This window comes from Passer montanus, unplaced genomic scaffold (assembly GCF_014805655.1).
Source record: "Passer montanus isolate IOZ18808 unplaced genomic scaffold, ASM1480565v1 scaffold11, whole genome shotgun sequence".
NCBI classification, from domain to species: domain Eukaryota; kingdom Metazoa; phylum Chordata; class Aves; order Passeriformes; family Passeridae; genus Passer; species Passer montanus.
The window spans coordinates 13,907,125-14,051,303 of record NW_024357613.1 but is presented as its reverse complement, the minus strand read 5'-3'; the positions used below and the strand labels follow the sequence as shown (position 1 = coordinate 14,051,303).

At 37.4% G+C, this 144,179-nt stretch overlaps 1 long non-coding RNA gene across 1 annotated transcript; it reads right to left on the bottom strand.

Annotated features, from left to right (window-relative positions):
* Positions 1–29,662: 29,662 nt before the first annotated feature.
* Positions 29,663–132,872, bottom strand: LOC120511703. The gene is made up of 4 exons (XR_005629808.1): positions 132,804–132,872; positions 132,244–132,350; positions 32,714–32,830; positions 29,663–29,978 (listed from the first exon to the last, which is right to left on the bottom strand). It is a non-coding gene; the product is annotated as an uncharacterized LOC120511703 (long non-coding RNA).
* Between the last annotated feature and the right edge of the window lie 11,307 nt (positions 132,873–144,179).

Here is a 144,179-nt window from a genome sequence, read left to right as displayed (position 1 = left end):
GATTCACTCACTGGAAGACCGTCTGGAAAAGACAGATGCATAAATGTGCACACTCTTATGATTTTAAGCATTCCCTTTTTGAGGGGTATTGCTAATTCCTGAAAAATGCTTACTGCTTCTTTTTCTTTCTTTTCTGAAACTATCACAAATACAGTAGCAGAGGGGAGCACACTTGGCAGGGAGAAAGCAGAGGAAGCCTCTCTCTTCCCCTTGTGAATTCCAAGTCCTAAAACACTAGAAAGTGCTAAATATGTTCAACCACAATACAAAGTAGTTTATATTTTAAAATAATTTGAGTTAATTTCTTGTGCCTTATACCTATTTTTTTTTCTGGGTAAGCACAGTATTTATCACAGATGTTCCAAGTTAGGAGGTACATACTTTCTATAGGCCAACATTCATTCATTTTTCCCTCACTTCATGCCACTTTTGTCCACTAAGAATTTTTTAGTTAAGCATTTTTTTAGCTGAGAGACCTGTTCTCAGGTATAAATGTGAAAATAATTTGTAGCTCCTAGTGAAGGGGTCTTGACCTAGCTAGAGAGAAAGGCAGTGATGCATTGTGTCCCAGGTCTAGAAGCTATAAACTCCCTGCTCTTAATTACACTTTTGGCCATGTGTGCATCACAAGATGGAGGTATTTTTAAGGAACTGTAGTTTTCCATACTCCCAGCACCTTCTACTATGTGTGGAGTTGGAATGTGTGCAATTGATATAGCAAAATCCTTACACTTTGAGCTGTTAATGCATTTTTGCTTTAAATAAACACTCTGTACACTGAGTTTAAACACTTATTCAACTGTTCAGTTAAACTCCAGGATCATAAGACCATGCTATCCAAGTATTTCACAAGTGTTATCCCCTCAGGGAGGAAATCATGCATTTCCAGCCCTGGAAAGCTAAGGATAAAAGTGGAGCAGGAACATCACTCTGTGTGGACTGGTCTTACTGAGAGCACTTAGCTAAGGTGGAGCAATCACTGGAGCCAAGGTGAAGTTGAGCCAAGACAACCAGGGTTTCAGTGAGATTTAGCAGCAATTAATTCCATATAGCATTAGCATGTAAACAGAGAAGTTGAAATCCAAAGGAAGCATCTGAAAGAGGTAGAATGAAGGAAAAAGAGACTGTAGTCTGAAATTGATCTGTCTTCCCACTTTCAGAATACAGTTTGAAATACTGAATGATGTGTGTGACAGATGGATGAGCTGTGGCAGAAAAATGTTTTTGGTTGCAGAGGTGCTGAATTCAACACAATATTTGCTTTCTAGTCAAGTGCAGTTCTACTTTGATGAAATAAGGGATGGATCTCTTACAATAGTAACGAACAAAGATATCCATTTATACTACTGCCCACTGTTTGAGTTATTGCTTTTCATTATATGTATATTTGGGAGAGCAGACAGTAAAATAAAAAGTGGTGTAACTTATATAACTAGCATAAATATGAAAATGCTGAGGTTTAAATTGTCTAGTGTTGCTTTTTATTCAGTTTGTACTTACAGAGTATTAGTATAAAATGTTTTCAAGGAAGACTGTCCATTTGCTTGCATCACTGGTATCTCTTCATGCCCTGTCTTGAACATAAAGACATATATATCCTCAGATGTGGAAGAAGGCACTGAAATTGAACTCTTGAAATGAAATGATGACATACAGGATAAGTAGCCCTTTCACTCATTCCTATGGAACATGTCTGTGTCAAGATTGTAATGTGATTGAACTAGGTACTGGAGATGTCTTGGTTGAAAAAAACATGTATTGCCTGGGAATCCAATGATAAAAAGGATGATAAAAATATACTTTTCTATGACACAAACAAAGTCCTGATTCCAGGAAGCAGAATGACTTTTTCAAAGGGAATAAGAATTAGATTATTCATCTATCTAAGCTGGACCTTCTCCATTTTAAGCTTCTGCTCTCAGCAGCTCTGCAGAACACAGAATGCTAAGTTTTGTGCCCTCATCCAATCTAGTATATGAAGATCTTTATGAAGAAACAGTATGAAACTCAATGGAGAGAGACCTCCCTTAGCCAAATAGCAGAGACTTACTCCTCAAGATTATAGTGAAAATACAGAGGAAAAAAACCCAGAATAATCCAGATAATTTCCTGTGGGTGATGCTCAATTCCTGGCAATTTCTCTGTGTTCCAATAGCTTGAGGAAGACCAGAGGCTCAAGATCTGCTACTGTGAGTCCTCTGACACAGTATTTCCCTTCCTGTAGTTACACCAATATCCAGGCTGGACATCCAGGAAGGTTGCTCTGGAGTTCATGGTCTTCAATGTGCACTACAGATACCTCAAGTGGTACCTGTAACGCAGGTGCCTTTTGGGATGTCTCAATGAATTCCTATCTAGTTACTGTAATCCCCACTAAAACCCCAGCTTTGGCTCCAGCCTACAAAAAGCAAGGCTTTGTAGGATGTTCAGGGATCCCCACAGCTAATTCAGCCACAAAGTGCCCAAAGGCACTCCTTTTCCAGATGAAGAACATTCTGGATGATTCATTAAAGTAGAGAAATTGTTAGAAGAGGTGGTTGCTTTCTAGAATTCTGTTGTCATTGTTGTTCATTCACATTTTAGAAAGTAAATAAAGAAAATACAATCTTTTGATGCATTATTCACTTGGCATGCCATGCTCAGAAAATATGGTTTCTATTGGTCTGGAATTTCTTCCTGGAAAAAACTTGTACAGATTCAGAGCGATGCTCTGTTGATTTGATGACATCAAAATGGAATATTTTAAAGCTTTTTTTTTTTTTAATGTTTAGTCACCAGTCAGAATATTAAGGTGTTCTTGGCCCCACAACATGAAAATGGACTCAATAAGACCTTTGAACTAGAAAACAAGTGGACTTTGGATTGAGTTGTTTCCTTCAAGATTCATATTCATTCTAAGAAAATAAGTTCTGAGTAATTATGTAAATTTTTGACTCAGCTGAGCAATGAAGAAGTGAAATTGAAGGTTTAGTGCTTATGCAGTTTCTTAGGGAAGAATATATTTTGGCTGTTCAGGCAAGGATCTGAAATACAGTACATAGAGGGGAAAAGCAGGTACTGTTCATATTCCAGAAAAGACAGCTGGAAATAATTTCATATTTAGAACTACTGGCATGCACAGTGCATTCATTAGGTATTCCTGTTAGTCAGCACATTCTGACAGCCATCCCTACACAATGAATTTGGAAAAATAAATGATAAAGACCTGGTGAAGGAGAAAAATAAAAAACTACTGTTGTCTATATAATATTTCTGAGAGCTTATGATTCCAGAAGTCTTCTTAAACATCTGGGGAGGCTCAAGGAAACGAAGTTAGAAAATTGTTATTTTGTCACTCCATAAAAAAGTGTTTTGGAATGGAAAAAAAATCAGCAATGCACTCAAGCGTATAGCTCAGTCTGGTGTCAGTTGCAAGGAAGCTGGAAGAGAATAAAAAGGGACAAGTGAAAAGTAATATGGATGTTTTGCTTTAAATACAAGGAAACTAAGCCAATGAATGATCAAGACATTATAAGGCCCAAAAGGGGCTCCAGGCTTCTCCTGGTTTCTGTAATTGCTCAGTGGTTCCTCTCCCTCAGTGAGGACTTCAGTAGCTTTCTTTCACCTGTTGTTTTTGGCACTATTTTTGTCCTTTCCAGCACTAGCTTAAGCAATGCAGGCTGGTGTAACTCTGTTCACATGCATGTGTTTCTGCTTGCTCTGGACATCACTTTTTGGGGACAGGACCACAGTGTTATTCCATGGGGCAGGAGGACTAGCACAAGGACGTCTTCCTCCCCTTCCCACTCCCCAGGCCAGCCAGAGCCACATGTGCTGTCATGCCAAACAGCCAGGGGACACAGCCCCTTCATTTCAGACAAAATTTCATCCTTGGTTTCTGTGTTCCAAAATCTACAGTGGGATTGAAAAACTCAGTCTTTTTCCACAAGTTTCAATCTCCTGACAGAATAAGATGAGAATGGGAACTGCTTTGGGGAACATTCAGATTGCTCTTCTGACTTCAGGAGCTAAATGCTGGTCTTTGGCTCCATCACAGAGTCCACAAGGGTTTTCCCTGCTGGTGAGTAAGGGTTACTCTGAAGCATCTTATGGGAGAAAGCTAAGAAAAAACAATGGACCTTGTTCTTTTGGTGTCTTATTTAAGAAAATTAAAGAAAAATTCAGGTAGAAATTAAGTCCTGATTACTTACCTGGTTTACTTTTCTTTTTTTGTCGGGCATTGGGGTCTCTGTAAATGCTCTTGCCTTTGATAGTTGCATTCCTTGCAACTGAATGAACATCATGACTAACACTCAGGAAAAGTATTGCTATTTATAAAATGTTTCACCATGATAATTAAAGCTAAACAGCAGGACGACTTGTGCATAGGTGCTGTACCTGAAATACACAGGAGGGCAACTCTGCTGCTAAAGGCCCTGCAAAGCCAAAACGTGGTTATTCTCACACCTCCAGAAGGATGCTGAAGTGAGCATTTGCAATGGTTACTTTGCACAGGTCTGAGCAAAGGGTAGGATGCTTCTCACTCCCTTGCCAGGGGCTGTGTGGTGATGCCAGTTTTCATCCACCCCATGGCCCAGGCAGCCTGTTCACCCAGCTGCCTCTTACACAGTGAAATGGAAAGTGATGCAAAGGAAAAAAAGGTCATATAATGTGTCAAAACCTGTAAACCAAGTCAGCCTCATCTTGGGATGGAGCCAGAATTTCAGTCACCCACAGCTAACCAGTATTTGTTCTGTTGTCTAGCACCATGGCTCCAGGTTGGGACAGGGTTTCATAGGTTATGATGATGGAAAACATAAGAGGTAATATTTGACTAAAATGACTTGGTTCCAGAAAATTTACTTCCAAAGAATATATACAACAAGAGTATTTAAGTAATCAAAACAGCAAAAAGAGTAATACCAGACTGAAAGAAAAAAATAATTTTACTGGAAAATAATTAAGATATTTAGACATCACAAAATAGTAGATTTCAGAATGAAAACTTATTTCTGCATTAAATACAAAAGTATTTATTTTAAAAACATCTAATTGCTACCTTTAAACTTCTCCTCAATTTTGATTTAAAATAATTATTGGAAACTGAGTTAGACATACTAAATGTTTCAGCTGAGCCAAATCTGCAAATTTTGTTGGAAAACAAAAGGCTGGATAGGATGTCTTGATGACAGCTTAGGCCTGTCTCTTCTCAAAATATTTTGACTGATTGAATAATAAATGCTCAGTTTAAGTACATATAAAGCCTTCAAATTTGAGGCTTCAAAAATTACACTGGAAATTTAGAAATTATCTTATTTGCAGACCTTTTTTTCTTGAAATGGTATAACCTGGAACAGCTGTTTAATTTTTTCCTTTTACTATTATTTTTTTCCTTTTACTTCTGTCTTTTTTTTTTCTCTTTTAAATTACCTCATCTTTTTGTACTTCAAATCTGAGACTTTTAAGGTTCTTTCTTGGAAGGCTTAGACCAATTCTTATTTTTATTTAAACCAGGCAAATAAAACTTTGAGAAATTTAATATAAATAAAACCATGCTGGCATCAGCTAAACAGAATTCATAGCATTAACGGAATGTGGTAACAAAGTGTAGGAGATTTGGACCTCATCTGAACAGCCTCTAGCCTTTCAGGTGTCTGTGCAGTCTCCCCATTTTAATCACTTTTGCACAGAAAATACCTAATAGGAAAGGAAAAGGTCGTAGGTCAGAAATAACTAACCAATTAACATGCTCTCAGATGTTCGTGCCGTGGCCTGTTGCAACTACCAGGGACTCCCAAACATTCATTTCCATGTATCTGTGCTAAGCTGCTCAAACACTAAAACTTACAAGCATTTTCTCCTTCAAGCCCCAGACTGCACTCCTTCATCTTATATATTCAAATATCAGGGACTAGCAGCCTCTTAGATCCATGTTCTAATGAGCACTTTAGACTTCTTCATTTCCTTTGGAATTGACTCCCACTGGTCACTGGGTATCTTCCCATTACTGGGGTCCTTACTGGTGGGCAGATGAAACACATGTGTCACTAGATTCAGTCTCACAAAAAAGCATCCAAAAGAGAAGTTGTCTCCAAATTGTTTGTGCTGGACCATGCATATTAATTCGCAATGTAGCACCATTGAAAGAGTAATGATATAGATTGCTAGGTCAGTATGTGCATACTCACCAAGGGGTCTTCTGGCTCTCCCAGCTTCACAATCCTGCCCATTTCTGGTGTATGAACTCTGTTAGACACAGCACTCTCCTAGAAGAAGTCCAATTGCAGTAATTCATTCAACAAGGCCAGACTTGAAGAATGGTTAAATACAACTTGGTTTATTAACCACCTCCTTATGGTAAATCACATTATCTTACCTTACAAAACGTAGTTTTAATTTTTTTCTTAGCTGTTGGGGTTTCTTATTAAACAAAACACAACAGTATTTCCACAAATGATAGGCACAAATATTGTTTCTCAATTCTAATTAAGAACAAACTAACCAAAAACGCAGTCAAACAAAATCAGCTCCATTTTATATGAATATTAGTTTGATCTATTCTGTTTCCATTGAGTGTAGGACTGGAAGAGTGTACAAAAAGCTTCATGGTATTGTACAAAGATGCTAAATCACATAGTACCAGAAAAATTAGCAATAGCAGAGGTGGGAAACAAAGATTTGAATGCAAATGTTTGCATACCTAACAGCAATATAGTTGAGTTCTGATACCCAAATCCACAATGCCTTCCAGACAATTGGAACAGAAGAAATATATTGCCTACCTAGATAATTCAGGCTTTCCACTGACAACGCTTTGTAACCATTAGACCAATAACCACTTACTGGCAGGGAAAAGTGATAAACAATAATGGCAACACATTTGCTACAGTTTTGTGATGTTGGCAGTCCCTGAGGTGAAGGAAGAGCCATTCTTTGCTTCTAATTGGTCTCTCTCCTAGGCCAGGAAAAGGTTTGTCACACTAATCCAGCATACTTGAGGTTAAGAAGTGCAGGAAAGGATTGTACATACCTGTCCTTACATGTATTGTTGAGGTTTGTGGAATAACAAATATGTTTCTTCATTTATATCATACACTAACCCAGAGAAAGAGAAAAATCCTCAATCTCCACAGGTTCCTATATACTCCTTGAAGAAATGAAAGGAAAAAAAGAGATGACTAGCTAGCAGAACTAATTTTGATGTAGTACTGGGGATGGCAGAAGGAACGCACAGACAGAAAGCCAAATGAGTTGACAGAGTTTCTGCCAACACATTATCACCAGCTGCAGGCCAAACTGCACCAGACTGATCTCAGTTCCAGGCAGTGAAACACTTTCTTCCTACTCTGCTGTCTCTGCATAGTTCCCATTACCTGTAACTTAGCTAAATGCTGCTATTCAGATTTTGATCCTTTCTCCCTTGCTAACTCTGTTGTGGGTAGACTAAGAAAAAACAACTGAGAGATCCATAAATAAGTAATTTGCTGCAGCTTCATCTTTGTGATCACACATGCCTTTGCTCATTTGCCATCACTAAATACTCATAGATGAGAAATAATTGAACCAGTATTACTTAAATCAGCCTTTATATTTGTAAAATTTCCTGGGTTCATCCTCTTATCTGAGAATGACTGGCTTAACTTTGATTTAATTTGTGACTAAATAATTTAAAGTAAATCCAAATAAATGTTGCTGTTCCTCTGAAATAAAATGTGAAAAAAGATTACTTTTTCTGCATTACTTTAATTTCACAATATAAATTTACACTTAAATTTATATTGATGTTATGTTCTCAAGCAGCAAAGTCTTTTGGGACTTTCTGTCTCTCTTTCTCTCCCATCTGTTTTCTTTTTTCTTTTCAAGGTTAATGGCATGATTACCTAAACACAGTGATTTATTCATCCCTTATTATTCCAAGGAAGTTGTTAACAAGTTAGGGATTGGGTGTTAGGTTACTCAAGGCTGTTAATAGGACATGCAAATACTCAAGCATGTACCTATGTCTGCCATAGAATTGCATTAGTAAAACACATATATTTTAAAGTTTTCCCTGGCTTAAACTGCATGGGTAGCATGGCTAAAGGAGTTGTCCTCATCCATTAAGGTCTTCATTGCAGAGAAATTTTGCTAACTCTTTCTGACTTTTTAATTTCTCTTCAAAGGGTGCTGGCAGCATGCTGGGCATACCAGGCAGACTCAGCACAAACCAGAGCAGGAGATCAGTTATCAAGCAAGTAACATTATTCCTCAGGAGAAAGCAAATGTCCTGACTGAAGAGGTCATGAAGGGAGGTTGTTTTGTTTGGAAACAGTGAACTCTTTGGCAAAAATGGAAAGGGAGTCCAAAATAAATTCCCTGAGGTAGAAGCTTTGGAATTAAGGAAGTGGCAGCATTTGCACAGGAGAGCTAAGAATGGGGGTGCTTCATAAGTAGAATTTTCTTCAATCTCCTTTTTGCTCTAGGAAAGAGACAGCAGAGGAATTACTAGGGAAAAAGGAGAAGTGCAAAGTTCTCTTTCACTGCGACTAAAAACTTCATTTACCAAAGAGATCAAGGTGCAAGGAGGACTTGGCTGTCTCCCAGCACAAGTGACAAGTTTTAGACACAGGAAAGGGATTCAGAGAAGTCATTGCAAAAAACAACCCAAACCTTTTTAAGTTAGTAAGCTACACTGAAGTGTGTGCCTTGTACCTTCCTTTTTTGTATAAGATACACCAATTGACTAACTTAGAATCATAGAATGGCCTGGGTTGGAAAGGACCTTAAAGAAACTCTAGTTCCAACCACCCTGCCATGGGCAGGGACACCTTTCACTAGACCAGGTTGCTAAGAGTTCCATCCAAACTGGCTTTGAACACAACAGGCACCCACAGCTTCTCTGAATGAACAACTTCAGTCCTAATGGTTTGGAGCCAGCAGCCAGGAAGAAGTGTTAGCTGAGACCCAAAGGAAGGGAAACCAGGAGTAAACTGGAGCAGCAGGAGGGAATCAGTGCTTCTAGAATTGGGTAGGACTTGTTTGGGATATGTCTCTTGCACCAGTCAGGCAGAGCTTGCACATAATACTGTCCGTCTGGTACCCACCAGTCCTGTCGATGCCTGGTTGGGCATCTAGCAGCATATAGATGGGCATGAATAGACTTTTCTCAGAAGATAAAGCAAAGCATGTCTGCTTGATAGCCTCTTCCTTTCAAAAGCACAAGTTGCTTCCAGGATGTACTTCAATATAACCCTTACCTCTGATTTTCTAGCCAAGGGTCTGGCATGAAAATAAACATATTGAACATGTAAACTCAGTGTGTCTGGATCTTGCATTCAGATCCCAGTCAGACTGCTTTGTTCTACTTTTGCCCAGAAGCTGCAAATAGTGTTGCAACTAAAGGAGATGAGACCATTTAATTTTACATAAGAAGTTCCTTCAGGCCTGGTAAATGCTGGGTGCCAGTTTTAGGAGCATGAGACAAATATTTGTTTTTGCAGAAAGCATGATAGTACATGTAAATCTTGTAACTACCTGTTGACTTGACCCAAGCACTGGAATTAATAGTCCTCAATTGAGTTTAAATATTATTATTCTGATTCAATCTTGGACCCCTCTAATGAGGAAGTGCAATACCCTGTGGCTTGCTTTGCTAGATCCGAGCCTTATGCTCTGAACAGAAGTCAGGAGAAGGCAACTAACCCAGCTGCATAAAATTGACCTTGAACCACCTGAGAACCTGGCCACAGGACATGTGGCAATACATTAATTTCCAAAATGAGAGCAAGTTGGACAGCATCAAGAAGTCACTTGTTCTACCCATTGTCCCCAAGGCATTATGAGACATACCTAAATCTCTCAGAGCTGTTTGTCCAGAATGTCTGCTCTCTTGCTGAAGTAAGGTACACTGCAGACCTTTTGTCCCAAAGGCAGCTGAACATGTAAAATTGGATTTTCAAATCAAAATCATTTCTACCACTTTATAAGTCAGAGTAAAAAGGAATAGCTTTTGCACAGAAGCAATGCCCATGACAGTACCAAAATGTAGATGTATAATGTAGCACATATGCTAGTTTTATAATTTAAGAGACAATGCTATGAAATTCAGCTCTCATCAAACAACCCTTTCTGCATTGTACTCTTCTGCAAAAAAAGTTGCTGAACTTTCAGCTGATCTAATCCATTGCTAACTGTATCCCCTTTCCCCGAGCAAATATCCCGCTGTGCATGAATAATTAGCAGCTGGTCCGGGGCCAGGGAGCTGGGCAGCCCTGCTCACCTCAGCGAGGCTGTCTGTCCGGCTGCGGCCCCGACAGCCGTCGTCTGCTCCTCACATCACCGTGGCAGCAAGTGCACATTCAGCCATTCCATACCTTACAGCACATTCTGCTCGGCTGTGTGGCCCTGCAGAGCACCTAATTCCTCTTCTCTGACTTCATATGCTCTGTTTGGAAAAGGCCAAAGTAAAACATCTATTTGAGAGAAGCTGCACAGCGAGACAAGTTATTTTTTAAGACCAAGTATGACAAATATTTTGGAATGTGTTCAGCACTGTAAAACTTAAGATTTTGGCAAGGTTCTCTGAAACTTGTATCACACATGTACTTCACACAAGCATTGTGATTTCCACCCAGGCTACAAATGTCCATTTATCACAACAGCCTTTAATCTCCATCTCTTCATGGCTTCAGTAAAGCACTTGTTCCTGTGTTCAAAACTGAGTGTATACAGGAATGCTTCTCAGTCCTGGCCTTACAGATCACACTGGACATGTACCTGCTTTGAAGACTTGGTTTTAATCTTGGGGTTTGTTTCATTTGTAACTGAATGAACAGTTCATAGTCTGATGAATAGACTATAAACATATTAAAAAATAGATGCCAAGGTTCTAGGGAAAGGAAAAGTAAAATTTTGTTATAAAAGTATTCCAACATTGCACGCTAATTTTACAGCTAACACTGCAAACTCATTTATTGTCACAGATGGAAGAATAACTGATTAAAAATGCCAAATTTCCCCTCTCAAATTATTCTTTTATTATAACCTGTCAGAATACTGACTCACAGATTTCGTTGTCACAGATGGAAGAACAACTGACTTAAAATGCCAAATTTCCCTCTCAAATTATTCTTTTATTATAACCTGTCAGAATACTGACTCACAGATTTCTGAATATATAATGATGTTCTGAACATTTCTTAATAGAAACATTTGCAAATAAGATGCTTTATAATAATTAAATATTTAGGACTGCTTCTTTTTTATTATTATTTTCAATCCCTGTGACTTTGAAATCTGAAGAAAACAAAATTAGTTTTAAATACAATGCAAATTCTAATAATCTCTTTCAGTCACCTCCAGTAATTTGTCTAAACATCTCTACAAATAGACAATGTGCACATCCCATTTTATTAATTTCTCTACTAGTTAAGAAGCACATTTTTTAGGCTAAACTTTTTTTTTTTTTAAATTGAATTCCTACACATACTGTATTTCATGGTACAGAATTTACTCCTTAAGCAACACACTCTGAATCCCCAAATGAGTCATTACAGAGTAGATAGAGATTGTCCCCTCGTTCTAAGAATGTGTCTTAACCAGTAGCAAGAGCACAAACCAGGTCTCTGCAGCAGAAGTGGACATTGGAAGAGTCAGCTATCTATCTCAGCTATAAATATTATTAAAAAAAAAATAAAAAGGAGGTGATAAACTACCTCTCAAATGGTAGTGTACATGCTCCTAATCCCTGTCAGAACAAAGTCAAACAGGTGAGATAAAGGTATCTTCAAGCTCAGCTTAAGCTAAAATGTTTGGCTTTGTTCAGGGAGCAGAAATCATAGTGCTCACTTGGATCAGTTACAGCTAAGGAACATTTTAAAAATACTTCCCCTCAGCTGTTCTCTAACATATCTCATCTGCAACATCATGTTGACAGCAACTATGTATAAGGGTTAATGTATCACATGAGAATGAAATTTATAAACCAGGCCACTATAGATCTGTATTTTTAATAATGTCCTTTATATGTGTTCACTGAGTAGGGCTGTGATATGGGTAGGTAAAGACAAACCTTTTGACCTGTAATAAAGTACATATTTCACATGCTTATGTTGTCACAAAGATCTGTTTCATGTTACCTACAATATTTTTTTCCAATTATGATGTTTGAGATTTAATGAGATCTTCCTGAGTCTGAGCTATATAAATGTATGCCTTAGGATTTTAGCTTTTATATTTTTCATTCATTTGTAATCCTGCAGTTCTTTCGTGTCTAACTCTAAACTCCATGTGGAGTTTTATCTACTGTCTTCACATTTTAGTCAGACAAAACAATTCCACTCTAGGCCTGGAAATCAAGGACACTTCACTGTCTCTGTCCCTGAGAGGTGTAAACAACAGTGAACTTTTGGGAAGAAGCAAACTTAGGGTAAATGACTTCATTACCTGAAGCTGTAATTAGATTAACCACCAATATGCAAATGGACCAAACTTATAAAAGTGTGAAAACTCGTGACCCAGCATCCATTTTGGGTGTAGCCCCTGGGAAGGCTTCATCTGCCCTAAATGTACCTAAAGGCCCTTCAATAAATATAATGGCTTTTTGCTCCCTTAATTTTGCCTGGCTTCTGGTTTTAGGTAGCCTGATAAGGCATCAAATATGCTGCATTCTGATACAGTACACTTTGAATCAAAGTGCATTTTTGATGCATCAGACAGAAGAGCTTTTAAACAGCATTCATTTTGAATATGTTGCAAACCCTTTGCTAACAGCAAAAGACAAAGTAACATGGATTGAACTTCTAGCATTGCTTGGAATTTTGTCACTGAGGTTGGTAAGGACAGAATTTAAATTAATTATTGTATAAACTATTAGAATCTCTTTGCTATTCTTGGGCTTCTAAACCATCCAACTGTTTCATATAACACTGATATGTACGTGTTTATTGCAAGTCATATAATGAAGTGCATAGCATAAACATATAGATAAGTTATATTTTCCTCTAAACAAACCATCCACATCTGGACAATGAAGGTTCAAAGCAAATTCCAGGTGGAATATGATGGATTCCTCCCAGACACCATGAGGAAGTACTTTTTTGTGTGTAACCATTCTATGCCTTTTAAAAACAATCAAATAAACAATACACAAAACTGGAAGAGTTCCGGCTCTTCAAGTCTTTATCTCTTACTATTTCCCTCCATTATATATACAAATTATATTTACAGATCTCCTCCATTATATGTACAAAATTATATATACAGTCTTTTTTTGCCTCATAGACAATTCTAGACTCCAGAGCTGTGATTCTCAACATATTCCTTATCACATCTTTGTCCATGTGTAGAAAGTGGAAAGTAAAGGGGAAAAAAGAAATTTTTAAAATCTGGTTTTCTGATGTTCCTCACTGTTCTTTGCAATCTGAATCTCAGGAAGACATATTATTTTTGTAGAAGTTATTCTGCAGAAACTTAATGGTCAGATTAAGACCAAATAACCCCAAAACAACTCAAAACTAGTAGCTGCCTCTGCTGAAGGGCACAGTGGTCTTGTCCTTCAGAGAGGATGATCAGTCAGGTTTTAGTGGAGCCATCTATCTAAATCAGGGATATCATTTTCACCAGCCTTAGCTTGAGATTCCACCCATAAAAATCACGTGATGAAATGTAGATATTTATAATGTTGATGTCTACCTCTCAAAGTTAGTAGTCTTAAATTTTCTGTACAGTCACTAGAGAGAAATAAGCATTTTTGGATATGAGTCATCTATCCTACTGCAGGTATCTAAAATATGTCATAATTGTGCCCAGTGCCTGTTTCTTACCAGTGATTATAAAGGAAGTCTTAAGTAGCTAGCTGAGATGGACACGTCTGCATGTTTGAGGTTCAAATTTCCTCAGACAATTAAAATTTCCTGAGAAAATTCAAATTTCCTGATTCTGTTTCATGACAAGGCATGAGGGACCTCACCAAATTTTGCAGTAAGCACGTCTAGCAATAACCTTTGCTGCACTGGCCATGTTTGTTTCCAGCTGCAGCACAAGGCCATGGCATGGAGAACCCAGACACCCAACACAACAGCCAAACAGTGGACAGTGGCTCAGGCTGACCACCGCGTGCAACAAGCTGATGTTTCATCATTTCTTCAAGCGCTGTAGGCACAGTGCTGGGGAGTGGATATGGGAGTCAAGGCAAGAATTATCATCACCAGTGAATGAAACATTATTATCAGGGTGGAAAATAGATTATTAGTAGTAAAAGATGGAAAATATGCTGCTGGCAAGATGAGAGGTTGGGGAAAAAGCATGGACAGAGTTTTTGAATTCCAGTGTTGTGTTCTAAGCAAAATCTTCTGTTATGAGCAAGTGAACAAAAAAAATCTTAAACTATGGAGGGAGATGCTAAAGATTTCTAGATTGGTTAGATAATGTAGAAACTATAGAATGAAAAAGCAATTCAAACTCTTTTTAGTGTAAGATAGGGACAAATGATGAAACTGACTTTGCAGGAGAACTATGAAGTTCAATACTACCTGAATAATAGCAAATAAATGCAAAGTAAAGTAAGAACCAGATTTGACAAATGTGTAAGAGGGTGATGAAAGGGGTAATTTCTGCATTGCTACTACAAATATTTTATGGAGTAACCAGGAGGAACTTGTTTATTGATGAGGAGACTGAGAATTGGTGAATTTTATACCATAAATGTAGGAACACAAAGAACATATGAAGATAAATAATGTCAAAGTGTTAAAAAAAAAGATTAAAAAATAAGTATGTGACTATAGACACTATTTTAAAAAGTAGAATAGAATGAAAGCATCCCTGAAGACAGACCCCCTTGAACTAGGTATTGAGGTCTTGGCTGGGAGACATAGGCTGCGTTTGGAGAAAGCACTATCATCCTCCCTCCAGCATTTGACATTTCTGATGTCAGCAGGCGACAAACAAGTCAGATGAACATCTACAGCATGTGTCCTGTTCTAGAAATATGCCTTCCTATTTACTCCTTGAATTTTTTACTCTGATTTTTCAGCATATTCTAAGAGTTTTCTAGTAAAACTGTGTAGGTGGTTATGGTAGAAAGTGAGAGAGGGGCTTTATGAAGTGTGACACTGAAGTGGATATAGTCAGATATATATATGAAGTGGGTATACTGTTTTTTAACATAAAACAAATTATTTCACATTAAAACACCAAAATACATTCTGTCCTCAAAATGTATTTCAAATTGGTTCATTGTCCCTTGGCCCCTAGCCCTTTGAAATGTGTTCAGGAGCAATTTTCTCTTTGCATTGTTTTCTATAAATGTAAAGCACAAGCATTTAGGTAGTAAATTTCTTTGCTACACACTGTAGAAGGACAAAACAGTAGGAGAGTCAGAATCACTATTTTGTGTGGGAGAAAAATGAGTCACTGACATGAGATAAAATTAAATTGGTTCTTACATAAGTTTATCATAACCTTCACTTCTTCAGCATCAAAGCTGATGACTCAGTATTTGTTTTTAAAGGGTGTTCATTGCTATAGAATACCTGGCTGTCACCAAAGATGATTTATGTGACATCTATCCATATCTACATTTTATAGATCTCTAAGAAGATTGTTGTAATTCCTTCATGACCAGATATAGATAATTATACCTCCTGTGATACTGTCTTAGAGCCATCACTCTTTGCAGCTTTGTGATGAAAAATTAATAGTTTCTTCCAAACTCTCTAAAAAAACTCACTTTTTTTTTTTTGAGCAGAAGTAAGGGGAGAAATGGGCAATCTGAGCTATCTACAAGAATTTTGAACCGTATTTCTCTTCCAAGAAGAAGAAAAAATGGATCAGAAAATTTTTTCCATAGTTATGAATCAATTTCAAGTGATTAAGTTTGAGTTACTAAAATCTTGATCAAGAGTTCTAGCAGCACATGAATTTGGTTAATTGCGAACTGATTGTTCCCAATAAATTAATATATTTTCTGTCTCAAAGTAGTTTTATTCTAAGGCATTTACTTTAAAAGTCAGTAGAAGCAGAGTTCAGCTCCCTCCTTCCTCTAAAAAAGTAGCACTGCCGAAAGTGTGTTGGACAGCACCTTGAGTTTCCACTTCCACAAAAAATTTAGTCAAATCATCGGTATTGCAGAAACTTAAAGGCTGACCCCAAAGCCTACAAAATTGCTTCTCCAGAAATAAAGGCCAACATCCAACAGATGTTTGTTTCTTTTTGTTCCTAGGGAGGTACTCAGATTCTGCCTACCTGCTTGTGCACGGTGACTCCTGGTGGGAAGTGGCTGACACCTGCCTGCCCTTACCCCTGCAGAGTCCCCTTTGAAGTCTTCATTTCCACTTTGACTAGATCTGCAATTGCATTTGCTTGGACATAGTACTCCACTGTTCTTGAAGCTCCCAGATTCTCTGCGATCACAGTGGGAGCACAAGTACTGTGACTGGATCTGTAAGAAAGCCTTCTCTTATGGAGAAAGAGTGGACTGTTCTGCATGTAGGAATTTTGGTGGAGAAGCAAGCTGTGTGATAAGTAAGTGACCAAAATTCTCTCAAGCAACAATGGACATTAGAAGACAGCAGTCTCATGGCAGCTAACTAAATGTCTTCTGGAATCCAGGTTTTTGCTGTGTTCACCGCACTCAAAAAGCAGAAAGCCCATGAAGTGCAAGATAAAAAATCACAAAGGACAGGTAAAAATACGTTAAAATACTGAAAAGGATATGTTAAGAGACACCTTGGGACTCTTCTGACTAGATCAGTTCATCAGTATAAACATAGCTGACTAACACTTGAGAAGGAAAAAAAAACACTACAGTGATTTCTATTTTTTCCCCAAAATAGATCTACACACAGCTACTGAGGAGTAGTAACAGTTCTATATCTATGCCAAGACAGCTTCATGTAGGTTGGGCCCCCTGTCTTTTTCCTTTTTTTCTGGACTATGTAAAGCTGACACTCTTTTCTGTAAGCACCATGGAAGGAAAAGCATATTGTGGAGGAATGTGAGGATTGGTCCAAAGCCCACTAAAGCCGGTGGAACTCTTTCCATTGACTTAAATGGGTTTGCATCAGACCCTAAATGAAGAAAAATGGATCTTCAAGTTCTGGGCTAAGAAAATAATTCCATTGGGAGTGACATGGAAAAAAACACATGAAGGTGAGAGAACTTGAAGAAACAAAAAGGATCTGAAAACTTGGCAATAGCAACTGTTTCAGTAATTTTGGAGGTTATAAAAACAGATGGACTTTCTCTGATGCAAATTCACCCCACTCTAAGCAGGCTGATTTATCCCTGTGTTAAGAACATATCAAGAACATATGAGACTCATCTCCTGAGTTTCTTCCTTTATTTGTGCTTCACTTCAAAATTGACTGTCACAATGGAAATGGCACAATGTTGTCAACTCCTCCCAGAATGTTGTCTAATTTATGACAAGTAATTTCAAATAAGTGGTTATCCAATTTTCCATTTCTTTCAATTCCATAAGAAGTAAAAAATTCCCCAGTGTCCTTAGTGTCCCCATATGGCCTCTCTGGACTGATCATTATCCAAAACTGACTGTTTTATTAGCTGCTGAGTTTTCAGATCCCATAATAAATGCCTCAGAAACGCAAGTGGTGCTTCTACGTTAATGTGCATGAAAAACAGCTTCCAGGTGAATTGGATAATTTCATATTAAAAAGAATCAGTATTTGCAGTAAAAGTGGGCATTTAAAACAACACTGATGCAGTTTTGAAGAAGATAAATCAACAACATCAGTTCAACATAATTAAAACAGAAGAATAAACTCTTTTCATTTAGATTAATGCAGAACAGCTGCCTACTAAAATAATGCAGAAAAAAGGGAACCCAAAAGAATTCAAAATAAAAGGACTGAACACAAAAATGCAAATTTAAGCCAGATCAAGGAAACACATCGAGTCAAAATTGAAGCTTCTGAAGGTTAGGTGCAGTTGTGCATTCTCATCTTGGAGAAGCAAATACAGAAAAACAGCCAATGTTATTGGCTCCTACAGGAACCTGCAAAATTTTACAACTGGTCTCTTAAGAGACCCCTTCTTTTCAAATAGCATGGCTGTAGATATATGCTGTGGAAGAGGGTTGGATACAAAAGCATTTGCTGAACTCCAAATTTTCTCTGCTGGTATAGATTAAGTGTGCTGCAAAGAGAGAGCAGGCATGCCAACTAGCAGTCCTTTACAGTGTGCTTCATCTCTTAATTTAAGAAGAACTTGCTGCCTCAAAAGACTTAACTGTGAGGCAGGAGCAAGTGAAAAATTGCTCCCTTCTGCCATCAGCACTGAGTATTATGAAAACATATAATTGCTTTCACAGATTGGTTTTCTTTTATTTTTGTATTTTGAAATATTCCCATTTTTTATATTAAATATTTTCAAGGGGAGGGGGTCAGAAGGAAAATATTTACATTGGGTTCCAAAATGTATAGTTTTATCTTTCATTAATAAAATGAGAGGAATATTACTGGAAGTTGTTATTTTAGCTAGAGAAAAAGCATATGTTGGTGTTATTCTTCCCATGATTTCTCTCTAACACGCAGTGCCTTTGAGTATCAGGGACATCAAAAATACAAGGAACATCCTTGTGTATTCTGGGACTGATTTACCCCTTGCTGAATAGTCTGAAGGAAAGGTAATGTAGTTTCCTTGTGTAATATAAGTCTTATATTTGTAATCAAGACAGCAGGTGAGTTTCTATGCTAGTCTTGTTTTGCTGACAACTGATTCTTGAGTTCTGGACTGCGTCTTTTAAGAAACCTGAATCTTTAAAGCTCTTTCACTTCATAAAGTTCCAAAATTCACCTGAAAATCACCTCAGTTTCCATCAAGTTTGAATGCTGAGTTTCTCAAATTCTTCAAGTACCTGCTTTCACATGCAACTGAGAGAAAACAGCTTTTCAGCATCCACTTATCCTGTCACACACATTACTTGAGATGTGTGAGGTAAACTGGACTGAGGACCTCTCACTGAAAAGTGTATCACTGAAAGGAGTGGGTGAATGAAAATTAAATATCCTTGCATGGTGAGCCCAGAACTTAACATTTCTCACAATACAGTGGGGGAGTTTTAGGGTAAAACTTCCTATTCCTTGCCCCTGTTGATCTTTGAGTTCATGGGAAGATTGGTTATTCATGCAGAGTGAAGCCTCTTATATTTCCTGGAGAGGGGATAATATCTCCTGGAGTACCACTACCTTGTTTTAAGGATGCTACTGAAATGGATCTGAACAGTCACGTTCTAATTCTCTTTACTGCCTATAGAAGGCAGGTTGGCTAGACCAGAGATGTCTCAAGGTGGGTGAGAAGAGTTCTATCACAGATGCCTACCAGGATGAGAGTCATGGCTAGTACACAAGTCATTTAAGAAGTCCATGGGGACACCATTTTGATCATCATATGCTGTGCAACATAAGGATAAAAGGCTACAGGATCCCTGTGATCCTTTTGGTAAATTTTCTTCCTTATCTTTGTATTTCTTATTGAATATTACCTTTATATTTCTTATTGAAATAAATAGAACATTCCAATCTTTCTAACTACCCATCAATAGACCTCCATCCTAGATTATGTGTGCGTGTGCATGCATATTTGTTTATTTTTGTGTTAGTCAGAGCCAGGTATTGACATTCTAAGATCTTGGCTGGTCAGATAAAAATCTCTTTCTTTGTAAAGATTGGCCATTTTTCAAGCCACAGGAACTTTAAACAGTTTCCTGGCAGATACTGAGCAAGCAGGTTGAAGAGTGGGCAGTGTGATGAAAGAGGAGACCACTTCTTTAATCCTACAAGTTGCTGAAATTTACACTAGACATTTTTTTTCCTCATTACTTGTTTATTTTATTTTACTATTTTTTTAATCTGGTTAAATTCGTTACAGTATATGTAAAGAAAATATCTTAAGGCACTATGTGCCTTATACTAATTTTTTTTAAAGAAAGCGTTGCATAATCCTCATTCTAGTGGGTACAATGTCTGCATTCACACCTGCTCTGTGGTTACATCAGGCTCCAAGTGGAAACTGGTTCAGTCAGTAGCCTATTACTTGACTTCCATGGAGATCTGCCTGGATAATGTTTGCAGTCTTGGGCTCAGATCAGACCTGTAAAATGCTAGGTTTATGTAAATCTGGCTCTCCATGCATCTCTGGGAAAGAAAACAGAAAAGTTCTTTGCACCTCCATAATGCAAGGGCTTCTTAATGCTCATGCTAACAATTGCAGAAGCTGCTGAGAAGAAATTTGGTAAGGACAGGGACAATGGATCCTTTCAAAGTGAGCCTGAGTGTTCTGGCCAGGTTTCTTCAGGCACCTGTAGGTGCTGAGCCAGCTTTTCTTTTGGCATGCTGTGTTAATAACACCACCAGATGCACATGCTTCTGAGAACCCAATGCAAGATACCATCTGTGAAATCTGAATGTGTGTTCTGAGCTTCACCAGACTGTCAGCAGGTTCTGACTCTGGGGTTAGAAGACACTTCTGGGAGGACAGGAGAAATTTGCAGTTAATCATAAAGATTCACTTTCTTTTGCTTCTTTCCCTGGACTGCATCTTATTTTTTTTTTCCTTTGTCTTTCTTTTCCCATAGGAGTGTAATTTCCTACATAATTAGGAATGCAGTAGCAGAGTTATGTCGTCTATCAAAATGGTTCTAGAATTGCCTTTCCCTAATTTTGTGATTATCAAAAGGATTGTCCTTAGGGTGAAATGTTCCCTTACTCAGTGGGGATTGGTTCAGTTTGTGCAGGAGATGTTCTTGCGTAGAGGCAAAATCCCTTAAAGAAACAAGGTGCTGGAGGAGGCATAAGGATAGAAGGGCTTCATGCCTTGGAAGATGTATCTGCACTGCATGTGAACCACATTAAACTCATATGCCATAGGCAAAATACAACTACAAAAGGAACAAGGATTTGTGTACAATGCCTAACATACATAGTTAATATTTATTCTATCAGAAAGAGTAAGGAGAGTCCTGTGCTTCAACTAATTCAGAATAAAGATTCAGTCAGGCTCAGGTTCTTGTTAGTTGATTGGATGCTAAAGAGTTTTTCATATTAAAATGCTTTACTGGAAACATACTGAAATTCTTTTCAAAAAGAAAAGTCCGATGCCAATCAGTGCATTCAAAACACTAAAAAGTATCTTTTTTATATACTTGAAAGAATTTAGGTAAAGAGAGTTTACTTGTGGATTTAAGCCTTAAACTATTATCATTCAATGCTAATTTTATTCATTTTTCTAATCACAGCCTTATATTACAAGCAGAGAGCAGTGAACTCTAACTTTTTCCCAAAAACATGCTCTAAGTGTACAAGGCTTATGCAAACCTTCTACCACAGCAGACAAATCCCTGACTTTCTTATGGCTGTACCTCAAAAATTATTTTGTTTCCGTGTCCCTGTGTTATTCAAAACCATGTAACCTAAACAAAAGCAAACTCAGATGAGAGGCAATGGAAACTGCCTTTTTTAGGCACAATAAATACAAAGAGAATAGAGACTACTAAGTCTTTTCTCAGTGGGAATTTGGGAGGAAAACCTGGATATGGTGAAGTATGAGAATTTTGTCATAAAGAATGAGGTTTTCACTCACTCTTTAATATTTCTGCTCAGAGGATGAAGGATGAACACTTCTTGACTTTCCTTGCCTTGTCAGCTGTCATAGTGAAAATAGTTTTTATGAATCTTTCTCCTGGAAACCGGTTTTGCTACAAAAGTAGAGAACTGCTAAGACAGCAATTTCAGCAATGCTGTTTCTGGGGTGGTTTGGTTTTGTTTTTCTTTGTTGTTTATTAATGTGTGATACTTATTTTTCATGCCATGCAGATGTTCCACAGTCTCCAAAGTTCTCAGACCAATTCTGCAAATTCCTGGATGTACACCAACATAATTTATCATGACTAACATAAGTCAAGAGGTTTATACAACTTAGTGCAGATGGGTTAAATGTCCACTTCATCTGTGAGAATGTGGTGTGACAATGTGGTGAACTCTAGTTACCCTAAATGATCTTGGCAATAAAGATCTGCCTAGAATATGTTATATCTTGCTATTGGCAAGAAAATTCTGGAAGGAAATTTTGTAGGTACACACATGATGTCTGTTTCACATGAACCATCAAAAGTCAACAGAAACCCATGGTCCTAAATCACTGAGATGTTTTAGAAAAATCCCAACCTTAGTTGCCATGGGCAGAAGGATCTGCCATCTTCTCTCCAGCCAACCTCCAGAAATAGAGTGTGGGGCAAATCAGTGCATGTCCGAATGGAGGAACAGGTAGTGGTGATGACCTGGCTGCTCCCACGACATTCAGGGAAAAGAAAAGCTTCTAAGTGGATCCACAGTCTGGATTAAATGTTTCACCACATTTCTGAGTTTAAAAAAATTAATGGAATTATTCCAGGGACCCTCTATCTTAATAGAGCAAGCTGTTCTTACAGTATTATATAGCTGACTACATTTTCCACAAAAAATTCTGTCTCTTCTTCACTATGTTGGCTCACATATATACAGGTTTTGCTTATTAAAAAAAATAAATTAAAAAAATGCAGGGAATTTTTTTTTTGCATATTTCTGAAATACCTTGGGCCATTAAGTTGAACAGTTTTCTTCTTCCAGATACCAGAATGTAAAGTAGTATTTTCAATTTACATTAGGGAGAAAAAATCCAGGAAAATACTAGCAGCAAAAAGTGTTTCTTACAGATAGCATGTCACTAAATGTGTCACCTCATAATTAGAAAGTTCCACCTTCTCAAAGAAATAAAAAAATCACTCTTCCTTAAATGATATCTCTAACAGCCTTGAGACCAATGGCAATACAAAATTATGAATGAGCTATAGCAGCATATAATGTACTGATGGAACATAAGTAAATGCATTCTGCTCTGACAACTCTATGAACACTTACAATAAAATCTAATTGCAGGCATCTTCAAATATTACATTAGAGTTAATGACTTTGTGTAAATATCAATGTGTTGCATTTTGATATAAACTACAACTCAGTGCTCTGACAACTCTTCATGATTTTCAGAGTGAAGTGTTCATTAGGTTTTTTAATTATAATTTTGAATGGTTTTGTTTTCTTTTGAGATTTATTGCTGCTTCTCCTGAAAAATAAAAATTGCTATTCCTTTGACATTTTCTCTCTCATTTCCCCCTTAGAGATTTAGAGAAAATCTGGTTATTTTATTTAATTTGAAATAGACCACATTTCCTAAACCCATCATAACATGGCACTTCTGATCTCTATACAGATTCTGCATGCCTGCATGTATATAAAAACCATGTAAAGATAAAAGAATAAGTACACCATTATTCATCCTCTTTATAGAAATATAAAATTGCAAAATACTGGATTCTATTACTGTTACACTTGACTCTTCCTGCTATTCTGCTCTGTTCTAGCAGTGCTCCTGTGAATTTTATTGCATGTCTGTTAGGCCTTCCAAAACCAAGGAATAAATTCTTCATAGCTGTCTCAAACTGTCTGACATTTTAAAGCGCTAACATATTTGAAATAGTTTCCTATATCCTGTGCCCCTCTGCATTTTATTTAATGTCTATGTCTGTTGCTAATTAGGACCATCTTTTTACTTGGTTTTGTTTTGTTTTTGTTTTTTTATTTTCATTTGGATATTTTACATTTAAATTTCACATATTTCTTTTTTCTAAGACCCCTCTGTTGTACAGTTATTGGTTTCATAGCTATTCAGGTTAATTTGGCTATATTTTTTTTCCTTCTAGCAGAGGTTTGGGGTTTTTCTTACTGCAGTTATGAACGAAGGTTGGTTTAAATTTAGAGCAAGGTAACAGGCATTCACTTTATTTGGTTGGCCAAAAATGCTGCTCAAAGATTTATTTCAATTATAGTTTCCCTTTTGGAGAATGTATTTCACTAACACTGTGCACAGAATTTTGTTTAAGAAACAAGCCTCTTTCAAAGGTTTTGTTATGATTGGCATTTTGTAAAATAAAATGCTTAATATGCTATTTGAGCACTTCTCTGATGTTATATGTTAGAATTCAGCTAAAAATGTTGTCATTGAAAGAAAAGGTGCTAATAGGGAAAACAAAAAATGAATAAAACAGCCTGGGCAAATACCTACAAATTCAAAGAAAAGAAAAGAAAAGCTCTTCGGTTAAATGGTACATTTTATTTCAGAAAAAAAAATCTTGAATTTGCAGATCTGTCTGAATATTTGCCTTGCTTCTGTTGTCTCTTTATACTCTCTAGTGCAGATTGTCTCTTTCAGTGTCTATATCTCTGCTGTTTTCAAGAACTGCACTATTTAGCTGGAGCAATGGAAAGATGCTTAGGAATATTTTCAGTTTGAAAGCATTATTAAGTCTTACTCTCAATCTCCTTATGTAACATATATTTTTAGTACCTGGCAGTTCAAAGCTGCTAATGCATTGTGCTTCTGAATGACAAATAGAACATACTAAAATCAGCACTACACTGTTTTTTTTTAAGAAAGTTTCAGGGAAATTCATACAGCTCTGAGTGAAACTCTACCCTGCCTTTAGCCATCCAAGTATTTCCTCCCTTGCACAGAAGGCTGAATGATTCATTGTACCCAGGATCTCTGTTCACCGGTAGGTACGGAGCTGACGTGACTACATAACGCAGCCAGAGAACAGGAGCTCTCCTCAGGCTGAGAATCTGAGACACTGAGCAGCAGCTGCAGAAAGGAACCTTTCCTCCTCAGGATTTATTCATGATATAAGGTCTTGACAGCTGACAAAAAAATGGTACCCATTTTTCTTTGCAGGGTGTCTGAATTGCTTTGTTCCCGATTATGGCAGCAGCCAAGGAATATTTCACCAGGAGATGTGCAGTGAAACTAGACTTGTAGACAGAAAAATTAAATAATTTTGTAAAACTGAAGTATTAAAATAAAGAGAAGTGTCTGCAGAAAATTAAGAGACTGAGAAGAGATTGTATTTTCTAACTCTATAACTTTACAGATGCAAATGAAAATCATATTCAGTTCATTCCTCAGACTGAATTAATCCAACAAAACAAAAAGGCAAATGACTGACACTCCTGGGTCATGACCTCACATGTCACCAAACTTTAGCAAGCCATTTACTAAGCTTCAATTTCAACCCACTTTTCTAATCTCTGTCCTTATTTTACAAAGATAAGTATGCACTTCCAAGATCTGTCTCTTTGGGTGAGAAAGATCACTTCCTGCAGATAATCCTCGCTCCTCCATGACAATAGAGGAAGATTAGACGATGAAGCAGGACAGACTGTTTACTTTTTGATAGTCATATTATGTGAAATAAATCCTTGTCCAAGCTACCCCTCTCTTACACATATTTTCTTTTCAGAATCTGACAGTTCTTGTTCATTTTAATGTCTTCTATTATGAGCATTTTCTTTTACTAGTTCAGCTAAATCAGCACAGAAAGTGTGGAAACTGAAATGGAGGTGGAGGGCTGGAGGAAGAAGGACAAAAAAGACTAGGCAAGGGGAGGTAGGCACAGAAATAGAGAGTTATAGTTATAGAAATCAGAGTTGTATCAAAGTGAGAGAAATAAATAGAAAGAACCATAAACTCAAGCAGTCTAAATATAAAACCAGAATATGGCATGTCAAAGAAATATCTGATAAAAAGAGTTGCAAAAACCAGAAGAATTTGTAATATATCTTTTTCAAGCATAGCAGGAATAGGAGGAGTGCAAAAGAAACTGTAAAGCTAAAAGAAGCATTCACAAAGTATAAGATAATGGTAGGAAAAGACTAAATTAGATACGCATATTTTAATCTAAGTTCACTGTAGGGGAGCTTGGGAGGAACTTTGTGGAGAAAGCATCAGAAGTCCTGCCTGAAACTGAAATTCTAATAGAAGTTACAGAACTCTGAAAGTTTATAGAGAAAGTCAATGTTCTTCTCAAGCTGTTCATTTTTACAAACCATCTAACTCATTCAAAAAGAAAAAAACTTTTATCTATTTATCTGGGATGTCTGTGAACAAGTATGTAAAACATGGGACATCTCTGTCAAAAGGGACTAACTTTGGACTTAATGGGAAAGAAAATACAAGGTATTAGACTGAGGAAACAAAGCAGCTGCTTTGCACAACAGACAGGCCATAGGACCGTGTGCTCATATGGGGCCCATGCAGTGTTTGCACACCAAAACACAAGAGGAAATTCTTTGTGTTGTAGCGCCAGTTTACATGGCAAACAGCTCAGGCCATCTGGTGACCATATACTTTCACTATACTGTTGACTTTCGCAATCATGCTGAAGAATTTGAAGTGCATGGTACTCAGGACGGTTTGAGCTCTGTGGTGGCTCTCCATTGCAGATGAACCTTAGCCTCTAAGGATGTAAGAAAATGCAGTGAAGGAATGATTTCCTGACACTCTTGATATGGAGAACAAAGATAATAAATTTACCTTCACACTCCTGCCAGGGTAGAGGATTCAATTCTTAAATTTAGAACAACAACGTATAACTAGCTTACAAATAGCAACATTAAAGTTAAATTTTTATCATTAGAAGATTAATTATTAAATGCCTAAACAATTTATTTTGCTTTTTTTTAGACATTAATTGACTAATTAATGTTAGGTGCATTTACAGAGACATTACAGGATATTTCAATATGAGGGGTTTTTTCCTAATTATGATCATAAATATTGTCTCTTGCCACAGACTTACACTGCAGAAAATATATTGACCTGAAAGATTTTGCCCTAATAGGATGCACTTAAAAACACACAAACACTGCTCTTTAGATTCACTGACATAATTCCATCATTTTACTGATTTAGCACAGAAAAAAGATATTCGTATTAAAATCAAGCCCCTCTGGAAAAGACTATCTGAATTTGTGGATAGATTTAGCTTCTTTTTTATGCATATCTATACTGAAAAACTCATTTATGAATGCGTTGCATGTAGATAATCAACATACATAAAAATCACATGCATAAAAATCATCCTCTTAACTTAAAAAAAAGGAATTAAATAAAAATGTCTTTCCATTAATAATATTAAAGACAATTTTTCCAAGAACAAACAAACAGATAAAACTCTCGTGTCTATAAGTTGTTCACATCTGTGCTGTCTCATCCATTTCTGGTTTCTCTACCAGATTCCTTAAAAAAATCCCAGCACATTGTGTCACTTCCCTCTTGTATCTTTGACCAGAACATCCCAGTTTCCACTCCTGCCTTTCAGCTGTTCAGCTAAGCAAGAGCAATGCATGCTTTCACTATTCATGCTGATGTTTCTCTTTAAAATAAAAGCATCTGAATGTCTCTGAGACTTTTCTCACTTATCAGATTTGAATGAAATTGGCTGATGGACAAGCAAAGGAACCAATAACAGAGACACTAATGGTACATTCTCATCAACTCCATTTCCCTACAAAACAAGTTAAAATTTATGATCTCCTCCAAAAAGTAATTTTTGAAGGGATGTGGACTGCATATATAAAAAAGGAGAAAAATTCTTCATTGCTGAGTCACAGCCAGCTTAGGATTTGATAACAGGATTCTGGAAGGACAATAAGTGAGTGTCCATCAAACTCAGATAATTTTTGGGCCTTACTTGGGTGCAAACTGAATTACTAAACTGGAAGCTCCATAAGATTCTCATTTGATAAGAATACAGGAAGAGTGAACTATGTGTAACAATGTCTTTTTGCCTCCATCCCTAGTTTTAGCAAGCTTTATGCTTCCAAATACAAGAGTGTCCCACCTCTTGAAAATTTACCAATTCCTGCATTGTACTACATCTGGCCCCCAGAGACACATGCAGAAACTTAGGTCAGTGTGAGCTGAGGATATTTCTCCCAGCTGTGAGAATCCTTGCAGCCTGAGTCCACACTGACACCAGATTTCCATACACATTCATATGTCCATGCTTATGCACACATTCTGGAAAACGGAAAATGTCAGATACACCAGCATCCTAACTGGACATTAAAAAAAAAATAAAAAAATTGGAAGCCAGCATCAAATACAATTCAATTGAAGTAGAGAAAGTACTGCCAAGGATCATTTGAGAGGTTAAAAGTTTTTAGCTGAACTCAGACTAGAAGTATTCCTGGCTTTGACAACAAAAAAAGGGGGAAAATAATGATCTGTTTAAATATAGCAACAATCAATCTTCATCTTTTTGAACAAGCACTACAAACTGTAGATGAAATCTTACATGTTAGCTAGTCTTGGCTGACAATAATCTAATATTAACAACAAATATTTTCTCAGTGTGTACACTCATCTTCCCGCAGTGAATAGCTTACCAGTGTTCCTATTGCTCTCTTGGAGGTAATCTGGTCAAATATTGATTAATAAATAAGGCAAAATAAACAGCCCTTACAAAACTAACAAACAAAACCGGAACCAAACCAAAACCCAGAGAAATCCACAACTCCTCAGCTGTAAAATACAGATTTATTGGGGTGAAATATGAAAGCTGCTGGCAGTTTTATACACTGCCCGTGTGAGTTTCACAAGAAATCATGGGGGAGAACAGAGTTATTTACATCATACTGAACAGAGTTATTTACATCATACTGAACAACAGAACTACATACTGCAGTTCTAAGATGAACTTCAAGATGCATAATTTACTGTGGTTGAAAAATGGAATGAGTAAACCTCTGCCTGATTCACTGATACATGAACAAAGCCACTTCAGGAGATCACCTTGCTCATATCTGAGCTGTGAGTACCACTGAAGTCCCCTCAGTACAGGAGCTCAATTCTGATTTTGAGTGTTTACTTGGAATTTCTATAGACCTACATGAACACAAGTGTTTGAAGATGCTGTTTAGAGTTCAGGAACTCTCTTTGTTAGTGTAGCCAAAACAAAGTAAAAGGGGAGAGGGAGATTAAAAAAAATTTAAAAAGCACAGCCTTCCCCCAGCAAACAAAAAGGAAAGCCAAATGTTCCTAAAATTTAACTGCCACAATATTTCACTTAAAAATTAGAAGATAGTAGCAGACAGGAAGAAGAGCAACAAACTAAAGAAAATAGAACCAATATCCATGCAGTCTTTTTTTGCCAGACAGTTATTCTGGGTTTCTATTAGCACTATGCCTGGCAAGGTGCTGGCAGTGGCAACTGCAGGGTGGTCACTGTGAGGAGAGGACACTGTCAGCTGGACTCCCCCAAGGGCCCCCCAAGGACCCCCCCAAAAAAAACCAATAAAGAAAGTATAAGACATTGCCTATGGGAATATTGCCAAATTTTCAGTTTATTTTTTTCCTTAATAGAGCTGAGTGAAGTATTTAGTCTTTTTTGGTGTTACAAAAATAGTATTATTTTGGAATATATCTTTTCACAAGCAAGGCTTTTTGAGACTACAAATGTTTCTAAGAGAAGCATTACATGGTTAGTTAAAGAAATTCCCATATGACACAAATTTTTTTTCTTTCTTTGTATCTTGTCTGCATTCAGTGCAAAAATAATTTCTACTTACCTCCTCCCCCAGATAGTCTCTTAAGACCATAAATTTTTTTGCTTTACAAAATATACAACTCCTTGGAAAATAAAGCAATATTGATTCAAATTATTACAATATTGCAGAGGTTATTAGTTTTTCATAAGCTATTATTTCCTACAAATTCAATGCATAATTGCACCTAGATTTCTAAGTTATTAATGCTTTTAATGGAATAAAACATTAATACTGAGACCTCAAGTTCACAGCCTACTTTGAAAAAAAAAAGTTTCATTCTGAACGCCCATACCTTACAATTTCTAGCTCCCTGATGTGCATATAAACAACCACTGCAAATTAAAAAGCAAACATCTGAATGTTCATAGTCATTCTTTATTTTTTCTGAACATGCACTGGTCCTTCAAGAATGCACTTGAATTCCATGTTCAGCTGATGCTTGAGATGTGATGCTGCCACTTCTGCCATAAAGACTGTGAAAGGTATTTAGATATGTGACAAATTGTCTAACCAAACCGAATAGGTTGCAGTTTCTCATGTTTCTGTGTACTGAAGTCTGATTGATTAAGGGGTTCTTCACACCTAAAAGGAAGACAGAAACAACAAAATGTAATATGAGCTGCCACAGTGTGAAGGTAGAGTCTTGTGAGGACCACAGTCTAAATAAAAATCAATTAAAGCAGCATTAAAATCTAGGCTGGGAAGGTGTCTGAACCACTATTTGTATTAGCATTGAAGTTTTAATAAATTATCTATTACATGGCTTTATTAAATGAACCTTCACTTGAACTAAATTGCCCACTAGCAGCGAAAAATTAGCTTAAAAGCAAAACTATTATTGTAACCCCCGCACTGATTTAGCAGCATCAGCTGGGAAAATAACTACATTAAGTTCTCCTAGACTGAGAAGTGACTATGATGTATTCACAAAGCTGAATGTTAGCCTTGTAAGAGTTGAGAAATTAATTCATACTATTCAGTTTCAGTTTTTCTCAACAAGTTGATGTACTCACTGAAGAAACACATGCAGATTATTAAAAGCTTTTTTCTTAAACTCATCTAAAGTTGGGTTTTTTTCAGCTATATTTGTGTTAATGAAACAGATGGCCATCAGGTAATCAGTACAGTGCAGCTGTTTCACCAGGATGCAGAATTTAGTTAAAAGCTACCAAAAAAATTGACAAATTTAGGCTCAAAAAATTCCTTACTTCAGAGAGAGAAATGAAAAGTAACTAGCTGGTCAGTCTGAAAATGCTCCATTTATACTTTTCCCTAGCAAAAGTTTCAGTTTTACAAATTTTGTTGGGGTTTTTCTGGTTTGTTTGGTGGGGGGTTTTTTGTGTGGTTTTATTTTGTTGGTTTTTTTTTGTTTGTTTGTTTGGTTTTTTTGTTGTTGTTTGGGTTTTTTTGTTTTGTTTTTTTGTTTGGTTTTTTTTTTTTTAATCACAGGCAATTTTAATTATATCTTATGAGAAAGAAATAATTTTGGAGGAAAAATTCAAATTCCTTGTTAAGATATTAAGATATTTGAAGTTTTTCCCCAAATTTTACTCTGCTTCTGAGTAGACATAGCACAAAAAATAGGATCTTCTTAAATCCTAGATCACACTAGGATTAAGAACAAAATTACTATCCATTACTTAAAACAGGCAAGAAAAGGAACTACTCCAGACACTCATTGCACTTTTGCTCATGCAAGGACTCATGAGAAGTAGTGATTTTTTTTCCAGCTCTTTTTTCACTGTGCACTTTAACATGGTATATTATATAACTGTGATGGGCAAACACCTGTGCAATCTATGAAAGCAACTCAGCAGGTTCCATGGTCAAATATATCAATACTCTTGGAGCTGTGGCAATGAATTAGCTTCAGGCTCAGCAGAACAAGTGCCACATACATGTCCCAAGTGCAGGGCAATACTGGATCACATCCCTACACCATTATACCCTTGTAGTGGGATAGTCTGTCTCCAGTTTCTCTAGTAAAGGAAAGAATTTTGAATGGAAAGCTACACCCATGACTTTTATCTGTAAACAAGGTTGTCCGCCAACAACAGCCAAACATTGATTTTTACCAAAAGTTTTAGCTCTTCCAGATGTTTTTCTAAACAGGAGTTTTAAACAGAGTTGCTAAACACAATCAATGCTCCAATGCCTCTTCATCTATTCCTGAATACATAGAAGGGTAAATGAAGCAAAGTCAACTTTGTCAAATCAGCATGATTTCAGAGCAAAGCCAGTCCCTTGATGGAAAAATAAATTTTGTCAAAAAGGGAAAAGAATCTCAGATGAAGATGTAAATTATCCTAGTCATGGAATAGCATGTAATACTGTAACAATTTAAAAGTTTGTGATATCTTCAAAAGGCCATATTTTTCTTTACATTTAAGACATGGAAGACAAAGGTAATATGTGTTTTTCACCTATCTATCATGGTGTGTCAAATTTGAGAATTCTTTTAAGGGAAACATTTTCCAGGAATGATTTCTTTATCTTGGGTAGTGCAAAACTTAAAAATCATGATAACAAGAAAATCAGACAGATTCTACAAGCAGGGGGAACAAAGAATATAAACCAATAGTTGATAGTTGATAGCTGAATAGTCACATTGACATTTCAGAGGTGGAAAAAAGGCTGGTTCGAGATTTATTTTGATAGAAGCTGACTGCCCATGTCCAATGTCTCACTCCGAGGCAGCACATAACAAGGTGGGAAGGCAAATTCTTACAACACCAGCAGAAATGACCCTGGTTTTGTGCTGCAGAACCTCCAAAATATTTTCCACCCATGGAGCAATCTAATTCCAGCTATATCTTCAATCACCATCTCTGTTCAAACTCCTTGGGGGTTGACTACAAGGGCAGACAAGGACTGCCACAGTTGTGATGCTTGCTGAATGAGCTGGTGAAGCAATTGTTTAATTTACACATTCCCTTTGACAGAAGGCATACTTCAATTGACAGCAGCCTGTCCTGATATTCAGCACCTATGTTTTGGAAGGCCTACTATAAATCAGTAGCTTCAAGAGACTTCTTTCCCAAAATTCAAACAGATTTTTGCTAACATCTACAGCATATCAGAGAGTAAGCTATTCCTTCTCAGTGCCTTTAGTTGACTACTAGATCCTTCTATTCCTCTCAATGTAAATTTTGTTCACAAAAATAAATCCACAAAACTATGGAGAGAAAATGAACTTTGAAGGACTTTTCTTGGGGCTTTATGTGGGTTTGAAGATATGAATCAGAGGGATTCCTATCATCATAATTCGTTATTACCCTTGGCTTACCATTTTCTTTTGGAGCTTTTTTTTGTTTTACCTTCAGGATGAAGACACATCACATTGTGCTGCAGTGCATTCCAGGGTCAGAGAACTGTATAATGAGTTACAGCAAAGCTTTACTTGCTCATCTTGAAAATCTGCCTTTGAGCATCTGCTGTGTGGAGGAATGTTAATGGAAGTGATTTGAAAATGAAACAAGGTACCCAGGCTTCCTGAAAGGTCACAGTCCTATCTGAAACTTGTGCACATGTGGTAGAATCTCAAAATACATATATATCTGCATAAACACAGTTTTTATTAACTAGTTTTCCAGGCTGAGGTTTTTTTCTGCATTATTGTGATGCATGTGAGAAAGGAATGTAAGTCAAATAATTTTAGCAAATCCTATCAGTTTTATATGAATATCTGGACACAAGAGGAATTACTTCTGGTTTGACTATGTCAGGTTATACATTACATGCAAAAGGGTAATCTTTTTACTTATTGATAGAACTAACTGACGATTTGGGGTTTTACTTTTTTCCATGATCTCTTTTATTAGTTTTATTTGTAAAGTGAGAGGATCGATTAACAAAAGCATACTAAGTAATTTGTACAAATTCACTACACTTCTTGTGAAACTACCATTCTGATTTTATTAACAGAAACACTCTTTTGATGCTGATACATGTAGCATCAAAATTAGCTTGCCCTGCTCTGTTCTCTACTACAAGGAATATTTTGGTTATCATTAGAAATCAAGGATGATTATCCAAAGTAGGCAGCACCAAAACTCAGAGGTGGCCCATGAAACATCAGCTGTAACAATGAAGTTTGCTGCTCCATTTTGTAAAAAAAGACAGATAGTAGCTGTCAAATATATTTTATCCTTGGTGTTTCTGGGTCTCCTTGTTGCTTGTAGACTTTCAGGTCTCTTAAGGATGAGGTATATTTTACCATACTGTCAGCAGCCTCACTTGCTGATGCAGAGAGTGGCCTCACAGCAGCTTGTGATTCATAGCTGCTGTCCCATTTCTGGATGCATACCTGCCACCTATGGCAGGTGCTCCTCCCTAAGACTTCTGTATAATTTTCTGCAATATTCTGAACATGTGAGATGCAAAGATAGTGAACAAGAGAGCAGTGCATCCAGTACATTCTAAATATTCATGTTATGCAAATCAACTCTATAGCACACTTGTTTGATTGTTGAGGTATGAGGCAAACTACCTGGAAACAGTTTTTCATATGAGATACTGCACTTGTGGTGCAACCCTCCACAAATACACATATTTGTGGGAGTCATCACTGTCAGGCTGGGAAAAATCTATGGAAGCATTAAAGAAGAAAAATTAAAGGTACCTCTGATTTTTTTTTCCCAGAATTCCCCTTCCTGACATCTTTTACTCACCTAACTCTGGGTTTAGGAATAAAGAACAATCTGCATAAAAGAAACCTTAGAAATAATTTAGAGAAGTGGTAAAGCTCCACACTGAACCACTTTGAGGAGCACAGTGGATACAAACTGAAATGTAGAAGGTTCATTTTGAAGATCAAGGAATACTCTTTCCCTGTGAAGGTGACCAAGTAGTGGCACAAGTGGCTTGGGGAGGGTATGGTGCTTCAAGATATTCAAGTTATTCAGATGTGAACCTGAGCAACCAGCTCTAGATGGCCCTGCTTAACCAGAGGGGTGGGACAGGGCATCTGGACGTTCCTGCCACCTCAGCTGTTCTGTGACAATGCCCCTCTACTTGCCTCTGACCTTGCCAGGCAGCTACAGTGTTTATCAACATGAGACATATCGTTAACTAACACTTTATGTCACCAGCACATCACATGTAAATAAAATATTCTACCCAAATATCTGACTTTAGAGATAGCGGTCTGGAGAGGGAGAATTTTCCAAAGATAACAAAAATCTTAGACTAGGTAAAACCAGTATGCAACATTTGTTTGCATTCACAACAAAATCTGGGATATTCTGGTAGTCCTGGCTATGAACCAGCATTAATAGGAGAATTTTCACCTTTGTCACAACTAATTACTAACCAAAATAATTAAGCAATCCAATTTTCTGAAATTTAGGAAAATTTATGCTGGATTAGTGGCAGAAAAATCACAAATCAGGTAATGAGATATGAAAGGTTTAAGCCCTCTGCTAAGTTCCTCAGATGAGTAGGTTTGACAGGTTTGGAGGAAACAGTGGGGAACTTCAGGGTCCTCCCCATGCCTCCTACAGATATTCAGATACCAGTGTGTAAGAGAATAGGTACAGAGAGCAACAAATTTACTGACAACACTGAATGCAATTGGAAAGGCTATCCACACACAGTTGCTGTTTATGATAAGAAGATTCTTTCTACTGTCTTTATAAATAGGATCTTTCCCTTTATCTTTCATTTTGGAATAATTTCAGAGATCTAATTTGTTTTGTCAGATTTGTAATTATTTCCGGAATTTACATCAGCTCCAGTTTTAACAAGCAATAACAAGGTAAGCTCTAAAGTGTCCCAAACAACAGACATATTCCCAAAATCTTAAACCCACTAGTCCTGCTTAAATTGACATGACGTCATTTTTCCAGCATATTAAACTTAACACCTGTTTGAAAAGAAACACTTGAAAACTGTTACACCAATGATGTAGAAATTGTTTCAATGACCAGAGAAAAAACTCATTCAAGGCTACTAAAACCAACTTTGCCTTTCCCTTCTTTTCCTAGGCTTCACGCTTCTTCAATCCATAAAGGTTATAAAGAGTACATCAAGTATGTAAGAATTTATTTATAAATGGTCCAAAGGGGAGAGCCAACAAAGAGAAATGATGGGTTAATTGGGTCATATTTTCCTCAGTTTTTTGTTCTAGCACAGAAGGAAAATCATTCAGTCAGCAGCATTGCATTGTAGGATTGCATGTACCAGTGACAGAGGAATCAGACCAGATGTTTCTCCACTTCTAAACAGGTTTTTTTTTTCTCTTTATATTAAAATAACTTCTGTTCTTACCAGAAATGTTCTTACAGAGGTGGAGACAGGGAGTCAATAGCATTCATACATGAAATCCTATTTTAAACGCTTGTTCTATTGCTACCAGAGGATTGATTTCATTAATTACATACCTTATAAATTCCCTCTGTACTTCATGGAAAAGACACAGCTGTTGTTTTCTCTTATAATGTTTGCATTCATGATCTGCAAGTCCAGTGTTATTTAGCCTAAATAGAGTCCAAAGTTTTCCTTTCTAGAGTGTCTGCACAAGAACTAAAGTGGTGCAAGACCTTCTATCTTTGTAACAGATGCCTAAAAATGGGGATGGGCAACCAGCTTCATTTGTCAGAGCTATTTGAGTTCAGATCCCAGCAGCAAGAATAGGATGGGTTGCATCTGTCTGGATCCTGTGTAGGAATTGAGCAGTATCAGTGTTAAACAGCCACAGGAATCAAGCAGCTTCAGAACTCTTCTAGCCAGAGGAAGAGCTGGAATTGTTCAGGGATTGAACTCTCCTGTGGCTATGGAAAACAAAAGCAGGAAGGAATGGCATCTTGACAATTTGATGATAAACTAGGTAGTGGGAAATAGAATTTGGCAAATAATAATGCTATTATTTTTTCAACTTGTTTTTGCTTTCCAATCAACATTATTTTTTTATTCACAAATTATTTTTCTATCATATTCTCTTATAACAAAAATTCCCTCTTTCCATCTATATTCAAGTAATTTAATTTATATAAGTTTTTGTTTGTTTTAATCAAACTATAATTTGGTTCATACAATATTCTTGGGATTTTTTTTGTTTCTCCCAAAGAAACAGATCTCTATGTCTACATCAGATAATATATTTCTTCTAATGTGAAAAAACTCCATAAAAACGTCAAAGTTTAATTATATTAAGATTGCAAATAGTGTTTTCCTAAGTTTAATTTTCAGTTTCTTCATTAACTTTGTTTTCTCTATGATTTGAGGAAAATGTGTAAATTTTTTTTTGTTTTAATGTTTTTTTTTTTCAGAAAAGATAAAATGTGAATTCAGGTATTAGGAAGCTTGCCATATCTTGCAAAGTATGAAAGACTGCAGTAGGGCTTTCTACATTGCAACTGAGATAGAATAGACTGCAAGGACATTGTGGATTTAAGGATTCCACTGTCAAATTTACCAATTAAAGTAGTAATCTGGTACTACTACTTTTAATGACTTTCAATGAGTGATTTTCAGCAGAAGATTTGCTACTTCCTGAATGTCACCATTCACATGGAATTAATAAAACAGAGCTGGGGAATTAAAGTCAATATTGAAAACGAAATACAGCATTAGTGGTCTCAGAACAGTTAATGACATGAACATTTAAAGAGAAGAACACTCCTTATTCTTTTCTTTGCAAAGGTAAAAACTAAATCCCAGGTTTAAATCCACATTTCCTCTGAGTAGATTTCATTTCAAGCTTTACTGCAAATTCAACATAAGATTATACAATGGTGACAAGTATGCACTTTTCTTATAAACCTGTATAAGGGATTTGTAAAATCAGCCTGCTGATGTCACTTGCAGCCAAGACCATTTGCTTTTTGGGTCTCTGAGAAAACAGATATACCCTTTCAGTAATAATATTCCCTTCCAATAAAAAGGTGCTTACCCCAAATTGGAACAAAATTCATAAATTTGAGCTTTTCCATGGAACGTAAATTTTCAAAATATTTTCTTTTGGGAGAATGAAATGGAATATGTAAAAAAATCCGAGCCACAAAGCCAGCTGGCTAAATACCTTAGATAGAAATCACACCAGACCATGGATTTAGCTGCTCCTGAGAGTGGGGAGCCCCGTAAACCAGCAGGGAGGCCCAGTTTGCCTGTCTGGTAGACTGGAGTCTGTCAGGGACTTCAGCGAAATTAATGTGTTCCCGCAAGATGATTTCATTTCACTGAATCTGAATTTTCCAGGGCAAACCAATCCACCAGAATATTTGTCTCATTCTATTGTTCATGCTTTCCATAGGAATAATTTATTGCTTGTTTGTCAATGGGTTCCATACCCTTTTGCAGTATTTGTGGCCACACTACAGTGGGTATTTTTATTGCTGCTGGGCAGCCCAACAGATACATCATATACAGACACTGAAATGCAATGCCTCCCATAAAAGTACCACTAACAAAGGAGAATGTGGCAAATTCCATAGGTCCCCTATGTCCTGAGGGTTGTTCTCTTGCCTGTGGCTGGCTATGAGAAATGAACATGTAACTCATTAAAAAAAGGATATTAAACTCCAGGTATACAGTTGGATAAAGAACATATCTGTGAGTAGAACAAAGAAAAGAGGAGTGAAAAAATGGATCTTTCACTGCTATTAAAGCTTCATAAAAGCTGCAGTTTTGTTCCTTTTCCCCCAAATTATTCTTCTATTATATCCTGTTATGATAAAATTTGCCCTTTCTATGTTTATGTTGTTTAATTTATATAATGTACATATGCAGCTAAAATAAGCTCTGAAAGTCAAAAGCAAAAACAGAAGACAGAGAAAATTGCAGGACCTGTTATGGAAGGCTGGAATAAAAAAAGAGTAATTAATGTTAATAAGTCAAATGTTAATATAAATCTTTACAGACTCTCACTATTAGCAATGAGTTTGAGATATCATCAAGTAGTGCTTTAAATTATATCCTTAAAACATCCCAGAAAGAATTTCGAAGCCAAGCAATAAATGTTGAAGCTGAAGTCAAAGAGTTGAAGGTGATTCCTTGATTTCAGCAATTAAATGCATTCAGGAATGTATTACAAGAAATGTTCTGTTGCCTCTCTTTGAAGAACAGAGCAGATAAAAGATGATTGACCAGGGGGAAGCAATCATTCCATATTATTTTATTGGTAAAGGCATTAACAATTGCAGTGGCCAATGATGTATTAATATTTCAAAACTCTGTGCTGAAGAGTTTTGACATGGAAAACATTTTACAGGGTGCACATATAAAAACATGTAGAGAATCTTTATCATTAAACCTATCCACAATTCTTTCTTGACATCTTCTTTGAAAAATGATAGGTAGGAAATTAAACTCTTGAATCTTGTACCCTGTAATGACGGCAAACACATCCGTTTGTAAGATTTTTTCTTTATCAAAAAAAGCCAAAAAATTGCTTGACTTCATTTTATGGAATCTGAGTGTGTGCCTTGTTAATATGGTGAAAATAGCACTTTTGAGCCAATTGATTATTAAGTTTAAAAAGTTCTAATCACTGATCTTCTGTCAAAATGAGACAGATATCCAAGAATGTGATTTTAGTTAAAGGAGAAACAAATAAAAAGGAAACCCCCAAGACACAGGTAACAAAACTGATATTGTCTTTTTTTACAGTTCTTACGCATCAAAGAAATATTGTATATGAGTTCACATAATGAAAATTACCATATTCACAAAGAAACCAAAAATGCAGATTTAATCTTAGTTATTGCATGTTCTTCTTGAATTCCTAATATTTCTGTCTTTAAATGCCAGGATATGGGGGGAAAAGTATATGTCAACAGAAATACCAGATTTTTAAAGAAACATAATCTATGTTTCAGTGACCTTATCCTCATTTTTCTTGGACATTCATTTTGTTCTAATTGGTATTCCAGATATTCAGTCTTTATTTCATTATGTTGACAGTTTCTGAAGCAGAAGCCATCAGTTTGTAGGTGCTGTGGAGCACTCAATGGGTGCTCCATTGCACAAGGAGTTCAATTTGTGCAAGCGAGCTAAAATGAGATGGAACCAAAGTGGCCAAAAAATCACTTAAAAGCATATGAAACCGATGCATGTTTTTGTATTAGAAAAAGCAGGGTTTCGCTGCTAATTGTGTTTCAGAACTTCTCATTATTCAATACTTTCAACAGATGCTATCTACTGAGATGGTCAAGGATGAAGGGATATACAAACCAGATTGTTCTATCCATATTCCATGTTGTAAACCATCAAAAAAATCTGACTATTCTGAATGCTTCAGCAGATTGTTGCAGGCAAAATTTATTCTACCTTTGTGCATTTCAAAGGAAACGGTCTCAAGGAAGTACTGAACAAAAGAAATTGAGAACTGAAGGACTGCATTTTTCTCAGCCAAAGAAGAACATAATTAGCAACACAGAAAACTGCAATTGTTCAGCGATCTGACCTCTGTGAATTACTTCAAACAAACTGAAGAAAATGAGACTTTTATCTGACAGTTCATTAGGAACCTGTATTTTATGTGGGATATTTTAACCATGCAAATAAAATCAAAATTCATTAGTATAAAGTAGGATATTACAGTGAGAGCCAGTTTTGTGTGTATCCATGAAAACTAGCCAGTCTTTGCATAAACTCAAGGTAATGAAGATAGTTTTAATTGTGGTTAATGGGATGTTGAGTGATACAGATTATCTCAACCTGTTAAAGTCAAACAAGCATCTTTGTGTTTGTCATTGTTTATATTTGCATCAAATATTACCCTCTCAAAATTTAACAAGCCCTTGTAAAAAAATTTTATAAAAAACCTTTATAAAATAGACTAAATATATCTGTTAATTCCAGAATTAGTTGAGTTCCCTAAAAATATATTTAAAATATTATTTTTCTTTCATAATGAAAATATTCCAATTTACAATCTATGCAGTCATATGTACAGTATATTTCCTTATATTAAAATTTGTTAGTAAAAGTTGCTCCAAGCACACATTTGAAAAGAAATGTGTAGGCAAAGATCCAGAGTTCAGCCACCTTTATATTTTTAAGTTTGAAAAGTGCAGGAAAACCCCCGCCTCTCTGGAGTAAAAGACTGAAAATTCTAACTGACTTTGGGACAGTCAGGATTTTACCATAATTGCTTTAAAGTCTTACCCTGCTTGGCCCAAATTCCTCTAGGATTTTGGAAGCCATTCACGGGATCTTGGTAGATCAGTGAAATGCAGCCCTGGGGCTGTGGGAGGCTGACTCAAACAAGGTTGTGGGGGTTCCCATCCATTGTACATCCAGCCCCCTCCACACCCCATGTATCCAAGAGCATTGCTGGGGATGACCTGCAGCCACCTGATTGAGGACAACTTCATTTAGTGTTGTTCTGAACTTGCATCATCAGCTGAACCGTCTCATTGATACTCATTTCACTTGGGTTCAACTAAAATAAATGGCTGATAAGTCAAAAAACAGTGCTGACTCCCCACTGCCGAAGGGCAGCTGGAAGACTGCAACCTCAGAAAACCAGACTGCTCCTGGAGTTATCAGATCAAAGTGTAAGAAAGAGCTGAAAGATACAGACAGACCAGTTATGAAATATGCAGACAACATGTTTGACCTCAGAACAGCTTTTGGGGAGAGGTGAAAAGAAGTTCAGGACAAAATTCACTTGAAGCGTTCAACTCTGTTCTGTAAAGTCATTAGTCTCATCAGACTTTTTTTTTTCAAGCAATACTTTTTTTAAAAAAAACAAGGAGTTGAATAAATTCTATTCATTTCTTCTCATTAAAATCCTTCTCACTTGTGCAAAATTTATTAATCAAATATTGTTCCTTTACAGGTGACATATATTGCAATAGAAGCAGAAGCAGATGGAAAAAGCAAAGTATAAATGGTAAAAGTTAAATACTTAATACTTAACAGAATGTTACCTTACTTTAAATGTTCTATATTTCAAAGCTGACAGGTATAATTTGGCTTTAAAGTGTACAATAGGATGCTTTCAGAAGCCTTTACTTCTTTCACATTGAAACACACCTTCATTTTCTTGCACATTATAAAGTTTATTCAAGTATTATGAAGATTGTACTTACTACTTTAAAAAAGTGGTGCTCACAATTGTAATTACTGAGAATTACAGAAAGGTTTACCAATAGTCCAAAACTGTAGCCTTACCTTGGGCACCTTCAGAAGAGTGAAACAAAGGCCAAAGAAGGGTTTTTAGAAGGAAACATGAGGAATCCTGGTCTATATTTACCCTCAGCTAGAAGTAAGAAACCCTGTTGTGAGAAGACACTCTTGAAAAAGAGAATCCATATGATTTCATCATGAATCCCAAAACTTTACACCACAGTTTATCCGAAAAAGAGGGCAAGTTGGAAGTAGGAGTATCAGTATAATTGATTAGAATTGATCACTGTAAAGTTCAACAGGTTTGTATGATAACTATTCAGCAGATTTGTAGATAACTACATTTATTTTTAATCTTGAGTGAATTAGGGTAATGATATTTCTAGCATTGTTTTATTGTATCGTATTATATCAATAACATAACACATATTTTATAATATGCATAATACATTAATTATATTAATTATATTGTATTATAATAGAATACAATATAATTAATATTATACAATATTATAATTTATTATAATTTATTAGTATATTGATGAATTCTACATTTGCTATATGCTGCCATATAGCATTTAGTGTGAGTATTTAATTTCAATAGATTCAAGTATTTGAGCCTAAAAAGTAATGCTCATAGACTAAAAAATGTAATAAGGACCTGAGAGAAGTGAAACAAAATATCTGGAAAAGCTGAGAAGCTGTACTGGTCATGAAAAATTTTGGTAAGTAATGAAGGAAGAAAGTTGAAGGAAAATAAAAAGACAGTACATTAATCTCATGATCAGCAGAACAAGACATAATTCTTTGAATTCCCAAGTTGCATATAATTTTATAAAATTGTTATTCTTCTGTGTAACGTGGTGTGTTCTTCTGCATTGTAGTGTCTTAATTCATAAAAACATATCAAACATTTTTTTGATAGTCTCAGGACACTAGGAGTAATGAAACAAAATCAGTACTCTTTCTTCATTCAGGAATCTTATCTAGGAGCCAAAATCCATGGTAGTATTAACAGTGATCAGAATGTAGACTTTGACCCTGTGCTTCATTCATGGTTAAAGAACAGAACATCTGGACCTCAGAACACGGAGACTTGTAAAGGGAATTGTACCTCCTGTTGTGAAGCCAATAGAACTCTACTCAGAATTACAAAAGTACTCTCAGTGATCTCATCATCCTGATCCAAATTTGATCAAGGGACATAGCATTCTGAAATGCATGAATCTGAATTTTAATCAATATAGACTCTGAATTTTAACCAATATAAACAAAAGGAAAATTTTCCATATATTTGTACCAAGGGGTTCAGCTACAAAACAGTGGCTGTAGCAAAAGTATGTTTTATGGACCTCTAAAGGTACATTTGTATGTTTACCTGTTTCCTACATAAGACAATAATAAATATTTAACTTCTCCTGCTTCCTTTAATATCTTCCTAAGCAGTAAATTATGCTGTGTCCATAGTCCTCTAAAATGTAAATCAGGTTCCGCACAATAAAATTAATGAACAGTGTTGCTAAGAGCCAGGTGTTGGAGCCTGAATGAAATGTCTCATGGGAACTCAGACTTTGGACCATTAGCCATGGCTAATGGGCATGGCTATTTTATAAACAGAAACAGATGTCCCTCTAGAACAGTCCTCATTTGGTTAGTGTGCAGGTACCAGGTATTATTTTAAAACAAACTTTATACATTGATCTGAAGGATTTTGGAAAGCAGGAGTGGTGATATTGGCTCATCTTTTACTCTGAATTTATTTGATAATACATCTACTTGCTACAGTGGCAGAAAACAGTGCAGAATTCTTTTATTGCAAGAGGCTAAATTTACAAGAGCATGTTTGACTAAATGCATAGTATCTCTGAAAGTACACAGAATATGCCAAGATACCTTTTTTCCTTCCCCAAACAAAATGCGGCCTTTTTAAAGTGTTCTGGGGAGAGAAAATGAAAGATGCCAGATGACAAACGCTAAGTGCTCATTGCTTAGCAAACACGCTGAATAAATATCACAAACTTTGTAAAGCCATTAAGTACAGGAACTCATTCCACTGAAGCCCAGAGTAGGAACACAAATAAAGAGTTAGCACTACTCTCATGATAATATAGTTGAAGGCAACTGAATTATATCTAAATTGAATGTGAAGAGACATTTATTTTGGTTCAACTATGTTGTAACACTGTCTTACTTTATAATACACTCAAGTATTTCATTTTAGGATAATGAAAAGAGTCATGACAGAAATGACACCACCTTACAAAAATTAACACGACATAATAAAATAAGTCTTATTAAACTTAAACTTTACTCTGCTCTCTGTACTTTCCTCTCTCCAATAAAACAATGGACATACATTCATATACAGCCAATTAATTATCTTTCAGTTGATTTACTAATATATAGTATTCCTAATCCTTGCATAGTGACAAACATGAAACACAAACTTTAACATTACTTATACTCTATGTTACTGCATATGAGATTAAAACAGAAAGTCTAAGAGTTGTCACAAAGCTGTGTGGAAAGCTACAGGTAGGGAGAAGATTTGTAAGTCTAGCTCTCTGCCAAAGGCAAACTGCATAGAAAAAAAAGGACTCGACCAGATTCATTACAGAGCCTACCATAATGAAAATTTAAGCATAAGCCAAAGGCACTTGTGTGAAAGCAGAAATTATTTACTTTTCCAGCAGAAAAAACAATCTCATGTTCTCAACAGAGAGGGTTATTCACAGGATAGCATACATTGCTTACCAAGTTATAGAGTATCTGTTTTAACGGTTGCAGCCATGTATTAGCTTGATAAACAAATCTTATTCTTTAACAAAGTCAACTTATAGCTCTGTAATTAACCAATAGAGGATAATTAGCAAAAGGCAAACTGGCCAACTGAACAACCCAAAGTTTGAATCTAAGGACAAATCTTGTTGGACACATATGTTATCAGTACTTAAAATGCCATTTAGTATGTTTACAAGAGAATTCTCTGCGATTTTAAGAGCTTGATAGTGTAATATTCTATTTTCATTTTTTAAATTAATTATAAAAATGTTTATTAATTGTAGTCATTGCGAATTGTTTGCTACCAGCATACCAGAACCAAAGGACATGCTGGGTCACCTGAAGGTCACCAAGTCAGAGCTGGAATTGCAGTGTGATGTTATCTAAACCATCTCACTCCTCTGTATCTGCTACTGCTGTCAGAGAGCCCAAACAAAAAGTGCAAAGAGCGAGATCATGAGCCAGCGGCTGAAGAAGGTTTTGGATCCTGCTTGTGAAAAAAGGGAAAAAAAAGCAGATGAAAAATGAATGTTTCATCTTTGTAGCTCTCTGGCAGAGATAAATACAAAACTGTCAAGTGTGGTCAGTGGTCAAGTAAGGTTCAGAAAACCAGCACAGATTCTTCTTCCACAGATAAATGACAAGATATGGATGCGCTCTCCTCACACCCATGTCATTCTTGCCAAGAGCTCTGGAAAGTGGTGTATTCAAGCATTCAGATGAAGGCCAGTGTTTACTGGAATCTGCTGTGAATTGCAAGAGGATACATATATTATTAGGCCTCAGAACATTCATTGGCTCCATCTGGGGAAATAGTTTCCATACTCTCAATACAGGCTGTATCCCCTGAAGGAAATTCTGCTAAAAATCATTTAAATGAATTGAAGCAACACTTACCACAAAAAGAGCCAATAAGGTCACAAACTTGACAATAAAACTACAGAAAGTGGGCTGCTAACCTGCAATAGTTCTAACCCAGTGTTTCTGTCAGATAATTTTCTGAGGCAGATTTCACTACAATGTTACTGTTAGAAGTGGTAGGGGATTAAACTTCTCCCAGAAAACAAAACCAAAAACCAAACCAAACAAACAAAAACAAAAAAACCCCCCTCAAACTAACCAAAAAAACCTCAAGCAAACTTTAAACAAATCAAAAGGAGAACAGTTAGGACTGTAAACCCACTTTTTTTCCTAGCACTTCTGTTTCAATGTGTACAGCAAGTACTTGCTCTGCCACATACGATGGTCACACTGGCTAATGTCTGATCTAGGTCTGATCTTCAACCAAACAAAGTGGTGCATCAGGCAGCAGGTCTGGATATCCTGCTTTGGTAAATTACACTGGAATATCTGTCAACAACTGGCAGCCTTCTGAGAGCTGCCTGGAAAAAGTAGCTTTTTTCAGAGAATCACAGAATATGCTGAGTTGGAAGGTACACATGAGAATTGTCAAAGTCCAGCTCCTGGCCCTGCACAGCACCATTCCCAAAGGTCACACCAGGTGCCTGAGAGCATTGTCCAAATGCTTCTTGAACTCTGTCAGGCTTGGTGCTGTGACCCCTTCCCTAGGGAGCCTGTTCCAGGGCCCAACCACCCTCACGGTGAAGAGCCTTTCGAGCCCTGTGGAACCCCACTAGTGACAGGTCACCAGTCTGATGTCACCACATTCACTACAACCCTTTGTGCCTGATCCTTTTGTAGATCCTTTTTGTTATGTGATTGTGGATTATTGTGACATTGAAAGTTTTCAGAATTGACTAGTCTTTATTCAGTCTGGGAAACTGCAAATACGTTCATGCTGAGCTGTAAAGAATACCAATAAAAAAGAAATATCACACAAAAATCACATTGAGACAAAGAATAACAGAAGCCCAGACTATTAAGTGTTTTGGAGTTGCAAGTTGGTTTAATATGAGAATATGGTTTGAAATACCATAACATTTTCTTATGTAGAGAGAAATTTCTGCAGTGTTCTTGTGTTCTTAACTTCACAACCCTGGTGCACTTTATAAGCTTAGATCTGAATTCTTTCTTTCCCCCTAGTTCCGTGACATAGTCTTTGATAGGCCAGACCACTCAGTTAACAACACCTTTCAGTTATCAACCAGGAAGAATTTCCTTGTGAATAATGCCTCACTGTTGAATTAACATTAAGATGTTGAGGGAAAATAGTCACTCCTATCATAGTTTACATTGGAAAAGGCAGGTACATTAACATTTCTATCAAGCCACTGTATTATACATGCTGAGCCAATTTGAATGCACAGGGGATAGAGCAGTAGCTAGGCACTTTTTACGGAAAAAAGTGTCAACATCACCACATCAGCCAAGAAACACTTGTACTCTTTCCTTCTCCTCCTTCCCTTTCTTCCCCATCATAGACTTCCTCTTGTTTTAGGAGTTTTCACTTTTATTTTATTCCTTAGGACACAGATAAGTTTTTTAAACAAGTCCATCTGTTCCATTATTGTTGCTTATTCTCTCAGAGAAATGTATGTTGGCTGTGCTGGTTCTCAATATTAGTCTAGGATATGGGATGAGAAAACTTGGTATAAAAGGACCAAGAATTAGAAAGCTTAAATTTTCCTAAACCATTTCTTATTTCCCTCACTGGGTGCATTAGATAATAACTGGTAATGGTATCATTTGGCCCATGTTCTCACACATGTATGCCAAGTATCAGTGGCCTGACTTTCAGAAGACACTCTCTCCAAGACAGACAGACTTATTAAATGAATATGTAATATTTCCAGGAATGGGTAAAATTTGCAATGTCTACATCTTCATTTAGACCCACCAAAGGCAGAATTCAATTCCTACTCAAACTTTGGCAGCTATTTGGATATGAGCTCCCATGAGTTTAGAAAATAATATTGTCTGGAAAAAAAATAAACTCTGCTCTTACAAACTTCTTTGCTGTGCCAAGATTTTCCCTCAGTCAAACAGCTCTTCGCCACCTGTAGTGTGAAATAATCTATAATGTGAATGCTTATGAATTTCTAAAGGGGAGTTTCTGAATCTGAGATTTCAAACTTTGACTGAAGGGCTTGTTTTCTTATACTGCCATCTCTTAGATCCATATGGAAATAAAAACAGTAGCAGGTGACAGGAAAGACTCTTACAACTGTCAAGGAACAACCAGGAAATGTTAAATAAATGCTGTTGAAATTAGAAATACGGGTGCTGAAATATTAAGTGGTTAGTGTGTTAAATTCATCAGTGTGCTGGTTTCATTAAACAGGCTCAACATTTACCTGTGTCAGTGGCAGCCAGTCAGCCCTAAATGCCCAGTGAGCCACCTCACAGGGATTTGCAGAGCTCTCTTAGAGTGATCGTCTTTATCTAGGTGTGATTAGAGGAGACTCACAGAAGTTGACAAAACTCCAGGTTATCACTGATTCAGACAAAAGGGTGTCTGATGACCTTTCTCAAGCTTAGAAAGCAGTCCTGGTTCTATTAAATAAAAATGGGTAAAGGTAGTGGTGAACACATCTTTTGTTTGACCCACTATTTGAAAGGACTGCATATATTTATACAAAACCTCTATTTCCACTGCCCACACACATTTAGAGATACAGAAAGAGAACATGAGGTGCTGTCACAGAACAACATTATTTTTTTAAAAACATTGCTTGACCAGATAGAACACATGACAATGTAGAATAAGGTTGATGTTATATGACTTATAACCCGTGTGAAGTAGGAGATGGCATTTTCAGTATATTTAGATATGTACTAGCAGTATAGGAAGATTTTTCCTTGCCATTTCCATGCACTATAATTACTATATAACTGTGTGTACCATAATTTTAAACCATTGGCTCATAGAATTTTTCCCAAATTTCCAAAGCCAGTTTCAAAAGTATAATATTAAAATTATAATTAAAAAAAGAATGCCTTAATATTCTAATTGCTCATACCAAAGATAAATGCATATTTGGAGAAATATATTTATGGCTAAGTAGCAACTCCTCCATACCCTCAAATTTATACAACTTATCAGTCATGCCTCACATCCTAATTGCACAATTTAGTCATATATAGAAATAGTTGAGCAATACCCTGCATAAAAATATTCCTTAAAGTGTATCTTGAGGTGTTTGTCAACAGAATGAGATGGTTGTTTCCATCCAAGTGTTGGGTACAACACTTGTAGACTCATCTGGTCTATATTCACCATAGCAGGTGTGAGGAACAGGATGTCTGGCAGCTGCACTGAGGTTTTCATAGGCTGTGACAAAGCTATCTCTACATACATGTTTTTAATATCAACATGACACAACAGAACAGGATTATTCTCCAGTCCAAAGAGTTTAAACTCTATACATTCTGTGGTTAACCATTTGGCTGCAGTGTAAACATATCCCTGGGGATAAGTTTTCACTGTATGGATGCACAAATGTTAACAGGAATGTATCAGTAATGCTAAAAAATGGACCAGACTTTTCCATAAGGTTTTGTCCAGATTATGAGCCTTAACAGAATGGGGAAAAAGCACATATTGATGTCTAATTATTTCATAGTGTTCATATTTTGGTTCAAAAACACTTAATGGATTAGTACATGTGAAACTAATAAATATTTCAAATTGGATATAATTTGAGCTATTCAAGAGTGAAAAAGTATTCTAAACAATAAACTTTGGGTTTTATACCTTCTATGCATAGATTGTACAGAACCAGACAAAATTTTATTCAAAAAATTCATTCTTAAAAAATAGTTTTCTAATTCTAACGTTTAGAAATACTTTAATTTTCTATTATTATTGTTATTATTTAGAAACATTCTGGAGTGTTTAGAAGCACTCTTTAGAAGAAGTGCATTTATGTGGCAAAGTGCATACACAAGAAAAACACACTTCATGATGGAAGCACGCACTTGACTCTAACTATAATATAACCAGGGGCACCATTATAATAATGAAGACCTCACTTGAGATGTTCTTTCTGCAAGCACACATTGATTTTTAAATACCAATTCAGTCAACAAAAGGACAGATTCAAGCAGCTTATACCAGCAATTCCTAACAACCTACAGAATTAATTCACTTATCAAGAAGACTTTAATCCTGCTTCCAGTGATTATGAATCATCATAAAATCCATTATTTATGAGATGATTTTATAAATCACAGTAGCTACTGTACTATGAAAATAAAACTATAGGGCTGGATAAAATATGGTTTGACTCTTTCAGGTTTTAGCTGTAAAATCTCTGGGACTTTATAGACACAGCTCTAGCTCAGTTCCCTCAGCTTAAATTCCCAAGGTGGAGGCCACATTTATTTCCACTCTACATTTATTGCTTCTAACACTTGTACTTTCAAAATGGAAAAATATTATTTTTCCAAACTGAGAAATACCCATGGTTAACCCTGCACTTTTTGTATGTTAGCTTTAGGAAAAGGCCATAGGGTGCATACTGCTCAGAGTCCAGCTCCCCCAAGCTTTGATGCCTTTCTGGAACACTCCTTGAAGCATTACTGTAGGGTCAGGTTTTGTGAGATAAGAGAGAAAAGTCACTAAAGCCCTGGATCTCTGGGGGCAAAACATGTTTTCTGCAATGGCAATGGAAAAATTAAAAATGAAAACAATTTCAACTTTTGCTTAAATAAAAAATGAGCAGAACAGAATTTAAGGAAATGGTACCAAAAAAACCGACTGACTTCACTGTCTTCAGTAACAGGACTTTGATTAAAGAGTTGAATAAATGTGGTGTGGAACTGCAATATGTACAGCATGTATCCCATCTTTTTTTTTTTTTTTTTGAAGTGAGACTATAATACTGACAAGCAGACACTGAACAATGGATGTTTATATCATGTCTTTGAAAAAAATTATTTCAGCAGACAGACATGCCAGAGCAGCAAGCTGCCATCCCCCATTTATGGCAGCCCTGCTGCAGCTGGTGTCCTGTAGCCCTGGGAATTCTGACCCAGAGCAGCAGCCTCTGCAGGATTGTGGGCACTGCTGCCCTCGCTCCGGGTCCTTTTCTTCTGGTCACTGAGAAGGGAAATGTACTGTTTGGCTGTAGTCTGCTCACTGCTGACAAGCTAATCTCCCATGGCAGACTGCCTCTCCCTCTTACAAACATGCTCAGGCTGTTCTTGCTGTCAGCTGAGCAAACCCTGCAGAGCTTGTATGTTCTGTATTTTGAACTCTGATATTAACGATTTTCCTCACTTAGGCCGTGGTGGAGAGAGGGAATGTCAGTTCTTTTTTTATCCTTATGCTGCTAATAATCTTCACCAACTCCAGAGCCTTTTCTTATTTTTATTAAAAATTGAATGCAGAAAAACAGTTTCATGTAATCCTTCAAAATTCATATAAGGAAATTAAATTGACACAATACCTTACATTCTGGTGGAAAAATCTAATCTTAAGGGCAGTCCAAGACAATCCCTTTCATGCCCACAGTGCATGAGATGAATAACATCACTCCTTTGCCCTGCACAGTCTGGCTGTGGGGTTCTCCTGTCACTGTGCAAAGCCCCTGCGGGAAGCAGCAAGCTGTCAAGATCTTCCCCATTGAGCTAATGGCATCTGACTCGTATCAGATGAAAACAGAGGATCCCTACACAGATGCACTATGGCAATGCTGCTGAAAGCATGATGGGCAGATATTTATGCTCTCTGACAATGACAGGCTAAGGGGGTTGCAGACAGAGGATTTTTGATTAGAAGAATAAATAAATTAATTCAAAAATTTGAAAAAATCTAGTAGTGAAAAAATGTTTAGTGTAATTAGCTGTTGCCAGGGTCTTTGGCTTAAGGTCAAATATGTTCTTGGTCCTGTCAGACCACTTAAGTGAGTGGAAGAGTTTTGTGTCTTTGCTGGAACTTGCCCTCTGTGCAAAGACACAAATATATTTGCAGGTCATGATATAAAAGGCTATTACCCTGGAAAGCAGTCAGCCTGGGCAACAAGAATTGATACCTCATCATTCATTATTCAAGTACAGCTCAAACTTTTATCATGGAAGCTTATACTTCCAATAGGGAATCTGTCACAGAGCAAGGAAGACATGAGACTGCAGGGTTAAGAAAATGGTGGTTCTTTATAATTAATTATATTTTTCACTTATCTAAATTTTGAGATGTCAGAATAAGATGTGAAATAGTCTTTCTCTTATTTCAGATGTTAGCAGTTTATTATGGCTTAGTATTTCTTCTGACAGAAAATCTAGCATTTAATGGGTGAGACTTAGTTGACAGTGAATGACAGGTCCTTGAATGTTGTTATCATGTTTCCCTGGCAGGGTTAACACTCACCTCTCTTATATTGATATCTAAAAATTAGGTGGATTGAATGAGTAGCGTAGGTGGTTGGGTTTTTTTCCTTGTAGAATGAGATGTTAGTGTAAAAGTTTTTTTTTTTAATTTACTACTTTAAACTCTTTGCTGAGTGAATTAACAAAAATCTCTTTATGACAAATTTTAAATTTACAGTCTGAGAGAATAATCGTACACATACCATATTCAAATGTAGTCAAATAATTTTTGTGTATTACACTTTAAAATACTGAAACAACAACCTTGGCAAACAGTGCATTTGATTTCCATATTTTTCCATAACTTTCAAATATTTTAAGTCAGAGACAGTAAATTTCCCTTGCTAATAATTGTGTCTTTTCATGTTTGCGCATACATTGTATCTGTCTGGGGAAGAAAGGTTCTTAGGTACAATATTTGTAGGGGAGGAATAATAACAGCTTACAAAATGCAGTGAACCACTGATGTAGAATCCTCTTTTTGTGTAATAAATGGTGAAAAGTGTTAGACAACTGCTTTAACAGTCAGCCTTAGTTGTTTATGAGATTTATTTATGTTTCTCCTTGCTGTGCAGGCTAGGAATAATCTCCTGCCTGATGAATGGGAATGGTCAGGATTAAGGGTTCTGGGGCAGGAAGGACAAGAGGAAATAGTGAATTACTGTCATATGCAGAGGTTTGGGCTGGTGCCAAGCGCTGTGCAGGTGCGAGATTATGATGCAGTTCCGTATTTTTTTAGCAAGCCCTTCAGTTCATTACTGTATTTTGTTATGCAGGTTACCTCCTTCAGGGGCTCAGCAACATCCTTAGGTGAAATACCTCCATGACAGAATTCAAATTCATTACAGGAAATAGAAGAATTTTATATAAGACTCCTGCCATTTAACAAAACAGTAGATTCTTAGAGGTTGCCACAGCACTGGATGCTTTGTATATGCTACACATCTAATTGGGTCTTTGCAAGTGAATTGCTCTGGCATCTCAGCACATAAACCCACTTTTTCTTAAAGCAATGAGTTTGGGGTTAATTAAGCATCCTGCTGCTATTTTTTTAGCACTCTATACACTTATTTATAGCACTATACTATATATTTTTTGTTAGCAATATACTTTATATACTTTACCAACATTACTTGAACAGGGATTTTATATGTGTTTAATTCCATTTTATAGTGCTATGACAACCATTAAAATTGTCAGTTGCATTCTTGTAACAAAAAGTTTGTGAATTTCAATTGAGAATACAAAGTCTGTAATTCCATTGGTCAAGGAGAGATGTGGGAACTTGAAAAATCTACCCCATGCCAACAGAAGACTCATAAAAACTTTTGCTACATAATCCGCAGCACAAACCCTCAATGATTTTGGTAAATGCACATACTGCAAGCTTAAGGCTTCTCTATTGCAACAGCTCTGTTACTATGTCCATAACTACTGTCCCAAGTACGAAGTTGTGCAAGAACAAATGCCTTAGTTCAAAAGTCAGGTTAAATTCAAACCTTTTAGACAGTAAAAAAAAATTGGAGCAAAGATAGTACTTTGAGAAACAGATAAATAATTTGAATCCTAACTTCAAAAAATATTCAGACCCAGGTCTGAAGTAGGCTTAGGTATTGAAAAGTTCAGGTTCACACTGCAAAATGTAATTTAATCACCAGCAATTACTTGTTCTGATGTAGGGATGAAAATTCCCTGTACAGTGCTTGGAGAGAGTTAAATACTCAAAATCTGTGAAAGAGCCACATACTATCCAATTCATTGGAAGGGGAAATAAAGAAACTACCATTGAAGAAAGGGGAGTACTCACAATATCCAGCATTTTGGATAGTGTGCAGACTGGACGTTTTAACCCTGTAATGTTGCAGAAAATATTATGGTGATATATGGTCAAATATTGACCACAGATTGCTCTCCATTTGAAATTTTTTGCCTCCTACAAATGCCTCCCCAAGGTTTGGTTCTTTTGTGCTCCCTTCCTGTGCTACACATATATGATGCAACAGTTGCAGGGTCACTGTGGTCTACCTACCCTAAGTACACCAACACTTTTTCTAAGAGTAGATCTGAATTCCAGAATTTATATTTGATTAAGTGTCATTCAACAGCTCTGACTCTCAAAATTTCTCAATTTTCAAAAACTAACTCAAAAAATTTCTGGCTATGCCCTTGAGAAGATTTTTTTTTTCTTTTTGCAAATCTGAGCATGTTAGAAACTCATTCCCTCCTTCTTGCAATGAATGTATGCTATACATTCCTGTGAGGCCCATTTGTTACCAGACAAATACAAATGCTAATTGGATGAAGTAACATTTTCCACAATGAGTGTGAGATACAAACACCCACCAGAACCCTTCTGCTAAAATATGAAAAATACTTGGGAGTTAGCTAATCCAGTTCCTTCATTTTCTCAAAGCTTTATTTACTTCTTTCTGGCTGTATGTAATTAAATGGTATAGATTCTTTATTTTTGTTCTAAAAAAATGGTAAAGGTGCCCCTTGTTATATATGTACAAACTGTTCAATATTTCCATACCTACCTTGCCTTCTTGAAATACACTCTTTGTTTTCACAAAGAGCCAAAAGTGTCCCCAGGTGACAATGGAACATCCCTTCCCATTGACTTCTGTGGGAGCTGGGAATAAAGCAGACCACCCAGAATAAGAATTTTGAAGAAAAAGCTCTCTTCACTTGAAGAAAAGCTTATTACAGGCTCCTTTCCAAGTAGGAAGTGACCTTTAAAATTAATCTTTAGCAAACCACTCACGCATCACTAACTTAAACAAACATTATAGTCTTAGCTAAACCAGGGAGTATATTTCCTTCCTGCTGATTTGCTCCCAATTACTGTTGTAACAGAAGGAAGTAGAAGATCCTCAAAGGAAGTAAGCAACAGATGCAAGATGTTTGGAAAGATATTATAATTTGTGCAAACATTATCCTAGAAAAAAACAAGTATTCACCAAATTAGGGACATCAAACATATTCATTACCAATTTTTTTGCTCAGCAAAACTGATCTGTGTCACAACATGGATGCTTTTCCAAAATAAGAGATGAGGTCTTATGAAGTCCTGATGTCTTTTTGTTTGCTCGGATCTCACTAAAAATTGAGAAATTGCCTGAGAAGGATGCCATTTGTCAAGCAGACAGTGGCCTCTCCAAGATGCCCAGAGTGAGATTCATACTCATAAATGACCTTTCATTTACACAAAAAATCACTGTTCTTTTTCTGTTCAGTAATATGCAACCTTTTTAAAAACAAGGTCCATTTAGGTAAAAATTATTAGCTTTCTCCAAAAATTTAAAATTGATTGGTTGAAAAATTGTGGAAACAAATGGAAACATGCCCAAACATTATTTTCAGTGCCTAGTAAATATTTCTATGGGATGCATGAAAAATGATTAGGAAAGGCTTTTGTAGTCAGTAGACTGCAACTCACTACGAATCCTTCAGATGTCCGCTGGGATGTGTTTTTATTCCAGAGTGCTGAGAGAAATAAAGCAAGACTAACAACATCCTTTTTTCCCCCTACAGCATTACCCACCTTGGACATCTCTAAACTCACACATGAATTTCTCTGGGTCTCTAAACTGTGAGAAGAAAATGACAGATTGACTTACTATACTCAGATCACCCCTTCAGCACTGGCACAACTATGATCCTGTATTTGCTACAAAGCTAAATCTGTCTTTACTAAAATACAGGTTGTACACCAAGCCCCACCTGTACATGGAAAATTTTAATACACGTACATATATATAAATAAATATATATCTTTACTAGTAAATCAAACAGGGCTAGGACCATTCTCTAATCAACAGGTACAGAACAGTCCTTGTCAAAACTATTAAATTCCTTTCCTTTGAAAAAGCAGGATCAATGGAAAATACCTATAAGTTTGGCCCTGATTTGGGATGCTGGGATGCTTGGGATCAGGCTGGTTGTGTGCCAGGAGGCAAGGGCAGATGTCCCAGCTGAACAGAAAGTGTACTCCAGACAATAATCCACCAAGCTAAAGTTTATATTTCTTTTGCATTTTCATACCTATATTTATTTTACAAACCAAACCCCATTTTGTGTAATGCCAGTTTTAAATCTGAGGTGCATCCCGAAAATATTATGCATTTAATAACAAACATACAGGGCCCATTGCTTTTGTTGAGTACAGTGGCAGTTGTTCCTCTTTCTGTAGCAGTGAACCAGCTTTCTTCCTTGATCTTCCCTTTCTGTTTCTCATTTTGTTGATTTGGTTGGGTTTCATTTTTTAAAGCTAGTTAGGATTTCTAGTCATTTTTTTATCTCTTTACTAAAGCAAAAAACCAATTACAAAGCATGGTGTGTGCCTGTGTATTAGAGTACATCCAGATGTGTTAGACAAATATTAAATTCTTACTAATAGGAGCCTGTACAGTTATGCCTGAGTAGAAGCTGCTTCAGGCACTACTGTGTTATTAGATGCCCATTAATGCAAAAGGAAAATTTGCCCTTCTGATTCCCAAATGAACAGTAAACCTGGATCTCCAGTAATGAGAATATCATGGGAAGCTGAGAATTGTTAGCTTGGGTACTACGTGCCTGCTTTTGGCTATCAAATCCCGTTTTACAGTGCTCAGTGGTGATGCTGCAACACTGCTTATCTTTGCTGACTACAGCACATGAGAACACTGCAATTTCTCACTTGACTGAAGATGTGTCCACCATAGCCCAAGAGAGAGGTGTCAGTTCTCTATAGGTTAACAGCTTAAAATATTCAGGGTCATGTGTAACCAAACACTAAACAGCCACAAAATCATAACAATTTGCAGCTGCTTAGAGGTCGCAGTCTGGTCAGTCACATTGTCACATAGAGATACCTGCCACCACAACTGACACTTCTGGATAAATGGTTTGGAAAACAAAAGGTTGGGAAATTTATGGCCTTTCCTACTTTGTCTTTGTTAGACAACACATGGCATGCAGAAAACATGGGAGAACTATGAGAGAGTCAAAGTAACAAAAACTGAAATGTTCCTCTTCATCTTATTTACCACTATAAAATGCCTCTGTTCTTTTCATTCCAGGTCTGAAGTTCCCCCAAACACAGATGTTTGTCTGCTTTGTCAAACAAAATAATTAGAATTTAAATAGCATCTTTGTTATACATTGGGTTTTTTCTTTTCATCAGTCTAAACGTGTAACACAAAATTTTATTCTCCTGTCTAAATCAGAACCCTTGAAGCAAAATATGAATACAGATTTTTCTGAAGCTGTTGTTGCTGCTAATTGACCTGTTGCCCAGGTGAGATTAATTACTTCCCTAACTATCCAAGCCAGATAGGACCACAGGACATTTGATACAACTTGCTGTCATGAGATTTCAAATTTCTATACATAGAAAATAAATGAAAGGCCAAAAAGCCAAAATACCCTGGGGAACAGCCCTTCCTTTGGGAAGGTGTCATGACTGACCTTGTCAAGGTGCTCCATTGTTATGCCTGTACTGAACAAGCCAAGTGCTGAGTTCATGCAGGATCTGAGCAGCCCAGGTGCTCCATTGTTATGCCTGTACTGAACAAGCCAAGTGCTGAGTTTCCATGTCGGATCTGAGCAGCCCCGTTAACAAACTGTCAACAAAATGTCAGCAGAGCTTTCTAGAGTAGGTAGTTTTCAATTGTGAGGCTCCTGCTGCTTTTGTAGGTGACCCTATCCCATCCACAGCTTATGAAATAGGACAGATTGTCCTGGAAACTTCTGCAACTTTTGACACTTCTACCATGGCAGATGTCATGAACTGCATTGTTCTACAAACTTCAGTCTTCTCATCCCTGGTATTCATTACATTTGCAAAACTCTTGAATAAATCACTAAGGTCACAGAAAGTCAGAAAGTCTCTACTTTTGTTTCTAAGAACACCTTGGCAATGGCCCAAAAAATATCCTGAAAATGTCTCTCTCCTTTATTTAAAATGTGAGCAGTACCAATACTTTTCAGTTGTTTTCACCAGGTGAGAGGTGTGCTGTTGTTGTGGCTATCCCTAGGGAAGCCTTGATAAAAAGCAAGGACAAATGTGGAAGTCAATTAAAGACTTTTTCTTCCTTTATAATTCCTGTTGCTATCAGGAGTAGCTCAAATTAAGTAGGTGCACTAGAATTAATTAGGTGCATTAGAATGCTCTTTATCCACCATAACTGGATATTAATACACCCTCTACAGAAGCACCTACTTGCTTCTACATAACCTGTTCTTATCAACCCCTTTCTCTGTCCAAGGAAATAATTTAAATGATTGTAATTTAAATATCCTACATGCAAGTTTTGCAAAGAGCTCAGATATCTGTAAAGACTTTCAGTTGATAATGGAGGAAATAGCACATCCACTTTCCTATAACTGGAATGGAATTGTGATTGGATTTATACATTGATTAGATTAGATTAGATTTATGTTCATTTAACATCAGTAAAAGCTCATGTCCTAATAAAATGGTCTCTGGTGGCAGGGTTTTTTTAAACACATATTAACTTTGTTTTAGTCTTAACTTCATACTAAAATCAACACTTTTTTTAAGGAAACTTCAAAATAAAATTTTTCAACTAGAAAAACTCTTATTAACTTAACCTTTTTTCTTCCTACAATAAATAACATTTTATAGGCTAAGTCTGAAATAATAGGGGAAAAAATATTTCAATTATGTAATTCAGCATATTTTGGAAGCACAAAACATCTTTTTCATACACAGTTACACTTTAACTTTTTTTTCTTCCTTTAGCATTATAAAGACATGGATTGTTAGGACTGAAATTGTCCAGTGAGAACTGGCCTGTGATTAGGCACCTCCTATCTGTGGGGCAGGTAAAAATAGTATAAAATTCAGTGATAAAACAACAGACATTTTCACAATCAGAACAAATAATTCAGCTTGATTTATTCTTCTTTTATGTGTAAAAACAATTATAGAACATTTTGAAACTTTTGCGACATAGTTATTCCTATATAAAATACTTTTGACTTTTTTAAATAGTGCAATATAAAATTGCACTATAAATATGTGCTGCAATATAAATACTGAGAACTTTTAAAAATACACTGGACTTCTGAACAAATTAGATCTGGGCTTTACTGAGACCAGTGCTAAAATGCAATAATGACATTTAAAGAAAGAGATCAAAAATTCATTAGTGTAAATACATGTTCTTACTCATATTATCTTATAACAAACCTTGCTAATATGCAAACTTAGGCCAGATATGTAGTAAATTTATATTTTTGTTTGATTTTGGCCAGCTCTTTTTTGCAAAATAATGCGATCTTAGGGATCAAATAAAGACAGAGATTTCTTGTAACTTTCTCTAACTTGCCCTTGGGTTTGTCTGGTATAATGTGCTCTAGGATGACCCTGCTTGTGCAGGGAAGTTAGACAGGATGACTCTGCTCCCTTCCATTATGTATTTCTGTGCTTTTGTGATGGGAGCATATTGTTATCTAATACATAATTTTGTCCTTTGTAAACCTAAAACTTTTCCCAATGCTGTTTGAATTCTAGAATGAAAATTGACAAATTTGGTCTCCCAAAGAGAGATGGAAAAATTAACTAAATAAAAGCTTTTACTCACAAATCCACATTTCACTTCCTTAACGGGGGATTATATGAGGAAATACAAATCCTAACATTAGGTCTTCATTCTTCAAGATAAGTACTTCTGACATCCAAAACTTAAAATCCGAAATTCCAAATTCTACCTAACGTGATGAAGATGGAGAGACACTTCAGAGAGGAGCTCCTTTCCCACAGTTCAGATACAGATTTCTTTGACCTGGATGAGCCATTCTGCAAAGGTGACTGTTTCTTGGTGTTGGCTCCAGGAAGCAGCTAGGTGGCCACCTGAGACAAAATTACTCACTTTGAGATATCTGTAAAGAATGATCCCATACTGAGAAAATTTCAGGTAGAGAAAGTAGTTGGGCTTTTGCCAACACATTCACCATAATGTCCACTTTACAGACACTTTATTGAAAAAAAATTGTTTGCATTTTTTTAACTTCCTTGTGTAGATTTTAAAATATTGATTTATCAGAAAAAAAAGAAATTTTTGTTCATCCAAACAGAACAGTCGATTTATTCTTCCTTTTTTGATGTAATTTATTTCAACCATGTGCATTTTTAATGCTAGTTTGCATACTAGAAATTTCATATGCAGGTTTTTTTAGAAGTAAAAGACCAACATAATTTATAAAGCATGCAAATCAAACTAACTGCAATGTGTGCTTTGTTAGTGTTCAGTAAGCACACAGCTATTAATGTAGATCAAAATTGTAACCTGCTGCTTTTTTCTCTCTGGTCCTTAGTGAAAATTTCAATCAATATGTTTACTGAAATAGTACTTATGGAATTATACCACCTCATTAGTGATTTTCTAAGTTGATCTGACTCTTAGTTCTGGTCTCTATTTAACAGTTTAAGCTTCATACCAGTAGGTTAATCAATTTCCCCTCTGTTCTGGCTTTCAACAGTCTTTACTAAAATAAAATAAAAATCTGAACATTTTTCTTATTCTACTTGAAGTCATGTTTGTGACTTTGAATCTTTTCCTTTAGCAGGGCATTTCTTTACATATCCCAGAATTTTGCTGTCAGCTTTCTCATGCATAGGGATCATGATCTCTGCCAATGTGTTTACTCCCCTCTCCCTGCCCCGACTAAACTCATGAAACATTATTCTATCTGTTATACCTGGTTTCTGTCTACCTTATTGATTTAATCCATTATTTTTGGCCTCAAGAGGGGGACAGTATAACAGTGTGAGATATGTCATAGTCTTGAAGAATAAAACCATGAGAACAAAAACAGGAGTGACACTGTTTCCTGATCTGTGCTGAAATACTAACTCATTTGTCCTGAGCAACCTTCTCTTAAGCTTACTTTTCTGTCTTCATTTTTCCATATGTCAGCTGAGGATAATGTATTTTGTCACAGTAAAATCTGGATAATTAAGGGATTTAATGCAACCCTTATGAAATAATTTGGCTTACATTTCTAGCAATCAGGGAATCAATAGCCCCAGGTTTCAAGTATCCCAAACAATTATTTTTTGAACTCTAACAAAATAGTAACATCATCAGAACAGTTGGATGAATTGAATCTTAATTCACCATATGAACCAAAATTAAATGTTTCAGTTAAATAAAATACTTTTATCTGGATTTTTTTCTTTACACTTCTTCTTTTGTAAAAAATACTGAGAAAAAATTGGAAACACTAATTTGAAAATAACAGCTAACATATTTTTTGTATTCTGAAATTCATCTCTCAGTATATATGTCGTTCCCATTTGGCGTATAGACTCTGACATTCCTAATCTACATTTTAAAACTAACAGTATTTAATAAGAAAATTTGTTAGTCCAAAAAGGATATGATTATATTAATTCCCAGAACAACAAAGACTTAGGAAGAGTTTTCTTTTTGTTTGTGACAGACTTTTGAGTGATTATTGTAATGCTGCTGGATTACAGTAATCACTCTTGCACAATAGGACAACCAAGGGCTTTATATAGTTTAAGTCCAAATAGATATCATGGTTTTCAACAACATATACAAAAAATAATACAACTGTGTCATGCCTTACAAGAAACATCAAGATTTTGCCAGCCTGAACCTTTTCCATCCATGCTTCAAGTTTCAACTGGAAGCGGGAATTGAGTTCCTAAGTGGAATGGCGTCAGTGTCCATCAAATCCCCAGGACTACCTTTCATACTGAACTGGGGCAGCACCACCCACAATTCCATTTGGGTGGGGTTGGGACTTGCAGTCTTGGGGGATTGTTGACAAGGATAGGGCAGCATCCCATGCCATACCCCCATCTCCAGATGCCCCAGCACAGTAGCTCCTCCCAGGGTGCTGAGGGGACCCTGCATTCCCCGTCAGCACCTGGCTGCACAACGGCTCCCACCAAGGAGCTCGTGGTGCCTTACAAACAGCATTGTATGTGTGCACAGGGCCAAATTCAGGCTCACAGGAAGGCAGCTGCTGAAAAGATCCTATGTCGGAATGGCAGGGAGTGAGCTCATCATTATTGGATCAAGTGTGCTATTTTTTGCCAGCATTTGTATGATTCATGAATTGCTTTTCTACTGTTGGAAAAAAGTGTTCAATAAAGTGAAGACTGTCTCTCTTCCTTGACTCCAGCCCAGAATCTAGAATATTCCCATTTTAGAAACTCTTTTGTATTTCCTGAGCTCAGGGGACAGAGCTTTTAATGATGCAAGGTAGACAGCATAGGTGAGGAAAATAGGAGGAAGATACAAATCAATACACAACTCTCCACAGGATAGTGTTCCAATTTGCTAAACTCTTCATGGGGGGTGAAAAATAAATAGGGTTTTACTAACAGGCATTTCGAAATGAGAAATCACAGTCTGCATCAGTTTTAAATATGCAAGGAATTTAAATATTTTAAGATTTGGCTTATTCCTGAATGTACTGCATTTTTAATTAGTTCTAAACAGACTTTATTTAATTCATTTTTTGAATGGCAATATTCAGAGATAGCAGGGCCTGAACACCTGCATACATCAGCACAGGAAAATCAATAGCTCTGGAAAAACCTCCTAATTCCTCTGCATACTACCCAGCCAAAATCAGGCTGCTCAAGGGGGCTTGGAAAGGACCAGGTGTCATGGGGATATGGCAAAACTTGTGTTTTGGGATCGTGGGTCTGCAGTGTTACTTCATTCCCTTCCAAAACATCTTCCTCAGAGCTGTGAAAATGCAGCTGCATGCATTAGGAATAGAAGACAGGGCTGCTGTCTCTTTCATCCAGCACTGTTTTGAAGAGTCTTGTGCATGCAACATTTTGGCCAGTTCCTCATGAGCTCACAAGAAACTGTGGGTCACAGAGCTAACTGCAGTGACAGGGTGTTCTTGAACCCCTGCACTCAAGGCTGGCCTGACACAGTTCTCATAGCATAGCAATAGTCTGTTATATACAGAGACATGACAGCCGGGACATAGGTCAGCTCTGATATGAGCCTGGTGGGCCAGCCTCTCAGAAATATGCCCTTTTGCTCACTTGACAGGATCAGACAGATTTCATGCTCTTTCCTGCACCTTTTCAAAAGGAGTGTCAGGCAGTATTTTCTATCTGGACTAGTCTATAGCCCGGCTCCCGTGACTGAAGATCCTTTTTTGGAACATGGAAACATGAACTTCTTCCTGATGGGTAAAGCAATGGACACCTATGTTTGTGTATAAGGTGGTTCCTCTCCCACTGTGCACTTTATAAGTTAGTGGTCACACTGTTATGTTACAGAGCCTGCTTTCATTCTAGTACTAGGATTAGGTATCACCTTGGACCCAGCTATTTAACTGCATAAAAACCAAGGTACTTCTGCACAGAATGAGCTTTCTATCATCTCAATGTTTCTTAGTCACAGCTCAACTCTATGGGTCTGTAGAGAAGGCCAGTTTGAGGCATTTGCTGGCTTATTCAATATTGTATCCCCAGAGCTGTGGGCCCAGGCTCTCTGTGTGTCCCAGTCCCAGTGTGATACCTGCCCCAGCAGTGCTGGCAGTGCAGTGCTGGCAGTGCAGGCATGCTGAGCAGCCATCCAGACAACCTCAACGGGGCACTCTCTGCTGAGCTGCCAGGATGAGTGACAAGAGGTATAAGGTCTGCACTGCTGCAGTGTTGAGCCTTGCAGCTGCAAGACCCAGGCTGCTGGTGTTTGGGGTTTTGTCCTGCGTGTCACAGCTTGTGGATGCACTAGCTGTTGTTGGTGTGGTGTTGAACCACCTCTGCTCCATGATTCAGCATGTAAGATAGAGTACACCAGCATTTCAATAATCCTCTGTTGTTGATCAGATCTTATCTCTTGGACATTGTTACTGGAGTAACGTGTCCTCACGGAGTCATCTCCTGTTTTTAAAAACAAGGCCAGAACATGCCAACAGCCAGAACTACACTCCAGTAACAAGTCTCTAACCACCCTGGCATGTGGAACAAGTGAAAAATGCCACCAACTTCAATTTTACTAACACCTGCTAATGCACCCTGTGTGGTTGCACTGAATTGCCCCAGGTGATTTTGGTAGGGCTATTTACCACTGAAGCACCGGCCTTGCTTGATTTTTGCAGGACAAGCAAGGTCATTTGCCTGAAGGAGCTACAAAAACTGCCAGGGAGGAATTTCAACACAGTACAATCTCATTCACTTATGGATTAATTGTGCCAAGGTGTAATTTAAAAGGCTAGTTTCTCTTCCTGTTCAAGTCAGAATGGTTATCTGTTGACAGCAAAGTTATGTTCACAGTGACCTTTATAAAATTGTTGAGATTTTCTGTCTTTGTGCCCATGACAATGAGGAACGACAAAAGCTCTGAGGTAAAAATATCCAAAAGTATTTTAACCCTAGTGCCTTGCAACCCTCTTTAAAGGGATGAAATATCTGCAAAAGTAGGAAGCCTCTTCATCTGCTTATCTTAATCAGGAAACTATTTGACCAGCTGACCTGTGCCAAGATCACTGAAAAGAGCAACTCCGTATCATTTCTCTGGGCGTGCTTCCCAGTCCTCGTATTTTTGTGAGGGTGCTGATTTTTTAGCAAGATTTTAGTACGTAGTGACTTTAACAGATGCACATTCAGACTTTCATAGGAGTGCATATTGTAACCACCCTAAAATACATGCAGAACCATGCTGAATTTTCTCAAACAAAAGCTTTAAAATGTTATGTCATATCTTATCATATGAGACAGCCTTCAAAAACTGAAGTAAATGTGCCCTCTGAAATGTCCTAATTTCTTTTTTTTTCTTTTGCTTTTTGTTTTTTTAAAAAAATATGCTGTCAGAGTAATCCCTGTATTTTCCCCTCAGTAATACAATTAATTTCATGCATAGGCACAGTCTGAAAAAATTAGATGAACTGTCTTACACTCATTCATTAATACTTGTTTTCTGTACATCTTTTTCAATGTCAATCCCCTTCCTATCCCAAAGGGTGCACAGGGCAAGACTAGAGCACAAGGCAGATAAAAGTGAGACAAGGCATCGTCTGGAGAAAGCTGTGAATAGAGAAAAAAGTTGCAGATGGCTCTGGCCTCAAGCTCCTTTATGAGGATTTGTGCAATTTTGATAGATCAGCAGAGTGTATGGGGCAAACACATGGAATTCAGAAGTTTTATGGTATTTCTCTCTTCCTTCTTCCAAAAGATAACAATTCATAAATACCAGCAATCAAAACTGGATTAATCAAGTGCTCTGAAAAGACAGTCAAAGGAAAGGGAAAGGAAGAACAGTATACTTAAAAGTGATAAATATGGAAGCAGCAAAAAGCTCAGACAAGCAGAGCAGCTGAATGTCAAAGCAGGGAGATGAGGGCACATTAGGACTACTGAGACAGAAAATGAAATTTGCACACACCCACAAAGAGTCAGTGAAAAAAGATATTTTAAAAAAAAGTAAACGGCTCTAGCATAAAGCAGATGATGATATGAGCAGCTTTCCTTCTTCTGGAAAAAGAAAGCTTCGACTTGAAAAGAGCCATGAAGCAAGTAAAATAGAATAAATACGCCAATACATTTTTATAAAAATTGAAAGCATATGTGTTGTGTTAAAACATACATTTTTAAACAAAACTTAACTTATAGAGATCTTTCCATTGAAATGCAAAATTTGGGCCAGTTGGAGACTTAGCTGGTAGCAAGGATTGAAAGAGATCTGCAAAATGGGGTCCGAATTGGGGAGGTTCCTTCTTTGCAACATCAAAAAATCCATTGCAGCATTGCACAGGAGGCAGAGCTATGTTTCTTTCACCAGCCTGTGAAGGAACCCACAAGAAGAGAAAACTTCAGGTCTTTTGCTTTTTTTCAAAAGTATTTCAGTTCTTCCCTGGTCCATCTAGCACCAGCATGACACGGATGTTCAGCTGTCTTACTGTGTGTACTCACAGTACTCTGTGAATTCAGATCCACACTCACCACTTGCCCACTGCTTATTTATGGGATTGAAGAGTGCTAAGCTGAGCTGTAGGGAAAGCCATGATGCATGACCCTTTCACACCAAAAAAGAGAAAAAAAAGAGACCTAGAACACTGGGCTGATGCTGGCTGCACCCAGGTCCTCTCTCTGCCCTGGAAGCAAAGTCAGGTCACTGTTACTACACAGAAAGTAGCTCTGGGTCTGACTGAGAAGGGTGCTGATGTTGCCTGCTGTGAGACAGATGGGAACTGTAGCCCTTGGACATGAATGTGCCTCCAGTAAGCAATGTGAATATACAGAGTCAAATTACCCTGAGTGCTTTGCAGCCCCATAGGGCTCAGAAAATCCAGTCACATTCAATCACTTTCAGGAGTCAGCAGACACAGCTGCACATCTCAAGACAAGAGACTTTAATGCATTTTCCAAAGACAGAGGGGAGAGGAGGGAGAAGGGGCTGTTTTGTCTGAAAATTCTTGTCTCAGGTGATACTTTTAAAATGTGCCTCCAACATACTCCAAGACTGCCCCTAGCACTGTTGCAGGGCTGCAGGGAAGTGATTTATACTGAGAAGTCCCTATCTATATGCACTCCTTTTTGAGCAAAAGAAACTTAATGAAAGTGACAATCAAGAAATTTATAGGCTTATACAAACATGGCCAATACCAAACTCATATCTTATGTATACACCCTAGAATGCATACATTAAAATATTCATGTGCTACTGTTCAGGTCCTTTTGCTCCTCGTTCCATTTAAATCTTCCTCCTGAACCAATCTTAATGTGTCCTCACTCGGCCTAAGATAAAGTATTATTCAGGCTCAGCATTGGCCCACGCTACGTCTAGTCTTTAAGTTTCCACTGGTTTCTGACCCAAGGCATTATGTGTCTCCATCTCACTGTTACTTACTTCAATATTTATGGCATCCAAAACTGGATGTCTCAAAGTTGCTTAATGTTCAATTCCACTCCCATAAAAATTAGAGCCCCTCCTTTGGCAGAGGGCACAGCTTGTCTGCCGCTCCTCCCACCCTTCCGCTCAAACGGTGAGCGCTGCTTTGCTACCGAAGGACTCAGTTCTTTTAATGCTCAGTGAAACTTCTGATTCAGCGCTGCATGGGGTGCTTAAAACACTTTTATATTTCTTTACCGTTTGAGAAAGAGTGCCAGAATAAAATGGGTTGTCCTCCCTGCTGACTCTCGCTAATGTTGCCAATTTATCACTTCACCAAGTGACTCCCAGGCCAATTTCTAGGCGCTGCAGCTTGGCCCCTCAGTGGGGAGGCAGGAGGCTACTGCTACAGCAGCATTCACAATCACTTGCTTGGGAAACTGTTTTTGCTTCATTCACTTTGTGAGGTTTCTTTCCATTTAGTGATTTGCCTCATCTATAATACCACCTCTGTGTCCTCACATTAATTTCTATTCCCCATTTCTAAGCAGAAAACTAAAAAACAGTGCTTCTAGCATCAGCTGCAGCTATCAAAGGTCTGATATGCATATTCCAAATCCAGGTCCTTCACGTCCTTCAGATTATTTAAACATCCTGACTGTGAGTGCTTTCTATTGCATCAATTATCCCTCTTTGTTTTAGTGAAAAAGTTGAGATGCTAACTAGTATTTACACTGCAGAAAGTGCTGCATATGAGCAATAGAATGATATTCTTGTATTCAGCGATTGATAACTATTATAAAAATGGTATGATATCTAGGTTTGTATTGCACTTTCAAGTTCCTCAGTATGCTCAGTATTCCTGAGTTTTCCGTACACTGTTCCTTTTACCCTACTTTTTAGTCCTTAGGCAAAACTGCTATCATGAGAAAGAATTTATTAATGAACTAGTAAACTGTTTATTCACAATATATTTTGTCTCAGGATTTCTTAAATGTTGTTTTGCAATTTCTTCAGCTTGTGCTTCAAAGACCTGAAAATTTTGTACCCTAGCAGAATGGGCTGCCCAGGTGAACTTATGTGAGACTGGGGAAGTGTGGCAACCACTGTGTTGCCGCAGGTCCTCTCCTGTAGCCAGATCTGGGCTCCAGAGCAAATTCAGGTGATGTACAGAATAAAATTATTTTCCTCTGCAGAATACAGACAAAATTTGGGGGAGGTCAAAATTATCAGAGGAATTAAACATAGGGTTGTCCTTAAAACCTGATCTTGGAAAATTCATGTTGTGAACTTACAAGTCATGGAGGATAAGCTTCTTTATAGAAGTGTATCACTGATTGTTACATAACTGAGTCACTGAGAAAAGAAGAGCCAAATGAAGATGATTCACCTGAGCAGGAAAGGCAGGAAAAAGATGGATTTATAAGCAATCAGTACAGTCTGCTCTGTATTGGTGTAGCTGAAAGACATTTAAGAGTTCATAACTGTATGTGGAAAAATTCTCTAAAGGTGTATTTATACAGATTGAAAAATGGTGTCACTTTCCTCACTGATTATTGCCAGTCACAAATACCACCGTTGGTATATTTACATCTGAATGTTTTATTCCTACCAAGTGTTGCCCCAAACCCCCACCCTATTCCTGTCCCTGTTCTTTACCACTATCAGAAGTATCAAAAGGCAATTTTCAGTCATAGTGGAGCCAGCTCCCCTCCTGCATTCACTGGGAATATGGCTGCTGAAGCCTCACCTCCAGTCCTTTTCCACAAAACTTAACCATGTTGCAAATCAGGTGCAGAGGTTTCATTACTTTCCTCCTCAGCCTTTTTTTTTTTTCCTATTTCATGTAAATGAACATTTTTACAAGTATGGAAGACTTAGATCCAAACTAGGAAACACCGTCCTACTGCCATGGTGAAATGGCACCCAATTAGTGCATTGTGTCAGAAAAAAAAAAAAAAAAAAAAAAAAAAAAAGACAAGAAACTTGTATTTCCACAACAGCAGCTTTCAAAGCAAATTCTGGGAAATTTAAACAGCTGGTTTTTTTCTTGGTATTTAACTTTTGTGTTCAAATTTCATCCAGGTAGTGGGAGAAACAACTAAACCAAAAAAACTAGGAGAATTCTTGAAACATGATCTAAACTAAAATAGCAGCAGTTTCAGAAGAACAGACAGAAGATTAGAATAAATGCAAGAAATAAACAGTCTCCTTGTATTTTTTCTTTTGCTGTTGTAGGTTGCTGCTCTTGCCCTAAGCATAGGTTTTCATATAAAATGCACAACAGGAGCGATACACAGCATTCCCAACATTTTTTGAGCACCAACCACAGCTTTTGTCATTCCACAGATCATTACAAATTCGATAGAGTGATACACAGAGGCAAATGTCCACATCCAGCTCCATTCTACACAAGTAAGTTGGTTAACATTATTTTTCTTGCCTGGGCTGAGGGATGCATAGATCAGAGGGACCCATTGCTTACTGTTGTTTAATTTGCAATCAGTGTTGATTTCTTTGGAAGTGAGTAGTAGTATCTTGCCACCATTAGTTCACTTTAAAGAAACCTAGTTAAATCTCCCAATAACTACAGCTAATTTATGCCTTTCTTATTTGCATGATTTTCTAGCTAGTAGATTTTAGCTATGGTTCTCCTCTTTTTACTAGAAATATCACATTTTCTCTTAGATGAAACTAGGTCTCAAAATTAGGCATAAAGTGGGCAGAATCAGGCATATTTAAAATTTGTTATATGAACACAGTGAATTGCTTAAAGGAGCTATTATATGAACATGGAAAGTGTCTTGGGAAATAAGATTCTGAACTCAAAATTTAACCATTTCTTACAAAATTTCCTCAGTGCTCTGTACTTCAGAGTGAAAAAAATACAAAAGTAAAAATATTGCTTTAATTTCTGAAAGCTGCTAAAATTTTCACATCTGTGAGAGGTCATGGGACCCTGTAGACAAAAAAAAAACCCTTGCAATAATTTTACTAAAATCAGTTAGGAACATATGGCAACAACTTGCAAAGTACTGATGTAATTTTGACACACTAGTTTAGAGTGAAGTGGGAGCAATTTTATCTGATAATGCAATTGGTATTCAGCAGTATTCTTAAGATGGCAACACAGACTAAAAGTAAATGCTGGAGAATCATTAAATATTTATTTTAGCTTTTCTAGAGATTCCTAAACTGAAGCAGAAGATGCCCCTACAACATCATTACTTTTCCTAGATGAAAATGCTTGGATTCTATTGGAATGGTCTAAGCTCATCTTGATACAGAGGAAACGTGAAGATTACACCACTGAAGGGATAGTGAGGATGTATTTTGCTTCTGAAATAGTATCATAAACCTTTTGATTTTCCCAGATTTTTTGTGAATGCAAATTCTTGAATTTAAAGCTGATGCTGTTTGCTGTTTTAAAGAACAATTATATTTCTGTGCCATTTACACTTGTATTAAGGTATATAAGGGAAGTAAAATAAACTGGTATTGAAATCCCAGTCAAAGGCTATGGAATTTATTGCCTGTGTCAATAACTATTCATGCAATGATTTTTTGTGTCTAGTGGTTAGGGTCTATTGCTTGTTTATGTGGTACATTGCACTAGATTTAGAAATGCAGTATCTGTCTTGGTGCAGGAATCCTGCAGATTATTTATACAGCAACTAAAGAGTATTCCAGATCTCTAGTTAAACTAAATCAGTTAAGCCCCATCAGGCTCAGTGAAGACATCATGATTTGTGTCAGATGAAAACTGAGCTTTTCTCAACCTCTTTCTTTTTAAGGAAAAAAAAAAGACCCAAACTAATCTCCAGCTGTGCATCATAGCAGGAGCAGGTTGTCTCCAGTTGCCCAGACTGAGGCCAAGCTGGGTGTTTATGAAGGCTCCTGTTTGTCGCAGGGCTTTAATTCCTGAGGAAACCAGGGCACTTGGGGCTGGTGTGTGCTCAAGTCTCATGCCAGTGTGGAGTCAGGAGACGGCCAAGGTGAATATTCGAGAGCTCACTTGGGAGCCTAGACACAGCAACTGCTGGCAGCACAGGGCTTTAGCACACTTACTCATGTCACCATAAGCTCTTCTCTCTCCAGCAGCTTGACAGTGTATGGGATCTCATGGATTATTTCCACTGAGATGTAGGTAGCAGGATTTTCTGTGATGCAGCCCTACTCATCCATGGCATTCAACCCCACTTCTCAATGTAAACATTGACTGGCTGTGAAGATAAATAAATTTAACTTATTCTTTTTCATGAAAACAGATGTGCTTTGAGACACGGGGGTGGTCGGCAGTCGTCACTGCCCTTACAAAAGTCTCCTGCTGCACACTCCAAGGTCTGTGCCCACATGAAAGATGGTGGATAAATAAGAAACCTGTTGCATGAGGCAGTACCAAGGGCTGATCTTGTGCTTCTGCTGAGCCTGTTTACCTGGAGAACTTAGCCCATGGCTTAGTAATTGCTTTGGTGAGAGGGCTGCAGAGTCTGTATTTGGGAGGTGTAGTTGTTTAGAAGATGACATGTGACTAATGGGAGGACAGCCTTGCAACTGATGACATAAAAGTTGTTTCTTGTCCTGGATGCAAAGCCTAGGTTAAGAAGGGGTTTTTAAGCCAAGGACAAGGCACAAAAGAGTGAGTAGCAAGTCAGGCAAGAGTGGGTAGCCAAAGGCTAGCCTCTAGATACAGAAGGTAAAGATGGCCATGGAGGTAGATAGGGAGGTCTCTATTTTACCAGGAGACTTAAAGTTCTGTAAAAGGTATTTTATTCACTTTGAATGGTCAAATAAGTAATGGACTGTATGCTTTTCGTGAGCCTGGCCACAAAGAAAGCCTTCACTACTTGATGCTAATGTGTGGAAAAGAGGTTGCACCACAGATTTATGGTAATAAGGCTGGAATCAGTGTACCTTTTAATAGAACTTGTAACAACACTACCACCACTTCATGACTGGAGATTGGAACAAACTCTCATAGTCTGTGAACCCAGTTTTATTAAATAGGAAGGAAAAAAAAAGAGGGAATATAGTATTAAGTAAAAGAGGAAGAGGAAGAATTCAATAAAAAGATTCATATGCCAACTCAATCAGAGTTTTTTATTTTTCTGTTGTGACTTCTTTTCTATTTGTCATCAAATATATATGCTTAGAAACCTTACTGTCTGCAGAAAAATAGGTTTTAAAATATTTATCCATCCAGTGTAAGAAAAAAAACCCTGCATTTTGTTCTCTCCATAATATTATAATCATTCTAGATAAATGAATAATCAATTTAAGGAAATTAATAAACTGCCTTCTTATTTAAAACAAATTCTTTTTTTAACTGCTTATATCATTCAAGGTCCTACATGGATTAATTCTTCTTAATATGTTTATGACATGAAAATCTTATTGATTTCAGGAATTAAGACACAGCAGTATGACTGACTTTAAAATAAATATGCATATTAAAAAAAAAGTAAATATAAGGTTTCTTCTCAACTGCACTAAACAAGCATCTAATTTACTACAAGGTCTTCTAACTGTAAACACCAGCACATTAGTAATTTATTTTTTTTTTAATGAATGGTTTTGCAAAGAGCAAACTGCTGTTTATTTATTTAAATTAGGAGAACAGAGCTTTTGTACATAATATGCCAAAGTTAAATGGAAAACCAGAGAATATTTTCACTGGCACTAATAAGCATGTGTAGAATTTTCAAGGCATTTATTATAGAAATATGACTAACCAACAGTGACTTAAGCAACATCATAGAGGAATGACCAAGTTATTTATTTTTATTTCAAGAGAAATGTTTGCAAACTACTGTCTTCCCTTTATTTGCATTTGGTTACAGTCCAAAGAGTTAGGAAAAATTTCAGTCCTTTTCAGTGAACAATTTTCCATTCACAAAAATCTGTTAAGGAGCATACAGAGAAGATGGAAGTTAGGGGTGATTTTATACACTTATTTATTTAGAAGTAAAAAGGGGCCTACACCAAAACTCTTCCTTCTGCTTTTCAGAGAGTATTAAGGTTTGATAGCTCTTAGGAAAAACCCTGCGGCAAGACTGAGCAACCAACTCAAACATCTTCACAGAATCAATATCTTGTTTTCTCACTCTCAGCTGGAAAAAACTCAGGGTACTGATCAGAATTTGAGATATGGCATAATCTTCCTAAAAAAACAAAAAACAAACAAAGAAAAAACCTTATAAAATTTTCATTCATTATTTCATTTGTTCCTGCTGTATGTAGTAGGGGTATGTTTAGAACTCATTGTTCCAAATGCTGATAAAATACATTACTGTTAAAATTCTGACAGTTCCAAGCACATGATGCCTCCCATGGTTCATTCTGCTGAGTTGAAACCTATACAAAAAATTGTATGTGTGCAGACCACCCAAGCCAGTAGAAAGCTATGCAAGTTAATTTTATGGGAAGCTTTCATATTTCCTCCTGTTTGTCTATGATTTTATAGCTTTCCTGAAAGAAAAACTCTGATCATACATTTTCTTTTCCTCCTGTACTAGTGACAATTGGGAGTTACGTACCTGCATGACCAAACATCCTGCATGGTAAAGGCAGACTGGACTACAGAAGAAAATATGTTACATTGTCTGAAAATTCAGAAATGTCATTGACAGAATCCAAGTTCCTTCCTTCAGTGATGACCTGCCAGCTGATGCCTTGGGCCATGGCTACAAGTGCAGGCTGAGCCATGGGTGCTGCCTGGAGCAGTCCTCATCTCCCCAGCTCATTCTACACTGCATTAAAAAACCAAGGTGGGTGAAAACTAATATTGGAGGCAGAAGGCAGTTGTTGCCCAGCCCAGTGAGTGCTCTGATCCTCTTTGCTGCTCAGCCACCATGGCTTAAACAGGTCTGAGATGGAGCCCAGGGCAGGGCAGGACTGGATGCTGGGGGGGAGATGGATCATTCCCCCTGCTGCAGCACTGGTTTGGGTGAGCACTGCCCTACTGCCTCCTCTCCTGTGCTCCATTCTGTGAGCCCTCCTCCTCTGATCGTGCTTATACTGTACAGAAAATGGTCTTTGCTATTTCCTTATAGTCTTGGAAAAGTAAAACAAAATTATCTGAACAAATTTCTTTCAACCACAGGAAGAAAAAGTCTGTGCAATCTCCATCATCCCATCAATTTAAGCCTCCTTGCAGTGCTGTCTTATAAGCCAAACCAATATTGTTCAAAGACTGCAGTTTGATGGTACTACAGCTGTTGTAATATCAGTATATTTCATTGCTCTATAGACAGAGGCATCCTTCACACTTATACAACTGTAGCTGTATTATACAGATATTCTTACCACAATAAATAAAAATTATAGTCCTCCATCCAACAGGATTGTCTATTCAAAAATGTATTTAGTAAAGGGTGTTATATACACATTTGACAGGGCTGCAGTTGGTAACACAGCAGAGTCAATCACATAATGGCTGTAGAGTCAGCTGGAAAGTGAGAATTTCAAATAAGGAATAAGCAGGAGCAAAAAAAAAGACATTCTGAAACACGATCATGTTCCTATGCAAGCATCTCTTGTAAATAAAACGCAGAAATCATGTGGAGAAGGCCAAAGTCTTTCTAATACGGCATCTGCAAAATTGTTTCAAAACACAAAGTTTTCCAGATATATCCCTGAGGTGTCAACAGCTCTTTATAACATTTTTTTTTATTCAAACAAGTTGTTAAAACTGGAGAGAAATTTAACTGACATCAGAGCACAATCATTTACTGGGACAAGGGAAAAGAAACTCAGCAACTGCCAGTTTGGATGAGGAGATGAGTTTTCTCTGCCTCTGCAACTGGGCCTCAAGTGTCTTTATCTTTGGGAAGGTGACAGTGCCTAAACCCCTCCTCATCTACAGATAGCTCATTGTTACTCTCATTCCATGCCCACTGAGGTCTCTACAAGACCCATACATTTTTTGGAGGGGGTTGTATGGATGCCAGCTTTCTCTCTCTTTCAACATTTCAGCAAAATCTCTACAGGTACATGTCTGTGGTCATCACCTTTGTCAAAAAAACGTGCTGTTACTATAAACTATTAAAGGCAGCAAACACAGATGTAAATAGCTCCTTTCACTAAACTAAAAATCTGTTTTGAGGAGTAGGCTGGCAATGCTCTGCAATGAGCCCAATAAGATGAGAGCTGTCTCTGACTGTGAATATTATCATCACTACAGCATGCAGTCAGAACAAATACAAATGTTATCATTTTCACTAATGTTTATACTAGTCTGACCAGTTCCACTCTGGAATGTTGAGTTCTACCAAGTGTAGTGGTATGATTTATTTTTCCCAGGCCTTCACAGGTATATTTCATTTCAGGCAATGTTAGTAGACCACAAGCACCTTATTCTACCCTGAAACATCTTCCTCTACGTAGCTGTGATTCATTGATCACCATTACTAGTCAGCTACCAGTTTTTGTCACGTCTTACTAGCATGTCAGAAAGGGACCTAGGTATATCTCTGAGTAAAGTTTTCTTCAGGCAGGTTGAAAATTTTAATTTCCATAGCATTTTAAGTAATGTAAAACTATTTGTTGTGAAGAAGTTTGCTGCAGATCAGAAGAGCTACAAACCAACATAACTCTTGTAGATAACATATTTTCAAGTTTTATTTATCTTCCTTTAGCAAAGTTTTCAATTATTTAGCTGTCAAGGTGGATTTACAAGGAACTCAGTCCAAGGGGCTTAGTCGTGTGCTAGTCAAGAGAGAAATAAACCACAAAAAGTAATGAAGGGCACTTAAAAACCCACATGTATTGATCTTTCACAGCCTCAGAGTGCTATCACTTCTGAGTCATCAATTTAAGACCAGCAGAGGCAACCATATTAAGGGATAGCTAAAAACACAAGTTGGCCTCTGCAAATCCTGAACTAAAGCAAATAAAACTCCAAGGATCTGTCTAACATACATTTTCTTCTACTTTTATTCTTCGATATTCCCCATAAGCCTTGTGGAGGAAAAAATAATTGGACCTAAACATGGATTCGAGTAAGTACCTTCTCTTTTGGGCCAATTTTAACAATGTGGATCAAATTCTATCCGCATGAAAGATCAAGGTTTACTTTGAATCCCAAATAGTCATACCTAAACAAGGATTTGACTTTTCTTGTGCAGAATTTTGTATTGTAGAGCAGAAATAAATGCACTAAGGCACATCCTATTAGCTCTTCATGGCTCAGTAATGCACAGGTGGGAACTGTTGATGCCACTCAAGATTCAACCTGCCCACAAGGAAGATTGTGGAAATTCACAGCTAAATTATTGACCTCCCAGGAAAAGCAGGATTTGGGGAATCTGTCTCAAAAATATCTGCAGGTCAGGGGCCCTTGAGGGAAGTCTTATATATTTACACTACTACCAATATCCAAGACTCCCTCCTTCTCCTCCTCCCTACCTTGCTTCCCCTCCACATTTTTAACCTTCCAGAAAGATTTAATGCCACACAAAGAATTTTCCTGAAATCTGAGTGAATCAGCAAAATGGATTGTGGACCCTGAACATTCCATTTCTAAGGGACACCAGGCTGATCTGCTCCTTGATCCCCCCTCAAATACTGTATCAGGTGACCAGTGGTAAAGGAGTGGGATTTCATGGAGATGTCCAACTGTCAGCAGACAATCTTATGGTCAAAGCTTGCTGTGAACTGCATAATACAGAGCTTTGGAATTTGCTCCGCCCTCTCCTAACACATGTAATTTATACAACTTACATCTAATTGACATTTAATACATATTTAAAAACCCAACTCACATGGAGCAAAGGAGAGAAGAAGATTCTTGAGAGTTACAATGTACTAAAATAGAAGGAATTATAAGAAAAATCATATATGAACAGAAATTTTTTATTTAATTTTTTCATTTTGTTTTGACATAGCATCTTTCACTGCTTGACAAGAATTGCTAGCAGCAGCTTTTACTATGTATTATGTGTTAGCCAAGCGTGTTATTTTCTTGGAGACATTTTAATGAAATCAAATTGCCTTGCTGAATGCATCAACTGTGCTGGCAAATTAAATATTTTCTCCAAACATTTCTTGCTTAAAATAATCCTATGAGGATAAAAATAAATTTCAATATCTTGAAATGAATATCTCAATGTCATAACTCACACGCATGAATGATACAGAAGTGAGAATAGATACAAAAAAACATTTTTTTCTTCCATGTCCTTAGATGATAGACTGTACTACTATATGCAGGAGAAACTAGAAAGGCATTTATGACTTTAAAAGAATGATCTCAACTTGAAATACAATCATAGTCTTTGACTATATTATCAAGCTCAAGTTGTCCTCCTGAACACTAAGTACTGTGCACGTGTAAAATAATAATGGTAACAATTTCAAAATACTTCTTTTAGCACTCTATGAGAGATTTCAAAAATCAACAGCACAACAGAAAAATTACAGTCTTGGCACAAATGCTTCAATATGAACAAAGCACAGAAGCAAACCAAAGAGTCACTACAATATTCCAGCTATTGGTAGCTTTAAATTACACTTTGATGACTATTAATTGTTCTAAAAATTAGGAGTGAACTGAAATTCTGAGCTGTGTTGTACAAAGCAGAAACCTCTCAGTATTTGGATGTACTGCTCTGTCATGTTATGTCACACATGCAAACAGAAACCCAGAAGCTGCAAATGACAACCTAAGTCCATCAATCTTTGCCTCAGCAAAGACAGGAGACAACATGTGTTGTTTTACTCTTACAACTACTTTTGCAAAGCTTAGAATGAGTTGTATAATTTTTTTTTCTATAAGGCAAAACCTTGCTGAAGACTTGCTGATTTTCACCGGGTGGAACAGACACTATAAACATCAGGGGGTTGTACGTAAGGGTTTGGTAATCTTGATCCAAGTGGTAGAACCATGGACAGACCCCAGTGGCCTTCTCCAGACTAAGCCCCTTCATCCTTTTTTCTGCTGCTGCACCACCTGGTTTTGGTGTGGGATCTTCACAGGATTGAGGTGATACAGAGGACTTTAGACTGGGTTTCTGCACTGGGAATCATCCCATTTCAGGCTCAGCTATTTCATATGAAAACAGCCAGAACTCAGATTGTGTCTGTGGGAGAAAAAAATCTCGTCTTGTAGTTCTCGTTCAGAAAAATAATACACCCAAATGGAAGAAAGCATGTACCTAGCCTTTGTGTTTGCATTCTTGCTTCATGAATAATGAGAGTTTCTATTAAGGTATCAAACTATTATTTAGTTTTGGACAGTAATTGATAAATTACTGTATAATTTATAATAAACTAAGTATTCCTTAGTTATATGAACACATCCATGTGAAGAGCTATCACAGGTCAGTTCATAGGCAGTACCTTGCAAAACCACTGTATTCCTCTAGAAACTTCTGCCTTAATGAGCATATTCTCCTTCCCCTACGACAGTTACTTGGCTGTACTGGAGCATCAAAGTGCCAATGAATGCAAAGTGAAATGTGCCCTGAGTTACTAAAGTCATTTCAGGACACAGAGTTGGGCAGAGAAGGAGATAGGCTGCTTGTCTCCCAAGGACCTTTATAAAGCACTAAGTATAAGAATAATTTCTACAGAAGAAGCTGGATGGAGACAGCACCAAATATTTATGTTAAAATAAGTAGGTGAAAAAGGAAAAAAAAGTTATTGGTGATGTGTAAGCATTTAATAATTACCAGATCTAAGCATGTCAGAGAGATATAAAATTACCATTCTTTATGCCACGATTGAAACAGTAAGATCCTTTCATCATTGTCTTAGAAGAAATGTGCTTTTGTTTTTGAAGCTGAAGAGTTTTCTTCACATTATGAAAGAAAAAGAAAGAGGAAGGTTAATGACTCAATGTCTATTAAAGAATGGGTGACATAGGCAGGAAGATTTAATTAATATAGCAAGGTCTGAGTTTTCAGAAAAGAGTTTCACAACCTTTGATCCCATCAGGAAATTCAAAACTCATTTTCAGCTAAGCTCAAGCACTTGAAATAAGTAAGAGCTTAATTCAACAGCAGGCAAATAATGAACATAATTATAGTGACAGAATCAGGATCAATGAAAGCCTGGCCTCAAGTATACCACATTAGGTGACCCTGGAGTCAGGACTGAGCAAACCCACGTCCCTGCCTGCACTTCCTTACCTTATCAGTGCTGGAGCCTGGATACTGGTGTGCTTGCTGACGCCATACAGGTACTTCTGGAAGGTGTGGGTGACACACGGCTCAGGTTTCCTGGCATCACACAAACAGCACCTGCCTAGGAACCAGCATTCGGTACATTGTGGGGAAAAACTTCTCCCCCCAAAGTCAAATACTACCATCTGTAGACTCATTTGGAAGATTTTTTCTTGACTGCTGGTGATGGGTTCATCCACCTCAGGAGACATTTAAAAGCCTTATGGAAATACAAAAGGCCACTGAACCCTGAGGATGACGCCAATGCATTTGTGGGAGGTGTGGTAGAAATCTACCTCCAACATCACCTTATCTACAAACCTGTGTTTGTCCATTTTGTCTAATTTTTCACCAAATAATTTCATTTATAATGAACTTACATTGTCTGATATTTCAACAGCATTTTCTGGTGTAAATGAGGCCATTCATTTCCCAAGAAGAAAAACTAGGTACATAGCAACTACCAAGGGCTCTAATAAGTCAGTACAGCTTTCAACTTGTTGCTAAGAGTCTGCTGCTTACAATTACCTTCCTCCTCAGTTGAAACCAGAAACAAGAAAGCCTGAGGGAAAGGGCAGGAGCCCTTGTCCCTTCATCTCATAAAAAGTGTGGCTCTATCTGTTTTATAATGAAATTCTTAAAAAATGCTTGTGAAGATTTTTTGCTTTAAAATTTTGCAACACCCCATCTGTTAAAGACACTTCCCCTCATTAAGACTATTTACATGCAAAGTTTTAGACTGCAGCTGCTTTTGTCATGACACCATCAAAATATTTTGAATGATTTATTTTTTTTTAATGGGAGAAAATGTATTTTCCATTTGTACTTGGCATTGCATTGCTAAGAATCTCTTCTGGTAAAAATCATACTGAATTTGCTGTGGTGGCACTAGAATAGCTAACAAAATTTGGCCTAGCATTGTACTCCTAATTATGTTAATGTGTTTCAGAATCCTTTTATGAACCAAATAATGGGCATTCCTTTTGTCTGACTAGGAAGGAGAAGAACCTTGTCTATACATTTGCCTTCCCAGTCTTAAGCTCCTTACTAACTCTGTGCTCTCTCACATGGGTTAGAAACTTTAAATTTTCTTTCTAAGGCTCTTTTCACACTTAAAAATGTTTGTACTTTATATATTAAGGGAAACCATATTTTTATAAATTAATTCTAAATTGTACCAAATGAAAGATTTGCAAATCAATAATAACTGGTTTTAAGGTTTGACTATCCTATGCAGTTTATCCATGGTTAGATTGGTAAACTGAGCTGCTGTGCATGATGATAGTAGGTATACCTGTGTTATGTTGACACAATACGTCTTCTTTTGTACAAAAGAAAATTAATTATTAGCAGAAATCTGCTGATAAGATTAAGAGAGGCAGAGAACAAGTTATAACGCATTTCATAACAATATTTAGGAAGAAAAGTAAAATTATAAAGGATATCTCATTGGTACAATATTTGCAACAGATGTTAGAGCTGGAAATACATTTAGATGAGTCTTCTGCACATTTAGATGCGTCTTTTGATAGGAAAAGATTGAGATTTGTCAATCTGGACAAGGAGCAGTGAAAATATAACTCAGAGAGAGAAAGATGCTTATGGTCTGAAGCTTTCTGAAGCTCAGAAAGAGGGAAAGTTGTGACAGTTAGGAAAGTCATGGATAAGGCATAGACACATGGAGACTAACATTTTGCCTCCACCATGCTTCTTTGTTGGAGACCACAGAACACAAAGCAACTCACAAAAGACCTGATAAGAGATGATAATACTTCCCCTGCATCCCAACACTGCTGAAAAGATGGCTGCATCATTGTAACATGCCAGACATGGCAATGTTTTATGGATTGTGCAACTACAAAGTGCAGTGAGGGAGAAAGATGAGTTCTCACCAACTCAGTCAATGCACATGCTAAGTAACTCAAGGTCACAATGTAGCCCAAGGGTTTATTTAATAATTAAATGAACAAAATATTTTAACTTCACTGCATACCTATAACTTCTTCCTCTGCAAGGGTCCCTAAGCAAATGACATCCAAATATACATCATGCTGTATATCCTAAAGTCTATCTCACTCCAGCTGTGTAACTGCACACAAATGCAGAGAAAGCTGTCAACAGAAGGGGAAATACAGGGTATTTTCTTTCAATTTGAAGAAAAAGATTAAGGTGATACCATTTCTTGAGATTTAACAAAATTGACAATGTAAATGCAAAACTGTTTTCAGACATTGTTCTTGTTTAGGTAGCTTTGATGGTCAGAAAAACTCCCAAAAACAAACCAACCCAACCAACCAAGCAACAAACCAACCAAAAAAAAAAAATCCCAGAAAACTAAATGGGATGGACGAGAGGAGGAAATTTTGGCCCTCAAGAAAACTTTAAATGAAATTTGGTATCAGTTATGACTCTTAGAAAGCGCAATTTGAAATACAGCCTACAAGTAAATAATTCCAAACATGGCTGTTTTGGACAACAAATGCAAACAGATATTGTGAGTTTCTACTGAGGATATGTACTCCAAAACCTGGAAAATGGGTGCTAAATTGCTGAATAAGGGAAAATTCCTAGAATAGAGTGCCACAAATGACAAATCAGTACAAACACTCCAGTAACTAGTTCATGTGCAAATAGCTGCCTCTAGAGCACTTGGGATCCTTTTCTGCTATGCTTACCTACTAAAAAGAGATAGCAAATTGCAAAAAAACCCAGTTTTATTTAATTTTTAAATTTTGGACAAACTTTTGGCAGCCAGAATGGACACATACACTTCTTGTTTAAAAACACAGATCCATGAACGACCTCAAGCCTAAACTGGCGAAGTTATGCCAATCTCCTTATACAGAGGGCTTTTAGAAAGCATTTTCATAGTTCAGCAGCAGATACAATTTTGCTCAGGGATGCCAAAGCCTTACAGAAATAAATACCAGCACAAAAAGAAGAAATTTCAATCTCTAACCAAATATAGAAAAAGTGATATTGCTTGGGAGACAAAAGCAGTTTGAGCTTGAAGGCAAATGGTTTGAATTGCCAAATTAACACACAGCCAGAAGACTCTGTTAAAACTTGTTGTTATCAATGTTAACAGTGTTAGGAAATGTCTGTCTTTGGCCAAGCCACATGTCTATCTCCATATTGGACTACTGCAACAATTTTCCATCAAATTCAGGGAGGAGAGCCTGAAGTGGATTCAGCTTTCCTTAAAAAAAATTGTAGAAATGAGGGCAGAAGGAAAGAAGGAGGGATCCCATTTCATCCTAGACTGAAATACAGTTTTTGTCCTGAGCTCTGAATCTCATTCTTTTAATGGCCAGTCAGCTCATGGTGAGCGCTGTGAGGATGGAGGACTGTTCCCAGTAAGGTCAGTGAAGCCAGCTTTTTGCCTTAATATTCCCAATACAAGCCAGAAAATTTAGGTTTTGTCACACACAAACATCAACAGAATTGAAGACATGAAAGGAAATTTGAAATGTTCCTTCAAATATCATCTTTCTTCAGGTACATTAAACATTTGAAAGCTGTAGTTTATAGGAAAAAAATCTTACTTTTATTTTCCACCATTCAGGTACAAAGCAAGAGAAAGAGAGAGATGCTGGTGCAGTTCACACACAATATACTGAAATAAAGATAAAATATGCCTTTGGAATTAAAACTGGGACTTTGGAGAGCTTTACTCGATGTTTATGTTTTTGAACAGGTGAGTATTTCCAAATCAATTTATCATTCAAACCTCAGGTTTCCTGCTCAAAGACGTAGATAACTAATAAAGTGTCTGAAAGAGGTATCATCAGTTCATTAATGTAGATGTCTATTTTGATTGAAATGAATCTCTTAAACTTTCTATACTGACTATCTGTGAGAATTAAGTGGTTCAAACAATACCCATATTTTATTCATCACTTTGAACTGCATGAGATAAATGCAAGAGTTATGTAGGTTTGTATTTTCAAATGCAGTTTTCTTAAACACTGAGAGAAACTTTAAAATATTTTAGTTACAAGGGTGCATATACCTAAAAAATCCCATACTCGGTCTGGTTATGGTGTTGTATTGGCTTAATTCAGGGTTAGGTTGAATTGGAATGGCCTACCCAGGGAGTTTATCAAGAAAAACTGGATGTGGCACTTAGTGCTATGGTTTAGTTGACAGAGTGGTGATTGATCAAAGGTTGGACTCCATGATCTTGGGGGTCTTTTCCAGTCTAGATGGAACTTCTATGATTTTATTCATTGTTTCTGAGGGAAAATTTCCTGAGGGAAAGGAAGATGGGACATTGATCAAAGGTTGGACTCCATGATCTTGGAGGTCTTTTCCAGTCTAGATGGAACTTCTAAATAATCTTCTCTAATTTTGCTGTTGTCCTGAAAGGACAACAAAGGCAAAGATTTCCTAATGTTTCACCAAAGAAGTCCCAGTAGAGGAAAAGGAAGGCAGTGTTATAGAAATTAGATTTCTTGGGAGCCTTTATTTATTTCAACCTTCAGGAAGTAAGTGCATGGATTTTTTCAAGGATTTATTAACCTTTAAAATTTTCTTATTCCTGCTTCACAAGCAGTCACTCAAGGGAGAGAAACACCTCATCAAAATACAATTAGAAGTTAAAATTGCATCTGTCTAAATCAAGGTATCAAGGTATAGAGAGAATGGAGTCAGAGGACTTAAGCAGATGTCTATGGACATGTAAAACCTGACCTCTTCAGGGAAGGCCTGAGAGCTTCCTATACAGTAGCTCTGAGTTGGCAAAGCTGTCTGCAGCAGACAGTCAGGAGACTTTCCAGGGTCTGCAACTTTAGTTATTAATTTTGCAGGAACTGTATAATGTTTTTAGTATGCCCCATTGCACTTTAATAATCAGTATATTGAAGTGAGAGTGACTCAGTAGAGAACTTGAAATAACTTTTCATCAGGAATGGGCCCCTAGATGTATCTGTTGATTGCCAGTAGTTTTATTTTTACCCCTGGCATAGGGGATACATATGTGAAAGTGCCATTGACTATAAGAGCTCATTTGTTATTCAAGCAAACAATACCAGACATGACTGAAGGGCTCATTTTTGTGATGTGATCTATAACCAACAACACATTATCCACTGTTATTACACTTTACAACCAAAGAAATGAGTTATAGATGACAAAAAACTGACTCTGGAGAACATTTGGGAGAAGAAAGTTGATGGTTGTAAAACCACTATATTTCTCATTTTAGAGTAAAGAATAAAGAAAAATAATTATTGAAATGCAAGATGCTCATTCCTCTATGAGTGCATACACAATTAACATGGAACAGAATACCCATCGTCCCCTTTCTCTCTAATAGCTGGGTATTCTTTTGAAAATGAGATATGAGTAGACTTTGACAGTCAGCCCCATAATCCTGCTGTAAAACAACTTTGAATAGGTGACTGAGTTAGCTCCCTGTGCATCTGTGAACAACATGGCACAATGGTAATTCAGAAGGCCAGGTTATGGCATTCAGACAAGAATCAGTATCTCTGGTTGTATATACAACAGTGGAGAGCTCAGTTCAAGGTGGTCAGCAGCCCTTTCTGCATCTCCTCAGCTGTTCACCTTTGCTTTTTCTCTCTCCTCTAGCACAGAAAGGTGTTTTGTCCCAACAGGTCCAAAGCAAAGCCATTGTTTGTCTACTCTGTAAGATGCTGGCATCCCTTAACTGCTGAGTTTAAAGGGACACAGATTTTTCAAGGGGTCTAACTCGTGTTTAGAAATTCTCCTTCTGCAAAAGTGCTGAATGTTTAGCAAATAGCAGGGTAAAGACTTTCTTTTCTACTGATTTTCCAGGACATGAAATTGTCTCCATCAGTGACTCATGGTCATTGAGAGTCAAACTGACTTATACCTTTCACAACATTCAGAAGTCATTCAAAACATGAGTAACTCTTACCCACCACTATCTCAGGGTAATCACCAGCACGACTAATTACTGTATCATAAGGCTCTGCCACAGCATACAAGTGTGCTTAGGTCTGAATGGACAGGAACTAGGAATTCAAAAAGGAATGTAAAGGACTTTAACTCCTCATCTTCAAGTAAAATTTGTCCCAAATCATGCATGAAGGTTTATTATTACATCAGACAGTTGTTTGGTTGCCGCAGAGAAAGAAGCTGTGGCCCTCATTTCAGTGCCTAGCAAGCCACTACTCACATGCCAGTATCCATCCTTAGAGGAAGAGGCAATTGTGGTGCTGTCTCAGTAGAAGCTAAAATGTGAACAGGCAAAGTGAGAGGCTGGAAACACTGTGCTCCGGTGGCATAGAAAAGTAGACTTGCTGCTACATGCTCTAGCTAAGCAGTGCTTGAAAGTCATAAATCTCATACTTTCAGTTTGAAGTACAAATAAATTCTAATTGAGGAAGTCTAAGAAATGACTGAATTTATATATGAGCTGATGTGCATATATATGGCTGAGTCCCAAACTTCCCTCATAAACTTTCTAAATGCCCCTTGGTTATGATGACATTAAAAGTTATTGCTTGGCTCAGAGTGGTGACATTTATGACTATACTATAATGTTTCCTCTTGCGAGCAAAGGTAAAGCCAGTGTGACCACTCTCCACAGTTCTACCCCTCTAAATTGTAAAAAAAACCCTGTTTTCTTGGACTGAAGTGCAAAGGTAAAGCCACAGTTCTACCCCTCTAAATTGTAAAAACCCCCTGTTTTCTTGGACTGAAGCAGACCAGACATGCTTGGCTTATTCATAGCCCTGCTTTTGTTTATCAGCAATGTCTGCTCCAGGGAGGCACTGTAGCATCAGGACAGGGCTCATCCCATGCCTGAGGTCATGACCACACTGATTCCAGCTGCCCTGCTGGTTTCCCCACCTCTCTGCAGTCTCACCCTGCCCCAGGGCCATGGCACCATGGCCATCTTGAGAATCACAGAATCATAGAATTATACAATAGTTTGGGCTAGAAAGGACCCTTAAAGGTCAACTAGCCAAATCCCCTGCAACAAGCAAGGACATCTCCAACTAGATTGTGCTGCTCACATGCCCATTCAACCTGACCTTGAATATTTTCAGCAATGGGACATCCACCACCTCTTTGGGCAACTTATTATAGTGTTTTACAACCTTCATTGTAAAAAGCTTCTTCGTCATATCTAATGTAAATATAACCTCTTTTACTTTAAAGCCATTGCTGGGTTTAACCACAGCAGAGAGCTCCTCCTGCCCCTCTGTAACTTCTCCTTATGTCTATCTAAATGGCACCCAGACACACAAAAGCAATGAGGCATATGGGGGTCATCTTGACCCCTAAATATACTGTCTAATAAAAAGTTTCTGTAAGCTGCCATTATGGTCCAACCTGTCAGTGCTATCTTATGATGACATTACAAAAAATACACTAAAAGCATTACTCCTACATGCACAAGATTCAGGGACAACATTTTTCAGAAAATAGACCTTGCAGTTATCATTTCTTGGGACTCCACTATCAACTCTATAATTGCATAAATATTTCATATGAAATTTTGGTCTACTTTAGATGACAGAAAGTTTCATTACTTCTGCTACTTCTGATAGTACTGCAGGTTATTTTTTCTGTACAGAATGTGACTTTACTCCCTTAAACTGTTTGAATAAAATATGATGGCAGTCATACAGTGATAGATTTTGTAATAATTGCCCTTTCTTTGGAAGAAGAAAAATGGAAATATGAACAGGTGCTCCTTTGGGATACCAGAAACTGCAGTCAGAAGAAAACCAACAATTTTTAGAAGAAAACAAATATATCATGGATAAAGGCTTTCTGTATATAAACAGTTTGATTAATAACACTGTTGGTGTGTTCATAGAAGTGTTATAACAATTCTATGTCAGAGATGATATATTACTAGTCAATGTATGACTTCTACACAGGAAAGTCACCATCAGCCTCAAGACTGAAGACTTTCCCTTGTTCAAGGACAATCGGGTTAGACAAATTTGACATGCACTGGTCTATGGGCACTGACAGAATGCATCCACAGTGCTGAGAGAGCTGGTGGACACAACAGACTATTCACAAACATCTTTGAATAGCTGTAGAGATCAGGAGAGGTGACTGAGGATTGGTAGAAAGCAAATGTCACCCTCATCTTCCAAAAGGGCAAGAAAGAGGACCCAGAGAAGTACCAACCAACCTCACCTCAACGCCTGGAAAGGTGATGATGCACCTCATTCTAGAGGTCATCTCTATCCACATGGATGACAAGCTAATCAAGAATAGCCAGCATGGATTCACTAAAGGTAAATCATGCTTTGACAACTTGATTGCCTCCTGTGATGAAATGACTGCCTGAATGAATGAGGGGACAGCAGTGGATTTTGTCTATCTTGACTTCAGCAAGGCTTTTGACACTGTCTCACAGCATCTGTGAGAGGTTGGAAAGACATTTTGGGATGCATGTGTGGAGAAAGGGACAAGTTGGGCCTAGCTCATGTGAGGCAGAGCCCTACCCCACACCCCTAGAGCCTGTATCCCAGCCCTGCAGTGGCTACCAATTATGGCATACCAGAAGTAATGATCCACACCTGCCCCTGGAGCATCTAACCCAGCACGTGAGTGGCCAAAGAACCAGAAATTCCACCTGGGGCAAGGGCCCAAGAAGGCAAAGGGCTATTTAAGGCTGAACAGAAGGTTATCATATTGTCTGGACATAGCCTCTCCTTGGAGTTTCTATCATGGTTGTAACCCAGAAGTGGGTAGGCATATACGTGCTTTTCTAAATCTTTTCTGTATTTTTCTTCTTTTAACTACCATTTGGAATTCTTGACTAACTTGAAATCAAAGAGGCTTGAAGTTTGCAAAGTTGAATGGGCCAAGTTAATACTTTGAGAAGTGTTTTTATGTTGCTTGACTTTTGTTCTAAACTTTTTGCCAAAGTTCTCTGATTTTGTAAAATTGCTGGTAAAGTATTTTTTGCTGTTTTGACTTCTTCAGAATATCTTGTTATTATTTCTCCTATGCTTCCAACTCAGAGTACATGAAAAACCATAAGCCCTGTTAAAAACCTCATTGAGCAAGTTGTTTGGGCCCTACAGTATCCTCATGGGTGAACTGAGGAAGTGTGGACTGGCTGAGTGTATAGTGAGGTGGATTGAGAACTAGCTGAATGGCAGATCCTAGACAATCATAACCAGAGACACAGGATGTAGCTGGAGGCTTGTCACTAGTGGTACTCCTGAAGGTTCAATACAGGGCCCAGTGTTGTTTAACTTATCCTTTAGTGACTTGGATACAGGGGCAGATGGCTCCTCAGTAGGTGAATTGATGGCACAAAGCTGGGAGAAGTGACAAATACACCAGGGACCATGACAGGCTGGAGAGAGAATTGTCTGAATTTCTGTGACTGCTGCACTTAGCCTTGAACTCTGTTGCTGTAGTGTTTCCCTTTTTCGGCCCCTTTTTTTCATAGTTTGAAATTTGTATTTTTATAACAGAAAAAAAAACCCAAACAAATAGTTGAGTGAATAATGTCACAGAAGATGGCCCTCTACTGCCATGGAGAGGACACCCACCAATGTATGTGGGCAGCTCCCTCTGAGGAACACCATATATACGTGAAGCTGAAAGGGTATGTAATTTTGCTGTACTTAAATCTAGTGTCTAATCTTAAAGAAAGTTTCTCCATCAGATCCTTGAGACTCTGTGATTTAAACTGTGCATCTATTACACCCTCTCAATGCTGAGTGAGCATGTTCTGTCTTATGCAACACTTTGAAAGTCTTTCAGACCTTCAACATAGGAAGAACAGAAATCAGACTATGTCCAAACTATTTTTTAGACTCCATGAAATTTACTGATGGGTTTTCTTTTACTTATTGCCAGGATTTGCTGTCCAAGCTATTTTTTTATGAGGGTCTTTTTTATCATAGTTATGACATCCTCTGTGGAAAAGTCACCCGAGGTAAAATAGGTGATGTAATTAAAATGTAATGATTCAAGTTCCTGACTTGTGACTGACAAAGTTAAGAAGAAAAAGAAAAAATTACAGAAGTAAAAATAAATTTTTTTTTCTTTTTTAAATTAAAGTGTAGCAGTAAAGATAGTGCTTCTGCCAATACACAGAAAGCAGCTGGAGTGTGGCATGTTTGGAGCTGGATCACCAGCAGAGCACAAATAGTACATCTGTGCAGATCAGACAGCCAAATGTTGTGTTTAAAGCATGCTAATTAACCAGACCATTCCCGGAATAAGGAGAAAGAAATTGCCCAAAGTGATTGCAAAATATTTAATTCTTTTTCATCTATCCATTCAGCTAAGCAATTCACATGCCAATAAACTTTAAGCATTTTGAAAGAATGTGGATAAGTTGTCCAATTGTTGAAAGATCTGAAGATATTTCTCAAGTACTTGTAACTATCCTGAGTGTTTCTTTTTAGCTTATGGCATTGCCTTTTCCCAGCTACAGAGGGTGGATACTAAATATTAAACTGATGAAATTTATTGACAGTTCTGCAGTAGACCAGAATAATTTACATTGGCAGAAACATGTTAAAGTTACTGATTAAAAGAGTTGCCTCCAAGACAATTTTTCCAGGATACTTGAAAAACGTAGCTGTCCAAATTCTTCAAAATGGTGGTGCAACAATCCACTCCCTTCGAAGTTTTGCCAGTGGAACATGGTAAACCATAAAAGCATTTTCAATTGGTAATGTCCAACTCCTTTCTAATGAAATAAGATGAACAAACCTCAAAACATTTGCTTTAAGAACCATTTAAGCAGTGAAGTGTTCATGTTTACTCCAATGTTTCAGAATAATAAAAATGGGATGCACATGATACCATCATTGCGTGTCATATAAGACATCTTGTAAAGCCATAAATAAGATGGAAATAATCTTGCACTGCCAGAAATGTCTCCTGAGGTTTCAGCCCCTCCACTTTAAAATCAAATTTCTTCTGATATTTTAATAAAAGTGTACGCTGCACATGATATTTTTAACATCTACCAACTGCATAAATACTTCAGTTATATAAGTGATGTAGCTTTGATAATGTTTAAATAAACTTGTCCTACCTGAGAGGGAGAAACTACTCCTTTTCAGAATGATTTTATTTTAGGAAACAATTGCCTGGACCATATGTCAAAAGTATGGATTGAGATGGTTCCACAGTTAATTCACTCCCCAGCTGCAACCATAAATAGCTGCCAGTCTGTTTCATCAACAGCCAGAATATATACATCTTCATTTCAAATGGTAGTGTCAAAGTATAGACCATTTTGGAAAGCAGTGCCAGACACTGACACTTTTTCAAGACAAATATTTTCTAACATCCATAGCTAAATATGGTACAGCTCTACAATAGACGTGTGCAGCCACATTTACTTTTGCTCAGACAGCAACAAAAGTGCATTTATAGCCAAATTATTTGCTTATTTACCTAGCCCAAAAGTTTGCATGCTTTGGATAGGATAAATAACACGGACAATTTCCTCAGGGGAGGTGGGAAGATACATTGTCGGAGGGGAGTTGTTTTTGTTAATTAGAATACTAACCACAAATATATCTATACAATCCACTTCTGTTTAATTAATTTACATCTAATCAAACACAATATGAATTTCAAGTACAAAGGAATTGATCTTATTGTCAGAACTTTTCATAAATAGGGACATTTGCAAGTGCCCTGGCAATAAATTGCATGAAAGCCAGCTCCTAGACACTATAAACTAACATAGCTCAGTTAATTTAAATATGGCAATATCAATTTATGCTAGCAAAGGTCTTGACCTCACACGGAGTTAAAAAACTGTGAGCAACTGTGGATAAAAAAGAAAATGTATAGGCAACTATGGTGTCTAATATCCAACTTCAGGTAATACAATATCAGCCATGTTTACTAACCCATGGAAATAAGATATAAATGCTTGCTATGTCCTCTTCATCCATATACAACACTGTGAGCTGTCCATGACATTTTAAGTTCATCTTGCAGCAAGGCTACACCATTAGTGTGATGGTCCATAGCCACAAAGCCCACTAAACCTGTCCTACATCACATCAATTCATGCACGTGCAGTGAGTACAGAGCACATGTATGTGTGTAGACCAAAAAGAAAATTTTCAGCATCAAAAAAGCTGCTAACCAAGGCCTCAAAAAGGCACAGGAATGGCTGTTGAAATAAAAGGATCTTATGACATGATATCACCAAGGTAGGAGCTAAAACTCCGATAAATAGTCATGTGCCAAGCAGCTTTTCCTCCAGAGGAGCTACCCCTGTGCAGAGGTGCTGCTGCTGTGAAGGTTTTAGGTTATGGTGCTCACAGAATGTGGTTTTCCAGGGAGCAGGAAGCCTTGCAAACAGTGCAACTGAGAGAAGGAGGTTTCTCAGAGTTTTCATATCTGCAGTCTTTGTTTTTGCATAGTTCAGGAAAATGCTTGTTTCCAAAAAGACAGTCAGCTGAAAGAAGATTTTCTACTGAAAACCAAGTTACATATGTTTTCACGTCTTTATCTGATATGCCTTTTTATCTAAAGTGCTTCAGGAATGTTGTTTCAAATCACCATCTGCACATCACTTTGTAAGAAGAAAGCCTGATGTCTGCTTCTACAGGCCAGGCTTCCAATTGCCTAATGCAGAGTGGCACTCATGATGCCTGTATGGATATGACACTCAACTGCATCTCCAGCTCAGGAGCACTGCTCAGGTCTTTGAACTCCAGTCCCATTAAGGTGAAGTGTCCCTGGGAAAATGTAGCTTAATTAAAAAAAAAATAAAATTAAAGCATGTCTGCTTACTTGAATTAGCTAAGAGATAAAGCTTCAACTTAAGGAATGTCAGAATGCCTCCAGATTCATATTTTTCTGGAATTTTCATTATAATATTTTTGTCCTGAATTGAGGAAAAAAGCAAATGTTAAAATACGCAAGTTTCCTATGGGATAAAATTTCCAAATTTAGCTCTGCTGCAGGAGACATAAAAGTAAGTTGTCAAAATCCAGAAAGATATGTGTTTTCCATGTGTACTCATACTTCCATACTCCTGCATTCTCCTGACTTCTCCAAACAGATTTTTCCTACCTTAAACAATAGGAAACAAACTTTTCTTTTCAGCCTTTATGTAGATCTGGGTGCTTGGTATTGGTGTACCTAGGCTTCTCAGACTCAATAAAAAATGTTTTAAAAATGGTTTCTCATAGTAAGTTAAAAGAGACATACCTGGTAATTCCAAGTTGCTTGCTAATGATCTGTAATAATCAGAATTGAACATCAAACCAGCAAGGTAACTTGAGAGAAGGATTCCAGCTGGTGCTCATCTGTAAGTTTCAGTGTGTTTCTCCTAAACCTTTTGTATCTCTTCTTCTCAATTATCTCTGATCGCTTGAGTGCTACCTCTGCTGCATCCTTGAAAAGAGCCATTTCCTGTTTATCCCAGGACTCCTACACTCTCAGGCATCATGGGAGTTAAACTGGTGCCAACCATGCAAATAGTTTCTCAGTTTAGAACCTTTTTATTTCTAACATAAAAAGGAGATATACGATAGAACTAAGGATAAGATGAAATAGTCCTTCAGTAACCCCAAAAGTCTCTGTTGATTCAAAGGTGTTCAGAACATCAGGGCACAAAGCAGTACTACTGAAAGCTGTTCCCTATTTCCAGTTAGGGCCTTATTCTCTTAAGGGTGTGGATGAGGGGTGTAGATGAGAATTAACTTCATTCTAGTAAATTAATTTAAATGGCTGTGAAATTCATACTACAAAAAGGGAAAGCCAAACCAATTTTATTGATGAGAACACTGCCCAGGATGCTGTACCACACACTGTAATAGTTCTCATACCTTTGGTACATTTGCTTACTACCAGCACACCCAAAGCAGGATGAGTTTGAGGCTATCACACCATGCTTTTGCCTGCCAAATCTGACTTAACAAGCTTCTGATGAAATGCTAAATGCATCAGTTATAAGGTATTCTCATTCCACACAGATGCTTGGGAGCTATTTCAGTTGCAATGTTTTCCTTCTAAAACCTCATTCCCCAAGTGAGAAAACCATTTGCCCAGGAAGGTTTGGAGCAAAGAAAATCTCATGGATGTGTGCTATAATTTCCCAAACAGAACATAAACCAGTAGAAATGTCCACACTTTTTTTTTTTGTTAGTAATATTCAGTAATAAAATTTCCATAAACTGAATGAAATAAACTTCTGTGTGGAGCTAGCCTCCAGCTTTAGGCATTTACATTTCATAGTCAGTAAATACTGTGTCAGTCCCAATCAACCTGGCATCTTGCATGATCAATAAACTTGTGATGCTTTAAACAGTGTGTCTGTGATGCCTGCTGTGTGGCCAGCATACAAACCAGTTCTTCACCATCTCTTCTGTTTTATTTTGATTTTTAACCCTGTTCAAACAATTAGAACAGTAGATTAGGTATATGTTAGGCTGCCATCTGAACACCTGCATCAGGCAGATGTAAGGGACAGTTTGCTGAGGTGCCAGGCTGTGACAGGCACTGCTATCTCCCTCCTTTGCCAGGTCAGGTGTCCTCAGAATGTGGAATAAGTCCCAGCATGTGATGCTCAGTAACCAGAGAGTCAGACACTCAGTCTTGCTCATAAACTGATGATACAGTTAGATTTCTTATTTCTTTTTGACCTGCTTACTAAACATTAGAATAATTAAACATTCTCTACAGGTGACTACATTACATTTGCAAAGTTAGAGTGCAATGGAGGTCTTTCAATTCTGATTCTAAATATGGGAAATGGAATCAAGACCCTTAACAAGTAGAATGGATTTTTACTGTGAGCTGAAACAGGAGTAAAAGGACATTTCACATCAAAGGAAACTTATTTATAAAAGCATTTTATATGACCCATTAGTTAGTCAAATATCAGCCCAATGCCACCATTTCCCCAAAGCAAAATATATGAGTTCACCATTGTTAAACCAAACCAATAAGCCAAGACTGAAATCAAGAGATAAGTGATAAGCAATTCTACTTCAGTTTCCAACAATGTGGCAGCATATGAAGACGAATAAGAGTCATCATGACATACTTTGGTATGTTCTTTGGTAAGTTCTTTGGAACTTTGGTCCAAGATTTTTTTTTTTTTTTTTGCAAAGCAGAGCACATTAAATTAAGAAGTTTGCCAAGTACTCTCCTAGTTATGTATGTGGTGGTGTGATAGTTAATTCTATGACCTCAGGAATGCATTTATACATGCATTCATACATACTACTCACACATAAGGTTGTCATAGAAGAACATTCCCATTGTGAGAACAAAGTGTCTCAACAATAACACCTCTATTTATTGAGAGTGTATCTCCTCAAATCACTCATCCTTTCAGACCTCAAGAATAATTCTATTGGTTTCAGGTATAAAAGTGTGAAAATCATAGAAAGAAAGTGTCCATAAGGTTGTCTAGCCCATCCCCTTGATAAAACAAGATTTAATTTTGTCCTGCTTGCTATCTCGTGTCTAGTAAAGTGCAATTCTTCAGCAACAATTTCAGGTCTTCAGCTGTACATATGGAAGAACCATACACTTTTATTCCACGACATGATGCATTTGCAGCCTTTCTTTCCTCTCATTTGATCCCTTTTAATTAACTAAAAAGAAAACTTTCCACATAATATTTAAACATTTCCTTAGTTATATGGACTATTTTCTAAAGACTTTCTTAATCATGATAGGCCAGATTTAACTTTTCCACAAAAATATTGTTTTTCAGATCTCCACTTGTAACCACTGTTTCCTAAATTTCTTTAGGCACCCTCAACCAGCGCCACTAAATCCATTAAATAAACACCAAGAACCTGGTACAGAGTAATTTCTACATGTTTATCTATGGTTTTTTGATTGCATTCCAATCAGATCTTGATCAAGATGAGAACAGAAAACATAAAAATTAAAATAACTTTTGGTATATTTACTCATGCTTGTGCCTGTTTAGCTGCTCCTCGTTGTATGCTAATACATTATTCTTGAACAATATTTTCAAATGGAAACAAAATTCTTGTGGAAAAATGCATATTTGTGAGAACTGGTATTTTCACTGGGACAAGATTACATTTTTAGAAGGAAAGAAATAATTTATTTTGAATATGGGGAAATGTTATAAAAACCTGTTTTAATTAAAAATTTTCAGAAGTGAGGGTTTAATCATCAGGAGGGAAAATGGCTTTCCCCTGTCTTTCCTTGTGACTTATCTTAATGAATGTTTGTTTCTTGCACAGATATAACCTGGACAAATTACACTCTCAAAGGATAAGTGCACTGCTACCACACATTCCCCTGCCATTTATAAAAGAGCTTCTTTCCTTCCAGATATTTTTGCAGCAACTGGTATTTTAAAGTTGCTACTGTTAATTTTTGCTGCGAGGGCGGTGAGGCACTGGAACACATTTCCCAGAGAAGTTTTGGTTGTGCCAACCCTATCAGCGTTCAAAGGCTAGGCTGGACAGGGCTTTGAGCAACCTGGGATGGCGGAAGGTGTCCCTGCCCAAGGCACAAGGGATGGATTTTTAAGGTCTCTTCCAAACCAAACTATTTTATAATTCTCTGATTAATCTCTTCTATTTGCCATGTTCTATAGACTGAAATTACCTACCAGACTTTAGTTCAGTGAAGACTGTCCTGCCTATCTCCCATCCATCTCACAAACAACTTGATAAATCTTGCCAAATGTTTTGTCACAGACTCTGGTAATCATTTAGCCTAACCAACTGGCACTGTAACATCATAACTAATCAGAGATTTCTTCTTCAAATAAAAAGTACCATATCTCAGCATGGTCTCCATCTTCTCTTTCTTTTTTCTCATTTGGCAGCAAAATAATTTATGAGAAGATCACCTCTATCCTTTGAGCTGATCTGTTTTCCACATCTCTACTCCTTGACGTGACTCTTGATTAAAAAAAAAATGAGATTTTATTTTCATCTGTGTTATCATCAGATAAATAAATTTGTAAAGTTAGTTTGTTTAAACAATCATTTATTCCCCATCCTACATTGTATTGAAAATGTTATAGTCTAGCTCTCATGAAATTTCTGAGGTTTGTTTGTGTTTGTGAAGGAAGAATTACTTGTTTTCCTTTGTATCACAATTATTAAGGGGATGTTCTCCTCAGTCCTATTTTAAGGTTGCCCAAGGGTTTGTCATATTGTCCTGAGCAGCAGAAAGCTTTCTAAATCTCTTTGGTCTCTATCCTAACATTCTTCTGAAGTCCTGTGGGAACTTATTTTATTTTTCTTCATTGGGATTTGGGAAAGGCTATCGTTTACAAGCCAGTGACAGATGAGTCTGTTCTTTTTTTCAGGGGCTGACAAACACAATTCTGACCAGAATGTACCAATCACAGACTTCCCAACGTTACTTTGATTTAACTGGAGGGTTGAAAAATGTTGGCATCAGTTCTGCAGTGCCTGTTCTCCTACTGAGCAGCTGTATGCATTTTAAAAGGCCAATTCAGTTGAAAAGATATTACAATGAAAGTAAATCTGAACCGACACTTTTTTCCTTCAAATTCTTGCTAACACTTTCCACTTTCTACACAAAAACAAGCTGTTAAAATTTATTCAATAACCACTCAAAACCTTTTAGAATGAAGATTTTCTAGTGCAGCAAGGTATGTGCAGACATTCATTTCATCTGATTTGTGCATTGCTGCCTTGACTTCCAGCTCAGCACCATACATGGCACCACGGTGTCCCATCATGTATGTATGAGACTCACTACACATTTTTTACATTTTATAACTGCAGAAGATACTAAAACTATGTGACAATGATTATTGATTCCTAATTTTTTAGGACTCTCTTGTGCAAACCCAGTTTAGAAAACAAAGACCAGATTGAGTCAAGTAAGGGAAACCCAGCTGGCAAAGGCAGAACATGTATGACAAAACATGTGCTTTCATTTGTATAAGCACACAAAAACCATAAACACACCTGTAAGCAATTGCTTTTCATTATGGCTCTTTATCATCTCTGTTTCCAGTGGTTCCAATGAAACTTCTGTTGTGATAAAGTAGTTTGTTCATGTGTCCCTGCCAGTAGAGATGACATTCTTCCCACCATCAAATCTGACTTTTGCTACTCTTTTCACAAAATTAAAATAAGGTCCCATGTTGTCCAGTCTGTCTCACACACAGCTTTAACACATGCAGATGTGACTTGAGAAATGCTAATTGTCCTCTTGCTTAAAGAGACTCTCCTAATGATTTCAATTATAGACAATTTCAGTGCTCACCAGCAAAAACTGCAGCTATTTCTTGAAGCACACTGTAGAAAGTAATGTGCTGGAAATCCTTATTAACACTCAGCTTTAACTTTTGGATTATGTGCAGAAAAAGAGGTAAAACATCCACATTTATGGGTTTGGTCCAGTCTGAAAAATAATTAATTCCCCTTCAGCAAGTGTGAATAGATAATTCAGAAGCAATATAAAATCCAACCTGCCCAGACTGTCAGCTAACTGGAAATACAGGTATCCGCTCTCTGTAGGTTCTCCTTTCAGCACTTTAACTTCCATTTCCCCTCAGTTTCCCATTTGATTTATGAAAAGAGCTACCTGATAATCTCAATGACAGAAACAAGCCACAAACATACCAACTTCTGTATCAGTGTGAAGAGTTTTACATATGTTGAAGAAGTTTGTGTTTGGGCAAACCATCCTGTTCCCTGGTGTTAGGAAGTCTGGCAGAGTATTCATAACATTATTTTCATCAGCGTAGATACAGTACATAACCCAGTGTGGAAGGTGTAGCAATGCACATGTACTATGCATATCTTGTGTTATTACATTGAGAACTGCTCTTGGGTTTTTAAAAACAACATTATGGTCAGCTAAGTAACTACCTTCTCTGTTTATATTGAAGACATGGGAGGCTTGCTTTAGCTGCTGATGATTTTGCTATTGTTTAACCCTATTGACATTGGAGGCAATACGCTCTGAGAGTGTAAACAGGACACTCCACATACACTTTTGAAAAGTTGTGCTATTTCCAGTTACTAATGCTGAGTTACTAACCAGAAAGGCCAAAGGCTTGCTTTCAAAATCCTAGGTAAGACTGACTTTTGTAAGAGAAGAAAGTAACCTTTTCTACTTAATATAATAAACCAGATTATGCTGAAGCTATGAAGAGAATGCATGAAAGTCTGTAATATCAGTGGTCAAATGTGTGGTGTTTACCATATTCAGAATATCTCAGTACTTAAAAAAAGGTGATGCCAAGAGATTTTATACCTTCTTGCTACCTTGATAATGACTGTGACCCTCTATGGCCCTTTGGAGTGATGTAGAACCCTCCATCTATGGCAACAAGAGCTACTTCCACCAAAACACACCAGAAAATTTGCATAGCCATGTGTAATGGACTCTCTCGTAGCTGTTCCGTGTCAAAGGTCAGGGTTTCAGTCACCAAGGCATTGAAGGCAAGCTCCCTTGAGATCATAAACTGAAGCTGCAGAACCCTTCTCAGAACAAACAGGCAGCCTATTCTCCCTCCCTCTTACCTGCCAGCTCTCAAACCCTTGCTCTGGAGGAGGCAATCTTCCCACTGAACATGAGTACTAACACAAGTACACAGGTCCAGAGAACAGTGAGAAAGCTTCTGTTTTCCTTTCCCAGTTTGTGAGGCAGCAGCCCTTTCGTCAAGTAACACCCCACGTCACCGGGAACATGCCCATGACTGAACTGAAAACCGTGGCAGAACCCTCTTCAAAGAGAGTGGAGATGAGTCCTCAATCACAGACAAAGCCGAAACCATGTTTGTCCTAGGCACATGCTTTGTCTGGGAAAGAATACGGAATCTCAGTCCCTCACCCAACCCTGTCCTGGCTGCAGGAATTACTGCACTGGAATTGCCCAGTCTGCTTCATACTAGACCCAAAGAACAAAGTATGTCAAAGTTGATGAAAGGTGATTAAATATTTTTCCTGTATAGATCAATTTAATAGTGCACAAGAAGGGCACACTGCAAGGTCTTCTTCCATCCCTGAAAAGCTTTGTATTATCCCAAGACCTTCCAAACATCACTGTGTTTGGTACAACCACAGTTGAAATCTTTGCTGGTAATGCAGAATTTGTACATGTATGTACCATCATTAGGGGAAGAAAAGCAAATTAAAGGCTCAGAGACGGGCAAAATATGAAATGTTGAGACACTCATACATCCATAAAATTAGAATGAAATCCAGAATTCACTTAAGAAGATTTAACAAAATCAGAAAAAAAAAGTTTTATTTATGTATTTTCAAGTGGGAAAAAAACCATCATAATGGTTGCCCATAAAACATATCAAGTGATTGAAAAATAAAAAAAAAACCCAAAACCAAAAACATTACTTCAGCAGTTGCTGTATTCTTTGGGTATTTAATGTGAGAAAACCGTATCTGTTTATCTGGAGTAAAATTGGCAAGTTTTAAAATGAAATTTTGCCAAAAGCTTTCGTTAATCATAAAATATGAGAGCATAAGAACATGTGCCATGCCTTCTGGGCATAATACTTATAGGAACATAAATCAGGAGTTACTTCAGAGAAGCTGAAAAATAATTCTGTACAAAAGAAGATCAAAGCCAGAGTGCTACAAGCTGGTTGTGGCACAGGTGTGTGTGTATGCCTTGTGTCTTGGCTCTTTCCTGATCATATAATTTCAACAGACGGTTACCAAGAGCCTGTCTACTCAACTAAAAAAAAAAAAATGTATGTTGCAAAAATGAAGAGGCCACACCTCATGAGCTTGGCATCTTCATATCTTTTTAACCATCTGGCTGTGTCCCGTGCTGACTAAACAGGGCCCATGTGTTTAGCAGGTTGCTTTTCTACCAGTACTTCTAAGAAAAGGTCTACAGAGCTAAAGCAGCATAGATGCTTGCAACAGATGTTTGGCTTAAGACCCTTTCTTCTCTTTGCTCTCTCTCTCTTTGCTCTATAGAGAAATTATAACTGACCTATAACTAAAAGTGTTAAAAGCACTTAATGCCGAATCACCCTTATTTGCAACACCCATTTTCTTTATGAATGGCTGAAATTTTCTTGAAGCCTTCAGTGATAGAAAAAAAATCACATTTTTGATTTGTCATGAAGACTTGGGAGTAGAGTTTACCTAAAGCCTAGTCAAGATGAGCTAACTCAAATAAACTCTTGCACAGTAAACAAAATAAAAGAGAATAGTTATTTCTTCCTGTTTGTTGCCGCTTGTTCACCCACCTTCCCGAATATCCTGTTTTGCAGGTCAGGACTTGTGTCAGATGGTTGTGTAGTATGAATTACAGTGCCACTCCTCACTGACCAGAGGGACAAAGGCAAATGGAATGGGCTGTATGTCTAGCAAAGAGTTTTAGGAGATCTTAGAATACCCCAAAGATACTGAGAGCTGTGGGAGGGTTTGGGGAAAGCCAAACCACTTCTGACCACTTAGGTTGAGAAATAGACATTTTTATAGGGAACAAGGTTAATCTCCTTCTTTCTGGTCTTTCAGATCTCAGGCAACAAACATAAATGATTTTTGGGAATAAAGGAGTTGAACCACAGCTAAAATATTTTCTTCCATTTAAAAATCTGTTTAAGCATTGTTTTTTTTCAAGAGACATTTCACTGTTAGCCATGACTTTATATATTCTTCCCATGAATATCACCTTGCATTGGCCATTAGCCACTTCTGCAAAAGAGCCCTCTTTGTGACTACCAGATCAGAAACACAATCATTTCAAGATGTCAAGTGCAAACTCACAGGGTGGAACTGTGTCAGAAAACACCCTGTAACATCTGTAGCAATAACACTGTCCTGACTGGTTTTAACAGAATTAAGTATTCTCTTCCCTCCAACAGCCTAGCTCTAGCACAAAAAACTGTCTCATGTTCACGAGCTAATTTGACAAAAATGTGACTCTTGGCTCAGGCTGGCTCTGGATCAAACCTGCCCTGGTAGGTGAGACAGTGAAGTACAGAGCTACTTGGTGTGGAAGCTCAGCCTGAGACAGAAGTTTGGCTACAAATATGGCATCACTCAGACAAGGTGAAAACATTTTGACAGATGAGTTTTAGACCAGAAATATCAATTTCCTTCAAAATAAAAAGTCTCAAGAGAATGTATTTATTTTTAAGGCACTTATCTGCAAGTGTCAAAATATTTGCATTTTTTTTCCTTTACATTTTGACAGCATCAAAATATTTTATTTAGATACAGCAAAAAAAATTTTTATTCCCTCAGCTGGTTTTATGACATTCATTTTGACACAGCATAGTAAAATTAGTATTTACTATAGCGGATAATTTTATATTATTATATGTCAACATAATCATAAACTGCTGTCAAAACATTTTAACGTTTTCCAAGTCTTCATTCCTCCATGATTTTAAGACATTTGGTTTGCTTTAACTCATGATTAAATAAATGAGGAAATAACATAATTTCTCAGTGAAAAAGAATTCTTTTTTGTAAACTGCTCAAGATTCTGCAACTTTATTTTGTAATGCTGCATTTCAAATAGTGTGTCTAACAATAAAATCTTCCTCTATGCAAAAATAACTGGAAATTATCCGTTATAATGACATAAATAAAGGAAAGTTGTGAAAAGATAAATCTTTAACAATCTTGTTTTTCTTTCACACATGAAAAGACCTTGAGTTTGAGGACAACATAGTGGTGGACTTGAAAAATTCTGCATTTTGAGGAGACAGATGAATACTAACTGAAGATTAACTTTGTTTCATTCTAGTTAGCTTCGAAATAGCTGTTACAAGAGATCTGAACTCTGAATCCCCACTGTCACTATTCCCATCTGTTTCTGAGGGGGGCTCAGCTGTGAAAGCTTATGAAGTGTAAAAGTTTATAAAGGAAGACAAAAATATTGCAAATTAATAAAAGAAGACATTTCTGATGACAAGTTGTAGAATTTAAAGTTTTTGTTACTAAAAATCTTGTCTATTTTTCTACCTTCTATTTTAAAGTAATGTACACTTGTAAACATATAAAAGCAAATATTTTTAAAAGTGTAAAGCCATTCCTAATCAGATTACCTCCCCAAAAAGCTAAATTTCAATGTTTTCCCCTACCCAAAATTTGATAAGCCTTGAGAAGTTGGAGAAAAAGAGCCAGATATTTTTCACACTCTCAGTCACTGAATAGGTAACAATGTAGAGTTACACTAGCATCCTTGAAATGTTTGAACAAAAAAAAGAAAAAAGTGTAAGGGTGGTTTGCATGTATAAGTTTAATTTCTCTTTGATTTGCTATTCTTTCAATTTCCAGAAGTGAGGACAAGCATTTTAAGAGAAAGTAATTCTTAAGGCAGAGTTGATGACATCATGCAGAAGAAAAAAAAGTTGCACATTCTTGTAAGATGATAGCAACCCTTCTGTTTACATGTCATAGTCCTGGAGATGGTATCTTGCAAAATGTGAGGTAAACTCCAGTTACTGCAAATAAAACAGATGTTTTTTCTAAAGAGGAGAAAAATGTTGCAGAGGATTACACCCTGCAAGAAAGATGTTGTGTAGGGTGTTATGTCCCCTTTAGATCCATCACACTGTTTCTGTGTTCCTTACTTCGAACCAGGCTGATAACCTCAACCAGTCTGTACCTGAGGGAGCAAATGCCTGCTGTAAGTAACCCATCTTGTTAATCTACTTGTCAGCTTTCACTATAAAAGATAAAGGAAAAAGAAGGGTTTAGCCACTTTTTCAGGCCTTGGGCCAGCATACTGACTATTCTAGGAATGTTTCACCATCCAGTAAAACCAGGACTAAAATGGACAAACTTTCCCACAGTTTCTGCCAATGTGCTTGAATTCTGCCTATAATAACAGTCCTGCTATTCCCAGTACCAGGCCTTTTGTGAGCAGACAATCTCAGTTCAGGCCAAATTACATAAAAAATAAAAATGTGCACTGAGATGTAAATTTTAAGTTCATTTCCCTTTTGTGTTTTTTTCTCAGATATCTACACAAACACTGCTAACCTCTCCAACAGCACAACTAAAGCATATGTCTTTGAAACAAATGGGAACTGCTTGCAACCAAGGAAAAGCAGTTTAATTAGGTAATAATATTTCACTGTCATCCTGCCACGGGAAAACTAGGCGGTGTTCACACCCTGTGTGAGCAGAGGGTTAGTCTAAATGAGATTAAATAAGAGCTATGGGGCAAAAATAGCCTAAATTGTTCCACTAGAACAATAAATAGTGAATAAGCCCTGAACAATAGTGAATAAACAAAATAATTTTTCATTTTCTGCTTTGAAAATCCAGCAATAGCTGTAATGTTTATTGACTGGCTCTTTTCTTGTCACTAGCACTTTGCAGTGTTTCCTGGATGAAGTAAATTGTTGTAAACTTAAGAAAAATATTGAAAAAATTATTGCAAGGTTAAACTTTCTTGTTTGCATTCATAAGCTGGATTTTTTTATTTTGTGATGGAGATTTGAGATCGCCAGGAATTTCCAGACTGTGCCCTATCAGTTTTATTTCAGTCTATCACCATGGCCTTCTTTCTGCATATTTCATTATAAGAAAATATTTTTGCATGGAGAGATTACCATGGAGAGAAAATAACACTGAAACGAGTGTAATGGCTGGTAGATGTGCTATTGGAATGCAGATCTGAGTTACTATAGCTTCATAAAGAACACTTGTATGTCATCCTCCTGGTTCTACACCTTGGAAATAGCAGGATTAACCTAAAATAGCAACTCACGCCATGTCCTATGCTTGTTTTATTACTGAGAAATAACGGGGGAAAAATTAACCAGTGCTAACTAGAAGGGACTATTTCCTCTATCTGATATGGAAATCTCTTCTATTATTGCCAGGATCTAAATGGCAGCTCCTTGCCAAACTAGCCTGACACTTTGTCCTGGTTTATCACCCTTCCTTGATAGAAGAATGCAGCCTCTTCACAAACATCTCTTCCTTTGCCTGCAAAGAACTGCGATCTGCACGTCTGAGCTGCAGTGAGCACTTCTGTGTGAGGAAAGGCTTGGGGCTGAAGGATGTCTTCTCTTCCATGCATATGCAGTCACACTAGAGCTGGAACCCATCTCTGGGGCTGGGGGAAAATCACTTGGAACCTGAACTGTGGTGGAAAACCAGGGCACCCTGTGGCATCCTATAGGACAGCCTGGCTTCTTTGCCAGGCTGTCCTATAGGCAGTGGCTCTTGTAGCACAAGAACACAGATTTGTGGCTCCTGTCTCCATCAATAAGTGCCCTGGCACACCCAGGCATCTTGCTTACTTGAAGCCACAGGTAGCACATGTCATGAGGACCTTCCTGTTCCCATTCCCTGTGCCTGGGACACCTTTCTGTAGCTGTAGGCAGGCAGACATGGACTGAAGGCTCCTGAAGGTTTTTAGAGCTGAAGCAAGTGACAAGCACGAGGCTTAGATGCTGTCAGGCTCTTTTTAATTTCCATTTGGGCTGTCTTCCCAATGCCCCTGGAGTAGGCCCAGCTTTCAGTGCCACTTAACACACAGCAACACATAAGAAACTTAATTACTTTAACTGCAGGCTATGAGAAAGGCAAACAGGATCAAGGATATACTCAACTGTGGCCAAAACGTGCTCTGTGTTCGTCAATACCTGCGTACTTTGGGACAGGTGAAGAAAGCAGTCTGGTCAGTGACTCATCCTGTCCAAAGCCTTTCCATCACATTGGAGTCAATTTTCTGTATTTCTTCTGCCCTGGTGGAGGGGTTTTCTACTGAGGTACATTCTAGGGGGATGCTTTGAGACCCAGCCTTGCACAGAGGTTTAAACAGATTCATAGCCAAAACTGGCATGTTCCTAGGAGAAGTCTGCACAACTCTGTTCTCTGAAAGTCACTCTTTGTCTCCACAAAACATAGTGCAGCACAGCTACAAGTGGCATGTATAGGTCTGTCTGGGTAGATAAACAGCCTTTTGGAGAGGAAAGGGGGTGGACAGAAATACTCGCTGTTGGAGATGTCTCCCACAAAGGATTTTCTATTAACATTTGATTGCATTTCATAGGATTTATTGCTGCAGTGCCCTACAGATAAGATATGCCAAAACACTGGCTGAGGCTTTTCCTAAACATAAATTCTACAGAGTGCAATCAAAATGTCAATAGAAAGCTCGATCTGTTCTGTATGTCTGTGCTACAATGTAACTGTCATGGGTTTGATCAAACTTAACAAAATCTGCTGCTTTTCAAAGCACTGAGAGCCTAGGTTTCCTTCTCAGGATTTCTACTAATTGCTTTGAAACTCTTCATTAATTAAATAAATATTGTGGGGCAGGGCAATGAAGAAGTCACTAAACGAATTTCCCAGCCTTTTTCAGGCTGTAGCTTCCTGCTGTGCTACTCAGAAAGAACAAAACGTGGGAGTGGAATAAAATGTTTCAGCTAACTGAGGCGTCATTGCGATGGATGCCTCGCTGTGCTTTCTCAACTGCTGTGGGTGAGCTACAGGGAAAAACTGAAGGGCCACTTTATTCCCCACTACCATAGACATGAAAAACATTTTCCATCCTGTAGAAAACTTGGGGTAAAGGTTTTACTTCTGCCTCAGGAGTGCCTATCAGCTGTGTTTTTAAATGGACAAAAAACATAGCAGTACGTGGCTTGAGATATGTACATAACACTATATATGCACATAAGTAGCAGAGAAAAAGTCTAGAAAAGGAAAACTGATTAAGTAATGATTAGAATTCTTCAACAACTCTTGGGAGATTAAAAGGGGGAGTTTCCCAAATAAAAGGCTCATCTTTCACAGGCTGTTTCTTCAATTAATAAAACACTTTAAAGAGCTTTATATGTAACCTGCTACTGCCTTTTAAGGTAATCTTCCAGCAGGAGATACAATTTAAACATTTCGTTTTCTCCAAACATAATCAAAGTTCCTTGCATTTTCTAAAAGGAACAAAAAGACTGAAGTGCAGTCTTTTACATCTCTAAGGTCATGCATTCTGCCTAACAGGAAAAGAGAAGCAAAATATGGTCTAAAATCATGTGAAGTTTGGATATATTCTTCTTCTTTCACAAGATATGCTTAAGGAAGAAAAATAAAGAGATATCTTCAAAAATCCACTTTTGGCTCCTTGCTTCAATTTGGTTTCTGCCACAGCCTTGCAGTGATCCAAATGGATCAGGAGAGAAATTTTTGGGGCATCAGACTTACCTTGTAGATCTCAGATGATACAAAGGGAAGCCAAACATGCCAAGAAATTTCCCTATGGGAGCCAACTGAGCTCAGCACTAGAAAGTCATCAGCATTTGGAAACAGAAGACTCTGATAGTGATTATTATTAATGATACAGAAGACTGTCTAAATAAACCTTAATGATATTTAAAATGATTTCTGAAGGATATTTGGTATGATTTATTATATTTTTATGTTAATAGGGAAGAAAATTTATTTTCAATATGTAAGTTGTAGCCAGATAGTAGTGATTTATCATTTAAACAACCACAGCCAAATTACAGCTGATAATTTATTAGACGGGAGTATTTAATCTCCCTGAAATGTGAGTATCTTGAGAGGTTTTTTTGTTCATTTTTCTTGCCTAAAATCAAAGAAGGAAATTATTAGAATCAAGTCACTTGGCAAGTTGTGGTTTTTCACAAAACCATTTCATACTCTGATAAGAAAGGAACAATACAATTCCCAAAATAATTCTGATTATTCAGATAAGAAAGTGGTGTATGAAATTAACTAAGAATGGACAAAATAAGATTAAATTTGAACTAAATCCTCCTAGTCTCATGCCATTGTTGTCTGCCACTCATATTTTTCCTACAGATTAACAAGATTACAGATCAATGCTTGGATTTTTTCACTAAATTCACTGCTCCTTAATTTTTCCTATCCAGTGAAGACTGAGCATTATACATGCATACAATGGTTTGTGTCTGTGACTAGAGATGTTTGTCCCAGCCACAACACCCCCTTCCATTACTGACACAACCAAGCCAGTGAGATTTATTCCCATCTTCCTTATTGATTAACACAGTGAAAAACTCTCACTGTGAAAATCAGAGCTGCACAATGAAAAGGCTGGGGAAAAGGGTTCACAGTGTGTTAAAAATGAGAAAAGTGAACAACAGTACTCTTATATGAATCAAAAATTCTGGTGAAAGATAAGTTTATGGTATTCATGCCACAATCCTGTACATCTTTACATTGCGGCTTTCTCTTTTCCCAAGCTTTTTCATAGACAGTTGTTCAGCATCCTCCCAGGTTTTCATATGAGTAACTCCAGAGGATATGGAGCAATACCAGGGAAGGGCTATGAAGTTGATAAGAGGACTAAAGCAACTCTCCCATGAAGACAGGCTGAGAAAGTTGGGGCTCCAACCCAGAAAACAGAAAGTTGTGTGGGGACCTCATAGCAACCTTCCAGTATCTGAAGGTGGTCTCCAAGGAAGCCAGAGAGGGATCCTTTGTCATGAATTGTGGTGATAGGACAAGGAGTAATGGGTACAAGTTGAAAGAGGGGAAATTTAGGTTACATACAGAGAAAAAAATATTTATTATGAGAGTAGCGTGGTACACTAGCAAAGGTTGTCCAGAGAAGCTGTCCAGATTGCCCTATCCCTAGCAACATCCAGGGTCAGCTTGGATAGGGCAGTGAGGTTGGAACTAGATGGTCTTTAACTTCACTTCCAACTCAAACCATTCTATGTTTCTATGATTCTAAGATCCAAAAACCAAATTTGTCATGCACAACAGTGTGAGGACAGCAGAAGTCTGAGTCGCGCTGTCTCCAAAAAGGTGAAATGACATTGAACGTAAGATTACTCTAACAGAACATACCAGTACCAGCTCAAACAGACCTAAGGGCTCCCCCAGCTTTTGCTCTCTTGCATTACCCATTAAGGACTGCTCTAGCAGACCTGTAGCAAAAATTACACATCAGTCATTTCTCCTTTCCTTCTAGCTCTTTGCATTCAAATGGTTAACGACCATTTACTCTGTTCGTACACATGCCAACAAACTGTCGCTTTATTAATTCTTCATGTCATGTCTGCTATCAATCAAATTCATTCCACTCTTTGAATTACACCAATTACCTACCAGATTTCTCTTCTCTCAAGCTGTGAAGTGGGGAAAAAATGAACAATGTCTCTAAAAATAGCAGAAAAGAAAATGTAATTCAAATCCATTTTCTATTCCAGCCTTGCTTCAGACAATATTACTAATAAACTTAAGATGTTGCTTGCTTTTGAAAATTGATTTTAAAAGGGAGAAACAAACTCTTTCCATAAGATCAATAGGTTGCTCTCCCCAGCTCACAAGCACTACAAGTGCTAAAAAGCTCTTCATTTACTGTATCCTAAGCTGGTTTTACCAAAAATTTGTTCTTCCTTCAAGTCATTCCATTTATCAATCAAGTACTTATTTGCAAAGTAGGCTTGAACTTTTACTCTTTCTTTTTTGGTAAATTTCACTGTAAAAAATTGAATTAGAAGATAATTATTTTCTGAATAAATTTAGTGTTCACTCTTCTTCAAATACTTAGGAATTTTTTGATAGCTTTAGCCAATATCAGTTTTATAGTCCTCTGGTATAGTCCTCTGTATTAAATAAATATGCCATTTACAAATACATGTGATGAGGTGGTTTGTTTTCTTCCAAATATTAAAAAAAGATGACAGACAAAACTACATCTCCAGTAAACTGCATGTATCAGCCATACAATTACATAGTTTGCCATTGTTTTCATTCTGCTCCTTCTTTATTATCTTTTATTATTTTGTATCTCAGTTTGGATCAGCGGATATGGAAAATAGAAGTGTTTATATCTTCTTTAGGGGTTTTTTTGTGGGTTTGGTTTTGTTTTTCTTTTTTCTTTTTTAGCATTGAAAGACAGATTCTTCCTGCTCTATGGACCTAAAAGGTGACCCAGTTTCTATGTTTAAGCAGCAAAAAAAGCACACTTCCTTTATAAGACTTTGCAGCCATGAGTAGTAATGCTTGCTTCAAAATTAAGTCCAAAAATTGATGTAGCCTCCAAAAGATTTGTCATGTACATCTGCTTACCTCATATCCTCATCAGGGGCAGGATTCACCTCCATGAACGTTTGCTATCCCAAAAGAAAGCATTTGGATAAGTTACTGCTCTGGATTCCTTCCATAATCATCACAAGGGGATACATACATCACAATACAACTGATCCGAAAAGAAAGCATTTGGATAAGTTACTGCTCTGGATTCCTTCCATAATCATCACAAGGGGATACATACATACATCACAATACAATTGATCCGCTTTGAAAATACAAGTCTAAAATAAAATTAATTGGTTTCTGGAGAGACATCACAGTTGATTGACCATGGAATAATCACAGACATCTACATCTGAGACCACTAACAGCAGCAAAATCCATCCCGTTCACCACCGATACAGACATTTCCCAATAAGGAATTTCTTTCCTCTTTGAATTAAATTTCTCAACTCAGATGTAAAATTCAGGCACTCTTTTTCCTTCTCACTAAAGCAAAATATAGTATCCCAGCTCGAGGAGAAAAAGAGAATGACCAGAATGTCCAGAGAATTTACAACCTCTGGGCAAAGGCTAAGGCTAAGGCTAAGGCATCTCTCCTTTCCCACACTTCCCAATGAGCTGCCTGTATTCAGACTAAAAAGGAGACAATAAGATCTGGAAAAGTTTCCCTTCTGCTGCCTTCCTTTTTACACACCTGGCACCTCTGTACTGTTCTGCTTCCACCCAGTCTGTCAGATCCTTTGCAGCTTCTCCATGCTTCCTGAGGCTTGCAAGCAACCCAGGAGACTCCAGTGTCATCCTACCAAAACCAGTTTGAGCAGAAGCATCGTCCATATGTATATATAAAACTGGCACACACACATGTGACAATGTAGGCTTAAAGAGACAATACCTGTACCTAGTGAGACGTGGTCCCAGTAAGCCTTATTTAGGTATCCAGCTTTCTTTCACACATCTGAGACAGTCTTACTTACAGAACAGTTGCTTAAAACCATGTACTACATGTAGGGCAAACTCACTTTGCCCATTTAAAAGCAATTTTGGTAGGTCTGTACACGGTTCTAGAAAAGACCTTTTTAAATGATTGCCTCATACCACTAAGTCAGAAGGATTTTGAATACTTAAAAATTATATCTTACCCTGTATTTAGCACGTTTGACTAGCAGATCTGTAAGTACTTTAACCATCAGCAGTTCACAAAAAGAGAAAACTTTCAGTTCTGAGTTGTGCAGTGACATTTTCTATCATGACCTTGGCAGGCTCACTTGTTTCCTCTCTCTTCTGTGCTGTGTAAGCAAATGGAAAGAATGGAAATCCAGCAAGTGGAAATGTATTGATTGAGTTTTATTAATTTTGTTCCAAATGTTATGGAATGTCTAATGAACTCTCTCAAGCTAAGTTCATTATCTTTCAGCTGCTTGACATATTTCTCAGCTAATTTAACATTTATAAACACAAACACAAAATTAAATTTTAATGTCATATTTGCATGTAAAATTCTGGCTGGACTGTAAACTTGGTTTGTTTAAGAAAACCAAATTCTTATTATTGAAGTATAAAAGTATGAGCAAAATAATTTCTTGTAAATAAAATATAAAAATGAAAAAATACTTTAACCCCCCCCCCCCAAAAAACACATTAAAAAAAAAACTGGTGCTGAACTTTCTTATGGGAAAAATGTTGTTTAAGAAAACCAAATTCTTATTATTGAAGTATAAAAGTATGAGCAAAATAATTTCTTGTAAATAAAATATAAAAATAAAAAAAAAAAATACATTAAACCCCCCCAAAAACACATTTAAAAAAAACCTGGTGCTGAACTTTTTTATAGGAAAAATAACATTTTCTGGAGTTCTAGCATCACTTATGTGAATTTTTTTTTCCCAAATTGTTTGAACATTATTTAGTTATTTTAAGCACTAATTATGTTGCTTCTCTAATTACCATAAGATGAGTAAGTAAAATCATAAAAGAAATGTCTTCTTTGTGCAGATAAAAAGGGAGCAAACACACATAAATTGCTAGTAGAAAAAAAACCAGAGGTTATTTAGTATTTGTGTTGGAAGGGAGGAGATGTTAACTTATATGTAAGCAAGGGGTTTTTTTGTTGCAAGTCCTGCTGTCATGCTGGATTTTAAAGATAAGTATATTTTCAGAGAAATAACATTTAAAAACTGTCAATATGAATAGAAATGTAAGTGCTTCTAATTTTGTACTGGCTGACATGGTTCACAATGGTAGAAGAAGTATCATATAAGGGGAGAAAACTTGCCCTAAATGGACTCCATTCATAGACTTTGTAGTCAGCTGCTACAATTAGATATCACATCTCAAGATTTCAGTGCATCTTAAAACAGGTTAAAGATACTAAATCTGAGTTTCTAAATTGATATGTCTTACAAAAGTAGTGAGAAAAAGAATTAAAAAATGAGAACAAATGTAAATATTTATGCCTATTTCAAAAAGTGTTAACTCACAAGTTTGTAATTTTGTAGCAAGGCCTAGACAATAAAAAGTGAACAATGATAAGTATCTATGATCAGAAGTATCGTAAGTCACCACAAGTATCTCTGAAAGAGAAGATTTACTGTGCAATTTATTTATTCTACCACACAAGAAGGAGATGGGGTACAAAAGTAACTAAAAATTGCATATAAACAAGGAAAAAGAAGGTACCTGCCCCATTCCCCCTGGGAAGCAAAATGCAAAACAGTATCTTGTTTTGCTGGGTTCAACTGTTACCTTTTGCATAATTTTCAGAAAATGTACCTTAAGAATAAATCTCCGAGGTTTTATTTTGGGAGCTTTTGTGTCTCTTTTAGTAACTTTTGAGTGAAGGTGTCTGAAACATGAAGTTATATGCAGTATATTTAGCCTCTGTAATACAGTCAGTATAGCTCAATTTTTTTTTTCTTTTTCTCCTCCACATAGTGTGATACCTGTGAGATAATGAACTTTCTATAGTTGTAGTAAGACAAAGTGACAGTCCTATTAAAAAAACACGCTAAGCATGGCACACAGCTAAGCTTGTGAATGAGGCAGCACCAGCACAAAATCAATTCTGATTCATCCACCCAGGGGTATCACCCTAATCTGACCAAATAAGGATGCTTACAAACCACCTGGACTAAAGTAGAAAGTCAACTAAACAAAATCCATCTGACTTCCTGACTTCTGCCGCTGGGCATGAGTCACCCATCAACATCTGTGCGAGAGCAGATGGGCTCAGCCTCAGCCAGAGGGTGATCAGGCTGATCTGCCAGATCCCCAAAGTACCATAATCCTTCAGACCTCCTGGGAGAATGCGTCATTCACCCAAACAGCCCTGAATCACACAGAAAGTGCTATTCTTCCAGCCAAGCAGCTGTTGAGGGCTCACGTATGGACCTTGCAGTTTTCTCCCTGAGAGTTTTCTTATGTGAAATGTTTCAGCTGAACCGAGGACTCCGTCATCTTCCTGAGAACCCTCATGTTTCATCTGCAAAGTCAGGACTTTTCCATTCACTCCAGAAGGTGGGATATGAGTGTTTCAGCCTGAAGAGGTCAGGGGACCCATATTCTTCACTTTCAGAGGACTGCCTGACTACGGGTGGTGCTATTTCCTTCATGAAATAGGACAGCCCTGCTCAGTAAGGCATTTACCCTCAAACGAGGACTGCGCCATCTGGTTTCCAAGTGTGCAGAAATGTCTAATGAGCTGCTGACCTCAAACACCTACGCCCTGCGAGGTGTGATGTTTCAGCTGTTTCTGATGGCCAGCCCTAGAGATATTCCGACATGAACAGCCCTCTGAGGGTGAGCCTCTAAGGCACCAGGCTCCTTCTCCTCCCACAGCAGTCAGAAACCAAGAAGAGTACCTCTCTACTATCTTAACGTCTCCGTGGCAGGGAAAGCATGAAAGATCTCAGTTTTCAGAAGTCAAACAGGAGATATCAGCACTTTTAAGATCTCACCAGGACACTAAAGTTAACCTGTAGGTATTTCTTGCTGATATTCATGTTCTTCACCCACAAACATTTTAAAGAACAAGGGTGCAAGAATTTATGCAGTCTTCTAGGGCATTAGAAGGACACTGATCTGTCATTCTTGGAGCTACTACTTGTGTACTCAGTCCTCCTGACAAAAGAAGCAGGTTAGACACGAAATGTGGTCAGAAACAAGTTTGGTTTGTTGTCCTGCTCAAAGATACAGTGAGCAAGAAGTAGCCCTGGGCAGCCCCAATTACATCACTTACATACCTTTGCATATCTTTTCCTGTGTCTTGACCTCTCTGCTCTTGTCCTCCTTTTGTTACCTCTGACCTTTCACAACTAAAAAACCACAATTGTTTCTTCTGTCGTAGTCCCAGTTCTGCCGCATCTGTAGCCAAATTTGGAGGGCTTGATACCACTATCTAGGCATTCTTGTTTTGCTAAGATGTTTCTGCTATGGTTCCCCAGACAGTGCTAGCTTTGCACAAGTTGTGCCCAAAAAGTCACCCATGTTTCCCTCCAATTATGCAGACATTTCTTAAGCAACTCTCCCTTAAACATCTGTAAAATCCAACCTCCCTTCACAGTGCTATCTCTAACCTTTGTCAGATTCATGCCTTGTTACCAGTCACATCCAGAAATTCCAGCTATGTCTTGTCCAATAAATTCTCACATCCCATGCTGTTATCTTCACCTGGGGTCAGGACCCCATCACCTGTCTGCATCCCTGACATAATCGAGATGTCCCTTGGCCTGCAGATATGTGCCAGCTGAATGTTGAATTGATTCAGTCAAACAAGAAAGAAGATTAACTAGTTCTACATGTGGGAAGAACAGAGAAGTTCAGCTGTGGAACATATATATTGTGTTTTGCCATGTGCAAATCCACAGCCCAAAGGAGGAAGACAGACTTTTAAAATCGATTTTAGGAGCAGGATTCATCTCATATAATATGAGCTGTCTAAAATTTATGTAAAAAAAAAATCTTCATTTTGTTCTGAACATAACACAAAAAAGCCACAAACAAATGAAGGAAGTTAGAAGTTTTTCCCTTGATTTATCAAAAATACATTTTCTCTGCAAGTTGCAGGAGTTCTCTGTAAAGCAATGTTGCCCATCGTATCAATTCCATCAGCTGATCAGCTGATTTTTTTCACTTTCTTCCTTTTTTTTTCCTCCTACCACCATGGGAAAGTGGTGGTAGGAGGAAGTGGGAAGATGAGTTTAAAAAAATGCACAATTGGAACCAAAATTTGGGCAATAATCTGCATTCCTTATTTCCAGCACTGAAGACAAAAAGAAATGCAAAGGAAGTGATTGTTGTTTACTAGCTTTGACTGACAGAGCTATTGCCTTCTTGCAGTTTTGTAGGTGAAGTCATCATGTTGAGTTAAATTTTTGGGACAGATGGTGGAATTGGGACAGACAACAAAGAACAGATGGCCAATGAGAAGTACCAGAATAAAAACATGTGGTTTGGAGCTAGACAGCTTACTCCTTTCACATTAAACAGTTCAAGTAGCAATCTATTTAATTCAAAATTTAAATTTTCTGTGAATGTCTTATAAAAGCTGTGCTTAATACCAGTCAGACATTTGAGGTCAGCATTTTGTCTTCGGAGGTAAGTATTCTAACTTGCTAGGGGAAAATTAAAATTTTTTTTACTTTTTTCCTTTTTTTCCTTTTTTTTAAAAATTAAAATACTAGTTGCAAGTGGTGAAAAAAATGTTGAAGTAGAGGTACTGTTTTTTCAGAGATACACAGAAAACTTTAAAATATTTTTAAAAATACCATTCACTGGTTTCCACTCTTCCCACTTGTTCTGCTATAGAAGACTGGTTTTATAGCTAAAGGTGAGGAGAAGAGGTACTTGTATCCTCAAGGTACTTGACCTTGAAAGGTCATCTTCATTTGCTCCTGAGACTGACACAACCAGCACTGAGGGGCATATCTCAAATCCAGCCTTGTCTGTTTGAGATCAGTTAGAGCACCATATAAAGAATACAATCAGAGTGCAATAGAGTGGAATCACTGTGTCGTTCAGGTACAAATTTGAAAGGTACCTTGTGATTTGTGTCTCTCAATAAGCTTGGTATTGAAGCAGTATGGGATGAGATAAGATGTGCATGGGCTAGAATGAAATTTCTTCTTCAAAGAGGATGTTAAACAATCCTTTTACTCTTAAAAATACAAATTCAGTTAAATCACAATGATTTTCAAGAGCTGAATTTATACATGCATTTGTACATCAGTGATTCCTCAGTATTTCTGGTCACAGAAGTTTTAAGGAAGTAACCATTGACTTTTTTTACTTTTTACCTGAGAGATCTTTGATGATCTCTAGGGGAATAAGTTGCAGAGAAAAATAATGCCTTTCAAGCTCTCAGTGTTCTGTATTGTTATAAAACAAACTTCATAAAATGCAGCTTTGATCTTATTTGCACTACTACTAACATACTTTATCTGTTTCAGTTGACTTATTGGTGCTTAGTAAGATTACATGATCAGAGTCAGAAATGGTGTGCTTAAATGGCACAACCAACTTCGGATTACTTATTTTAGTGAAATAACCAGGGGACTCATTCAAAACAGAATGAGTCGAGGAGAACTGGAGAGAAAAATATGCCAAAAACTAACATATCTAAATTTACTGACTCTCAGACCAAAGTGAAGAAAACTTATTAACTCTACCAAGGTTATTATTTCAAACAGCAGCTGTTTCCTTATGAACTTCCCCTGAGCTTAGCTGAGTTGGTTAGAGCATGGTTTTAACAAAACCAAGGTCATGGGTTCAATTTCTGTATGGGTCATTCATGTAAAATTTGGACTTGATGATCCTTGTGGGTGTCCTTCAACAGAGAATATTCTGTGAAAGCTGTATTCTACACACAAAAGACAAAAATTACAGTTGTGTTGCAGGAACCAACTTATGCTCTGGGTGCTAGGATACTGGCAAATTTTTGGTTTTGGTTTCAATTTGGGTTCCACTTCTGCAAACTGCCTTAAATCCTTTTTTTCAATATAGGTTACATTTTAAAAAAGACTGATACACTGCCTCTCTGATTCAATACCTGTATGTGTTACATAATATGATGCCTGCTTGGTTTACAAGGATACCAGTGAAACCTGAAAAGGTTTGGGGAACAAAATTTCCATGTTATGTAAGCCCGAAACTAAGAAATTCAGCCTTGGAAATCGAGAATCCTTGTTCAAGATCTAAAACCAGCACTGCAGATTCTCTGCTCCAATGTCACAGCAAGGAGTCAAGTTCAAGATGAACTAAAGGTTCTGTACATAAATATGTGGTCGTTGGCTGAGAATTGATAAAGAAGATGTGGCCTCTACCTAAGTCCTCTCCTATCAGTATTCAACCCATCCTTTTTCCTCATTTTCCTCCAGCTGGCATCATTCTGAAGAGTTCTCAAACAGCAACTCTTACCAGATTGCAAGCTCTGTGCCCCCTAAACTTTCCTGAAGTCTCCAGAGATTTCATGGAAATATTTTCTACATATGAACTGTAAATTTTGCTGAAGATTCTCCCCATACTGCATTGAATCTTAAGTGTCTGAAATCTCCTTGATGTGCAGCCAGCTTAACTAAACAGGTACATCTGAACAGTGGGAAGAAGCAAGGTGGGTACAACAGAGGTGATTTCTGTAAATCCACAGTTCTACATGATTCCATAGCAGGCAGATAACATGAGGCAGTTAATGTTTTTTATGCAACCTGCCTAGAAGCACCCCTCTGCTTTGCAACTTAACAAAATTGCTATCAACATTTGTACAAATTTCTCATCAATAAAAGTAGGCACAAGTTGTCCATTTATTCCAACTGCAGGAAAACTGTGATTATGTCAGCTATGTTCACAGTGTATGTTTTATTGAGGAGTCTGAATAGATGCTAATTACTCCCAACTTTAATTTTGAGGTAGAGAAATATTAGACTTTGCACATGGCAGAACTAAGAAAATAAATTGAATCTTCAAGGCTACTCAGAATGAAAATAGACTAGATTGAAGGGTTACTTCAAATTTCTGTCGACTTAACTGTTATACCATGACATCTAGATTGAGTTTGATGTGATTATTCCTATTAGAAAGCTCTCCTGTAAATCAAGGGGAAGTTTTAAACAGAAGAAGAAATGTTTTCTGTTTTCAGATTATCAGGTTACACAGCTGATTCAGCTGATGAAAATTTAGCTAAATAAGTAACTCTTAGTAGTTGTCCTGCCCTTAAAGGGCATACAGGACAGTTTATTTTCCTTGCTACAGCACCTTTTAGATCATGTTAACCCTGCCAAGACTTCTGTCTTTCCTGCTATGTCAACATGTGTCAGTCTGAATGTAAAGCTTTCTCATGAGTTAACTACTCACACAGCATTTGTTAAATTGATTTTCAACATGCGTTCAACATCCATATTAAACTTCATTCCACATTGAGGGCATCTCAATAACAGCACAGCAACAATATCTTAATACTATTTAAGTTTCTCTTCACCTTCAGGAGGTATTGACTTTCATATCTGACTTTCATATTCAGATGGGAAGACACGAATTATCTCTTTCAGGTCATCCCCTGATCCTCCCTCAAATTTGTTACTGTTCACAGGAATCACCAATGCAAAGTGAAACCAAAGGAGCTCTTGTCAGTTGGCAGCTGTTCTTCAGTGTCTCACATGGGGCTCTGACATGACCACACTTTGTGTGAAATGCTGAGGCTGGTTGGCAGATTATTCTTTCCTCTCAGGAGGAGCAGGCAGCTATTTCCAATTCCCTTGGTTGCTGTCTGACATGCACAGGCCATTAAACTCCCAGCCTTTCAAGAATTCAATCCTGAGGCCTCTACCTTAAGATTCAACTCTCCTTGCAGCGAGGATTTGTGGCAGTATGGGCTACCATCTGGGAAAGGGCTCTCTGCCTGCCTCCATACTGACACTGTAGCTTCTGTCTCTGCCATCTAATTCCATTTTTCTTCCTTATTTCTAGAAGACTAAATGCAATAAAACTCATTTGTTTCCAGGGCATTTTCCCTGCATATTTCCCACTTGCTTCTTGAGTACAGGAAGGAGCATCCTGTTAGCTGCTCTCTGGTTTTCACTACTGGAGACACATTTCTTTCAAGTAGGGGCTGGAACTTGATCAAAAGTATACAGGCTCAAAGTTCCCATCTGGGAACAGACGCCACATATGGAAAAAAAGGACAAAACTTACAGTGAGATTGCTCACTGAAATTGATATCTTTTGGAGTTTCGTGGTTCTACCTTAATTCATATAAACTCTTCAAAGTTTCTTGCCTGACCTCTCCCATAACACTTGCTTGTTTGCTGAACTTTACTTCCTCACACTTCTCTGTATTGAAGCTTCATTTAAACCTCTTTTCACTTAGGTCATCCTGCCCCCTGTTTCTGTTAGTACATTGTTAATCACAGGAATGACCAAGGCTACCAACTAAGTAGAAAATTTAGGCACCCTGTGCTTTCCCAAATAGCGAACCTTTAGACTCACTCATGAGGCAGTCCCCAGGCAAGACAAACACCATTACTTAGTGAGGCAAACTCAGCTCTAAGAAATTAAATTTATATTGACTGTTTCTTTCTCTTTTGAGTCCCTACAAATTTCTTCAGTATCTTAATCCCACGTAGGAACATGTCATCTTCACATTGAGCTATTTTCCTGAATAAAGAGTTAAATGGTATATGTCCATACATAGAAAATCTTCCTTAAATGTTAGTAAAAAGAGAGATGTGTGTAATTACTCAAGCTTACCCATTTCCTCTTTATTACACTACTCTCATAGGTAAGAACATACAAAATAAAGCTAGAGTGGGAAAGAGGCTTTGGTCTCTTGAGAAGAGCTGTTGCTAAAAGCTACAGAATGAGGACTAAAAAGAAAAGGTACCATATGTGCTGAGAGAACAAGAAAGATTTACTGGGAACTAGTTACACAGACTGAATAAGAGAGCTTTTGTCTGGACTGACAACTAATTGACATGAATTAGATTACGAGATAGCTGCCTCAAAACCTCTACAGCCAGAACTGCTAGCAGAAATACCATTAGAGGAAAGTGGCACAAACAATAAGAAAAGAAAAAAGAAAAAGATATAGTGTGTTACTTTGTGTCCAACAGCTTTTAAAAAGCCAACATGGCTCTCCCTGAGCGGAATACAGTCCAAAAATGCAGTGAACAAATTTGTCACGGGAAAACATGAGAATTATTTACATCTGTGGTACTGCCATGGCTGGCCAAATTCCTCTCTACATGGACTGAGCTGCATTTACAGAAAGAAGCATAGTTTTTAACTGCCCTAAAAACAGGGTCAGATGAGGTCGCAGTGACAAAGACGTGTGAGTGTGGGGTGTCACAGCTCTCTGCCACTGCTGTGCACAGACTGCAGAGCACATTGTAGCCCTGGGGAGGGGCAGGATCCACCTTTGCTTTCGTGCAATTCCAAAGGGGAGAAATGCTCATGTCTGGAAACAAATGCATAATTTATCATCCATACCTTCATATTGTAACACAATAAAGTAACTCAGATGGAAGCCATACCTGTGAGTACACTCAATATTTAAATCTATATTAAAAATATATGCTTTGCTTAGAAGAAACAGAACAGGATTGGTAATAGAGTTGCTTGTTTTGGTATTTTGCATATTTTATAAAGCCTGACACAAATTTCAAATGCCTTCAAATCCTTCAATAGTAGTTTTTGATCTCAGTGTTCAACAGTGTTCTGCTTTCTCGTATTCATGAGAAGTGATTTTATGAGCTCAGAAAGGAGTATGAAGTTAAGCTTCACTGGATTTATTACAATATTCAGAGTACCATGATTCAGAAGCAGCAAGGTGCTCAAACACTAATGCTAGAGGCTTAGTTTTGCCTTATAGATTGGGGTATATGCTAAACATGGACCTGAAGTGCCCCTCTAAGATAAACCATAGTCCTTCTCCCTCCTTCCTTTCTTCAGCATTTTCAGACAGCTTTCAGAAATATTGTAACTTCCCCAGTTTAAGAAGTAAACAGTCAAAGCACCTTGAAAACAAAGATGATCTTTTTTCTTAAAATATGAAAAACTCTGAAGCCAATAAACCACAAAAGCTGCCTTTCTCTTCATGTATCCTGCTGCCCTACTTCACTTGTGTTCCCTCAAGTGAGATGGGAATAAAGTTGCAGCTGGAATCTACAGAATCTACAGTGGTGAATTGGTGGGATTTACTAGGTACTTCAATAGGACCAGACTATTTTTTGGACTGAGGACTTTGAGTCTTCTCTCCAGAAAGCTTAATTACCCAAACTGAGAAAAATTTGGGGGTGAAAAAAAAGAATATTTTTCACCAGAAGATGCTTTAATGTAAATGAAGCAAACTAAATTCATTTTTATTGAAACCAAATTACTACAAGACTCACAAGAAAGAAAGGTTTTCAGCATATTCTGTCTTTGACACCACTCTCAAATTGACTCCTTGATGTGAACATGTTGTATCAGGACAATTGTGTTGATACTGGCTCTTATTAGTTTGGGGGTTTTTTTGTTTAGTTTTGGTTTTGTAAACCAGAAATCAATTGCACATAGATAGGACAAAGGCACACAGCAAATTAAATACATTTTTTGGTATGTTTTTACAAAGTTGGTTTTGGCATGCTAATTTCAGTTAAAGATGAATAAATATACGTCATCTATTTTTGGACTTGAGTTGTGTTAAGAGCCAATTTTAAATCTGGGCTCAGCCTCAATCATACAGATAGGATAAGGTTTCTTATAAGGTTCCTCTTTTGTCATGTAGTTTCTCCCATAATAGTCCATTCAGGGGCAGGGAACTCAGAGCAGGATAGCTGTTTCATGCAACCTCTTACTTTCTCATCACCAAAAGCTGTTGAAGTTTTTCAGCAGTGTAACCAGAAGAGCATAAACTGAAAAAAAACAAAAAAAAAACAAAAACCAAGAATCTTTGCAATCTGTTTCTCATCACCATTAATTGACTTATACCCATGTGCAATTGATTCACTTTCACTGGTGGGTGCTCAGGGCAAGATGTGCTGCAGCCCTGAGTATCCCATCACTGCAGGCAGGACCCTCCTCCCCAGCTGTTTTGTGGCTCCCTCCCAGGTGGGCAATAGAAAGGGAAGTTGTGGTTGGCCAGTGAAGAGAGCACTGATAGCTGCAGACTGAAGGACTTCATGTCTAAATATTGCTTTCTTGTTCACTAGCGTGGTACAGCAGCTAAATTATCATGGCATCCAAAAAGATTTACCAGTCAAAATTGTACTATAGAGGGAGATGGAGATGGAGATGGAGAGGGAGAGGGAGAGAGCATTCCCACAAAAGGAAGGTACAGAATAACAACCAAGGAAGGAGTCAAGTGTCTTGCACTTGAAAGAAAATCGTTGGGAAATGTCCAGTATGTGGACCTACAAAGCTGTAAGAAACTGAGGTGAAGATACAGCATTTTTCAAAGAACCACCCCAGAGAATATATGAAATCATACAGAAGTTGGGTTTTTTTTGTAGGTAACATCAGACATTTAATCCAGCCTAGGGCAGGCATTTACATACTTGTAGCCCTGTGACCTGCACACCAACGCCCCATGGGACTGAGAGCCTCTGGACTCGGCAGGTGAGGACTAGGATAGTCCAGAAGCAGGGAATGAGAATGTCTCTGCAAAGAGTCTCACTTCTCTAGAGCAGGACAGAACTGGGCTGAGGGAATGGCTTCTTTGGAAGAGTCCAGCCTAGCAGCCTAGTTGTTCCCTTTGAAGACACTATTTCACAGCTGAGGTTTCAGAGTATTCATAAGACCAGCATCAACAGAGTTCCACTGCCAGCAAAGTGGTACAGCCCCAGCATGGAACTCGCACCTGGATCCAGCCCTAAAAGTTCAAGACTTGCAGGTTGGCATATTTGTGAAATGTCTTTAATCAGAGAAAAGACTGTTCTGTTCATTAAGCTGATAGTAAGGGACTCACAAATTCCAAATTCGCTCCCAGCCTTCTCATTTGATCTCAAAAGGTTGAACATATTTGTGAAATGTCTTTAATCAGAGAAAAGACAGTTCTGTTCATTAAGCTGATAGTCAGGGACTCATAAATTCCAAATTCTCCCCACAGCCTTCTCATTTGATCTCAAGCAATTCACTTCATGTCTGTCCTCTGGTTCTACAGTAAACACTGAAAGATTTATTTTTTTTTAACCTGTTTACCTGGTCTTTCAGAGCTCAAGGCCTTCAAGATGCTCTTCAGAAATTTTCCCCCTACAGTAAACACTGAAAGATTTTTTTTTTTTTTTTAACCTGTGTACCTGGTCTTTCAGAGCTCAAGGTCTTCAAGATGCTCTTCAGAAATTTTCCCACTGTATGTGGTGTCCTCATATACAGGAGAGTGACTGAGGTTTTCAGGCACTACCTTTCCATAAATATGTAACTGTTGCTGAAACCTAAAAGATCACACTGGAAGCAGAGCTAAGATGACATAAGTTAAAGGTCAAGAAGCTTTTCCAGAAAAGTAAATATTCCAGAAGATATATATCTTGCTTTTTCTTAAACTAAATATTATCTCTTTCTAGTTTTGAGAGGATTAAATGTGGCTTCTAAAAATTTTAAATATTTATAGACAGACTGCCTGAGAGAGCAGCAAAATACATGTACATAGAAGTCCTTCAAACACTATCCTTCAATAATATCTCTACTAAATTATCATCTGGAAACCTACAAATAAAATCAGGTCTTGCCAATACTGTGTACAAGACTTTGTAACAAGGACATTCTTGTATGTCAAAGGGAAGCACTTCTGCCTATGTGCTGTTTTATCAAGGCCATTCAGAACTTGTGATAATTCCAGCAGAATGTAGCTCTTCTTATCCCCTGATTCAAAGAGGTTTTTATTGCAGACTCAGCAGTGTAGGGCCAGCACTTACAGCTGAGTACTCTCATTTTATTCACCAGAGAACAATGGGACACACACAAAATCATGTTCAAATATTCTAGACAGTTACACTTAAAAATAGGAGAGAAATTCCCTGCACATGCTGTGGCTTTCATTGGTTATAAATATTTCTAGTGGTCTGCAAGTGTAAACCTGAAGTGCAAAAAGGATCTTACACAGCATTTTAACAGCTTTACAAATGAAAGAGGCATGTGTTTCCTCTCCTGCTGCCTTTTATTATTTATTTTTTAATCTATTTTGCCTTTACCCCTATGAAGATCTCAGATAATTTCCCCTGAAAAGTGCTCTTCTTGGAAGGCTAGTGTCATTATGAATATGAGTAGTCAATTTTTTTATTTCTGAGTTTTCAGTATCACAGTAGCTCAAGGGAGCATCTAGATATTGCAGTGAAGCTGGAAATGGTGTTTCAGTACTTGGAATTATTTATGCCTCAAATTGCATTTCTCTGTATTAAATAATTTGAGGTGATCCATAAACACCCAAGTGTCTAAATAAGATTATTCACTTTCAATGTCTTTCTTAGTGCTGACAAAGAATTTCACATGTTCCACACACAAAGTTTGCAGCATTCCCTCATCTACTTTATGGAAAATGTATCACTGTTCAAAGCCCTGGACCAAACCCCATTGGGTTTGCAAATCTAGCCACAACTCAATCAGCTGAGAATACTTTTGCTCAGAGGCAAAAAACCAAAAAAACCCAGGGACCCTGTACTAAAATGTCAGTAGCCCTGGCTTTCATTTGCGTCCTCTACAGTTCTTCACAAGTGAAGAAGGAAGAAAGAGCTACTGAAGAAAGAGAGTACTGAAAAAAGATGAAACTCCATCAATTCAAATCCATTTTACTTCTGTTCTGACAGAATTGAACTGTCTATAGCAGGGAATTACCTCAATAATTAGTCCAGTCTTGTCCAAAAAAACTTAAGAATCAAGGACCTAGAGTTGGAAACTTGACCTTTTTTTTTCTCCTAGACATAGTCTATGTAAATCTGCATAATTTTCTATTAATCCTCACATATAATGTAAATGAAATAATCTGTGACCTATATTTTGTCCTCTTAATGCATCTTAATAAAAAGCAGGAACACCAGAGGAGAAATACGACCTACTGGGCTCTTCAAGGACTGCAAATGCTTCATTTAAGGATTTATCTTTTCAAGAAAACAGTACTCATTGTTCCTTCTGAGCTGTCCTGGTCAAGAACAGGAGGTGGCAGGAAATCATTAGGCAAAGGATACATATGGGTCAGAGGTGGTATTTTTGAACTATTATTTTAAAATACTTTGAACTATTTTGAAAACATTTTGGGGAGCTGAAGTACAATTGTGTGCAAGATTCTCTAGACTGACAGATAGCAGCCTGCTCCCTCCCCCTTCGCATTTAGGCACTGACAACCATCTCCTTAGATCATTACTCAGTCTAGCCTGTTTTCTGTGTCAGCATCAAAAGCCTCCTCTTTGCTCAATTTTCCTCTGTAGAACTTCCTATTATCACATCACAAATACAAAATCACTGTCAGCCAAACCTCCCAAACATTGCTATGAATACCACTCTTTTATCTGCTTAACCCTGCTATGGAAAATAATACATTGTGGCCATTTTAATAAGCACCTTTGTGGTCAGACTGTGTCTTTCAAAATGTTCATAAAACTATTCCTTGGCAATACATTTTATAATAAAATTCCTATATTCTGGAATAGTGTATAGACCCATGGAATTTTGTCAAGACACTGACTGAATAGTTATGCCAAGCAAATAATAACTATACCAAGCATATACAATCTAGAGAATATTTTTTATTATTATTTTTAACCATGTTTCTTTCTATCACATTTGTTGCTGCACCCAACTCAAAGTGTACCATCGCTCCATAGCCTGATTCCCAAGTGGGGAAGAAATCAGTTCAAATGTGTCCCACATCTTCCTGTCAGTCAGGCAGCTGCAAGAAGACTCCAGGAGAAGAACTGGAGAAGACTCCAGTCTGCTGCAATATCCCTCAAAAGGCATATTTTTGTCACCTTGGTAGACACATCAGTGCACAGGGTAATGTGCCAACTTCCCCTGAGCAACATGAGAGCTGGAGGGTGATGGATGAACACCAGCAAATCCCATGACTCACTTCCCTGAAGAAAAGGGTAAAGAAACCTTTAGAGAAAGCCTAGCCCCGTATTTCAGGACTATCATATCTCTTTCAGAAATCAAGATGTATATCTTCCCCACAAGCCTGCAGAAGTGCCTACCCCCACAGATGAGAAACTGCCTGCCCTACTGTGCCTGCATGGCTTGTGAAAGGAGCACTGTCTGTGCAGGACTCAACCATTGCCACATCAAAGGGTCAATGGACTCTCACACATGCATATTTATATGCTCCAAATCCTTCAAAACTATTTACATTTCCAAGCCTCTATAAAAGTAGTAGTTTTAGCTATTACTTTTAGCTTTACATTAATAGCTTTGCATGAATGACAATAATAAACAAATAGTAATTTCTATCACTGTGTGTTTTAAAATATAACCTATAGCACATGAACAATGTGCCTGGTTGCACTTTCAGAGATTACTACCAGCGTATCTTTTACATTCTTCAAGCAAGATGTGAAAATCATGTGGAAGCTTTAAAAGCTCACATTGAATTACTTGATTTATATTCTTCCACATACATTAATTTTTAGTACCATGCAAATATTTCTATTGGCACAGTATGCTCTACCCCGGAGAATTTAACTGGATTCACAAATTGTTACAATATCCCTCTGTTAATTTAGTTTGTTCACAGTATATATTAATGGATGACTATCTAGTAAGAAAAGATACAAAAAATGTAGTTTGGACAGTAGATAAAGGTCTGTAGCTATTATGGCATTGAAATACTGAAAAAAACTTCAGATAGGTTTTTAGTCTGACTACTCCTAGCTACTGATAGACATTCATCTGGTTTTATGAAGGGTGTTTTGCACTATGGTTTGCACATATGGCTGAAAACCATAGTCTGGACCCAATGATCCAAATAGTTCTCTTCTGCATCTATGTTCCAATCAAAATGCTGTAAAACTAACAATACCAGCAAAAAATGCAAGGTTGAAGGTATCTCTGTCTTTTTTTTACTGCATATAAAAACTCCTCCTTACAAATGACTTAACATACTGAGACAAATATTGTTGGGTTTCAGGAAAAGTAGATTTTAAAGTATTTTAGGAAAGAGCAGCCTTTTTCTCCAAATGAGGAATAAACAGACAGTGTTTGTTAAACCTTTTAATTCAACATAACAAAGTTTTTGCCCTTCTGGTTTAGTTTAATTTTTGTGCTTTCTACCAAACAGGATGAGCTCAAAGCAGTCAAGCATGTATAAAGGTTAAAACACCCTTGAAAGGCTACCCTGTTCTTGCTTATAATCTCCTCCCACAACGCACAAGCCCTGCCTCTTAACTTCTTTAGTATTGGTTTTAGGTGTCCCAGATCTCTGCATATTCCTTTTAAGTTTCTGAAGGGAAAAATGAAAGTGTCAGAGAGGAACCAGGCTATTGAGGACCTTGCAAACAGACAGGTTTTTTTTCAAATATTTATTTTTCTCATCTTGAGGCCTCCAGGTATGTTTGATTTAAGGCACTAAAAGAGCAACCATTCCAGCAGGTAGAAACTTTTTCACTAAGCAAACAAGCGCAAGGATTAGAACATTAGAACCCTAAAAGTGCTCATGTTGCATCACACTTTGTGTTAGCTAAAACTTTCCTGCTAACCAGCTCAAATGATTTTCCAAGTCAGCTGAACAATCTCACAGATATTTTTGTGTCATGTTACTAGGAGCTCTGATACATAAATGGATCTCATTAGAAAGTGGGTGCTCATTTCTAGTGATAACTTTTGCTAGGTTGAGAGACATCTGCAAATATTATCTATTGGTTTATTTTTGTACAAAACCTGCTCTGCATACACACATGCTTTGTTCAAATAAAAGCTATGGAGACATACATATTCAGACCTTGGTTGTAGAATTGTGCAAGTGGCTTTTTAAAGGCTAAATAAAGGTCTTTGCATATAGTGGGCACATGAAAATGTCCTGAGGGACTGCATGATGTGTTTTAGCAACACCACTCCAAGAAAAGGCAACAGTAGCCTACAGCCAAAACCCCTTTGAATAATTTATCTGGAAGATCATTGAGAAAAATGAGTGGGAAGCATGTGAAAAAAAATCCCATAAAAGCTCCCTGTTAAGGGAATGAAAGCATAGTTGTTCAAGGAGCAAAAATGACACTGATGCCCTACAGTAACATGGAAGACATTGAAAGCCATGGTCCACAACATCCAAAATACATAATATATTCTGGTTTTATTTTGTAAGGAAAAGACATTTCAGAGGTATGGTCCATCAAGCTCTTACATAGAAACAGAGGCAGAAGTCCTTCCCTTTTCAGTGATACTAAAAGCTAGCAGGATGAGCTTATTAAAGCTCAGGCTCCCCAAAACTGTTGAATGTTTGCATATTTAGTTGCCTTCTTCATCCCACAGTCTTTCCCAATTAACTCCATCTTTTCAATATTTCAGTATTACTGCCAGGGAAGTAGCAAATCTCTGTAGAGTTCAACTCAGTATAACTCTTTTTCAAAATTCTCTGCTATTGTCATCTAAAGCTGTGCAAAACCTGTTGAAAAAAATTTAAAGCCTTAAGCACTGACCTGGTACATTCCTATCAAGTCAAAAATATTAATCGCTTTTAGAGAAAACACACTAAATCCTGGAGAAATTTGCCCATCCAGGAGAGTGCCAGACTGACTAGGAACTGCAGAAGCCAGTAAAGGGGATATCCAACACACATTTGAAAGTCTGAAAAGACAGCAGTACCCCATTCTGTGGCTGCAGAGAAGACAGAGAACAGGGCAGCCCAAACTGCTCAGACTCATGCCTGAAGTTGGAATAGTTCTCTGAACCTGAGAGACTTGGTGGCAAACAGTTTAAGTCGCCTTTTATTACCATGCCTGATGATGTGCCTTAAGAATGTGGCAAACATTTCCATTCTCGGGTCACCATTACCCCAGTAGACATGGATTTCTTGCTGAGTGTTTCAGAAAGAGCCATTACCTCTGCATTACACTATTATTATTTTTTTGTTCAAAATTTCAATGTATTTGGACTTCCATCATACCACTAATACACACACATTTACAAATATGTATATGCATATATATGTGTATATATATCTTCATATATAAATGCATATACATACATCTATATGTATTTTCCATCATACCACTAATACACACACATTTACAAATATGTATATGCATATATATATGTGTATATATATCTTCATATAAAAATGCATATACATACATCTATATGTATATATTTATTTTTTTTTCAGTAGTGGATCTCCATTCTGGCCTGCCGAAGAATAGAGCAGGACAAGAACATTAGTGCTGTCTGTGCCTGCATGAGTGCTTGAAGTGCCTTTTAAAATAGGAATCCATTACTTTATGTTTTGTTGTTTGTTTGGGTTTTCTTTAAGAGAAGAACACTTCAATATTGTACATTTTCTATGCAAAGTATTGTTCTTCTCACCCTACCTGAAAAATTTGGCCATATGCTTAGTACTCCAAAGAAATTCAATTGAATTTTTTGAAGACTAACATCTTGTCCTCTTTTCCATACTAAGAAAACAAACAAAAAAAGAGTTTGAAGTATTATGAGTGTAAAAGAAAGATATTTTTTAAGATGGATAAAAGCAGAGCAGTGTCTGGTCCAGCAAAACATAGGCCCCAACAATGGAAAACTTTTGCAATATAATTAAATGTTCTTTAAATTGTATTCTTTTTGTTTAGGGCAAGCTGATATGATGCTTTGTCTCAAGGTTTAGGTTTTTTAAGTAACTGGAAATGATGATTAAGATTTTCATAGCAAGAGCTGATGACTGTGATGATGTGAAAACAGCAAATTATGGTTTCAATATGTTAAGACATTCCCCAAGGAAACTAGATAAGGATGCACTGCAAATCAAGCACAGATTGTTGGGTGATGAGCAGCACAGACCTGTGCTTACTAAATAATGTTCTCAGTCATCTCAGCAACATTTGACTCATAAAAAGAAGCAGTGATTTGGTTAGAGCAGACATGCAGCAGAAACTACATAGTTGGTGGTCTCAGCTTTTGCAGACTGCTGCTTTAGCACAGTCAAATAGAACAAAAATCTGGTGATTTATTGTTGGAATACATTTCACTCTCTGGGCTGGATGCCATGAAGTTAGGGTCAGGGCTCTGTGGGCTGCACTAAACATATCTTGTTCAAACCAACAGGCACATCTTACTCCTAATCTTCACACACTGTCCATTAGAGTCTCCCTGGCCCTACTCTACCCATTATTTACTGTAGACCTCCACGTATTAAGAAAGTAAAAATACTGTCTACCAAAATGTCACACAGTTTTTTCACCCATGGTCAAATGCATAGCTGGCCCTGAAAATCAGAACGATGTGAGAGTGAGCAGAAAATGTCATTACACTCTTGGGTTTAAAATAACTTGTCTAGCTGTATTTCACATCACAAACAGCGATGCCCTAAAATCTTGGGACATACTCATGCAATGCAAGTATTCTCCCTGTGTAAAGGCAGACCTGACACGAGGTAAAATTTTCCTGTAGAGAGAGTGGTGAGCCTGCTGCAGCCCTGCCTGCTGTCCTGAGGTGAGGCAACAGGCAGCAGCCTCCTCTGAAAGAGGAAATGCACCCTGGGGTGTCACCACTAGGGTCAGAAAGACAGCTGAGAGAAAGTTCTGACTTCAAAACATGACCATCAGCTCATAATGGTTGGTTTTATGGTTGTCAGATTAATAAAATAACAAACAAAAAAAAACCCAAACCAACCCAACAAACAAACCCCCCAAAAGAAACAAAAACAACCCTCAACAAACTCTGCCAGTAAGGGATAAATGAATAGCCTTCAAAACTAAGAATCAAAACTCCATCAAACTAAGTCTCCTGAGATGGCAGATTAATTCAGCAGTGCCCTCTGAATCATTTTGGTGCCAAGACGAGATGAAACAGTGATCTGCATAGCAGGCAACTATGCATAAACTCTCCTTGCTGAGCTCATCAAAACTACCCAGACTGCAACTCCAGAGTTTTGGCTAGAACTTTCTACTGCTCTATTTACCCTCACTAATTCTTTATATTAATAGAGAGACTACAATTACAGCAGAGTAAGATGCTAGCCAGGATTCCAGTTACAATCCTTATTTGATAGGAAGTTAATATGATTACATTCAAATTCTAGCAAAGCTATGTGGGGAGTATTGGCAACCTCTTGTAAAGCAGAACCGTATCAAGTGATGTGAATAAGAGGCTCAGGCTCTAAACAGCAAGGCTTTATCCAAATACTTGTAATCAATGCCTGTATCCTGCTGTTCTTCAGCTACTCTGTCACAGATATCACCCACTCTATCTTTAAAAATAATTAGCACCATCAATCACATTTGCTTAAAACACAAACGGTAAAGGAGCTGGAAGTAGCTTAACAAATGAAAAAGTTTTTATATGTAAATTATATCAATACATTAGAGTGTATAATTCCACAACATTATTCACTGTAGTATCATTATTCCTTAATGTGTGTGAAAGAGCCATGGGAACCCACAAGCATCCTCTTCTCTGTGGTGTTTCTTAGGAGATGTCACATTGAAATCCTCTCCCACACCGCTGTGCTCATTAGTTTGAGGAATACTGCAGCCAGAGGGAGTGTTGTGGCTGGTTGTTTAAGAAAAAGGCAACCCACACTGGTGTGGCTGCAGCTTAGCAAGTAAACAGTGTTAACACACAGGCACTGCAAAGTAGCTTAATTCCAGTCTATTTCTGGTACTTTGTTGGTGTGTGGTAGCAGCCAAGACTAAATAGTTTTCATACCATTTCCTAAATTAGCTTAGGAATTCTCAAGGAATATATTAATTCCAAATTACCAGAGATAAAACATGACTTGTAAGTGTAAAGACCAATGAATGAACACTGCACATTTTCAAAACAGGATAAGGTAAATGTGGCACCTAGATTCAGGTCAAATCCAGTCTTACTACACAGACACTACATTTGAACCTCGCACTCTTTTTTCCTCCAAAGTTCAGCATATTCACAATGGATCATTTTCTAAGAATTCAACTGTTTTCTTCTCCTAGCTGGAAAAACTACCTGCAAATATAATTTCCTGGATATTATTTGACAAACATTTTCAGCTACATTTTTTCTCTTTAAATATTTGTAGACATATGGAGTCATTACAAATATTTAATTTTTATTCTCTAAATGTTATTGACTAATACAGTAAAACTGGTCAGAAGCACTGTTCTCTCCCCCCTCTCCTGAGGATGTGTTCAGCCCATTCTGACATGAGTGGTATAATCTGCTACACCCTGAAATTAGTTTTCTGTTAATAGTATTAACAACCTTCACCTTTTCAAGGTGTCTGGTGCTGCAAATGCTTGCAAAGAGCAGCCTTGATATATTATCGTGATACCAGAAATTATAAAATAAAGCAAAAGTAATGGAAAATCCAGAGGAAAAAACCAGTGAATTACTTTGCTTTTCTTCTTTATTTATGCAACATTCTTCTCAGCAGCATTTAATTCTGTTTTCTCTCTGTTAGAAAAAATATACCAACACCACGTGTGGAACATCATCTTGAGTGAGGAAAAATGGGTGTATGCAAGACAAGCTTAAGATAAGTAAGAAAACATTAACAAAATTTTGAATTAATTTCAATTTAAAAGTTATTTTAGTTTTCATCATTTACTGTTGTGAGTAAAGAAATCATAGTACTAAATCTGAGAATGAAGAAATACAGAAAGAAATAAGAAAGCTGGTGGCTAAAAAATAACCAAAACATAAAATTTGAAACTCCTATGATTTTATATTATTGACTGCATATAAAATTTTGAGCTCTATTAGAAATAAGACTCCCAGAGTTTTGATCAAATTCTTTAATACTAGAATCAGTAAATGAAGCTAAAGAACTATCTGGAGAGTGAAATAGCTTAGAGTTTGATATCTAGATTTGTACAGCTGGTAGCATTTGAAAGTTTACTCTTGTGCAATAAAAATCTTCTAATGAACTGAAATCTGTACTGAAGAATCTCCAAATAATAACCCACTGTTGCTTTAAAATAAGTCTTCTCTCTAAACAGGATTTTAAAACACTGATCAAATCACTGTAGACATGTTAAGAGTGTTTGGCACTTTCTCCTCTTGGACATTTCATGCTGTAATAGGAGGAATATTAGCATGAGAGAAAAAACTACTCATGTGAGAAGGAGGAATATAAGCATGTGAGAACAACGTATGACATAAGTGAATCTGCACAACTGCCTAACATTATAAACTCCAGTCATGCTTTAAAAAGAAAAAAGTATGTACACTCAGCTAAAAAAAAAAGATAAGTGACAATGATAATCAGCATCTAAATCACATTATATATTGGCCTATACATATGGAGAATTCAAGATAAATATTTTAATTTTTCTTTCTCTTTCAATTAGGCATTAAACGTCCACTTGGGAGTCTTGGAAAATTTTCTGCAGACAAAGGAAGCAGCTCCAAAATGAAAATGCAGTCTCTTTTCATGAGAGCTTTCAGTGTTCTCAAACAAATCCCTTGTCTGACATAATTTACCAGAAAAGTGTATTGGTTTTAGTATTATTCAGACAGGATTCATAGAACATGTTTTATATCTGACATTAAACTAAATTATGATAGAACATTAAGATTACATTATAACATTTTGGCTTTCAGCCTAAGACACCTGTTCTGAATAACAAATCCTCTTGACTCTGAAACTTGCTTTCCTTAAACTTCTAATAAAAAAATCTTTTGAGTGCTTAAAATTCAATGTTTCTAAAAAAAAAAAAATTCCAAACTTAGTTACCTGCATACTCCTGCAAAACAAGCACGAAACAGTTGAAAGTGGAGTGGCTTTATTCAGAGAAATAGCTGTAGGAAATCACGAGTTTCCACCTCCCAAAGGTTGAGTGGCTGAAAAGGAAAGATTAATTATCCTTCAAAGGTGCCTGTTTCTATAAAGGGAGCCAAGGGTAACAAGCCTATACTTAACATGTAAATATCTGAAGGCAAGTTAGAAACCCTTCTCCTATGACAGATTTTAACCCTTTGCTGTAACTACCTTTCTAGTGCAGCTTGCAGGATTTTATTTAGGGCAAATCTGATGCCTTAAGTTTTAGCTTTCATATTTTTCAGATTCTGTACTGCCTTAGTGTGTGACTCTGAACTTCATATAAAGTGTTAGCAAGTTCACTTTAGTTTAGTTTGACAAGTTCACAGTTTAGTTTGACAAACACTGCTTTTCCAGCCTGAGAACCATGGACATCTTTGCAGCTTTAGGCTCAAGAAGTGTAAACAGCAGCAAATTGAGGAGAGCAAAGCAGGAGGATGGGACTTTGTTGTTATCCTATTGTAAAGGTTTCATACCTTCTCAGTGGTTTCTCATGAGCAGCTCCTCACAGCACTGACTCCACCTTCTCAGCACAGGCAACAAACTCCATCTGCCCCCTCAATCAGCCAACCTGCTCTTTTATAGTACCCCTCTTAATTGGATCCAGCTGTGGCCTATTAAGAGCAGGCTTGTTCTTAATGCTTGATAATTAGCACAGCTGTAACTCCTTAGGGGCCAGACTACCTTCACCACTGTCTCTATTCTCCTACCTTTTATCTAACCACAATTCCCCCTTTTCTTTTAATTACAAGTTTTCCATTCTTTTAAAGTCTTATAGAATGATTTCCAAGTGGCAGCCAGATCTGCAGCTGCCTTGCCCCCTTTTTGACACTATAGGACTTCATAACCTGAAGGTGTAATTGGACAATTGACCCCAATATGTAAATGGACCAAAACTTATAAAAGTGTGAAAACTCATGACCAGGTGTCCATCTTGGGCAGAGCCCTGGCTGGGCTCTTGTGCTGCCCAAGGTGTATCCTTTGAAGGCCTTTCAGTAAATACCTACTTTATTCCTTTAACTCTGCCCAGCCTCTGTTCCAAGTCAGCCTCTTTAGGCATCAAGTCAAGCACAAGATACTTCAGTAAGAATGCCCTTTCTCTATATTTTTTTAAATAGATAAGTAATAAATTTAAAGCCTTCCCCAATCTTTTACCAAGAAACTTAATAAAAAACTGTATTAAATTGCCCAGAAAAAGTGTGAAATCCTCCAAGACCTCAAGTCAAGGAAATATCTCACAGAAGCACCATAAGTTGTTCTAATCCTTGCAGCTTCACTAGATGACCAATAAGGCTCCCTTCCAGCTTTGCATGTTTCCATGGAATAAAAAAAACCCATAAATTATTAATTTTGCCAAACTTTCTAACATCTTCAGACTCAATAGGAACACTGCATTTTTGCTAAAGCAGATTTCCTCTAACCATAAACAAATCGGTGTCTATATAGATCTCTTTCTACATCTCTGCTCCCATTGAATATGTTCCCAGGGGATTTATCTTCACAAGAAATTTTCTTGAGCAGAACCACCCCTGTTTCCATGACATTCACAGTTCCACATTTAGCTAAAGCAGTAGAGACCACACTCCCCTCCTCCAACAGATATCTTTGTTGGTATTACAGAAAAAGAATGCAGTTGTTCTATTTGTTTTTCCACTGTCTGCTTTGTCAGAAAAAATGGAAGGAAGACTGCCAATAACAACAATAACATGCAACATTTCCTGTTCTATCTTCTAGAAGGGAGTGACACTTTCTAAAACTCTGTTGGAAGTGTATTTGTCTAAAGACTGAAACAAACCCCAAAACTGTAGGGTTTAGGTCCCTTTAAAAGATATATCATGCACAGTGGCTAAGAGGGTCAGAAGTTACAAAGAAGATCTCTGTGACAGCTACCTTGACCACAGTTGCCTGCTCTTGCTAGTATAACACTAAATGTTCACCTTTGACAGGTATAGGTGGATCACTCCCCTTTGACACAGGCTTTCCTTGGATTTCTACCTTTTTCAATGAGAACTTCGTTCCCTGCTTGGTCTGTACAGGTGTAGGGTGACTCCCTTCTCCTCCTGAAGGCTGAGAAGGCATTTTTCAGCTCTGTCTCCAACAGATGTGTTCAAGCATAGTCTAAGGTCTCACTTTAGATGCGGTCCCCATACATTTATCAGGTAGCAAAAATGATTACTGGTCCCATTTTTTTGGGGGGTTTTTTTTGGTTTGGGAGCAGATGAGATGAAGGCTATAGGGTTTTTCTAGACCATGGGGACATATTAAGTATCCACCTGTTTGTGGTGTGGCCTCTTTTCAAGTGAGGAATCCATTAAATACAAACCTTCCTGACGACATGGCGCTTATGAAGCAGTTTCACAGATTGCCACAGACAACAAAGAGCTATCAAAAACAAGCTAATACTGGAATTAAGAAAGTATAAACAAAGAACTCTGAGGGTAGATCAAAGGTTTTTCTCAAGACTAAGCCCACACAGTAAGGTCTAATCTGAATCACAGCAGTAGCCATGCAGCTCTACAACATGAAACAGGAGGAATCAATCAAAGGCAAGGTGAGCCAATACAGGGACTGGAAGATAAAAAGTGTTCACAGGCAGGTCAACACACATACACATGTGGAACCAACAACTGGACACTTTCCTCAAGGAGAATCTTAGTTTATAAAAGTAGAAGGGCTAAGCAGTTGAGGGGAAAAGGAAATGGAAAGGGAATGACTTATTCAGGTGTATTCAGACATCTTCTGACACAAAACATGGTCTCCATTCTTCTTCCCAAATTTTCTGCTCAGGGAAAATGAAATTAAGAAAAAAAAGATTCAGACACTAAACAGGAAATAACATGTTTCTCTCCATTCTATTCTGTTGTCCTCCTACTGGTTTGTGTGTCCATCTTTAAAGACCAGCCTCCCACTGTAGAGGACTAATGACTCTTTGCTTGTCTTGAGTACTGTTGCCTCTTTCTTATTGAGTGGTCCCTCAATACACAGGTGTGACAAACAAGCCCATTCTCCATTAGATCAAGAATCCCTCCAATTCAATAAGCAGATATTGGTAGGGTTTGCTTTGTTTTTTTATGCCTGGGGCTTTGTTTGCTAGTTTCTTCTCTCTGAAAAAAATGTACTGAAACTGAAAATAATAAAAAAAAACCCCAAAAAAACGGCTTTGTTTTTTTATGCCTGGGGCTTTGTTTGCTAGTTTCTTCTCTCTGAACAAAATGTACTGAAAATAATAAAAAAAAAAAACCAAAAAAACCCCCAAAAAGTACAAGTTTACTTTCTTCTAAAAGCTATTCCTGACTATCCAGATCAGAACAATTTGTCTTTTAATGGCTATTGAACTTGAAGCTTTGAATTGTAAGTAAATGAATGAACACATGAACATTGCAACTTCCTTCTCTGAAGAAAGGGCAGGTGGATTGCATCACATTTTCACTGATCAAAATAAGGAGCAGCTCAAATGCAAATGAAGACAGCATTGAAGGGAGATCATAATTACTGTCCAAAAAACTCTGTTCATTTTTCAGCTGTCACAATCCCCATTCAGCCAGATGTTATTTCTTTTTCATTGTCCTTAATGGCTGTCTTGTAATAGAGAATTGTCTGGATTTCGGCTTTTTGATCTCTTCCTAGATAAACATTTCTGAACGACCATTTTAAGTGTTTTGGAGAAAGGTTGGAGTAAGCCAGCAGCTTCTTTGTCAAATTTGTTGTGAAGTTAACATGCAAGTACTTCTGCATATCAAAGCAAAAGGATTTGATGCAGAGTCCAGCTGTCGTGTTCCTCATGTCAAAAGCATAATTTTCTTTTCAGCTTCTGCAAAACAGCCTCAGTATTCCAATATCAAACTTCAACTTTTGCATAAATTAATTTTTACCAATATATTTTCCTTTGTTCATGACCATCTTTAATGAGTTTTGTTTTTCTTCAGTGAAGAGGAGGAAGCAGTGAAGTGACAAACTTCAAAACAAAGGCACCATTTATATATGACACTTTATATGTTAGAAGAACTTGAAAAACTCTTTGGTTCAAAGCCAAGCATTTAGAGATTGAGGAAAGCCAGAATGAAAACTGCCTGGACAAACTTAATCAGGCAAAGCAGGCTTTCATTACATGAATGCACACAATAATTTTCTGTTCAACTCCCATTGTCACTTGGGTACAGTGTTGTGCTCACTGCTGTGCATTATGCACAACCTGGGTTTAACTCCTTAGAAAGAATGTCCTCGGCAAATTGTTTTATTGTATGTCTCATCTTTTTCCTCCTCAGTTCGAATTTCCCCCCCTGCTTTTGATCCCACCAGCTTCTGCCTCCACCACAGGGTTAAGGTGGTTGTGACCAGACACTAGTTTTGTTTTCTGTCCCAGTATCCAAACTTGAACAAAGTACTCATGTCCAGACTACACATGAGGCATCATTTTCAAGAGGAGTGTTAATTTAGTGGACCAGATGAAGGGAATATACCCAAATATGCTATGGAAAACACATCTGCTAACTCCAGCTCTTCTTAGGAACAAGGAAAGAACTGACTGTTGATGAGGAATAACAGTCTGCTGAGCTCTGAAAAGCCCCCCAGCTATTTGTAAATTACAATATCTCAAAGGTGAATTGGGTGAGATAATCATGAGGTGTACATAAAAGACAAACTTCAAGCCTCATTAAAGCATTGAACACTAAAACTTCCCAAATGGAAAGAAACGCCAGAATTATTATCTTACCCTCAGACAAGCCTGATTTTTTCCAAATATAAAATATAAAACACAACCTGAGGCAAAGCTATGCTGTGGAAAGTTTTAGTCCTACCTTGGAAAAAATAAAAGTAACTTTAAGGTTAAAAGAGTTTGAGGATGGGAAACATCAAACAGGTGTATCCACAGATAATACTACTGAATTTGCTTGTCAAGTGCAAGAGATCTCTTACAATACCTCCAGTGACTTTTCTTATATACATGAAGGCATTTTTAAATTAAATTCAAATAAAACAGACATTTTAGTATGATCAGCCCACTTCTGCACAATTTTCTAGCTCCTGATCAGCTCTGTATGCCCTACAAAAGCTCAAAATGCAGTAGATGTATTGATTTAGCAACAAGTAAAATGCCACAGGTTTTCACATTTTGAGCTAACCAGTCACATAATATAGTTTATTTCTCCAGTGCTAGAAGGGTACTTAGATCTCTATAACAGTAAAACAGACTTTCTTTGTAGCCCAAAGACTGTACAGCCTGGATTGGCCCCAAATATTTTTCCAGCAGGTAAAAATCCTTCCTAAAAAACCTATCTCAGCCCACACTTCTGATAGAAAGGAGAAAGTTCATTGGATCACCAACATGTGTGTTTATATCAACTATGTGGATAATGGATCATTTGAAAACCTATCTGGCACTTCATCTGGAAAACCAAAACTGGCTGACATTGGGAAAAGAACTTAAAATCCCAAAAATTTCATCAACAAACTCTGTTTCCATTTTTCTTTGGCTTAGCATATTTTCTTGCTTTTTTTTTCTGTTTAGTCTATAAAACTTAGTGAAATGTCAGGGTCAGGGATTTGTTAGTCACAATCAATTTGCGTGTCAGCCAATGGGTGTCATATTGCCTGCTAGATAATGACTTGATCTCTTCACTATTCCCAGGCAAGCTTTCCCTTCTCACTACAGTTAGCTTCAGTAGGAGCCAAGTAATCTCATGGCCTTTTTGAGGCATGAGGAGAAAATGTCACGGGCATCCATAGCCATTTCTTCCTGTTTGCATAATTTTCAGAGAGAAAAGCAGAGTCTCAGAACACTAGATGCCACTGTCTCATGGCCATTGCTGTAGCAGTATATACAGGGCTCTGTAAAAGCCTGATGTGAATGGCAGGTCCAGTCATTCAGCTTGTGACAAAATGCTGCAAAATATTCACATTTCAGAGAAAGCTTTCACAAGATGTGAATTGGAAAACCTTCATAGCATAAAACCTGCACGCCTAAAGAACCCTTGTGGGGAAGAATGTAATGAACAGGGGATACCTTACGATAAAGTGCAAAGGTACTTAGCCAAAGCCTAGAGATTGTGCTTTAAAAGAACATGAAGTAATACTTGAATTTATTTGCTATTATTTCTACACATCTGTATTTACATCTAGTCCTCTGCAGGCACAAGTCTAAAACACTAGACTACTTTCCTACGACCCAAGCACGCTATAATTCAGTTGGGCATGGAAAAAAAAAAGTGTTTTACTGATGATAGCCTACATTTCCAGAAGAAAAATGTCTAAAGAAAACAGTTGGCTAAAGAAAAATAGTGTTATTTCTTTCTTATCTGTCTAAAAGTTATTGTAGTCATCTCTTGCTGAGTCAGCTTGGCTTTTATGAAAATAAGAACAAAAGGACAAATTTGTAAATGGTTGCTTTATCAGTGAAGCCAACATCAGCAATAGAGCTCTAGACAGAAACTCACCAAAATCAAAGTTTAATGCCCACTTTTACTTTTTGTAGCAATAAATGGAAGTGATGTCTCTAAGAAGGTCTTCTTGAATTAGTTTGTTGACAATGTTTGTGAATGACAGCTAAAGGGCTCAAGCAGGAAAACTCCACTGTAAACTGAACCATCAGGGCAGTACAGACTTACTTAAATGTCAAGTGAAATTATTGCAATTTTTTAAACCTCTAAGCCATCTTGAGGAAGCAATCTCTTCAGCTTCAAACATAGTGCATTTTATATTCTGTAGCAACAAATTCTGGAAGATGTCAATATTGACAGAAGTTTTTTCAACTATGTCACCCTAAATGTCCTCAGTATATTACAGAGCAAATAGTAGTGCAGGTTGTGTCATAGGAGGGAATTTTCTTTGGAAACTCTGTTGCCAACAATAGGTATAAACTAAATATTGCTTATGACAAATATTTCTTCTGAGACTCTTTCCCAGACTGCCAAAAGATTTACAGCATTTTCCCCATTGAGATTGGCTCATGTACAAAAATAATCTTTATGAAAACAATTCAGATGAAAATGTTTTTTTCCTACACCAAATAAATAAACATTGCAAAGTTGTTTCATAATCATACAAATGTAGGTACTAATTTTTCTAGAGGAAAAGACAGTTGACACATGCTATTCATCTGAGCAGGCAGTGCTAAAGGCATCAGGATGCTTTGCAGAAAGCAAACTAAATGACAAATAACTAAACTGGCACAATATTAATAACTTCATCTTAAAGGTCTTACTGTTTTTACCTAGCTCATGATTAGTGCATTTTCTTCAATATTCTCTCCAAGTATGCTCTTTATTAAGAGGTGGGCAAAACAAAACATAGAAAGACAATCTGTAAAGTCAATCTCATTGAGCCTAGACCACATGGCAGATGCAGACTTGGTCCTGGTCTCCTTTGTAAACCTGTTTTTTTTCTGCCTCCGTGGTTGGCCATGACCTGAGCATGCACCATCCCTTTGTTTTTATTTGGAAGGAAATATTGCTACAGGATCAGAATCTAGAGTACACTCCAGCAGGTCCCTGGGCTCCAGGACCAAGGGAGAATACTGAGAATGCTTCCAGAACTCACCTACACCACGGTTAAGACACAGATACTATCTATTTTAACAGCTCCATGCTTGTCATCCTTTTCAATTTTGCTCAACAAAAGATATTCTTGACTTCTGCCAGGATGGAAAATATTTCTTAAAATTCTTAAAATTTGATGACCACAGTAATTTCAGTAACATGAATCAGCCCTGCTAATCAAACCCACAGCACTTCCACAAGAGAAATTTTGTACCTCTAACTTTATTCCTCTTCTATTTTCTGTTCCTTTTTCTTTCATAAATCTAGCCCTACATTCCATACCTTGCCTAATTTAATATTTCCTAACATTTTCCAGTAATCTCTTTCCACAATTCACTGGAATGTAACATTTTCCTCTTTATAACAAGCCCTCATGAAATATGAATGCTACAAATTAGCGAGCATTTCAAGCATGTTGAGAGATAAACTGTACATGATATTTGGAATAAACCCAGTGAAATCAGAGCATCTTGCAAAACCAAGTTCTAATGTATTTGTGCTTTGGCTGCTATAAATTATTTCATTGATTTGCTACTATGTAAAGAAATACATAGAAAAAAGCTGGCATGTGTATATATATACAGTCCTTGCTAAACCTACCTAAGAGGAAAGAGCTCTTTAGGAAGATGTAGTATTTTACAAATAGAAAACCATACATAGTTTCAAAGGTGCTATGCTTTCTCACCAGCAGTGTGTTTGGTTTTTTCTTACTATGAAATATTTCTGCTATGAAAACCAGGATAGCATGATACCATAACACTTCTCAAGGGCATGAATCACACCGCCAACTGTTTCTTCACCAACCGTGATGTGAGAGAGCAGAAAAAACAGATCTTTGGACCACATGGCAGCACCCACTTTACAGGGAGGTGTAGAACAATGTGAAATGAAGTAAATAGTGCTTTTGTAGCTCGCAATTCCACACTGGAAACTGAAATCTTTGCCTTTTCCAGATTCTTTTTCATCCCATGCTTTCTGTAACCCCCCTAGGTACCACTGACCAATACAGCTCCATCCCTGTCAGACCTAAGTGCACCTGTCTGGAAGGACACATAGAGCACATGTAATTTTAATCCTGATCTTATCAATTCATGATTCACGCAGGAAATTACAAATTCAAGAACATCACCAACACCATGACAATAAATATAATTTCTTCTTTAGAAACAGTCATATTAATACAAATAAATTTTACATGAAATTCCAACATTGCATGTCAAGAATTAATGGTCCTTAAAGGATTACACTCATCATCATTCTTAGATGTATGTGTGAGTTAAACTAAGAAACATTACTTTATTCAACACTGAAACTTCATTTCAAATGCATGCACTTTAAACACATTGCTCTGAGTTTTCCTATTTGTTCTTATGTCAGAGCATTGAAATAAGGTGACAGGACTCATTTCACCAATGTGTCCCTCCAACTCTGTGTCTACTTTTATCTTGTACTATATCTCTAGGACCAGAAGTAAAGGTTGACATCTGAATCGTGCTTGCACTTCTGCTGTTCAACTCCAAAGCTTAAGCTTTTGCTGTTTATCTGTTTCAGAATCCCCCATAAAGGCACATTTTAAACCAGAAACCCAGCTGACTCATAGATCTGCTTTTTCATTGTAGCTCAAATGTGTCCAAACAACATATGTTGGATTACACACACATTTCTTTTCTTTTTTTTTTTTTTAATCTTAAGGTAATGCACTCATTGCTTGAACTGCTGTGAATGCAAAATAATCACAGATGGAAGTGCAACCTGAGTACACATTGCCTGTGTTAACTCTTTATGACATGATGCACATGACAGACCTAATATTTACAGCACATTTGCTTAACCCCCCAACAAAAGGATAGGTTTACACTTTGACTGGAGTTGCATTCAACTTCTGATGCAGGTAACTGATTCATTAATCTCCCACATAAATGCAGACACTGCAAGCACATTGTTAAACAATATGCTTATTTTGGCAGGAGAGAAAGCCAAACTTAAATGAAGTCTTCCTGTTTTTTGGATATCTGGATTATTTAATGTCAGGTCAAATCTGCAAAGGATACATGTTCTCAAACTTGAGGGAATAGAATTAGGGCTGTCCAGTTCTCTGTGCTCTGAAGCATTTGGCATTTGTGAGATAAAATGATTGTGACATCCTCAGCACCTTTTTGGCAGGTGATGACAGTTCCATAGCAACTGAAACTTAGAAAACGGAAAACTTAGAAAGAAATCCAAAACTTATATAATGATATCACACAAGACTGCTTCTTCCCTTGGTTTCTCTATGACTGATACCATTTATAAAATCTGTATACTTTTTTGTTTCAAATGCAGACAAAACAGTTCAGGCTCTCTGTCACCGTCACAGGACAGAAAGATGGGATGGGATTATATTACATGGAAGGTGGTATTTTACATCCAGAGCTTAAAATTACTTCTAGACAGTCTTGTGTTGTTTAATTGAATCATGAGAGCAAAATCTTTTTAAAGGTGCTTTGCTTTTCCTGTGCTGTAAGGTAACATTTTCCATATCCTTATTTTATAGTTATGGCTGCACACTGGAAACAGACAGTAAAGGAGTTCATACCACTGTTTATGTGCCATCAGCTGAAAAAAGCATCAGTAAAGTTTTTATTCAAAAAATGAATGATTCAAGTCATTAGACAGCCTCTCTAGAAAACTCTGTCCTAGGTGAATTCTATGTCCTTTACTGCTCTCTTTCTCCTATCTGCTTTGTAATGGTAACAAAAAAGATAGAGCAGGTCATTCTGATTATGTTTCAGATTCTTAGGGAAACAAGAGCCACCCACAGTCCCAGCTGCCTTAAACATGACTTACCTGCATCTCCACCTGTTGTGTACCAGTGGAACACTGCATCCTCCAAAAGTAGGCATAGGAGACACCTTACAGGAAAGGTACTCAAGCTTCACTACTATCTGTGATCCATTCCTCTCCTGCTTTCACAACATTCACAGTCACTGTATTAGGGTTGTTGCTGTACAGCACATTCCCTTTAACATGTGTCTATGGACTGGTTGTCCCTGGTCCCTGGCTGTCCCATGGTTCTCCAAATAAATAAGCCTCACACACACACACGCAGAGGTTTCCTGAACAGCATCTTAACTGCCATGTCCACCAATTGCTCTGAAGGCTAAACTATCCTTATCACAGCAGAAGCATCTCCCCTCCATCATCCTGAAGCATGCTATCAGTTGTTCCCACGTGCCTGTCTCCAGTCCTCTGTGAAGGACTGCCTTGACCTTTGACTTTGTGTGCCCACTGACATGGTCTCCCCTTACACAGCAGCTGAAGAGGAGAGACTTCAAAAAGATCGATCACACCTTCTACTTCCTGCTACTCTCTGTTTTACAAAGGACCTTGCACAAACAGGAACAACCTTGTGCTTTCAGGGTTGCAGGCCTTTTACCACTCAAAATTAAAAGCCCCACATTGGTGGATGTGAATTAAAATATGTCAGTTAAGCAGAACCCTTCGTGCCCATCTCTTAGCTCACTACCATTGCCCTGCCCTGAAGTCTATCTATTACAAATTAATCTCTAAGTCACACTAGTAGGATCTGAATTTATTTCTGTTTCATTTAAGTATATAACCAGTGTAAACACAACAGCATGGGGCTGCTGCAACTCAAATGATTTGACTCATCTAAACACAAGAAAGGCATTAGACATAGACTTTTACCAAAGCAGACAGATAGAATATTCAGAAATCAAATGTTTAAAGAAAAGGGGAATCTGGCAAAAAAATAGGTGAATTAACTGTACAAAACACTGTAAAAAATACAATCTGCTCATGAATAATTTGATATATTTAAATATTTCAATTAAATTTTAAAATTTTATTGATGATAATCAAAATATGGGAATAAAAAATAAATGAGCTAGACATGTTTATTTCTCCAATGAGATGTTATACTAACATCTAGATATGGGTCTAGATATAGGCTACTGATGGACAGAACACCCAGGTCACCTTGGAAGGTCTGAATCCTCCCATTTGTTTGTGCTGTATCCTTTGGTATCATAAAGGACAATCATAGTTTTTTACTCAAAGCACCTCTTTTTCTCTGGCTTTCAGGAACTCAGTAGCTCATATCTATTCAGCATGGTATTCAAAACACTGTTTCCTACACTTCCCTTACCCCTTTTGTGAGTTTTTTTTGTTTAGTTTTGATTTGTTTTTCTGTATCCATATAAAATACTCTTTACAAGCTCTTCACAGTATATCATTGTTACATCCACCCCTTCTTCTTCATTAAGCTCTGAGCTCAACTGGCTTACAGGACTAGCCCCCATCCTACATCTACTGCAT